General features: G+C 55.3%; 5 protein-coding genes across 11 annotated transcripts; 3 read left to right on the top strand and 2 right to left on the bottom strand.

The window, feature by feature from the left end:
* Nucleotides 1-7,768: 7,768 nt before the first annotated feature.
* ISG15 (ISG15 ubiquitin like modifier) lies at nt 7,769-10,542 on the top strand. Its single transcript, XM_030582704.1, has 2 exons — nt 7,769-7,883; nt 9,108-10,542. Exons 1-2 carry the CDS (start codon nt 7,881-7,883, stop codon nt 9,576-9,578), a joined length of 474 nt encoding a protein of 157 aa, XP_030438564.1. The 5' UTR covers nt 7,769-7,880; the 3' UTR covers nt 9,579-10,542.
* A 6,954-nt stretch (nt 10,543-17,496) lies between these two features.
* Nucleotides 17,497-31,118, top strand: P2RX2 (purinergic receptor P2X 2). Its single transcript, XM_030582978.1, has 12 exons — nt 17,497-17,555; nt 21,553-21,688; nt 23,428-23,499; nt 24,122-24,197; nt 24,341-24,437; nt 24,857-24,937; nt 27,434-27,572; nt 28,755-28,885; nt 29,417-29,507; nt 30,043-30,108; nt 30,186-30,263; nt 30,752-31,118. Exons 1-12 carry the CDS (start codon nt 17,512-17,514, stop codon nt 31,067-31,069), a joined length of 1,329 nt encoding a protein of 442 aa, XP_030438838.1. The 5' UTR covers nt 17,497-17,511; the 3' UTR covers nt 31,070-31,118.
* Nucleotides 31,119-41,729: 10,611 nt separating this feature from the next.
* POLE (DNA polymerase epsilon, catalytic subunit) lies at nt 41,730-79,718 on the bottom strand. The gene is made up of 49 exons (XM_030583112.1): nt 79,632-79,718; nt 79,379-79,514; nt 78,743-78,823; nt 77,443-77,487; nt 76,094-76,186; nt 75,544-75,698; nt 74,778-74,919; nt 74,316-74,396; nt 73,883-73,990; nt 73,284-73,394; nt 72,954-73,039; nt 72,112-72,231; nt 71,192-71,324; nt 70,434-70,547; nt 69,533-69,745; nt 68,197-68,304; nt 67,626-67,754; nt 67,187-67,289; nt 66,911-67,057; nt 65,905-66,050; nt 64,386-64,534; nt 63,849-63,941; nt 63,460-63,604; nt 62,262-62,419; nt 57,750-57,945; nt 56,374-56,588; nt 56,026-56,128; nt 55,756-55,836; nt 55,530-55,652; nt 55,181-55,399; nt 54,701-54,910; nt 53,640-53,783; nt 52,614-52,754; nt 52,006-52,159; nt 51,816-51,922; nt 51,423-51,599; nt 50,794-51,017; nt 50,415-50,635; nt 49,352-49,556; nt 48,796-48,969; nt 47,622-47,747; nt 46,664-46,784; nt 46,303-46,486; nt 45,724-45,855; nt 45,406-45,599; nt 44,834-45,034; nt 44,609-44,734; nt 43,124-43,213; nt 41,730-42,890 (listed from the first exon to the last, which is right to left on the bottom strand). Exons 1-49 carry the CDS (start codon nt 79,694-79,696, stop codon nt 42,780-42,782), a joined length of 6,840 nt encoding a protein of 2,279 aa, XP_030438972.1. The 5' UTR covers nt 79,697-79,718; the 3' UTR covers nt 41,730-42,779.
* A 281-nt stretch (nt 79,719-79,999) lies between these two features.
* On the top strand, nt 80,000-87,903 carry PXMP2 (peroxisomal membrane protein 2). Of its 2 annotated transcripts, none has more exons than XM_030583447.1 (5): nt 80,000-80,213; nt 85,578-85,694; nt 86,169-86,331; nt 86,886-87,005; nt 87,444-87,903. In XM_030583447.1, exons 1-5 carry the CDS (start codon nt 80,104-80,106, stop codon nt 87,513-87,515), a joined length of 582 nt encoding a protein of 193 aa, XP_030439307.1. In that variant the 5' UTR covers nt 80,000-80,103; the 3' UTR covers nt 87,516-87,903. The 2 variants fall into 2 exon arrangements, with proteins under 2 accessions (XP_030439307.1, XP_030439309.1); XM_030583449.1 differs by lacking the exon at nt 80,000-80,213 and adding an exon at nt 81,376-82,951.
* A 5,203-nt stretch (nt 87,904-93,106) lies between these two features.
* LOC115661007 (caspase recruitment domain-containing protein 8-like) lies at nt 93,107-115,838 on the bottom strand. 6 transcript variants are annotated; one of them, XR_004002996.1, is made up of 12 exons: nt 115,373-115,835; nt 111,440-111,475; nt 109,184-109,276; nt 107,945-108,021; nt 104,638-104,699; nt 104,335-104,555; nt 102,373-102,632; nt 101,514-101,639; nt 100,042-100,183; nt 97,379-97,420; nt 93,890-94,455; nt 93,107-93,197 (listed from the first exon to the last, which is right to left on the bottom strand). XR_004002996.1 is itself a non-coding variant. In XM_030583083.1 (11 exons), the coding sequence occupies exons 1-11, from the start codon at nt 115,641-115,643 to the stop codon at nt 94,193-94,195; spliced, it is 1,593 nt and encodes a 530-aa protein (XP_030438943.1). In that variant the 5' UTR covers nt 115,644-115,835; the 3' UTR covers nt 93,451-94,192. The 6 variants fall into 6 exon arrangements, 5 of the variants coding, with proteins under 5 accessions (XP_030438943.1, XP_030438948.1, XP_030438946.1 ...); XM_030583083.1 differs by lacking the exon at nt 93,107-93,197 and having other exon boundaries at nt 93,451-94,455; XM_030583088.1 differs by lacking the exon at nt 93,107-93,197 and having other exon boundaries at nt 93,451-94,455; nt 115,563-115,633.
* Between the last annotated feature and the right edge of the window lie 4,376 nt (nt 115,839-120,214).

Raw genomic sequence — 120,214 nt, 5'->3', positions numbered from 1 at the left:
TGCAGGGAGAGTTTATCCTGGAATGTCCCCTTGAATGCAGCTGGGATTTAGTGTCAAACACGTCATTTATTCCCATGAACGCAGTCAATTCCCCCCTGCAGGGATGGGGAGCTGGGGCCTATTGCAGCTTAGGTATCATCAACAGATTGCGAGCTATAGTCAGTCCTCATTAGCGTCACTTTATTAGTGGTGACATGGTGAATACAGCTGTGCAATAGTTACTCCTTTCTGTGCTTGCACCTTTAATCTCTCGGGACTGCACAGTCTCAGCCCGCCAGCTGTTCGGCCGAGTCAGGGGAGACGCACTCCATGCTCCCTCACGGAGACTTTACCGAGGTCCTTTCTTGTATTTTTATTGTTCTCTTAAGGAAATAAAGGTCACTTGATGAATGGTGGGAAAGCAGTGATGGTTTATGATCTGGCAAGAGCTCAGCTTGTCTTCCTGATACCAGGCACCTCTGGGAACTAAGCTGAGCATCTTTTTACCTGTAATTCAGCACATTTACCCAGAATCTCTGAGTACTGAACATGGGACGTCATAATGCCCTTCTTGCTGGTCACTTGCCCAGTGCTTAATTTTTGCCGGGGCTTGTCAGGGCTGACTCCTGGCATCTCCGGGCCTGGCAGTTCAGAGCCCCGGCATCTCCGGGCCTGGCAGTTCAGAGCCTCGGGCACCTCTGGGCCTGGAAGTTCAGAGTTCGGCACCTCTGGGCCTGGCAGTTCAGAGTCCGGCAGCTTCAGGCCTGGCAGTTCAGAGCCCCGGCACCTCCGGGCCTGGCAGTTCAGAGCCCCGGCACCTCCGGGCCTGGCAGTTCAGAGTTCGGCACCTCCGGGCCTGGCAGTTCAGAGCCCCGGCATCTCCGGGCCTGGCAGTTCAGAGTCCGGCACCTCTGGGCCTGGCAGTTCAGAACCTGGCACCTCCGGGCCTGGCAGTTCAGAGTCCGGCACTTCCGAGCCTGACAGTTTGTAGCTTGATCCCAGCACCTCTTTCCTTACAAATGAAGCACTGCACTGGCCAGAGCAGACCTGCCCTTCCAGGTCTGGGATTTCCTAGCTGTCTGTCTAAGGGTGCAGTTAACACTTCCTGTCCCTGCAATTTCATGCCTGCACAATCCCATGTGATACTGTCCTTTCCATTGATGTGATTAATTCCTTTATGACACCCAAACATACATTAGCTCTGTGTCCAATGAACCTGTCTGTGGGCCACCTTTGGGGAATTCTACGCTGTGATGGGACTGTCCACCACTGAGGGCAGTAGTGCCTAGTGGTCAGCTCACCCACCACCTGGCATGGCCCTTGAAGGGTTTGGAAGAGTCCTGTAGAGATACATATCAAGCCCTAAGGGTCCTGGGAATGAATGGTGCTTGGGGAAGGAACCTGGCAGAGAAGCTAGAGCAAAGCTCCCCTCCCACCCAACCAAGCGAGAAGGCGTTGGGAGCCGGGGAGCAGCATGAAGGCTGCCTCATCCCACCCTCACCGCAGGCGCTGGCAGGAGAAGGCTGCTCTGCGGAGCCCTACAGAGCGAGAGGCTACTTGGCAAGGGAGTTCAGCTGGAGGGAGCTGGCAAAGCCTTGCCGCCAACCTAAGTCATAATGGGAGCCACTGGGGAAAAGGCCAGGGAGTATGGTGACCAGACAGCAAGTGTGAAAAATCGGGACAGGGGGTGAGGAGTAATAGGTGCTGTCAAAGTTAGACTCAGGACTCACAGTTTGTCAGACCACTCTGTTTTATTAGCACAGCACTCTGCTAATAACACCCAGATAATGTGAGCCTCCATGCAAGACACAAACTATCTTATTTATACAGATAAAAGGGCGAGAACTTAACAAGATAACAAAGGAAGCAGAATCTGATAAGTTTACCTGGGCTAGGCATACATATCTTATTTCCTTACTAACTGTTACTGATCTTCTGTTAATGTTTCGCCATTAGCACCATAGTTTATGCCTAATGTTTCTTTTCCTGGCACCTGTATTTCAACATTTCTTATTTTTGCTTAAAGGTACATACAACATTTCTTTAATCCATTCTTATTTTTACAATATAATTCATTCTACTTTCACAATCCCTCCTTTTGGTCAAGCTTTCACCATGACCAACATTTTACTGGGTTCCACATTTTAATCGTTCTTTATCTCTTCGTTCATCAGTGATATTCAAGATCATCATATTAGCACTCTGTTCTGGGGCAGTCACCAGGGTGGCATGCCTTACACAATTTTGGATACAACAGGAGAGTGACTGAAAACATACAAAAATTATTAGGATTCCAAACAGGATAGTCAGGGCTCCCTGAAACCACCAGTTTCTTATGCCAGAGAAATTGAACAGGTTAGTTAGCCACTTCCATAAAGAACTCAGCTCTTTATGGGGAAGATATGCGATTTGTTCTAAGTGGCTAGCGCGATCTGTTACCTCATTGGTGTTGTTTTCCAATGAGAGCACAGTACCCTCCTTTAGCCGCCAGCATTATGTCCAACGCCTAATGGTTTTGGAGGGCCATCTGTCAGATTGCCCATGTTTCTTTGGCCAGGGCTTCTAAACTTTCCCCAATTTTATTTGCCATTATTCTAACTACTGCTTGTAACCTCAGGAGCCTTTTTGCCTGGTGTATTACTCCCCTAAGTGGGATAAAGGAACTGCCAATAGCCTCTTCCCAGGTGTCACTGCTGTTCCATATTGTGTTAAACGGACGAGGTCCTCCAGTGAGGTCTGAGGAATTGAGCGGGATAGCCAGGACAGGAACACCAGCTTGAGAATGGGCTGGGATGTGGCTGCAGACCCAGCATTTAGAAATATTAAGGGTCTGGGCTATCCACACTTGCTGCTGGATAAAAGAATTGTCATTGTGGACTCCTCAGACCTTAAGACACCAGCAGCTGAGGAACAGGCGTCACCAGAGGCGCATGTTGGAGGCAGGGCCCTTCTGGTTCTGACAACCTCAACTGAGGGAACCGCAGTCACGGTTTTATGTCCACCAGGCAGCAGGCACTAGGCTCGCTACTGCTTCTTCTTGGGCCTTGCTTTAGGTTGTCGTCTGCTTCTGGCAACCCTTAGGAGAACGTAGATTGTAAGGTATTGCAGGCTGTTCCTCTACATCTTCTTCCGGAGTCAAAATTGACTCTGCGTGGTCCTGAGGTGATGATTGATTCGTTGGGGGTGGTGCATTCTCACACTGCGAAGCATGTATCCACGCTGCGATGCTAGACAGTTTAACAGCCGTCTGGGTAGAAAGCAGTGCTTGATGATTCTTTGATGTTCTTTAAGTCTCTTTACTACTTCTTCCTTGACTCTGGCTATAACAATGGCCTTCCCATCTTATCTTTTCCTGATGCGTGCATTCCTCATTTGCGCAAACAGATTGAGAATACAAACAGCAGTATTTTATATTGAACAAAAAGGCATTGAAAATTAAACCTTGCTAAGTTTTACAATTAATAACCAAGACAATTTACATTGAGAACCAGCGCTGCAAGTGGTGTTAGATGTGGCCACACTGCAGCGCTGTTGGGCGGCTTCAAGGGGGGTTCGGGGAACGCGAGAGCAAACCGGGAAAGGAGACCAGCTTCGCCGCAGTTTGCTCTCGCGTTCCCCGAACCACCCTGCAAACCGCAGGGAAGGAGACCTGCTTGCTCGGGGTTCCGGGAACGCGAGAGCAAGCCGGGGAAGGAGACCAGCTTGATTACCAGAGGCTTCCTCCTTCCACGGAGGTCAAGAAAAGCGCTGGTAAGTGTCTACATTGGATTACCAGCGCTGGATCACCAGCGCTGGATCCTCTACACCCGAGACAAAACGGGAGTACGGCCAGCGCTGCAAACAGGGAGTTGCAGCGCTGGTGATGCCCTGCAGATGTGTACACCTTCAAAGTTGCAGCACTGTAACTCCCTCACCAGCGCTGCAACTTTCTGATGTAGACAAGCCCCAGTTTTGCAACTTTGAATTAAAGAGTCAAATGAATTTGTAGTGGCATTAAAAACAAAAATAAAACCAAATTATCTTACACCTACAAAACAGGAGTTTTACAAACCAGACGTGCTGCTTTAGATTCTTAGAACTTTACATATTTTCACAGACAAATAGATACATACACATTTTCTTTTCCTTAACATTACTTTACACTGCTTTGTTTTTACATAGCTGTATATATATTTGGATTATTGACAGGCATTCTTCTGGAAAAGGGCCCATTTTCCCTTCAGAATGGCTGCAAAGAAACCAAGAATTCTCTCTCTTTAACATGGTCCTTTTTTAACATTTTCACAAAGTTTAACTGCTTAATTCTCTCCAGTCTCTGTAGAGTTAACTTTTCACTCTGTTTCCTTAAATCACTTGCTTATCTCCCAAAATGACACCTTTATCACCTCAGATTTCACCATTTTAAGTATTGTTCCAGGGGTTCATGCCTGCACTTACTGCTTTTCTTACTCCTGACACGAGGCCCTTAGGGCTTCCAACCTGTTTTTCAGTTTCTTTATCTGTTGCTTGCCTGCTTTTCTGGGCCCGATCCTGCTTTTTTCCAATGAACCAATTGTGAGTGATATTGTGGTCACTTCACAATTTTGAAAGAAATGTTCAAGGAAAGGGACCAGAAAGGGTGGGGGCTAATTGAGGAGTCCCCCCCCTTGCTGAATTGGTAGTGGAACACTAAAGAATCAGTTTCTGAGGCAGACAACAAAGGGGAACAGAACAAGGGGATTTTTGTCCTTTTTTTACAATGAGATGGGAGTATGAAGGGAGTTGGATCGATCCGGGGTGGGTTTTTTTGAGAACTGGATATAGGGGAGCACTTCGGTCTGGTGGTGGGACAGGAGGCTTTTAATAAAGCTTTTAACTTATTATTTCAATATTTGAGAGAGGTGAGTTTTGATTTTGTCCACCTATGGTTTGCCTCTTCCCACCACTGCATGAAACAATTAACCTCTCCTTTAGCCAATTTAGTTTTAGGTTGGCCGAGTTTGTCCTTTAAGACGTCCACTCGGTCTTTGTTCCAAGATTTTAACAGTGGCCACTGAGTTTTGGGATCCCCCTGAGTTAGTCTAGACCATTTTTCCAGAAATTTACAGGAGTCCGGACCCTTCTTACAAGAGTCCGAACCCATCCTAAATACATAAAATGAGCCCTGTTCCTCCTGCCATCAAAGCAGAGTAATGGGGGGCAGAGACGTTCTCTCTGAGCAGCGGGCTGTGGGGGTGGCAAGGAGACAGCCAGACAAATGGGTGCTCCTCTGGGATGCCTCCCTGTGCCCTTCTCTCCCCATGGTGTCTGAGGGCTTTGGATTGTGGCAGCGAGCACCAGGGGTCCTGTAGGTGCCCAGGTTTCTCTGCTGGGTAACCTGCCCCGTTGTAATGAGGACCCCACAGTCTCTTTAACAGCCAGCCAGTTACTCTCTGCTCTCGCCCATTACTGACTGACACTAACCAACAGGGTGGCAGGGTGCCAGTCAGCTGAGGAGGCCAGTGCCCTCGCTCCTAGTTACTGACTAGGGGAGGGAAATGATACTGCAGTCGTCCTTAGGCCCACCTTGCAGAGATGCCCCCAGAGTGGCTGGGCTCCACCCTTTGGGCCAGAAGAAACAGTGAGGATGGGAGGAGGAAAGTCTCGGGGTGCAGATCTTCTGTCTAGCACCCCTTCCTGAGAGCTGCACCCCTCTGCTCCAACTGCCCATCCTCTGGGACCAGTGCTGACCCCCCTAGACTCCCTGGTAGCTTACGCACGCCCTCGCCCCAAACTCCAGCGGTGTGCACGCTCTGCTGAACTCTTCAGAGCACAGGATATTTATCACAGGATTCGGAACCACCACTGAGCTCATGAGAAACGTGCGCCTCTAATCAACAACACCACAGAATGAACCCTATGCACATTTCCCTGCCTCAGTTTCCTCACCACTCCGGAGCTTTCTCTGGGCTGGGGTCAGAGTCCTTCAGGACTGTCTGGTGTCTTTCTAGGGCACCACATGGTTCCAGGTCTGAATCTTGCAGCCTCCCTCCAGGCCACCTGGCTTTGGCCAGGATCGGTTCTGCAGCTAACCAGACCCTCCCTGCTAGACACTTCCTGCGCCCAGAGCGTCTTGGCACTCTCCATGCGCTTCCCCCCATGCGCCCCTTTTCAACCTGCTTGAGCATCTCTCCCTGTCGCTCCCAGCAGAGCCAGCCGGAGCCGCCCCAGAACCCCAGGAGCGCCCCTCGCCCCGCTGGGATGTGGTGTTTGTCAGTCTGTCTCTGGGGTGTAGCACTCCCCCCCACCGCCCCCGTCTAGTGTTACCCCTGCCCAGCGACTCAGCCTGTCCCCAGGAGCCCCATCAGTTCAGCCCATCCCCCCTCCACCCCAGGCACTTCTTATGTGAGAGTCCAGACCCCCCACCCACTGTCCCATACAGGCCACTGCTGCAGCGCCTCTCCCTGACCCACACTGCTTCCCACACCGCCCCAAGGCATGCACTGCTCCCTGACCCATCATGCTCCCCATACCGCCCCCTGGCACACACCCTCCCTGACCCACACCGCCCCATGGCATGTGCTGCTCCCTGACCCACCCTCCTCCCTACACCGCTCCATAGCACACACCCTCCCTGACCCACACTGCTCCCCACATCGCCCTTTGGCACACACCCTCCCTGACTCAGACTGCTCCCCACATCTCCCCATGGCATGCACCGCTCCCTGCCCCGCACTACTCCCCACACACCCCCATGGCACAAGCCCTCCTTGACCCACACTGCTTCCCACACTGCCCCATGGCACACGCCCTCCCTCAACCACCGTGCTCCCCACACTGCCCCATGGCACACGCCCTCCCTGACCCACACCACCCAATGGCACACACCCTTCCTGACCCACCCTGCTCCTCACACCGCTCCATGGCACATGCCCTCCCTGACCCACACTGTTCCCCACACCACCCCAAGGCACATGCCACTCACTGACCCACACTGCTCCCACACTGCCCCATGGCACACACCCTCCCTGACTCACACTGCTCCCCACATTGCTCCACGGCATGCACTGCTCCATGACCCACCCTGCTCCCCACACTGTCCCGTGGCACATGCCCTCCCTGACTCACTCTGCTCCCCACACTCCACACCACCCCATTGGCTCACGCTGCTTCCCGACCCACACTGCTCCCCACACTGGCCCCTGAAGCAGGAGGGATTATGTCCCTTATTAAACTGCCAGATGGTGTCCCATCTAATGGAACTGAGATGTTCTCATCATCCCTGGACTGACCAAGCCCCTCCTAAGCCTGGCTGTGCTGCCAGCTGTCTGCTGTCTTGTGGCAGGGAATTCCACGGGTTAACGGGGCCGTGTTAAAACAAAACACCCCCAGGGGTTTTCCCCTGTTAGTATTTGTAACATCGTTATGGCTGATTAAAGACAGAGCCAACTCCTCCCGCGGACACGGGGCGGGGTGCATGGGGGTCGGGGGGGGGGCACACTGGCACCCCGATTTATTTTCTTTTCTAAAGTAGCGATGCAGCCAGCTCCGAAATGTGGATCCGGGTCTGGATCACGCCCCAGAGGGCCAGTTTATGGCCCCGGCCCAAATGCGGGTGTGGGTCCCTGGCCCCCCCTGTGACAGCCTGGGGCTGGGTTCGCTTCCCCGGGGTGACGTGCGGGGCCGTGCAGCTCCGGGGCCGGGTCCCTTCCCCCATCGCTTCCCAGTTTCATTTCCCGGCGGCGGAGGAGCTGGGGGGGCGGAGAAGGAAACCGAAACTCAGCGGCCGAGGCTGGTTTTGATTCTCGGTGCGGGGCGGCCCCGGGTGACGCGGCGGCGGCGGCCGGGTTATAAATCAGGAGCCGGCGGCGGAGCCGGGCAGAGCAAGTCGGGCTCGAACTCGGGACGCTGCGGAGCCAGGGAGACCCCGGCAGGCTGCGGACATGGTGAGGCGCGTCCCGGGGGTCGCTCTGCACGTTCCTGGTCCGCGGGAGGGCAGCGGGCAGCTCGGGACCGGATCCCCCCCCGGGGGTCTCCTGTTCGCTGGGGCCCCATCCCTCCTGGGTTTGGGGGGGCCAGAGCGCGGGGCGGGGTACAGCCCCCCGCGCCCAGCCGGTAGCTGGGGAGGGACCGATCGGCACTTCCCGGGGTCCCTTGGCACAGGAAAGGCAGCTGCCGCCTGTATTTACCGCCCCCTCCCAGCCCCGGTCTCCTCTAAGCTGCCCCTTTCTTAGCGACCCGCCAGCCCTTGGGCAGCCCCCTGAGCGCGAGGGGGGGCGAGCAGCAGCAGCAGCCGGGGCGCCCCTCGTCCCGGGGCAGCCCCCTGAGCGCGAGGGGGGGCGCGCAGCAGCACCAGCGGGGGCGCCCCTCGCCCCGGGGCAGCCCCCTGAGCGCGAGGGGGGGCGAGCAGCAGCAGCCGCCTGGGCACCCCTCGCCCCGGGGCAGCCCCCTGAGCAAGAGGGGGGCGCGCAGCAGCACCAGCGGGGGCGCCCCTCGCTCCGGGGCAGCCCCCTGAGCAAGAGGGGGGGCGAGCAGCAGCAGCAGCCGGGGCGCCCCTCGCCCCGGGGCAGCCCCCTGAGCAAGAGGGGGGCGCGCAGCAGCACCAGCGGGGGCGCTCCTCGTCCCGGGGCAGTCCCCTGAGCGCGAGGGGGGGCGTGCAGCAGGCGCCTGGGCGCCTCTCGCCCTGGGGCAGCCCCCTGAGCGGGAGAGGGGGGGCACAGCAGCCTGGGCCCCCTCGCCCTGGGGCAGCCTCTGAGTGCCGGCTAGTGCACCCCAACCAAGACTGGGCTCCGAGGGGTCAGACCAGCCGGCCCAGTGAGCAGCCTCATCCCTTGACCGCCCTTCTGGGGGGGGCTGGGTTTGGGCCTCCTTTAGCCCCATGAAAAGGGATCTGGTGAGCGTTCACTGAGCCCTCATGCGCTGGCACGGATGCTGGTGCGGTGGGTGTGATCACAGCCGTGCTGACTGGGACACATTTCCCTGCATGTTGCACTGGGGTAATGTCTGCACCTGGTGCCAGGCGTTGGAGGGGTGTATAGGGGCATGACGGGATATGGGGACCGTAGCAAGCCCCAACCTGCTTCCCTCCCGGGGCTCTGAGTCCATGTGGGATGGGCGCCTGGGCTCCCACTGCCAGGGGGTCTGACCGCTCTGGGCCCTCTCCTCCCCAGGCCCTGTGGCTCAGCGTGAAACTGCTCACTGGCGAGATGCACAGCTTGGAGGTCACCAGCATGATGACCGTCTCGGCTTTCAAGGCCAAGATTGCCAAGCAGACAGGGGTGTCCCCATACCAGCAGAAGCTGGCCTGCCAGAATGGGGCCTACGTGGAGCTGCGCGATGACTCCCGGCTCTCCGACTACCAGCTCAAGACAGGAGACGTCGTCCTGCTGGTGGTAAAGAACGAGGAGCCCATCACCATCTTCGTGAAGAACGACAAAGGCAGGACCAGCACCTACACCGTCCTCCCCTCCGACGGGGTCACCCAGTTCAAGGGGCGGGTCCAGCAGCAGGAGAACATCCAGGCGGAGCAGTTCTGGCTCAACTTTGAGGGGAAACCGCTCGAGGACGGCCACAAGCTGGGAGACTACAACATCGCTCCCCACTGCACCATCTTCCTGCACCTGCGTCTGCGGGGGGGCTGAGCCCCGGGGCCTGGCCTTCCTGACTTTCCTGCTCCTTTCCTCTTTTCCTAGATAGACCTTAGTGTCCCAAACATCGTATGCCAGCTTTGGACTCTCGGATGTGAAGCTGTGACCAGCTCCAGCACTGGCTGGGATGGGGGGTGATGCAGAAAACTGGGAGAGGGTCTCAGGGAGAGTGAGCATCACCCTGACGCTGGGTTGCCCACAGCACTCGCACCCCATTGTGCACATGGTCACCAGCTTCTCATCCATCCGTGCATCCCATTCCAGTGCAGCATGGCCCCGCTGTGCCAGGCTGTGTGGCTGACCTGGGCTGTGCAGAGTGACTCTGTTCATTCAAGGGGGCACAGTGGGGCCGGGCTCCTTACAACATGGTGGAAATCTCTCCCGTAGGAGGCTTGCTCAGTTAGCTCCTCCATGTGAATGAGACCCCCTGCCCACCCATGCCATGTGTCTAGCGAGTTGTTTCCTTGCTATAGGGGTTTGCTGTGGTTCCCCGGCAGTGCTGGGGGTGAGGGTGTGCTTTCAGCAGGAGGTAACCCTAGCGGAATAGCACACTGGCCACTCCCTTTGTCACCGATTGAATTCAGGTGTGAAGCCTGGATGCCAACATCACAAGAAGATCCAGCACAACCCCCTGCTCCCGCTCTTCAGGGGCTGTGAAGCTGCTTCCTGTGATGTCACATTGGGGGTGGGGCTTGAGTTAGCCTGCCCCATAGCAAGTATTAAGGCTGTAATGACCACTGGGGGTAGTGGTCTGTGAAGAAACAAAGGAATGGGCCTGATTAGTCTCTGGCTTTGGCAGTAAGGATTTCGGTCTCTTTTGTGACATGACAGTATTTGCATTTTCCGAACGGTGATTGATGGATTCAGCCTGTGACTGTGTTGCACTCGACGGTACTTTGCTATGTAAATGCGGGAGAATGATGTAATAGGATCAATAAACAGGTTTCCTCAAATCCTGCCCTGCTCCTGAGTCCTGTCCTGTCCTGTCTCTGAAGACTCTGATCTATGCTGGTAAACCCTTCCAGGTGATCTGCCCCTGTGCACCGAGCCAAGCTCTTACCCCTATGCTCCCAGATACTGGCCTCACCCCCAAAGGGAAGGAGGAAACCCCCCAGCCCAGCCAGCTGTGCTGCCCTTGGATGAGAAAGAAAGGAATTGCAGCTGAGGTGTGTCATGGAGTCCCCGGGAGATGCTCTGGAACTGCTCCCCCACCAAAGCCAGTCAGGACTTTGGGGAGCCTCCTCTTCCTTGGAGCATTCAGCATATGCCCCTCTGTGCACTTCCCACAGCGAGTCCGCCCAGGCGGGGTCCTGGGGAAGCTGGAGGGTCCTGCCCCCTCCCCACTTCACACTCAGACATGACTCTCAGCCAGCCTGTAAAACCGGTTTATTTAGATGACAGGAACACAGTCCAAACCAGGTCTTGCCGGTACAGACAACAGGACCCCCCTTCGTTAGGTCCATCTGGGGTCCCAGGGAGGCCACCGTCCTGCTGGGAAGCCCAAGCCTGTCGGGGTGCCCGTCTCCATTTCCTAGCCAGCTTCAAAATGAAAACTCCCCTCAGCCTCTCATGCTCCTCCCCCAGCCTTTCTGTCCTTTGTCCAGTGTCCGGGGCAGAGGTATCACCTGGCTTCCAACTCCCCTCCTGGGGTCTCAGGTTACGTGCTCAGGTATCCTCCCTTCCCCAAGGCAGGCCGTCCCAACTCCCCTGCAACCTTCCCAGGTCAATACTCCCCAATCAGCATTCACATAACAGCAAGAACATTCCCACTTCGGCACAAGGTGTATATGAGGTTTCCAGCTCGGGTTGGATGTATTCCTGGAGGTTTCATCACATGACAGAATTTTAATTCCTGGGGACTCCAGGACAATCCTGGAGGGCTGGCAACACTACTGAAGTAGCTCTCACGGGAGCTGGCTCAGAGTTTGAACCCCAGCCCCACGCTCCTAAAGCAAGAGCTAGTGCTTAGGCCATTGGTGCCGAGCATGTAGCTTGGGGGCCCGGATCCACCCCTAGGCCTTCCCTCTGCCCCCATCAAAGCTGCTGGCCTGCGGCTAGTTCAAGTGAGCTGGCAGGAGCCACGGACGAGATAACCTATGTCACAAGCCACAGCCTCCCTCCTAGCCCCTATGCTGCCAAGACATGCCAGCCTGGGGTTGGGGGTTTAGCTGCTTTCCCCGACTGCCACTAAGCCCACTGCTCAAGGACATGGCTCCTATCCCCCACTGAGAACAGGAGCCAGAATCCCCATGGGGTGCTGTGACGTTGCACTCCGTATGTTTTATGAAAGTAAGTGTGACTATAATGTAACTGGAATATGCTTTAGGAAAAAGGTCTTTTTGTGACAGAGACCCCCTTGGGGCTGTCACCTGATGTGCTGAGTCCCTTTTCTCTGCCACTTTGGGCCTCCAGAACCCTGTCTTGTTGAGCCAGACCCAGGTCTGGTCCACACCCCCAAAACAGCAGACTTTAACCCAAAACAGCTCAGCAGGCTATGTTCTCCAACACCCAGCTCCCAGTGGGATCTAAACCCCAAATAAATCCGTTTTACTCTGTATGAAGCTTATACAAGGTAAACTCATAAATTGTCCGCCCTCTATAACACTGATAGAGAGAGATGCACAGCTGTTTGCTTCCCCAGGTATTAATCACTTCCTCTGGGTTAATTAATAAACAAAAGTGATTTTATTAAGTATAAAAGGTAGGATTCAAGTTGTTTTGAGTAATAACAGAACAAAGTAAGTTACTAAGCAAAATAAAACAAAACTTGCAAGTCTAAGCCTAATACATTACGAAACTGATTACAGATAAAATTTCACCCTCAGAGATGTTCCAATAAGCTTCATTCACAGACTGGACTCCTTCCAGTCTGGGCCCAATCCTTTCCCTGGTACAGCCCTTGTTAGTTCCAGCTCAGGTGGTAGCTAGGGGATTTCTCATGACTGGCAGCCACATTTGTTCTGTTCCACCCCCTTTTATAGCTTTGGCACAAGGCAGGAATCTTTTGTCTCTCTGGGTCCCCACCCCTCCTAAATGGAAAAGCACCAGGTTTAAGATGGATTCCAGTACCAAGTGACATGGTCACTTGTCCTGTAAGACCCCAGTCTCCATTCTTCCCCGCCTGACTCACAGGAAGGCCTGCAAGTAAACAGAGCCATTTACAACCAATCATCCTGGTCAATGGAGCCATCACGATTCCAAGCCGCCATTAATGGCTCACACTTTGCATAATGACAATAGGACTTCAGAGTTATACTTATTATTTCTAGTCACAGATCCAAGAATGATACATTCATACAAACAGGATGACCACACTCAGTAGATTATAAGCTTTGCAAGGATACCATACAAGAGACCTTTTGCATAAAGCATATTCCAGTTACATTATATTCACACTTATAAACACAGGGAGGGCAAGGTCCCAGGTGGGAAATCCCGAGGTGGGGAGAGTTAGCAAAGGGAGTGGGAAATCCCCAGGGGAGGCACTGAAGGGGGTTCCCATGGGAGAGGCTACAGGGGTGGAACTTCCCACGGGGGGAGAGACTGGGGGATCCTTGTGGGGCGGAGATGCAGGGGGAAGAATCCCAGGTGAGAGTGAGAGTGGTGGAAAGGGGGATTTTGCCCCAGCCAGAGAGTGACTGGACTGTCTGCTCGGTGTCTGGCGCTGTCTCTCCCCTGGGCAGGCAGGTGCATAGAGGCGTGAGCAATTCCCTGAGAAGTGGGAGTGTCAGGCCCTCTGTGAGCCCTGCCGGGGCTCTCTCTCCATCCTATGGCCAGCAGGGGGGCAGCTTATGTTTCCCCTTTAAAGGAGTTTGTCAATCGTGAATGAGGTGTTCCAGACAGAGCACCCCTGCTGTCACCACCTGCGCACAGCCACAGCCCCATTGAGCCCCATGCCGCCTGGCTTTACGAAAGTGCACCCTCTCCCTGCTCACTCTGGAATGCACCCTCAGAGTTCACCGCTTGGAGGCAGAGATCTGTGTCCTAAACCCTGGAAGTCAGAGGAGCTGGGCTCAATTCTTGTTTTTGTCCAAGACTTTCTGTGTATCCCCTTTGAAATAATGCCACCGCCATGCTCTTCTATAGCCCCTTTCAACACTGGAGCTCAAAACAGTCTACAAAGGGCGGTCAGTAGCATTACCTCCACTTTACAGATGGGGAAACTGAGGCACAGGGTGTGGCAGTGACTTGTCCAAGTTCATAAGCAAATCAGTGGCAGACCTGGGCAATAGAACTCACATCTCTTGTGTCTCAGCCCAGTACCTTACTCACTAGACAGCACTGTCTCCCTGAAAGGCACTTAAACTCCCCGTGGGTGTAGCTGTCAGATGGTGATGCTGCTGCTTTCCCCAGGGATGCATCTGTGTCGTGTTCCCCTCTGTGCCCAGAGCACAGGGGATGGGAGTCTGACACCAGAGCCTGGCTCTGAGACTTTCAGCTCACGGGGTCACTGGTTCAACCATGGCTGTTTGTCAAGGTAGCAGCCTTTACACTGCCCTGCCTCCCAGTGGGGTGGTGAAGATAAGAGGCTCAGTGACCATGGTGGTGATGCCCCCACTAGTAGATGAGGACGCCTTTTGCTACTGTCTCCCGTGACCTTCTCATAAGCAAAGTAGGGAACTAGAGCCTAGACGAACTGACTATAAGGTTGGTGCACAACTGGTTGGAAAACCGTACTCGGAGAACAGTTATCAATGGTTCACAATGCAGCTCGAAGGGCCTGAGTGGGATCCTACAGGGAGCTATCCTGAGCCCGGCTCTATTCAATAACTTCATCAGTGATTTGGACAATGGCATAGAGAAGTACACAGATGAAGTTTGAGGGGCTGCCAAGCTGGGATGGGTTGCAAGCTCTTTGGAGGACAGGATTAGAATGATCTGGACAAACCGGAGAAATGGTCTGAAATAAAGAGGATGAAATTCAATAGGGACAAATGCAAAGTACTTAGGAAGGCATAATCAAGCGTACAAATACAAGATGGGAACTGACTGCCTAGAAAGGAGTCCTGCAGAAAAGTATCTGGGGGTTAAAGTGGATCACAAGCTAAAGATGAGGCAACAATGTAATGCTGTTGCAAAACAAGTGAACATAATTCTGGAATATATTAGCGTCCAGGAGCGGTGTGGGGCTGGGGCAGACAGGGAGCCTGCCTTGGCCCCACTGTGCCGCCTGACTTTCAGCTGCCTAAAATCTCCCGGTTTGACTTCAGTAGCCTCTGGGAGATAGAGCCCGATTCTGGCAGACTGTCGGTGAAACGGGGAGGCTTGGCAGCCCTAAGTGCGGGGCCACAGAAGTTGCTGAGATGTGACGCTGTGCTTGGTGCCTACACAGAACCACAGACAGACGTGCAATATAAATACGGTGCGGGAGGAGCAGGTGTGAGCATGAGACCGAGAGTCAGGCCAAGGGCCCTGTAATCCTCTGGGCCAGAGGTCCCCAAACTGTGGGGTGCGCCCCCTAAGGGTGCACAGAGGAATATTCGGGGTGGGGGGCACAGCTGGGGCCCAGCCCAGGACCCATGGGGGCAGCAGAGCGAGCATCGCCCAGCTCTGCTCCTGGCCCTGGGCCCAGCTGCTGGCCCTGGTTGCCAGGACCGAGCCCAGGGCTCGGTTGCCAGCCCCACATCCTGGTCCTAGCTGCTGGCCCATGCTCGGAACCCCGACTGCTGGCCTTGGCCCCTGGCCTCCGCCCCCTCTCCCAGCTGTGGCCCCAGCCCTCTTACCTCTGTCTGTGTCCCCAGAGCTGCAGGGGAAGGGTGTGGACGGGACAATAGGGAGCATGAAGTAAAAAGTTTGGGGCCCACTGCTCTGGGCCATGAGCTGTTACCACTGGGGCCTGACCCTGGGACGATAACCCTTTACATGGCAGCCTCTGCATCGCATTAGCATCCCATTAGCCCACTTGGGAAGGTTTTGTGGGGCAGGTTGTATGAAAGACCCAACACGAACTAAAGCTTTGCAGAGACGCGTAACCCCCTCACCAGGCCTGTTACATCCCGGAGCCCTGACAACTCCGAGGGCGAATGCTACTCGCGGTGTCCCTAGAGCTCTGAAGGGGAAACACTCCTGACCTCAAGGGCCGGTTAGAGTCCAAGGCAGTAGCGACTGCTGTGACCATCTGGTCTGAGCAGCTGTATCTTGAGCTAGAGCAGATGTTTAAAAAAAAAATCTGACTTCATTTACAACTGGCCAGTGTTGGAGACTCCACCCTGATTTGGGTAAATTGTTCCACTGGTTAATTACCCTCCTGGCCCTTACAAAATGATACCTTGTTTCTAGCCTGAATTTCTCTAGCTGCAACTTCCAGCCATTGGAGCGTGTTCTGCCTTTGCCTGCAAGAGTGAAGGGCCCGCTGGTGTCGAATTCTGCCCTCCATGTAGGCACTGCTGCCTAGACAGTGATCAAATCACCCCTTAAACTTCTCTTGAGAAGCCAATAGGTTGAGCTCCTTGAGTCTGTCACTAGAAGGCAGGTTTTCCAAGCCCTTGAGCATTCTTCTGGCACTGCTCTGAACCCTCTCCACTCGATCATGAATGGTGGACTGGACTCCAGCACTGGACACAGGATTCCAGTTTGCACCAGTGTCAAATGCAGAGCTCACATAACCCTACGCGAGATTCCCGTTTATACATCCTAGGATCACATTGGCCCTTTTGCCCACGGGGAGCACTGTTCAGCTGATTATCCCCCACTGGAAGTATGCTCTGCTTTCCTAGTTTTTAGGAGTACGATGTTGCATTTGGCCGTATTAAAACAGATCTTGTTTGCTTCTGCCCAACATACCAAGCAATCCAGATTACTCATCATCAGTGACCTGTCCTCTTTGTTATTTACCACTCCGTTAGTCTGTCATCTGCAAACGTTCTCACTGATGACTTTATGCTTTCTTCCAGGCCATTGATAAAAATGTGAAATAGCGCAGGGCCAAGAGCCGATCCTGGTGGGACCCCACTAGAAACACCCCCACTCAGTGATGATTCCCTGGCTCAAATGACATTTTGAACCCTCTCATTCCGGCAGTGTTTCATCCACGTAACGTGTGGCATGCGGATTTTCTATTGTTCTAATTTCAGACTCAAAATATCTTGTGGTGCCGAATCAAATGCCTGACCGAAGTCAAAGTGTTTTACATCAGCCCTATTACCTTCACCAGCCAAACACGGATGTCATCAAAAAAGCGATCACATTAGTTTGACAGGCTCTATTTTCCATTAGCCTATGTTGAGTGCCATTAATTACCTCCCCCCTTTAATTCTTTATTAATCGAGTCCCATCACAGCTGCTCCATTATCCTTACCGGGATCAATGTCAGGCTGACAGGCCTAGACTTACCTGGGTCAGCACATGTACCCACAACACGAATTTCCTTCCCCTCCTTTTCTGGGATTGGGGATGATGGAGCAGCTTGTGTGTGTGGAGCAGGAATATCTACTCTGGCCACAAGGGGGCACCAGTGCTGCAGAGATAGGCAGCTGCGGGCACTCAGGGGCTGGATTCCTTTAGTCCAGCCCTGGTCTGGAGGGGAGGATGCCCAGCACATGCACTTCCCTCGTCAGAGAGTGGCAGGGGCTGGGTGGTGCCGCCCAGTGAGGTTCAGAGCATGAACCTGCAGACAGGGAGAGAAAGGAGATCCCAGTATAAACCAGTATAACGGCAGCTTCAGAGCGGGGAGGAGCAGTGGAGCTCCCAGTGTAAACCAGTACAGGGAGGCTGCTGCTGTAGGACTGGGACCCTCCCAGTTCTCCCAGTGTAAGGCGAGGGAGTGGAGATCCCAGTCTCAGCCCAGAGACTTCCCTAGATCCCCCCGCGGATGGAGGAGTCCCCGGCAAGGCGGCCCGGGGCCATGGGCTGCTGGCGACGCTTCTGGGAGTTCTGGAACTACGAGACCCCCAAAGTCATTGTGGTGAAGAACCGCAGCCTCGGCATCATGTACAGAGGGGTGCAGCTGCTGATCCTGCTCTACTTCATCTGGTAGGTCCCTGGCTGAGCCAGTGTGTGGGTCTGGGAGAGATGGGGTGGGGAGAGCTGAGGGGGCAGGCAGAGACACGCCAGCTTCAGCACCTGCACAGAGAGCTGAGTGGGGGGCTGGATCCTCGCTGCATTGAAGCCATTCGCTGCTTTACACCAGAGAAGGATCTGGCCCAAGGGTTGCAGTTCAACCCTTTCTTGTGCTGCTGAGTTTAGGAAGGGACGGAGTGGGGTTAGATGCAGGAGGGAGGGGACGCCAGGTTCTGTCCAGCCCCACTGCCATGAGGTCCTGCTGGCCCCACGATGGAACTGTGGGGGTCTGGGATTAGGGTGGGATTAGGACAGGGTCCTGCAGTAGTTACTTCGTTTGCTGGGTGAGCCACATAGCTGCAACCAGAGAAAAAGAGTTGGGGGTGGGGGACCAACAAGGAGTGTTTTATTCAACACAGAAGAGACAATGTAGGAGGGCAGCGTAGCTAGCCCGGCCTGGGCACATTGCTGGCCCCAGCCCTTTGCAATGTGGTTACATCTTGCATCACTTTGCACCTAACCTTTCCGACTCCGGAATACGAGAGCTGGTGAATAAAAGGCAATTATGGTTTGCAGGAGACTTGGGGGGGGGTGGGGTTAGTTTCCCTTTAGAATGTTTTGTTTTCTTCCTCTCAACGAGAATCCCAGCCTGAAACGTTTTCCATTGATCAAAACATTTCTGATAAAAATGTAGTTTTCAAAAATCATTTCTGGTAAAAAAGCAAAAACAAATTGGTTTGAGGTAAAACATGTTGCCTTTGGAAAATCAAAAACTGAGCATTGGTACCAAACAGGAAACTTTTTCCCCAAACAGTTTTTGGTTTTCATAATCCCCCACACGAAATTTCAACTCAAATAAGAACGTTCACAGGTCTCGGGTTTGGGGTTTTCTGCCAAAAAATATTGTCTGACTCTAGTAAAAATGTAGTAAAACGAATTGTTCTTTTTCCTTTTCCTTTGCTCTGCTCTGTCTGTCACACTCCAGTGCCCCCTCAATCACCTTTTTCTAGATTGTTTAATAGGCATTTTCTCCTATTTTCCTGTCTATGTTGTGGTCTCTTCCTCCCTCCTTTAACTTTCCACTCTCTTTTCATAGAATCCTAGAATCTCAGGGTTGGAAGGAACCTCAGGAGGTACCAACCCCCTGCTCTAAGCAGGACCAACCCCAACTAAATCATCCCAGCCAGGGCTTTGTCAAGCCTGACCTTAAAAACCTCTAAGGAAGGAGATTCCACCACCTCCCTAGGGAACCCATTCCAGTGCTTCACCACCCTCCTAGTGAAATAGTGTTTCCTAATATCCAACCTAGACCTCCCCCACTGCAACTTGAGACCATTACTCCTTGTTCTGTCATCTGCCACCACTGAGAACAGTCTAGATCCATCCTCTTTGGAACCCCCTTTCAGGTAGTTGAATCTCAGTTCCCTCAGCTTCTCCTCATAAGTCATGTGCCCAGCCCCCTAATAATTTTCATTGCCCTTTGCTGGACTCTCTCCAATTTGTCCACATCCCTTCTGTAATGGGGGGCCCAAAACTGGACACAGTTCTCCAGGTGTGGCCTCACCAGTACCGAATAGAGGGGAATGATCACACCCCTTGATATGCTGGCAATGCTCCTACTAATGCAGCCCAATATGCCATTGGCCTTCTTGGCAACAAGGGCACACTGCTGACTCATATCCAGCTTCTTGTCTTCTGTAATCCCAAGGTCCTTTTCTGCAGAATTGCCACTTAGCCAGTCGGTCCCCAGCCTGTAGCAGTGCATGGGAGTCTTCTGTCCTAAGTGCAGGACTCTGCCTTTGTCCTTGTTGAACCTCATCAGATTTCTTTTGGCCCAATCTTCCAATTTGTCTAGGTCACTCTGGACCCTATTCCTACCCTCAAGCGTATCTACCTCTCCCCCTAGTTTAGTGTCATCCATGAACTTGCTGAGGGTACAATTCATTCCGTCATCCAGATCATTGATAAAGATGTTGAACAAAACCAGGCCCAGGACTGACCCCTGGGGTTCTCCGCTTGATACCGCTTTCTTCTCCCCCTGTTTGTCCCGGACCCTTCCCCTCTCTCTCACCCCCCATTCCTACTCACTCTGTACTCTGCCCCCCCACTTCCCTTTTCCCCTAAAAGCTCCCCCATCCCATGTCCTCTCCTTCCCCACACCCACTCGCTCTCCTCTTTCTCACCCCCCATGTCACGCGCGCACATGCTGGAGAGTGAACTCTCCCAGCAGGGCAGTTGCACACACACTGCCCAGCTAATCCAGAAATGATTTCCTCATGGCATAATTCAGCCCATGGCCAATGCAGTTCTCGGCCTCGCTGCTGAGTCTGCTCACCAGCCCAAAGCATGGCGGGGGCGGGGAGTGTGTGACAGGGGAGCTGGAACATAGACTCCCCCACCGCCGCTCCAAGAGGGACCACCCAGCATCTGTTAGCTGGAAATAAGTCTGAATCCCGGCTGAGCGAGCCAGGATTCCTGGTGACCTGCAGGCGAAAGAGCCTTGAGACACCCCGGCCTCAAGATGCACTAACTATTACACTGCCTAGAATGACGCTTGCTGTCTAGCCAGCTAGTGAATGCAGCCAGTGGGCCAGGGCCTAAGAGAGACAAACGCACCTGCTGTTTGAGAGGTGGTAGGATCCTGTTCCTGGCTCTAGGATCAGCTTCATGCAGCGTTTCTCAGTCAGAGCCATGTGGTCCCATCTGGCCTGGGAATCTGTGAAAAGCTCCAGCCCCTGGGTCAGTCTTACCAAGCCAAACACCCTTCCTTTGTTTCCTAGTCTCTGGAAACCCAGCTGGAACCAGTATCTGCAAACCTCGCCGGGGTGGCGCCAGGCTGGAGGTGTTTAGTGTGAATCCCTGCCCTGGCCTAGTTCTTGGAGCTGTCCCTGGCCCCAAAGATCCTGCACTGGGTCTCTCTTTTCCATGCCAGGACCCCTCTGGGACCCTTTCCCAGCTAGGTGGGATCCAGCCAGCTCCCCCCGCCCCACACACACATTTAGCAATTTGGGTTGGGCAGGGTGGTTAGAAGGCTCTGATACGGGTTTGTAGTGCCCAGAGTAAGAATCCAAGGGCCAATGATTAAACACGGCCCAATCAAGCACATACGTTGTAAGGCAAAGGGGTGAGACTCGCCCGCGGCTTAGCAAGACCTGGGTTTTGTCCCTACCTGATGTGATGTTGCACTTTCACTCCCTGGGTGAGTGGCAAGGTCGGTGCAGGAGGGCTTGGTTAATAGCGAGGGTTAGGAAGGGCACAGAAGCACTACCGGCCACTAGTAAATAGCCGAGGCCAGAGCTGTGGTCTCCTGGCTTGCAGGCCGGCTCCTCGCCCAAGGCTAGCGGGTACCTCGTGAAGGGAGGGTCTCTCTGCAAAGACCAGGGATTTCACCTGCCCTGCAGCCTGCAGGCTGGGGAGACAGACCTGCCACATGCATGAGCATCACCCAGATGGATCAGCCCTGGTGGGGATGTGCGGGATCCCCCAACAGCGACAGACCTGCTCCCAGAGTCCCCAGCCACCCCGTCTCCTGGCTTCTCTCTGCCCCGTTCTCCCTCGCACGGCGTCGCTCACTTTCTAAGACCATCAGCGCGCCACACCCGTTCGTGCTCCCCAGGTCCTTTTGGCCCCCTCACTGGCTTCCACAGGCCTCCTGTCTCTGTCTGCTCCTTCCTGGTGCTCCCAGGCCCCTGAACCCGGTGGTGTGGGCTGGGATCTGTGATGGGATGGGGCTAGCTCCCAGGAGCTGCCCAGCAGGGATGCGGATAATGCAGCAGTGCAGGGAGGATGGGGGGGGTTGCAGGGGAGGGGGAGAAGCCCTTGCGTTTTGGATTTCCCAGCCATAGGGCAGGCAGAGGTGGGGGGATACGTCCCTCCCCCCACTCGCCACACCCCCGGCGGCTGAGACCCAGGTGAGAGCAGCGGGGGGGGGGAGGTGATGTATGCCCCTGATGGCTCCCCCCACCCCCAGGTACGTGTTCATCATCCAGAAGGGCTACCAGGAGAACGAGACGGGCCCCGAGAGCTCTGTGGTCACCAAGGTGAAGGGCATCAGCCGCTCGCACAGCAAGGTCTGGGATGTGGAGGAGTACGTCAAACCCGCCGAGGTGAGGCTGTGACGCTGCCCCCGTGCCCAGGCTGTGATCTGACCCCCTTCTGCGAGGCCCTGACATTCCCACCCACCCCCCGTAAGGCTGTGACACTGCCCCTCCTCCGTGCACCCTCACAAGGCTTTGGTGTGACCCCTCTCCCCTCTGGGAAGCCAAAGCACTGCCCCTCCCCCACTCCCTCCCCATGAATCCCTGACACTGCCCCTCCCCCCCCAGCCTCCGCTCCCCCCAACAGGCTGTAATAGCGCCTGTCCGATATCAGGTCCCCCTGGAAGCAACCAAACCCTGACAGCCCCCAGACAGGCAGGAGGGGGCTGCTCTGGGCACCTCGCTAACGCTGGCTGTGCCAGGGCTAATAACAGCGCGTCGCCCGCATGTGACCAGCACCCCCAGAGCCCCCACTGAGCACTGCACGAAGACAGAGCCCAGCACAGACCGTCCCTCCCTGCACCCCCCATTGCACCCCCAGAGCCCCCGCTGAGCTCTGCACGGAGCCAGAGCCCAGCACAGAGCGTCCCTCCCTGCACCCTCCATTGCACCCCCAGGGCGCCCGGTGAGCTCTGCACGGAGCCAGGGCCCAGCACAGAGTGTCCCTCCCTGCACCCCCCCCATTGCACCCCCAGAGTTCCTGCTGAGCACTGCATGGAGCCAGGGCCCAGCACAGAGTGTCCCTCCCTGCACCCCCCCATTGCACCCCCAGAGCCCCCGCTGAGCTCTGCACGGAGCCAGAGCCCAGCACAGAGTCCCTGTCCCTGCATTCCCCCCATTGCACCCCAAGGGCGCCCGCTGAGTGCTGCACGGAGCCAGGACCCAGCACAGAGCCCCTGTCCCTGCATTCCCCCCATTGCACCCCCAGAGCCCCCGCTGAGTTCTGCATGGAGCCAGAGCCCAGCACAGAGCGTCCCTCCCTGCACCCCCCCATTGCATCCCCAGAGCCCCTTCTGAGCTCTGCACAGAGACAGGACCCAGCACAGAGCGTCCCTCCCTGCACCCCCCCATTGCACTCCCAGAGCCCCCGCTGAGCTCTGCACGGAGCCAGAATCCAGCACAGAGCCCCTGTCCCTGCATTCCCCCCATTGCACCCCCAGAGCCCCCACTGAGCACTGCACGGAGCCAGAGCCCAGCACAGAGCCCCTGTCCCTGCATTCCCCCCATTGCACCCCCAGGGCACCTGCTGAGTGCTGCACGGAGCCAGGGCCCAGCACAGAGCGCCCATTCCTGCACCCCCCACTGCACCCCCAGGGCCCCTGCTCAGCGCTGCATGGAGCTGGGACCTGCACAGAGTGCCTGTCCCTGCATCCCTCCATTGCACCCCCAGGGCCCCGCTGAGCACTGCATGGAGCCAGGGCCCGGCACAGAGCCCCCCATTGCACCCTCAGGGCTCCCTGCGCTGAGCTGATCCCCGTGCGTGCGCTGACTTGCCTGCTTGCCATAGGGAGCCCAGCGAGACCCTGCGACCCCTAGAACAGTATGCCCTGGGGCCAGCCCGGTGGGGCTCCTGGACGGGAAATGGTGAAGGGACTGGCGCAGGCGGGGGGCAGGATTTACGGGCCCTCCCCTCTTGGGAATATGGAGAGGCAGCTGGCTGCTCTTTCGCTGGCTGAGGCCGGCCAGGCGGATGCACTCCAGTGATCTCACTCACTCCATCGCCAGCCGGGCACCCAGTGAGGGCTGGGGGGGAAACGGGGGTGGGGGGCTCCATGGGAAACGTCTCTCTCTCCCTGTCGGCTCTGCAGGGTGGCAGCGTGTTCAGCATCCTCACCCGGGTGGAAGTCACCCACTCCCAGACTCTGGAGAGCTGCCCCGAGGTGAGGGAGGCAGCAGGGGCTGGGTGGAGGGCAAGGCACAGCCCGGGGGTTGGGGATGGAGGCAGGGGGCCTGGCTGGCTGGGGGCATTGAAATGATGTGAGGAAGGAGGCTGGGGATGGAGGACTGGGCGTGTTTTGAGCTGGCCCGTGGCAGCCCCAGACCCACACTCCTGCCCAGCCCTGCCCAGCCAGCTGGCTGTGTGCGCCTGCAGCCTCCGGCCCGGGGTGATTGATAAGCAGGAGCACAGCGGCTGGTGGGTACCTAGGCAGCCCCATGCTGGGAGCGGGAGCAACGCCAGTTGCAGGGGATGGGAGCTGCAGTGTGTCCTGGACCCAGAACTTGGCCTCTCTGGCTCCCGGCGTCCTGCTCGGCTCTGCCCCATTTCCACACCTGGGTCTAGGCTGAGCTCACTCAGCTCCCGGCTGCTGAGTGCAGGGGGCAGAAGTCACTCAACAAGAGTGGCATTCCAGGATGCAGGGGGTGGCTGGGGGGGTGAGAGGGAGAGTGCTGGGTAGGGGGACTGGCTCGATCCCATCGCTCCCCTCCCCAGCTCTGCCCTCTTTGCAGGGTCCCAGGGGTCCCTCCCCTCTCCTGGTGACACCTTGGTTTCTGCCCCTGCAGAGCCTGGAGGTCCCGCACTCCGCCTGCAGCTCTGACAGCGACTGTGTGGCTGGGGAGATGGACATGCTGGGGAATGGTGAGTGAGCAGTGCCAGGATGGCAGCATGGGCACGGGCCAGCACCAGCCGGAAACTGGCATTCAGCTGCCCCAGGGCCGGGGGGGGGCGGGGCCTGCCACCCCCAGGGGATGCACTCTCAGGCCATCTGTCTGTCCCCACAGGAGAGAGGACGGGGCGCTGCGTTCCCTATTACAATGGGTCGGGGAAGACCTGTGAGGTCACCGCCTGGTGTCCAGTGGAAGACGGATGGACGGTCAGGTAGAGAGGGGCCGCTGGGAGTGCAGGGGGATGTTCATGGCCCCTGGGAAGGAGGCACAGCTGGGAGAGCCTCACCCTTCTGCCCTGGGATGCCACCCAGCCCTCACCCCAGCACCCAGCTCCAGTGGGACACCCCAGAGGGAGACGGAGCTGGGCAGGGAGGGGATGCTAGGTTGGGGGGAGGCAGGACCCCCCCTTCTCATCAGGGGTGGGTTAGCACCAGGAAAGGGAGGTGTCAGCAGTGGGGGAGACGCAGCACCCTCACGGTGGAGCAGGATCCCCACGTGCTTTGGGGCGATGCGGTTTTGGCTAGGGGTGGGGGGCCATCACTTGTGGGGGTGGGGAGGACGATGTCCTGGGCTCGGGGGAGGAGGAATTCCCTGCCCAGGGAAGGGCTGACATGTTTCTGCCCTCGCCAGCGAGTCCCTGGGGAAGATGGCCGCGCAGTTCACCATCCTGATCAAGAACAACATCCACTTCCCCCGCTTCGGATTCTCCAAGTATGGCTCAGCAAGTCTCACACCAGCCGCCCCGTCGGGGCCAGTCAGGAGCAGAGCCGGGGCGGGGAGGAGGGAGCGAGAGCACTGGCACATGGGCACCGGGGGGTGGGGGAAACACTGCCTGGGGGCTGTTCTGGGTGTGTGGTTTGTGTCAGCAGCTGGCTGAAGGATGCGTTTGGCCATTGCTGCCATTGTGGGTGGGCCGGGGCACCACAGACCAGCACACACTGGAGATGAGGCTGTAGACCAGGGGTGGGCCAAGGGCCACATCGGAGTGGGGAAATTGTATGCAGGGCCGGGGCAGGGGGTTGGGGTGCAGAGGGAGTGCGGGGTGTGGGAGGGGGTGCAATGTGCAGGAAGGGGCTCATGGCAAGGGCTTGGGACAGAGGAGGGATGAGGAGTGTATGAGGAGGCTCAGGGAAGGGGGTAGGGGTGCAGGAGGGGTGCAGGGTGTGGCAGGGGGCTCAGGGAAGGGGGTTGGAGTGCAGGGTGTGGCAGGAGGCTCAGGCCAGGGGGTTGAGATGCAGGAGGAGTGTGAGGTGCAGGCAGGGGGCTCAGGGCAAGGGGTTGGGGTGCAGGAGGGGTGTGGGGTGTACGAGGGAGTTCAGGGCAGGGAGTTGGGGTGCAGAGTGTATGAGGGGCTCAGGACAGGGAGTTGGGGTGCAGGAGGGGTGTGGGGTGCGGCAGGGGGCTCAGAACAGGGGGTTGAGATGCAGGAGGGGTACGGGGTGCAGCAGGGGGCTCAAGGCAGGGGGTTGGGGTGCAGGATGTGGGCTGTACGAGGGGGCTCAGGACAGGGAGTTGGGGTGCGAGTTGCAGGCAGGGGGCTTAGGGCAGGGAGTTAGGGGATGGGATGCAGGAGGGATTCGGGCTCCATGGTGGCAGCCGCACGCACCAGGGCCAGGGAAGGCTCCCCGCCTGCCTGCTCTGTCCCCGCCCCACGCTGTGCCGCTCCAGGAAGCGCTGCGGCCCCTGGGGGAGGACGGGGCACAGGCCTCCACGCGCTGTCCTTGCCGCACCTCCAGATACCTCCCCCGAAGTTCCCCATTCCCGGCCAATGGGAGCTGTGGGGGGCGATGGCTGGAGGCGAGGGCAACGCACACAGAGCCTTCCCCCTCCCCGGCCTGGGGGCCGCTTCTGAGAGCGGTGTGGGGCCTGCAGTGCCATGGGGGACAATCCTGCGGCCTGGATCCAAAGCCCTGAGGGGCCAGATCCGGCCCGTGGGCCGTAGTTTGCCCACCCCTGCTGCAGAGCATGGCTGTGGGTCTGTGCAGGGCTGGCTCCAGGCACCAGCGAAGGAAGCAGGTGCTTGGGGCGGCCAATACAAAGGGGTGCACTCTGGCCGCTATTGGGGCTACATGTCCAGGTCTTCGGCAGGAATTCGGCGGTGTGTCCCTCGGTCCCTCTCTGAGCTGCCACCAAAGAATGGAGCAGCGCAACCGATCAGCTTGGGGCCCTGGGTCGTGTGTGCATGGGGGGGGTGTGTGTGAGTGTGTGTGCACATGGCTCTGTGTCTGTCTGTTTGTGCACCTGCACGGGGGTGTATTTTAGGGTTGCCAGGAGGCCGGTTAGTGCCCGCAATGTCCAGTCGAAAAGGGAACCTGGCAGCGTCCGGTCAGCACAGCTGACTGGATGCTAAAAGTCCGGTTACCCGCAGCATGAGCAGCAGCTGAGGGTGGAGCCTGGAGGAGCCGCTCTCTGCTCAGCTGCTGAGTGAGAGAACCCGGCTCCAGCCTCTCCGGCAGGGAGGTAGCTGTGGGTGCTGGCGATGGGGGGTGGGGAACCCTGTTCACCCCCTGCCTCCCTATGCCACGTCAGCTCCTCCCAGCCTGGCTCTGCAGACAGCAGGTGAGTCCTGGGAGAGGGGGGAGTGAGCAAGGGAGGAAGGAGGGGGAGGAGTGAGTGGGGGTGGGGCCTCAGGGGTAGAGCTGGGGCAGGGGCGGGGCTTCAGGGGAAGAGGTGGGGCATGGGCGGGGCCTCAGGAGTAGAGGTGGGGCAGAGGCAGGGCCATGGGGGAAGAGGGGCGGGGCGGGGCCACAGGGGAAAAGGTGGAACAGGGGCAGGGCCACGGGGGAAGGGGCGGGGCCACGGGCAAGAGATGGGGCAGGGGCAGGGCCTCAAGGGAAGGGGCGGGGCCTCAGGGGAAGAGGTGGGGCAGGGGAAGGGCCTCGGAGGAAGAGGGGGCAGGGGCGAGGCCACGGGGGAAGAGGGCAGGGCTGGGCCATGGGGGGAGAGGTGGGGCAGGGGCAGGGGCCACGGGGAAGAGATGGGGCAGGGGCAGGGCCTCGGAGGAAGAGGGGGCAGGGGCGAGGCCACGGGGGAAGAGGTGGGGCAGGGGCAGGGCAAGGGTGTTTGGTTTTCAGCGATTAGAAAGTTGGCAACCCCAGTGTGTTTGGGCATGTGCACGGGGATTGGCAGCTGTGGGCCCCACGGGGTCTGGGTTTGTTCACGCACGTGGGGGTGAGGCACTCAGCAGCTCTCGGCATGTCTCCTCAGAGGGAACGTGAAGGGCGAGAAGAGCGGCTACCTCAAAGGCTGCACCTTCAACGAGACCACTGACCTGTACTGCCCCATCTTCCGCCTGGGCTCCATTGTGGAGCAGGCAGGAGAGAACTTCACCACGCTGGCCGAACGGGTAGGCTGTGCAGGGAGGGGAGACCCTCGCCTGGCGACAGGGGACGGGCTCTGGCTGGGAGTGCGGAGAGGGGGGGACCCTCGCCCGGTGACGGGGGATGGGCTCTGGCCGGGTGTGCGGAGAGGGGGGACCCTCGCCCGGCGACAGGGGATGGGCTCTGGCTGGGAGTGCGGAGAGGGGGGACCCTCGCCCGGCGATGGGGGACGGGCTCTGGCCGGGTGTGCGGGGAGGGGGTACCCTTGCCCGGTGATGGGGGATGGGCTCTGGCCCGGTGTGCGGGGAGGAGGGACCCTCGCCCGGCGATGGGGGACGGGCCCTGGCATGGTGTGCGGAGAGGGGGGACCCTCGCCCGGCGACAGGGGATGGGCTCTGGCTGGGAGTGCGGAGAAGGGGGACCCTTGCCCGGCGACGGGGGACGGGCTCTGGCCAGGTGTGGCTGCTGCTGGGTTCTCTCGGGCATGTGGAAGGCTCCGGTTCAGGCCCATCCTGCTGCCGATCTTGCCTCCTGCACGGGGGGCGTTGAGGGTCAAGGGCACTCGAGCCGGTGCCGTGACAGGGAGCTCCTGGCACGCCAGAGACCCCCCGTGCCGAGCTGCTGGGACTCCGTCAGACAGACAGCGCAGGCCTGTAGGCAGCTCCGTGCCGAGCCCAGCATGTCACTCAATCCAGCTGAACGCCCTGCGCCCAACACTGCCTGGGTGCCTGTGGGGAGCACCAGCTGCTGCAGGAGGGCCTGGCAAGTGAATGCCCTTTGGACCACTGGCCATTCTCTGCCACTCCCCAAAGCCTTGCACCATCCTGGCCTTTCTTCTCGGGTGTCCCCTACTGGGCAGAGGTCAGCTGCTGGGTCCCCTCTGATGCCAGAGCCACACGCCCCCCTGGGCCCAAATAGCCAGCTCCTTCACGCTTCCCTCGTGCCAGCACCAGTCTGCCGGACGCTGGGCTGAGCTAGGCTGGCAGGCAGCTCCCGGAGCCCGGGGGGCCCTGCACGGCGAGCAGGAGGGAAAGCGTCTGGCTGGATGGGCAGCAGGGCAATACGGGGAGCAGAGAGGGGAGCTCTGAGACGCAAGGCGGTCTGGTGGGGGGCAATGAGCTGGAAGTGAGGACCCCAGGTGCTGCCCAGGGCAGCTTGAGGTCCTGCTAAAGCTGTGTTGGTCCTGCCCTGCTCTCTGTCTGCTGCAGGGCGGTGTTATCGGGGTGATCATAAACTGGAACTGTAACCTGGACCTGCCCGACTCCGCGTGCAACCCCAGCTACTCCTTCCGCCGGCTGGATCCCAAGAGCATTCAGGTCTCTTCTGGCTACAACTACAGGTGACCTGTCCCCCCAATCCTCTGGGGCGGTGACCCCTAAGGCCCTGTGTCACGGAGTGTGGGGGAGTCAGGACCCTGCACCCCTCTTCCTGGGATTCACCGTAACTCTCAGCCAGCCAGTAAAACAGAAGGTTTATTGGACAGTAGCAACGCAGTCTAAAACAGAGCTTGTAGGTACAGCCAGAACCCCTCAGGCAAGTCCTTCTGGGGGGTTCAGGGAGCTTAGCTCCCAGCTTGGGGTTCCCTGCTTTGCACCACCCAGCCCCCAACTCCCGAAACCCAAACTCCTCCAGCCCCTCCTCTCCTCAGGTCAGTTTCCCGCGGGTGTCACTTCTCCCAGCCTCCTCCTGGCTCAGGTTACAGCTCAGCTGGCTTCCTTCAAGGCAAGTCCCCCAACCCCACTGTAACTCCCCTTCAACATTCCAGGTCATATGTGCCCCCCTCCCTGCTCCATCACACCCTGCAACCCCCCTGCTCTCGGGCCTGGCTGCTCCGCTCTGACTGCCCCTCATCCCACTCTCTCCTGCCCAGGTTCGCCAAATATTACAGCTGCAATGGGACGAACACGCGGAGCCTGATCAAGGCCTATGGGATCCGCATCGACGTTATTGTGCATGGCCAGGTGGGAAGAGGGGTGAGGCCTAGGGGAAGGGACACAGCAGGGGTGGGGTCTGGGGTAAGGAGTGGGGCAGGGGTGAGGCCTGGGGGAGGGGACACAGCAGGGGTGGGGTCTGGGGTAAAGAGTGAGGAAGGGGTGAGGCCTGGGGGAAAGGTCACAGCAGGGCTGGGGTCTGGGGTAAGGAGTGGGGCAGGGATGAGGCCTGGGGGAAGGGACACAGCTGGGTGGGGTCTGGGGTAAAGAGTGAGGAAGGGGTGAGGCCTGGGGGAAAGGTCACAGCAGGACTGGGTCTGGGGTAAGGAGTGGGGCAGGGATGAAGCCTGGGGGAAGGGACACAGCTGGGTGGGGTCTGGGGTAAGGAGTGGGGCAGGGGTGGAGTCTGGGGGGACAAGATGGGGCAGGGCCCGGGGGAAGGGACGGGGTAGGGGAGGTTCTGGGTTTTTATATTCTATATGACAAAGTTGGCAACCCTTAGCCCCGGGGAGCGGGTGGCAGGAGGTGAGGAGGGCGGTGCTGACCGCTCTGTTTTTCTGCCTAGGCAGGGAAGTTCAGCCTGATCCCCACCATCATTAACCTGGCCACGGCGCTGACCTCAGTGGGAGTGGTGAGTATGTGCTCGCTGTGCCCGGGATGCTTGGCACGGGCTCCCTCAGGCACTAATCCCGCTCTCCTGCTCCCCAGGGCTCCTTCCTCTGCGACTGGATCTTACTGACCTTCCTGAACAAGAACAATGCGTACAGCGCCCGGAAATTCGATCAGGTACCAGCCCAGCCCCGCACGATGACCCTGCCCTGCTCCTGCCAGGGTGCTCCCTCCCTCGGGCCGGGGGCTGCCCCCATCCACGGGCACAGGGGGAGAGGTTAAGCGACTCACCATGTCACACAGCAAGGCAGGGCAGAGCAGGGAATAGGACCCAGAAGTCCCAACACTCTGCTCTCACCACTAGACTCCACTGCCTGCGCTGTGACTGGGCATTTCCAGGCTTGAGAGCAGTGAGGGAGTGCCCCGGGGCACCTCTCCCCACTCCCGAATTAAAGCCCAGCAGAGATCCTTCCCGTGCAGCACGAGAGACCCCCCACGGGGACCCCCGCTACCAGGGGAGGCAGGAGTGAGAGTGTGGAACTAGCTCCGGAGATCCCGGAGATGGGGCCCATGAGCCCTGCCTGGCAGGGATGGCTGGTGCCCTGCCTGCCCCAGCCCCCTCATGCTGCAGCTGCTGTCACACATTGTGTTTCTGCCCATCACAGATGCAGCCACTTGGCACCTCAAGAGCCAGTGCCCAGAGACCAGGCCGGATAGGCTCTCCCTGCCCCTGCTGGCTCTGGGCATTCCTTGCGGGAGCCGGGCACTGCAGCCTGCCTGATGATCCACCTCACGGGCCTTCCCCTGGTCATTCTCCACGCCCTGGGCGCTGGGGTGGGGCCGTGGAGCGAGGCCCAGGCACTAACTGCCCCATCTCTCCTCTGTCTGGCCAGGACAGGACCCCGGCCCCAGGCTGCAGCGGTAACGCCTGCACCACCCAGGCCTCCTCGCCGGCCAGCCCCCAGGGCCTCGGCCAGCACTGAGCTGCCTCTGCCCCCTACCTGCTGCTGTGGCTGGACTGGAGAGTGGGGAGCCCCTGGTGGGGGCACACTGCCAGTGGGCAGGCTGAGTGCGGCTGCCCCAGTACTGACTGAAGGGGTGAGGACCAGGAGACCCCTGGCCCAGCAGAGTTCCCAGAGAGCCTCAGCTTCTTTGCGACTCTGCAGAGCTTGGGGCGAGTGAGCCCCGGCCCAGACAGGCCCCCAGCGCTAAGCTGAACAGCTGCACAGGCACCCTGGAACCTTGTACAGATCCCAGGGCAGGGCCAAATCCCCATGGGGGCAGCATGGGACAGGTACCTGCCCCGTTCTACACCCCCTGCTCTCCTGGCACCAGCCCCTCCTGCAATGAACGTGCCCAATGGGCTGTGATGTGGCGACAGGTTGGCCCCAGGAGCCCAGCCGCAGAAAGGCTGATCTGTGCAGGCCGCAGCTGCCTCCCGGGGCCCAGCCGGCTCGTTAACTCACACTGACCCGGGAGTCACTTGGGTCGCTGGGTGCCATGAGCTGAGGGAGCACATCGGTACTGGCCTCTCCCGGGGCATCATCTCTTCCCTGCTACTCTCCCCCTAAGGGAGCCCCCCTGCCCCGCCCCGCCCCAGGCTCCTCTTTCTCCACAGCTGCTCCCCGCATCTCCCCTGCTGTGCTGGAGCCTGCTCACTCCATGGAATTGAGGCTGTAAAACCTGCTAGCACTTTCCCATGAGCCACCCACAAACCCAGCCGTGCCCACTCACAGCCACTCATCCTTCTGGCTGGCTTTGAGCAGCAGCCGCTGAGTGAGCAGTACTGACATTTGAATCGTCGTCTTTAGGTTTCAGAGGTAACGCACCATTGAGATGACCTCTGAGAGCTGCTGTTTCAGGCTCCCTGCAGACTCCGGCAGAGCTCACAGCATCAGTGACACTTGGGTCATAGTCTGAAGGGTTTTGTTACAATAGTAAGGGCTAGAGATTTAATTTTAATGCTCAGGGATTGGGGGGAGGGAGTCAGGTTTTTGGGGCCCAGCTTGAGACCCCTCATTTTCCAGGAAGTGCAGAGCCCCTGTCCTGTGTAAAAGTGCTCAGGCTGAGCACCTGAAAATGGAGATGCCCCCAAATCCAAAGGTGAATTTACAGTAAAACATGGGGACCCCAGTGACAGGGGGCCCCAGGGGCGGGCAGCTGTGGGGGGCAGATGCTTGGTCCTGCTGGCTCCTGTGGCTCCTGCTGCAGGCTCCACACCCACCGGCAGCCAAGGTCCCCCATCCCACCGCCTCTTCTCCGCCTCCTTCCCTGAGCTCGCAGTGTGCTGACTCCTCCCCCCTCCCTCTGCCCCCCAGTGCTTCCCCTGCCATCAAACAGCTGTTTGCCAGTGCTCAGGTCACTCCGGGAGGGGGAGGAGCAGGGCTGCAGCGTGCTCAGGGGCAGGGCCTTGGGGAAGGGGAATCAGGCCAGGGCGGAGCAAAGGCGGGGCCCCCGCACTCCCTTACACATACCTCCCCAGCCCCCTGCCATGAGCTGCTTGGGGTAGGGGGCTGGGAGCACCCCCACGACCCCCATGCCCCGTGCCATAATGGGCAAGCATGTAGCTGCCAGAATCCTGAGCTCCTCCAGAGAGAGGTGCCAGGCAGGACGGCGCAGCCCCCATGTGGCCCGTATCCGGAGAGATGAGGGAGGGCAGAGCCCACATGACCGGACCCCAGGCAGCTGGGTGGGTTTCTAGCATGGTGATGCCTGGGCATGGGAGTCGGGGGCGCAGATCCTGGATCTCATTGCACTAGCTCCCCAGCTTCTTTCCAGGGGCTGGTGCCCAGCCCCACACCCTACACCAGTGGGGCCATACAGGATGATTCTGGGCATCCCCAGCGAGATCAGGGTCCCACTGGGCTAGATGCTGTAACCCTCCCCTCCCCCCCGTACTCCCACTGCATCTTTCATGGAGCTCTCAAAGCAGCCATGGGGCAGGCGAGCCGGGTGCCGGGAGCTCTCTGCTCAGTGTGGCTGCTACATGGGAGCTGTTTGTGGGCCTGTGATGGAGCAGGAAGCAGGGCGGATCTGACCTGGGAATGTTGCAGGGGAGTTACACTGGGGTTGGGGGAAGCCACCAGAGCTGTAACCTGAGCCAGGAGCGGGGGTGGGAGAAGTGACACCTTCTGCCCGGGAGACTGACCAAAGGAGAGGAGGAGCTGGGGGAGGGGGAAGAGAGCCGCTGGAGGAGGTTTTGTTTTCAGTCTTTGGCTGGGGGTGCAAGGCAGGGAATCCCAGGCTGGGGTTTAAGCTCCCTGAAGCCCCCAGAAGGACTTGATTGAGGGGTCCTGGTTGTACCTACAAGCTCTGCTTGGGACTGTGTTCCTGTCGTCTAATAAACCTTCTGTGTTACTGGCTGGCTGAGAGTCCTGGTGAATCGCAGGAAGAGGGGGGCAGGGCCCTGACTCTCCCACGCTGCGTGACAGGGCCCAGCTACGCTACCGCGCTGCGAAGTGTGGCTGCGGCGCGGCCCCGCTAGGCACTAAGCCAGTTTCCTTGGCCTTGCCCCCATTGTTCCCCCAGCTCAGCTCAGCTGCTGGGCGCTGGGGAGGGACCACAGGGGCACGACCAGCCTGGTGCACGGCCGTTGCTCTGAGCAGGGCTGGCCAACGTGTTGGGGACGGTAGCCACCTGCGACCCGAGGCCATGCTGTGATGCAGTGGGCTGCTCTCAGGTTCCTCCTCCTGCTGCACGGGGCCCAGCGGCACTTAGGACCCTGCCTGCCAGCCTGGGACAGGAGGTGCAGAAAGATGCTGCCCCCAGCTCGACAGTGCGGGGAAAGCCATCAGAGCGACTGCAGCTGCCCCAGCTAATGCCCGACTCACCAGACAGCCCTGAACCTGGGCCCCCTGGCACGTCTCCCCGTGTGATGGCATCACATGCTGGATACACCCCTGTGCCCTCCCCCGCCCACTGAGCATGGGCAGCTGGTGCCGCTAAGTGCCCGGGGAGTGCGCTAAAGCAATTAGAAAGAGGCTTGGCGGTAACTGAGTCAGAGCAAGCAGGGGGGGTTCTGAGCATAATCTCATTTTCTGGCTCTTCTGTTTCTGCGGCAAATCCCAGCGCAATAGCAGCTTCCTGCTGTGACCTCTAGGAGAACACATGGGCCAGGGCAGCTTGACTTCACTAGCAGGGCTGGTCCCCCCCAGTCCCCTGCAGGACTGGGCAAGGGTTAGGGGTCGGACCATTCCTGAGCCCCTGCCCACCCCAGGGCAACACTCAGGGCTGCCAAGCCCCATGGGCCATGGAGGAGCGTCCTGGGACCAGCTGGAGCTGGGGATGGAAAGTGGAGTGGAGGGGGAAGGGAGGGGAGAGGTCTTTCTGCTGTTAAGGGCATTCAGGGCCAGCTCACATGCCCCTGGGAAGAGGAGGGCAAGGAGACCAGGGCTTTGCTCCAAAGAGCACCCAGGGTCAGGTCAGAGACGCTGCACCAGGCCAGGGGCTAGGGGAGGGGGCCAGGAGCAGAAGCTGGGGGATCTATTCTGGGAGGTTTTATCACATGATGTAATGGCATTGATGCCTGACCTACTGTGCTCTGAACCTCACTCACTCCAGAGCCGTCACTGCCTTCGGTGGAAGCAAGCGTCGGATGAGTCACAATGTCACATTTTAAGCATATTGCATAAATAAACAATGCTGCAAAATCGCCAGTTGCAATGTGAATCTTATTTTTAAATAGCGAGATGGGGTTTAGGTTCCTTTGCTTGTTAATGCATGTTTAAACGTGTGCATGCGTGTGGGCCCGGGCGCTAGTTAATGCCATTGTTTGAAAATACAGAGAATAAAATAGCATCACCTTCGAAAATGAGAGACAGCAAAACCTCACTGATTAGCCTTAGGACCGGAAAATACTTAACAACACACAATGCATTTGGCTGTAAGTCCATCAACTTTGTAAAGCCAGATTTTATAGTCTGGATCTTTATTGTAACAGCACCAGGACTTTGTCTTTTCGATGGGCCTTTCAGAGCTGTTCTGTTCTGACGAGCCGTCACGAGCATCCACGGCTGGTCCCGATTCTTGAACGTGAGAGGCCATTGCAGGGTAACGCAGACACAAGCACCGTGACTGTGCCTGCGTGCATGCATGGCTGTTACGTGCAAAGACTTTATGGCAGGACAAAGCCGCAACCACACAAGGTGAAGAAATGCATGCACGGTGCAACTGCTGGGCAGGCAAATGCACTTCCCCCCTGGCATTTTACACCCCGGCTGGCCTACTGTATAAATGGAAGGAGTTCGGTGGCACCTTAAAGACTCACACATTAGGGCATAAGTTTTTGTGGGTAAAAAACCCACTTCTTCAGCTGCATGAAGTGAAAGTTACAGCTGCAGGCATGAATATACTGACACATGGAGAGAAGGGAGTTACCTTGCAAGTGGAGAACCAGTGTTGACAGGGCCAGTTCAGTCAAGGTTGATGTGATCCACTCCCAATAATGGATGAGGAGGTGTCAATACCAAGAGAGGGAAAGTTGCTTTTGTAATGAGCCAGCCACTTCCAGTCCCTATTCAAGCCCAAATTAATGGTGTTAAATTTGCAAATGAATTTTAGTTCTGCTGTTTCTCTTTGAAGTCTGTTTTTTTTAAGTTTTTTTGTTGAAGGATGGCTACTTTTAAATCTGCTATTGTATGTTAGGGGGCTTATTCCTTTACCCTCTCACTTCCCTGGTCCTTCTCGCATGAACAGAGCAGCAATACCCGAAGTCCGAAGTTGCAGACAATTCTATGTTTATTGGGGTGAACTTCCAGCAAGCATGATTCCAGTTTCCTTTCTCAGTGTCCCCCTTCCCAGCTCTGACACCACAGAGCCTTGCCTGTGTCTGTTTCTGTTCCCATTTCCCCCTTTAGCAAAACATGATCCCAATTCCCCCATCCCCAGTCCCTGCTCCCATTCCCTCCCCCCACTTACTTCCTGATTGACTGCAGACTATGTAATAAAACTTGAATTCTGCTTAGCTATACCCTAACCAACCAATCCTAACAGACTGTAAGATGGTTATTTAACCAATTATATCCCACCACCTTAATTGGTTTACACCCAACAAAATTAATTATACAGCAGACAGAAACAATCACAGAACCAGACACCATGCAAATAAACATACAAAACAATACAGAAGTGAGGATTTCACAACTACATCTACACAGACATAAGGGTTTTCCAGCTGTGTCTATTGATAAGTGAGTTTTTACCAGACAGAAAACTATCAAACTAAATTTCCTTTTACATGTTCTAGGCTCTTCCCTTTCTCTAGAGATGATAGATCGGATCACCTTCCGAACAGCCCCCGATTGCCTTATTTCAGTGTGACTAAACAGGGCCTCAGACTGTCACAGTAAGAGAAGGCCCTTACACAGACAGTGATTTTTGATTCTTTCTTTTATACCTCTATAACTAGCTAAGTGATAAGAATACACCTAAATTCTTAAAGTATAGGTCTTTGCAGACAGGCCTCAATATCTATATCCTAAAATTGAATGTTCAGGGAGATTGAAGTGTTCTACTGGGTTGTGTATGTTACCATTCCTGATGTCCGATTTGTGTCCATTTATTCTTTTACTTATGGACTGTCCAGTTTGGCCAATGCACATGTACATTAGTAGATGTGCAGGTGAATGAGTCCCTTTTGGCGTGGCTGGGTCCTCTGATGGTATCGCTAGAGTAGATATGGGGACAGAGAAGGCAATGGGGTTTGTTACAGGGATTGGGTTTCCTGGATTAGGGTTTCTGTGGTGTGGTGTGTAGTTGCTGGTATTTGCTTCAGGTTTGGGGGCTGTCTGTAAGCGAGAACTGGCCTGCCTCCCAAGGCCTGTGAGAGCGGAGGATCGTTTTCCAGGAGAGGTTGTAGATCACTGATAATGCGCTGAGCGGGCTGTATGTGATGGCCAGTGGTGGTGTTATTTTCCTTGCTGGGCCTGTCCTGTAGTAGGTGATTTCTGGGTACCCATCTCACTCTGTCAGTCTGTTTCCTCACTTCGCCAGGTGGGTATTTAAGAACACTTGATAGAGATCCTCTAGGTGTTCGTCTGAGGGATCGCAGCAAATGCGGTTGTATCTTAGGGTTTGGCTGTAGACCATGGATCGTGTGATGTGGTCTGGATGAAGCTGGAGGCATGCAGGTAAGTATAGTGGTCAGTAGGTTTCTGGTATAGGAGTATGTTTATGTGACCATTGCTTATTAGTACTGGTTTCCAGGAAGTGGATCTCTTGTGTGGACTGGTCCAGGCTGAGGCTGATGGTGGGATGGAAATGGTTGAAATCCAGGTGGAATTCCTCAAGGGCCTCCTTTCCGTGGGTCCAGATGATGAAGATGTCATCAGTGTGGCACAAGTAGAGGAGGGGCATTAGGGGACGAGAGCTGAGGAAGCGTTGTTCTAAGTCAGCCATAAAAATGTTGGCATACTATGGGGCCATGTATAAACGGGATTCCCCGTTCTCAGCCTGCCCTAGGATTTATCTCCCAGGGGGCTCTCTGCAGCCTCCTGGAGATTTGTATTTAATTCCTGGAGACTCAAGGGCTGTCCTGGGGGTTGGCAATCGGGTTAGGATCCCAACATGGAGCTGACACCCCTGGCTGCAGCCCTGCAGGAATCTCTACAGCTCCCACAGGCCTGGCGCCCGCAGCATGGGTCCCACTAATCTCAGGCTGGGGGCTGCGCCTCTCCTTCCTGCAGCTGGTGTCTGGCCACCCCTGGGAGCAGAAGGCCGGTGCTGCAGTAACACATGGCCTGTGCCCAGGAGCTGCTAGCATCACTGCCTGCTCTCCCTGCGCTTACCGTCAGCTGGGCCCAGCAGCTCCCAACTAGGCCTCAGGTTGCACTAGACACAGCGCTAGGGTGAGTCTCTCCAAGGCCCTGATCCCACTCGGAGCACTAGCTGGAGGCAGCATCACCCACACTGTCTCCCTAGCACCCCTGCTGCCCCAGAACCGCCCGGGGCTGGTGAGCAAGCAGCCCCGCACTGACCTCTGGCTCCCCTCAGAGCAAGGGGCAATCTTCCTGCACCAGGAGGCCACGGGCGTGGAACCTCCCTCAACACAGCAGGGGATCCCTGAGACCCTTCAGCGCTGGCCAGAGGGAAGTGACCAGGCCCCAAGCTGGGGGTCAGTAACAGGGCAACATCAACCAGGCTCTTTCCATCCCTGTCCCTGCTGATTGCACTGGTCTCCTCTGACGGCACGTGGGAGCTGCCCAGAGCACCCCCCCCCCCAGTATCTCAGCCCTCGGGGGGCAGCGCAGAGCCAAGCCCAGCTGGCAGGGTGGGTTTTGCCCAAGAGGAGGAGCTGGGAGCGTGAACTCGCTAACCCCAGCCCCAGGGGGCATGCACCTGCCGGAATCTCTGCTTCCCAGAAAGGGGGGGGGGCGCAGCGCCTCCTGCTAACTCGATTCCATGGTGCAGCCGGCCCATTAGGGTCGGGTTTCCCTGCACTGTCCAGCCAGCTCCAGTTCCCTGATTCCTGGCAAGGGAGGCAAGGAGTGGCAACCACACTGGTTAATGGGCATCTGGTCCTTGCAAGAGGTGCTCCCTGCCTCTCCCTTCTGGTCACAGCCCCATCCCACAGATGCTGGCAGTGGTGGGATCACACGTGGGTTTGCAGCAACAGGCCCATCATTAGGACGGTCTGGGATCTGCTCAGAGCCCCCTGGCTGCCCTCTGCTCCTGCACTCAGCGCAGATTGGGGAGATGGGGTGCAGAGCCTGGGGACAGGAGGGGGCAGCGCCAGCTGGGATGAAACTGACTTGGCAAAGGTTTAACTCAAAGCAGCTTCCTGCCCCAAATGAGCAATGGGCGGGGGCAGCAGTTCTGAGTCTTTATTTTCTTTAATGAAAAAAACAGCAAGGCTCAGTTTTCAGGCCACACTTTTGGCTTTTGACAAAAAGCCCATTTGAACCCTGGCCAGTTAAAATATCAGAGACGCTGGGGGACTTTGTCTGAGACTCCAGAATTGCTTCCAAATTTCCCACAAACAATAGGTAATTGTTGAGCAGCTCTAGCAATGGCAGCTCCCACCTGCCCCATCCCATCCCCTGGGCGTGGGTTTGCTTAGCAGGACGGGGGCTTGGCTTTCCCGACCCAGCACGGAAGTGAGCAGGGTAAAGAATTAGGGAGCAGGAATGGGAGGGTCCCTGCAGGCTGTTTTCATAACACAAAGTGGGGCTGGGTGGGGTGAGACTGGCCCAAGCAAGCTAAAGTGGGTCCCAAAGGGGGCAGGGGTGGCATACAGTCCAGTGGCTAAAAGGGAGAGGAACACAGATGTTAGTCACATGCATGGATGGGAGGTGCCCAGAGACCCCATTGCTAGAGCTTACAGACCAGACCATTCCCAGCCTAGACTCCTGCACCAAAGGAGGCTGCAAAGCAGGTCAGCAGCTCCTCCTGCTGGCTGCCATCTGGAAATGCAGGGCAGTCCCCCCAGCTGCCCAGCACCCCTGGCTGGCTCTGCTCCCTCAAAGGATTCTGCATGCAGCTGCAGAGGGGGAGCAGGACATGGGCTAGGGGAGCCAGTCTCCACTTCAAGGAGTGTTTTTAACATCTAACCTCCCCTACCCCTCTGCCCTGAGTCAACAGCCCCACTCCAGCCAGCCGGATGGCCCCATGCCTGGCACTGCCCAGCACCTACCCCTCCAGGAGCCAAGTGGCTTCTCAGACCAGGTTCCAGTGAGACAGGACACCCCATCAGCCCCCCACATGCTAATACTGGGCAGTAATCAGCCCTGGCAGTGCCAGGCTCAGCGAAGGCCGAAGATGGAGCAGGCTAGAGCCAAGCACCCTTCCTGCCTAGGCAGAGCCCCCCCCCCCCCATGCATGTGGGGTTAATGGCTGATGCTTACGCTGTGAACCCAGCACCTTCACTGCCCCCCTCCCCCTCACACACCCAAGCTCAGACCCAGAGCTTTTCAGCAGCAGAGCTTGGAGCACTTCACCAAGGTCAGCAGCATTAGCCTCACTTTATAGATGGGGAAACGGAGGCAGGGCCCTGTCCCTTGAGCACAGGCTGGGGCACCCATGAAGATGGGCAGAGGCTGCCACATGAGCACAAGCCTCGGGCCCGGGCAGGGGGCAGCCTGTGTGAAGAACAGAACGGCCCAGACGTGCAGTCAGTGCCATGCGCTGCAGCTTCCACTAGGGGAACTTTGCCAGGGGGCACTCGGGCTGGAGCAAAGACAGCGAATCCTCCAACAGCCCAGGCTGGACAAAATGATGTGCCTGAGCCCCCGGCCACAGGGGACAGGATCCAGGAGGCAGGAACTGACCTCCCATGGCCAGTGTCCCCTCTCTTTTCCCACACATGTGCAGAATGAATTTTGTTATGTGCACCAGTACCGAGGTGTTGTGTGACACATCACCTGTATATTGGTGTACAACACAAAATTCATGTGGCAGGGGTGGGGCCGAGTTTGGAGTGTGGGAGGGGGCACACTGGGGCAGAAGGTTAGGGTGCAGGCTGTGGGGTGAGGCAGAGATGAGGGGTTTAGGGTGCAGGCTGCCCCAAGGCTACGACAGGGAGAGAGGACTCCCCCCAGTTCTCTTCCAGCAGCAGCACCTGGGCTTGGGGGGAAGAGGCGCCTCTCCCCTCGGGGGCAGTGCCGAGGCTGGGGCTGCTGGATAGGTGCCCCCCTCCCCCAGCCACGGCAAGTCCCAGGCTGAGTTGAGGACAGGGGAGGGGCGCCCCTCCCCAAGCTATGGCAGGTCCTGGTGGGGCAGGTTCCCTGAGCTGCTGTGCAGCTGCAGTTTACAGCGAAATGAGCCCATGGCTCCCTGGCCCAGGGACTCTGCTGGGAGCAGCGTATTTTATGGGCCACCATCAGGCACCCTGGCATGCAGGGCCCCAGCCTGCCAGGAGAGCAAAGCGGTGCCACCCTGCCCAGGGAAAGCGAGGGAGCTGTAGGCCAGGTGAGGCTGTGGAAGGAGCTAGTGCCCTGGGGAGGGTGGCCTGCTGGCATGGGAATGGGCACAGCTGGGATAGCAGGTGCCCTGGCAGGGCAGGAAGACGTGAATCACTCATACTCATAGACTTTAAGGTCAGAAGGGACCATTATGATCATCTAGTCTGACCTCCTGCACAATGCAGGCCACAGGATCTCACCCACCCACTCCTGTAACAAACCTCTAACCTATGTCTGAGTTATTGAAGTCCTCAAATTGTGGTTTGAAGATCTCAAGCTGCAGAGAATCCTCCAGCAAGTGACCCGTGCCCCACGCTGCAGAGGAAGGCGAAACACCTCCAGGGCCTCTGCCAGTCTGCCCAGGAGGAAAATTCCTTCCCGACCCCAAATATGGTGATCAGCTAAACCCTGAGCATGTGGGCAAGACTCACCAACCAGCACCCAGGAAAGAATTCTCTAGAAACTCAGATCCCACCTCATCTAACATCCCATCACAGACAACTGGGCTTACTTACCTGCTGATAATCAAAGATCAATTGCCAAATTAATTGCCAAAATTAGGCTATCCCATCATATCATCCCTTCCATAAACTTACCAAGCTTAGTCTTGAAGCCAGATATGTCTTTTGCCTCCACTTCTCCCCTTGGAAGGCTGTTCCAGAACTTCACTCCTCTGATGGTTAGAAACCTTCGTCTAATTTCAAGTCTAAACTTCCTAGTGTCCAGTTTATATCCATTTGTTCTTGTGTCCACCTTGGTAGTAAGCTTAAATAATTCCTCTCCCTCCCTAATATTAATCCCTCTGATTAAGTCACAACCGTACACCTTGGTACCCGAGATGGGACCGGGGGAATCAGCCTTTGGGTGTGAACAATGCCCTGCCCCCAACCCCCTTGGTCAATCAGAGCACAGAGACCTGCTCACATGCCCCCCCCTGCACTCAACACCCTGCTCATCCTGCAGGGGTGGGGCAGACTAGTCACTCAGCCCCTCACCCCCATGGGGGGGCCAGGGTCTGGCACCCAAGAGGACACCCGAAGGCCCAGTAAGTGCCGAGTAGCAGAGCTGGGCTCTCCTGTGACACCACTGGCCATGTGTGAAATCAAGGCCAGTGGCCCCAGTGCCCCATGCGGCAGCTGCCTCTCCTCGGTCCGTGCCAGGGCAGCAGCCTAGTCCAGTCCATGGGGAGCCCTCTTCCCCCACTGCTGGCCCCTATTCCTCACTGCACCACCAGGCTGAGTGGGGGGGGAGCCCTGGGCTGTGGGAGGGGAGGGCACTCATTTCCCAGGTGCTCCCTCCCTCCCGCTGAGGTACGTGCACATGCTGCCCCCCACTCGTCCTCAACAGCTTGGCACTCCTCAGAGCAACCCTTTATTCACAAACGTATCAAAAATCCTCATAAAACCACCAGGGCCACCCACCTGCACCCAGGACTGCAGGTGCAGAAAGGAGCCCCGCTGAGAGGCAGGGCTGCCCCTGGCTTCACTCCCGCTGCTCCTTACAAGGGCAGCCAGCGAGAGCTTTCAGTCAGTCAGTGCCAGGGCAGCATGGCGCTGCCCAGCCCTCAGGCTGCCCTGCACCATGGAGAGCTTCAGTCCCTCCAAAGCCTCCAGCGCTGGGCACAGCTAAGCTGGCACCTTGACCTCAGTCACACTACAGGCCTCGGAGCTGGCTGCAGGAAAGCCAAGGGGCAGGCCGGGGGTGCCAACAGCCAGTGGTAAAAGCTGCTGCAGCGCAGGGCTCAGAGACCCCCCTGCTCCTGGAGCCCATGGCAGCGGGGAAGGGGGTTGGTCTGTCATCACCGGAGCTGCGGGTTCAGCTGCAGCAGCCACTCGATGGTCTCGAGCAGGTGGGCCATGCTGTAGTGCCGGGCAATGCTGCGGAAGACGTTGATCTGCTCCACGAAGGCCTGCGGGAACAAAGGGAGCAGTTGGGAGAGGTGGCCGGGCTGCAGCCCACAGGGGGAGGTATGGCACTGCAGTGTGGGTGGAGAGTGCATGTGCCAGCACCAGGCACAGGGCAGGATGTGAGGAGCTAGCGGGCACAGGGAGGAGAGGCTGGGCCAGGAGGGGGCTGCGTTTGCTCGACTCCTGGCCACCATTTCCCATGGAGCACAGTGGGTCTGACGGGGGCAGCACGTACCTTGGTCTGGATCAGCAGGGTGAAGTCTCCAGCACAGGTGCAGTAGATGGGCATGTGTGTCTCCTTCACGCCTTTGCACTTCATACACACCTGGGAGCAGAGGAGCTTTGCTGAGGTGAGGGCTAGCCCTGGGATTGGGCCCCAGCCCACAGTGCCAGGCCGAGGGGACAGCCTCGCTTTGCCTGGCCCCAGTCGCCAGCAGGGCCCTGCAAAGGGGGGCTGTGTGTCCCTGAGGCTGAAGCCAGCCCCTACCCCCAACAGTGGCTGCTAAGCACACTGCAATCATGCCCAGCCAGAGGGCACTGGGCTCAGTCTCATAAGAGAGCTGGCTAGATCGTCAGGCTCAACAGGTAGTGACCAATGGCTCCATGTCTAATTGGCAGCCAGTTTCTAGTGGAGTGCCCCAGAGGTCGGTCCTGGGGCTGGTTTTGTTCAATAACTTCACTAACAATCTGGAGAACGGCATGGACTGCATCCTCAGCAAGTTTGCAGATGACACGAAACTTGGAGGAGTGGTAGACACGCTGGAGGGTAGGGATAGGATACAGAGGGACCCAGACAAATTAGAGGGTTGGGCCAAAAGAAACCTGATGAGGTTCAACAAGGACAGGTGCAGAGTCCTTCACTTAGGACGGAAGAATCCCATTCACTGCTACAGACTAGGGACCAAGTGGCTAGGCAGCAGTTCTGCAGAAAAGGGCCTAGGGGTTACAGTGGACGAGAAGCTGGATATGAGTCAACAGTGTGCCTTTGTTGCCAAGAAGGCTAACAGCATTTTGGGCTGTATAAGTAGGGGCATTGCCAGCAGATTGAGGGACGTGATCATTCCCCTCTATCTGACATTGGTGAGGCCTCATCTGGAATGCTGTGGCCCGTTTTGGGCCCCACACTACAAGAAGGATGTGGAGAAATTGGAAAGAGTCCAGCACAGGGTAACAAAAATGATTAGGGGGCTGGAGCACGTGACTTATGAGAGGCTGAGGGAACTGGGATTGTTTAGTCTGCAGAAAAGAAGAATGAGGGGGGATTTGATAGCTGCTTTCAACTACCTGAAAGGGGGTTCCAAAGAGGATAGAACTAGACTGTTCTCAGTGGTGGCAGATGACAGAACAAGGAGTAATGGTCTCAAGTTGCAGTGGGAGAGGTCTAGGTAGGATATCAGGAAACACTATTTCACTAGGAGGGTGGTGAAGCACTGGAATGGGATACCTAGAGGTGGTGGAATCTCCTTCCTTCGAGTTTTTTGAGGCCCGGCTTGACAAAGCCCTGGCTGGGATGATTTAGTTGGGGTTGGTCCTGCTTTGAGCAGGGGGTTGGACTAGATACCTCCTGAGGTCCCTTCCAACCCTGAGATTCTATGATTCATGTGTCTCAAGTGGAAGCCCCATTCCCCTGCCGCTGTGCGGAGAGCAGCCCCGTGCCCAGCAGCTGGACATTAGCAGCAGCAAGGGCCCCACTGAGACAGTCCCTCCCTCCGCCTCTCACCAGGTCCTGCAGCATGAAGGCCATCAGCTTCTTCTGCAGGGCTTCCACCAGGGCCGCTTCGATGGAGCCGCGCTCATACTCTGCCTGGCAGTTGGAACACACCCAGCTTGGGGGCACAGCAGCATCCTAAGGGCAGAGACAGGGTGAGCTGAAGGGTGAGCTGAAGCGGGGCACTTGCTAGAGTTCAGTGTGGGAGCCCAGCAAGCTTCCGTGGCAGCCTGGTACCTGGCAGGGGCTTGGGTCTTTGCAGAGGTCCAGGTCCCTGCAGAAGTTGCAGTTGCGGCAGATCACCTCGGAGAGCACGTAGGAACGGCAGGGGTCCCGGAACTGGGCCTCCTCCGAGAACTCACCCACGTCCACCAGGCGCAGCAGGTCCCGCTTCAGCTTATTCACCTGATTGGTTATGTTGGCATCCAGAGACAGCACCTGCCGGAGGGGAGAGCCGCATGGGCCACTGGCTGCAAGGTGGGGGTCTGTGCCCCTCTCACGTGGCCTGCAGAGTCCCTGGGGCAGCGATGGCAGCTGACTGGGGCAGCAGGGGAGGGGTAAATCATTCCTGGGGAAACTAGTGGGCTGGAGCCCTGTGCCAGGGCCTCCCGCTCTCTGCAGGAGGTGAGTGGCATGGGCAGACTGCAGATTAGAGGAAGACCGCCCGGGGATTCCCCAGCCTGGCTGGATCCCAGGAGGGCAGCTGTGCCTCCTCTGGCTGGGGCAGAGTCCTGGGCACAGGGGGAAGGAGAGAGCCCTGCTGACTCAGCAGGCCCAGGGCTCTGCCGTGCAGCAGGCGCACCACTAACCTTGCAGACATATTTAATGAACTCCAGTGCCGGGTTGTTGAGCGGCAGGTAGGAGCCGGGCAGCGCTGGGAACATGTCCGAGGGCAGAGTGGCATGGCGGGAGCCAGTCACCTTCTTCTGGATCTTCTGGGTGATGGTGAAGAAGCTCTGGGTGAGCTCATTGGAGACGTAGTCCTGCGAGAAGGTGATCACGCCTGGAGGGAGAGGAGAAAGGGTGCCCTGAGCCAGACTGCAGCGTGACGGGGCCAGCTCGCCTCATCCAGACACCAGCGTCCGGCAGGCCGCAGCCCCCAGGGCAAAGGGAAGAATTTAACTCACCAGGCATGGTGCCCACCTCACCCACAGCCTCTTGGGAGGCCTGGCTGCTGGGCCTCCTCCTGACAGGCGTGCTCCCGGGGGCGCTGCGCCGCATCTCCTCCTTCATGCTGTGGTACACGGCGACAATGTAGGCTGGGAAGAGGGGGCAGAGGCAAATCTCCAACCATGATCTCAGCATGGCACCCCATGTTACCTCGGATTGGCCCCCGGCACAGAGCCACCTGATGGGCGGACAGTAGGGGACGCCCTGGAGGTGTGCACAACCCCCATCCTGGGGAGCCCCCTCAGCTGGAATGCCCACCTGCGGGTGCCTTCCAGGGCCTGTGTCTGCAGCGCACAGCGCAGTGGTGTCTGGTCGGGGGCTCCCAGCTGTTATCACAACACAGTCACCCTAATGGACAGCATCCATAACAGAATGGGCAGAGATGGGAGCCCTCACTGAGCACCAGGGGGCAGCACCGAGTGTCTCAGGGGGCAGCAGGGAAGAGCCTGGATCTGGCTCCTGTGGGGGGCAGTAGTAAGGGCTGTGGGGGGGCGGAGGAGAGGGCCTCCCATGAGCCCTGCAGGGGGTGCACTTACCCGACACGATCATGAGGAAGTAGTTCTGGCAGGAGGCTGCCTGGGGCAGGTACTGCACAATGTTCCAGTTGTTCTCCAGCAAATCCTCCACACTGGCCTCCCCCGGCTCTTCCTCCTCCTCAGCCTCCTCCTCTTCATCCTCACTGCCCTCCTCAGCACCCGCTTGCCTTTTGCTGGTGCCCGTCTAAACCAAAGGGCCAAGTGCTGGACAGTTACACGCCTGATTCCTAGCCCCATTTCACCTCCCTCGGGGGCTAACAGTGCCTGATGCCCAGCAGAGACAACCCAACCCCCTGCCCCCACACCTGGCACAGCCCGCTCCCCTCTCCACAGTGTGCCTCAGCCTGCCCTGGGTGCTTACCTCCCCAGAGGGCACTCTCCCCTTGATGCCCCCGTAGTTAGCTGGGTCCATCCAGAGCAGAAACTCCCAGCAGCGGGAGAAGGAGATGGTCAGGGAGTGGAAGATCTCCTTCGAGTGGATGCTGGAAGGGAAAAGATGATGATGACCCAGAGACACATGGAGACTGCAGCCCGCCCAGGATCTGCCTTCTACTCCGCACCTCGGAGGAAAGTCCCCTTGGGGCCCGAGAAAGGAGGGCAGTGTGGGATGTGTGCCCCACGTGGGGGTGCCACTCCCTTGCCCAGCCAGCCAGTAGAGCCCCCTCAGATCAGACTCTCTTCAGGGAGTGGGCCTGGCATAAGACGACTGGAGCATGGCTCTGCTCTGACCAGGGGCATCATGAGTGCTGGGCCTGCCCCAAAGAGGCTCCAGGGCTGGGGACAAAGGGGCATGTTTGATCCAGGGGCTCTGGGATGACAACACACTGTGCTCATCAGGCTGCCCCCTACCCCGAGCACCCCCCAGACCCAAAGGCCAGTGGGGAGCCCCTGCACTCTAATGGCTCAGACACAGCCAGCTCCGGCATGCTGAGAGTCAGCCGGGCCAGGGTGCGTAGCTGGCACTAGGGGAAATTCACTGGCCTGGGGTATGCAGGAGTCAGACTGGCAGATGCAGTGGGCAAGGGAACATCTTCGATTGGCCCAACTTCTGCTGGGGAGAGAGACATTGCTACCTCCCCCAGCTGGTCTGCCCGGCGTCCGGGGCCCAACACGGCTACACCACCAGTGCACAGAGGATCTAGGGGGTGTGCCTGGGTTTAAACTCCATGAACCATGGACTCCTGCTGTGAGCCACAGAGGCACAGCCCTGCCCACGTCCGGGTTAGAGCCGTCAGCTGCAGCCTCTCCACATGCCCCGGCTGTGGGGCTCAGCCCTGCACTGCAGGGCCAGGGGAACTCGGCCGGCTGCCCAGACACACCTGTTTGTGATGTACTCCACATAGGCAATGGCGTCCTCGATGCGCCGTTTCTTGGTGCATAGGATGATGCGGTTGAAGTTGGCATAAACCACGGAAGAGCCGAGTCGCTTGAACTCGGCCACCAACCTGGGGAAAGGTGCGAAGGGGAGAGGAGCACGTGAGGCTGGTGCTGCCCCCCAGAGAGCTCTGGCCCATACGCTGCCGCCCCAGCCCCCTCCACAGGTACAGCCTCAGGAGCAGACCCCGCCAGGCATCGCGTCTCTGAAGGGAGCTCCCGTTGGCAGGGTGCTGGGCACAGGAGGCCTGGCTGGCTGGGCTGCATGCACTACCCTTTGGCAAGCATGGCAGTGCCCTGCCAGCCACGTAAAGGCGCTGCCATGACTCCTCCTGTGTTTAATGGAAGCAGGCCCTGAACCTCTCAGCCTGGATCACCTGTTCTGGGCGCAGGCGAGTGCAGGGTTCCCAGATCTTCCAGCCCTTCACCTCACAGCCGTTGTTCAAGGTGCTACATGAACCAGTGATGTTTGGGAGCCGCTGGGACCAAGCACGGCTCCCCCTACCTGCAGATCTCACCATGCCCCACCCCCCTGGCTCCGGTGTGGCTCCCACACCCACAGATCTCGGCACGTCTCATCCCCTGGCTCTAGCGCCCACCCCCCCCCGCCCGCCCCCAGGTCTCAGCACGCCTCATCCCCCCAACTCTGGCACGGCCCCCTGCCCCCAGGTCTCAGCATGCCTCATCTCCTTGGCTCCCCCTCCTGCAGGTCTCAGCACGTCTCATCCCTCCCAGCTTTGATGCCCCCCGCCCGCAGGTCTCAGCACACCTCATCTCCCCGGCTCTGGCGTGGCACCCCCGCCCGCAGGTCCCAGCACGCCTCATCCCCCCGGCTGCACTATGGCCCCCTACCAGGCCCCACTTGTTGAGCACATTAATGGTGCCACCTAGCGGTGCTCAACCTGCGATGCAGTCCCACAGCACAGCAGAGGCTGGCTGTGCTTCCAGCCCTCTCTCTAGAGCCAGAGGAGTACAGCAGCGAATGGGGTGACCAGCTCCACTTTGGGGCCTGCCCTACCCACCTGCAGCTAGCTCCTCAGGGGACCTGGCTGCAGCTGGCACCGTGACCTACAGTGCCCCCCCCTGGCCCTGCCAGCCGCCCCCCCCCCCCCCACTCACTGCAGGAAGAGCTTTTTCATCATGTTGTGCAGGGTGCGGTGCAGCGCCGGGTCATGCAGCAGCGAGGCTGGCGAGCGGAGCCAGCGGTAGAAGTGGATCACCTGGTTGTCGGCATAGACATTGTGGTACTGCGTGATCTCCTTCACCCAGCCTACCACCATACTCTTCAGGATCCTGCCAGGAGAGCAGAGATCAGGCCCTGCCCAACTCTGGGCCAAGTCCACAGGCCTCAGCTGGAGCCTGACCCCTCCAAATGCTCCTGGAGGAACCCAGCAGTGCCCACCCCCCACTCACAGCTACAAAGGCAGCACTCTGGTGTCCCTGTGTAGGCCAAACCTCCAGGTCCCCTCCTGCCAACACCTACAGGCCCAGGGAACGGGGGAAGGTACAGGTCCCCGGAGCCCAGAGTCATGCTCCTGGCTACGCACAGCCATGCCCTTCGAACAGCTGCTCCAAGACACCTGCTGGGCAGGCAAACACCCCCCAGCCCGTGCCAGGTGTCTTCTTGCAGAGCACCTGGCAGAGCCTGGCCCGTACGCTGGCCGCGTGGCCACACCTGAACGTGTTGGAGCAGAGGGCGGTCTCGTCGTAGCTGGCTGGGATGCTGGCGGCCTGGTTCCCTGTCACCATGTCCTCGAGAGACGCCTGCTGGATCACGTCGAAGCTGATGCTCATGCTGGAGGCTCCCTCCATGTCGTTGATGTGATGGGACTGCAGGATGGTGTTCACAGCCAGGCTCTGGATGTCCAGCTCCAGGCACACTGTATACAAGCAGCCTGTCAGCAGGAGGGAAGTTCCCTGGCCCCAGCACAGCAAACTCCTGGCCCCACTGAAGTCAGTGGTTCAACACAAGTGAACCCCTCGTGGAGCTATTTATAGCGCAACCGCTGCAGAGTGCAGGTACCCTGTGGCTCTGTACAGAACGATGCTTGGGGTGGGTGGTAGGGACTGGCTATCTGGAGCAGCGGCTGCTGTGGAGATGGAGGGCTCTGAACCGTTTCAGATGAAGCAGGACAGCCGCCTGGGTCTGCACAACCACTAGCTGGCCGATCAGTCGCTAGCCGCAGCCAGGATTTCGCGTTTGCTGGCGTTTAAAGAGGCTCAGCGTCTCAGTCGCAGGGACACTGGCCCGGGCAGCCTGTTCAGTGTTATTCAGCCTCGGGCTCGTTTTGCCTGGTTCTGAAGGTTTCACGATAATGGGCTGACTTTCTGAGGACAACTGGGGTGACCATGGGGGTGCCTGGAGCCCCCGGCATTCCCTGGGGGTTTCTGGTCTCCAGAGACCAGCACAGCTCATAGTACAGATGCAGCCTACACTTCTAGGTGGGGTTTCTCAGTTATCCTGTGTCTACACCGTGGGCTCTGTCAGCATGGCTGCATCAGGTGGAGGGGGTGGATTCACAAGGTAGCTATGCCCATGTCACTTTTCACCATAAACCAGCCTCAGTATCAACCACCTTGACACTGGCTTAGCAAAGAGCATGGCAGCCCAAGGTGGGCCGGTGGCAGGGTGCTGAGCAGTCCCCCAAACACCCTACCCCTGGGGGCAGCAGGCTGGCTCCCCAACCCGCTTCTCACTCCCCAAGCAACAGTCCAGCACCCTGCAGCCTCCTCCTCACCGGTGGAATAGCAGCCTGGGTTGTTGATCTCCACCGAGGCTCTGTCGTCGAACTCCATGACCAGCCGGTTGTCGTCCGCCTCCTTGCCCCCGAGGTCCGGGCGGGCCGTGGGCGAGAGCCACAGCAGATGGTTGTGGCGACGCAGGTGGCGCGAGAAGAAGAGGTCGGAGCCGAAGGTGGAGATGTCGTCGGGGAGGTTCCCGATGGGGATATGATAGTACCTGGGGCGGGGAAGGCGAGGGGCAGGGCTCAGCCCAGGTACAGAGAAAGCGATTGACACTGGTCTGCCCCATCTAGGGGGCACAGGACAGAGCCAACCACAGGCCTCCCACTGTGCCAGGCACCTGTCCCCAGACAGGGGGCAGCAGCAGCGGCTCACCTGCTCATCTCGAAGGCCTGTGACAGGCAGGTGTCCAGGTTGAGGTAGTGGCGGATCATGCGACGGGCAGCATGGCGCTGCCAGTCCAGGACGGCATAGCTGATGTCATCTGTCACCCGCATGGGAACCAAGGGGAACTCTTCGAAGACAGGAATCCCGCTCACCAGCCGCTTCACGTCCCAGTTGGATTGCACAGCGATCAGCGTAGGGCCCCTGCGCTCGTCCTGCATGGAGCGGGAGGGGAGTTGGGGCTGGCTGGGGCGGGGAGTGCGGAGGCCTCTGCCTAGGTAGAGAAACTGCAGCCTGGCCAGCGACTGCCCATGGCTGATCACACCTGCCCCTGCAGCGGGTCAGAGCCCCCTGCAGAGCTGGCGGGTCCCCCTCTGCCACCTCTCCACCATGTTGGTCACCACGGTTGGAAGCAGAGGCTGTGGGGACGTGGCCCCAAGGAACGAGTTGGGAGGCCTAGCTGCAAGGCTTGTCCTGCACTGGGAGAGACTGCACCAGCCTAGGGTGATGGCTGGCCAACCAGGGCCTGGTGGTGGGTATAAAGTGCTGGGCCGCCCGCCAATGGTCTGCTGCCGCGTCTGCATGTCTAGCCGAGCCCCGGTGCCTGCGGTGGCTCCTACCTTGTAGCCCAGCAGCAGGCGCTGGATGGCTCTGGAAACTGTCTTGAGGTCGGTCTCGGCTCGCACTTCGAAGGTGTGCTTGTCCGGAGGGAGCAGCTCTTCGCCCACCTTCTCCAGCATGGCGCTGCGCTCTGATGAGTACAGGTTGGTGAGGTTTGGCATCTGGTTACTGCGCACCTGTGCCAAAAAGAGAGAGTGGGTCGGGGGGGGAGAGCAAGGCCCCCAGTCCTCACATCCAGGGGCCAGCAGCTCCAGACGCTGCATTGCTCTGTGCTGAGAGGGGTTTGGAGAACAATGCTGCCGCGCTCCTGCTGGAGCCCACTGGGAAACCACAATCCAAAGCAGCATAGACCATTCCAACCCCTCTAAAGACACCCTGCAGCCCCCCCTTACCGTGTCCAGCACGAAGACAGAGGCCTTGCGCTGCGATGGGACGAAGAGGCCAAAGAGCGCCTTGCTGCCCTGGGAGTTGTGATAGAGATAGATGTGCCGGATGCTCCCTAGGAATGCAGAGCAGACAGGTAAGAGCTGTGGGGCTGGGCCCCGCAGCCCTCCTGCCAACACACCCAGCCTCGGGCCTTACCTGGCTCTAGGTAGCTGAACTGGGCCAGCGAGCGCATCTCCAGGTGCTCCAGGGCAAAGGTTTCAGCCTCGCGGCCAGTGAGGTGCCTGACCAGCTGCCTGCTGACCATGCACACGCAGCCCAGGTGGATCAAAGCGCGCAGCAGTAATGGCACCTGGGGAGGGACAGAGCTCGTCAGCCTCCCTAGGAAGCCTCCATCACAGGCACTGACACTGGGCCAGCAGCTATTCACGTGAGTGGGGGCGGGCCAGAGGGTAGTCGCCAGTGGAGGGACCATGGCTCGCTCAGGCAGTTCTGTTGCCCTGCCCCATTTCCCTGTGTGATCTCACTTGGTGACCTCCTTCCCCTACCCTCACCTCACAGCTCCCAGGGAAGAGGGGTGGCACATGCTGCTGCATTTCCCTGGAGGGACAGCCCTGTTGAGCTGGCGACAGGACACCTGATGCTGCAGGCAGGGGGATCCCAGGCCTCAGGCAGGCTGGGGTAACACCCGAGTGGGCCACGGCAGCCTGTGTTCCCATCCCCAAGCTGTGGCCAGGTTTGGCCAGCAGTTTAGGAGCCAGGTCTGCCTCTGGGGCAGAACCCCGGTGGGTACCAGGCACAGTCACCTGAGTCTCGTACACTCCCTCTATGTCCGGGGCAGACAGGCCGGCGTTGATCTCGTTGATGTGCTCTTGATACATGTCCTCGGGGACGGAATACTCGTACAGGTTGTAGAGGAGATTCGAGCGGGGCAGGACTCTGTTCACCTGCCAGGAAGATGCACACACAACCGTCCGCCAGTCTGCACTCCTCCCATGGGTTGGGGGAGCCCCAAACGCCCCCAGGAGAGCTACAGAACTACTGCTACTCCCAGAACTGGCTCAGGCCCTAGCTGAATAGGCCACCCACCTCCCAGCGCTAGCCCATTCCCATGTGGAAAGGAGTCCAGTGTATTTATCCACTGTGCACATCTCAAAATCACCATAACTGCCTGCCTCTGCCCAGTAGGCCAGTGCTGGGATAGCAGGGGACTGTGGATCTGGACTGAGGGGTGCTGACAGTAGGAGGTGGGACAAGACTGGCAGAGCAGGGGGCTGCGGGTTGGGATTGATGAGCACGGGCAGGGCTGGGATAGCAGGGGCTGTGGATCAGGACTGAGGGGTGCTGGCAGAGCTGGGGGGCAGGGCTGGAATGGCAGGGGATGTGGGCAGGGACTGAGGGGTGCTCGCTGAGTAGTAGGGAGGGACATGGGCAGGGCTGGGACAGCAGGGGCTGTGGGTCAGGACTGAGAGGCGCTGGCCGAGCAGTGGCGGGGGCAGGGCTGGGACAGCAGGGGCCACGGAGCAGGACTGAGGGGCAGGGCTGGGACAGCAGGGGCTGTGGGTCAGGACTGAGGGGGGCTGGCAGAGCTGGGGGGTGGGGCTGGGACAGCAGGGGCTGTGGGTCAGGACTGAGGGGGGCTGGCCGAGCTGGGAGACAGGGATGGGACAGCACGGGCTGTGGGTCAGGACTGATGGGCGCTGGCCGAGCTGGGTAGAGGGCCCCGCACAGCACACTGTCTGAACTTGGCCTCTAGCTGATAGGATTTCCCTCCCCGGGCAGTTGACTCGTTGCCCGTGTGCAGCCAGCGGAGCTGAGATCGCTCCCCTCACCTTCCGGTAGGTGGCTCCCTCCTCTGGCTTGGCCACCCGCTGGTTGACATAGAAGACACGTGGGACGCTCAGCTTCATGCAGTGCAGGTCGCTCCCGATGACAGCCCACAGCCTGAACAGGCCTGGCTGGCTGGTCTCAGCAACCTGCAGGCGGGAAGGCGGCTCAGAGGCCCGGTGGGAGGCAGCGCGCAGTGTTACTCACTCTTCCCCCAGGGGCTTGTAGGGCCCCCTGCTCAGGATACCCGACCCCAACCCCGGGCACCTGCCTCGAGAGAACGCCGCTCCCTCTGGGGCCGCCAGCCACACTGGATGTTTTCTCAACCTTGGGACTTAAGAGGCAGGGGTGTTCTGGCCATACCATGCCTTCACCCCCCTGATCCCCTGCATGTGCTCAGTTACTGCCCCCCAGGGGTGCTCTCTTCCTGGGCCTGGAGGCCAAACCCTCCTAGCTCAAATCCAGGCCCTGAGCCAGGGGAGATCCCCACTGAACTCTGCTCCCAGGGAGCCTCCAGTCCATGACACTGCTTCTGAAAGGAGCTGTGCACATGCCACCAGGGCCGTCTGCTCGGAGCCTGTGACGAGGGCCAGCAGATCCTTGCCAGTGCCGGCCCCTGGCTAGGCATTCTGTGCTAGGGCAAGGTGCGGATCACTGTCACACACTCAGGCTGCAGTTCCAGGCCAGCCAGGGGCTTTCAAAGGCCACGACGGGCACTGCAGCAGCAAGAGGCTGGGTGCCCAAACGCAAGGAGCAGCTCACAGTCCAGGCCAAGGTCCAGACACCTTTTTCCTCCCCGCCCCAGTCAGCTGGGCTCAATGGCAGCACCACAGGGGATGAGCCGGGTTGTCCCACCCAGAAATCCTGGCCAAGGACAATGGGTAGAGCCCCCTGTCTGCCAGGGGAGCTAGTGTCCATAAAGAGCCACCTGGCCCTTGGGCTGGGAGGTCCCGCCTGGTCCACCTGGGATTCACCAGCTTGGGAGTCTGCAGGAGGGATTTCCAAGCAGAGGCTGAGCACCCGTGACGGACTCAGCAGAAACAGCCCACCTCCTGCTGCCTGGTACCTGCACGATCTGCCAGGGCAGGTCCAAGATGCTGCGCGCTGTCCTGCGCAGGTAGCTGCTGAGCCCCTTGGAGGACCCATCCCGGATCACGCCCCCACCCAGCACCACCTCACCATCCTCCAGCCGCCGCTTCTTCCGGCGGGCCTGGCGCTGCCGTGCCTGCAGCTCCCACTTCTTCTTGTGGTACCGGAGCCAGGCCAGGCGCTCCTCCTGGGGGGAGAGTAAAGGGGGGTGACTGGGGTGAGGATCATGGAGGTATTAGCTGCAAAGACACCCAGCACGGTCAGGGCAATCCCCTGAGATATGGATATGTGCTACCACCCAGCCCCTCCAACTCCCCAGCCAGGACAGGCTCTGGGGCGTGGCTATGGAGCTGGGCTAAGCCTGCCCTTCCCCGTCCCCTCAACGCTGACCCCTCTGCTCCCCAGACAAGTGAGCATCTCACAGGTATTGCCCTGCCTCCCACCGGAGCATCTTTACCTTGGTGGTGCCAGTGGGCGGGGGCGGGCCCAGGATCTCCCGCCAGGACTGGGTCAGCTCCAGGTTCTGAGACATCTCCTGGCTCTCCCCTGTCACCAGGACCCGCTTGCGCTTACTGGCGATAGGAACCGACGGCTGCACAGGCTTGGAAGCCCCAAAATCCTCCATGTCGGCAACCTGTGTGCAGGGGGCGCCCTCCTGAGGCTGGTTGGCAGTGACCTGGGGTGGGAACAAGGGCAGGGGGGCTCAGCCGTGGTGGCCAGGGTGTGGGAACAGACAGGGCCCCACGTGGCCTAGGCAAACAGCATTGGCCAGTCCCTCTGCTGTGTCTCAGCCCTACCCCCATTACCTGTCTCTTGCCTTCACTAGTAAACAGCTCGTTGATTTTCTTCTGCTTGTACACGTCGTTCTTCTCCAGGAGCTTCTTGTGCAGCCAGTCTGGGTGTCGGACGCGGGGCACAGGGTTCTTCACCTGCAAGGACATGGCCTGTCACGCCAGCCACATTGGGAGAGGGCAGGGACCCGGCCCTTCCAGGCTCAGGGCCCAGCCGCTCCAGGCCCAGCTGCTCTCTCACCTGCTGCAGTGCCGCAGGGATGGTGATGATCTTCTGGATGGTGCTGCCTAGTCTCTCGATGTAGTAGTCCCAGTCCAGGATCTGGGTGCAGGGACAGGGTGACAGTTAGCACTGGGGAAGGCAGAGCAGCAGGCTCCCTAGCTATGCCTTGCTGAGGCACAGCTGCAGGGAGTTTGGGTTCGCACAGCCCCTCTGTGCCCGTGTACTAGCCACACCCCTTGTCGGGTGCCAGTGATGGGCAGTCGGTACCGGTGTCTCTGGATCACTTACCGTCCGGATGTTGAAGTCCTGCAGGGATGGGCTCTTCAGCCATTTCCGGAGGTAGTGCTTCCGCACGGTGAGTTCGGCTTGGAAGATGGCCAGCGGGATGGCCCTGGAACACATGAGAGCACTCATCACCCACTGGACGCTGGCAGCACAAAACTCCCTCCCCGAGCACGCAGGGAGGCCATCATGGCTCGTTCCCCTCCCCAGAGCATCCCATTAGGGCTCATTGCAGCAGGCAGATACAGGCTCCATCTTACCCCCATGCCTTCATTATGGTCTGCCCCCGCCGGCAGAGACTTCTCACCACAGGCCCTCTGTGGTGAGCCCCAGTGCCTCTCAAAGTAGATTTACCTCTCGGTAACAGGGGACCCTTCCGGTTTCTTGGAGATGATGAATCGACAGCTCAACCCAGCATCCTTCACCATCTGATCCCCCAGGAACTCGGCCAGGCGCTTGGCCGTGCTGATGGAGGTGGATTTCTGCTCCCCATAATCCTCCAGCTTGCGGGACATGGAGCGGTTCTCGGAAATCAACTCAAATAACTCAGAGTCTGGCATGTTGGCAGCCTGGGGAGAGAAAGTGTCTGTGGGATCCCTATTGCTATTAGCTAGTGCTGCAGGAACATACGGTCCTCCATAGGGGGCGCTATACGAGCCATGCTCTGCCACAGAGCTTACAATCTAAGGCATACTGAGAACACACTGACTACAGCTTGGCTCGCTGGTGGGTTTGTGTCTGGGGACGGCCCTGTTTTACACTGTCATGTTATGGCAATTCAGGGGTGTTTATCATCCTGATCAGGCACAAGAGTGGCCACTGGAAGCTCCCAAGTGTCCCTTGGGGACCCTGTGTCCCCTTTGTTTCTTAGGGTTATCCACTCTGCCCAATTTCTTGGCTTTGTCCATGTCAGCGCTCTCCGATTCTGACCCAGGGAAGGTGGCCAGACTCCACAGAGCCCCACTGGCCACATCCTACCCTGCAAGGACCCCACAAAATGAACCCAGTGAGAGCTGAGCAGCACTGCCTTGCCAGGAGAACTCACAGAAGAATCAGAGCTGCTGCAAAGAGACGTTTACTTAACCTTCTGATTCCATCCTTCGGAAACGTCTCTTATGGGGTTGGCCAAGGCTAAGTGTGTTCGACCAGGTCTTCCTCCTCCTCCACAGGCAGAGATCAGGACACCCAGTCTGACACCACCACTTCCCTGACAACAGCCTGATGTCAAACATAGGGCTCTGACCTCCCTACAGGATGGGGAGAGGGGAAACCAGGCTCCTGGCTCTGCCTTGCTACGTGTCTTTGAGACGGTCACTCCCTAGCTATCAAAGAGGAGTGGATGGGAATGACCTAGTGACCCAGCTCTGGGGAGGGGGCTATACTCATCCCGGGATGGGAGCTGCTGGAGAAGAAGGGCAAATATTAGCCCAACACGGACAACAGCAGCCAAGAGAGTGCCGCAAACACAGGCCGCCGACAGCTCCTGTTCTCCTCCCAAGTCAGGGGCAGCAGAGAGAACCAAAGCCATAGAGCTGGGAAGGCCCTTGGGGAAACAAGGGGACAAGCGGGTCGCTGGAGAGAACATCCGTCCTCCCCTTGCTGCTCTCCCTTAGCTCCTGACGGCAGGGCATTCACCAGTGCATACCTTGTCCTCCCATCCAGGGGGTTGCACCCATCTCCACTCCTGGGCCCACACTGCAGCACAGAGAAGCAAGAGGCTGGGCACTCACCTTGCTGTAAAGCACATCCAGCCAGTAGTCGGCCACCTTGGCCACGGAGGCGTAGACCTCCTCCAGCGTGGTGCCCTTCAGGAAGGACTCGAACACTGACGACTGGAAGATCTTAACTAGCTGCAGCTCCCCACGCCGCTTCACTTCAAATCCCTTCAGCTCAGCCAGGGACCCGTCCTCATTGAACACCGCGTACCTGGGAGACAGCGCTCGTGAGAAACCGCCCAGCACTCCATGGCATGTCCTTTCCCTGCCAGTGGAGATGGGCCTCGCTGTGCTCCTAGACACCCCCAGCCGCATTGCCAGGCTAGCCAAGGACTAGGGTGCTTGAAAATAAACCCAGATTCACGCAGCTCAAAGTCAAGGTGCTGAGCGGTAACAGAGCCCTGCTCCACAGAGCTGCTAGCCAGGAGCGTTTCTCACCAGAACGCTGCAAGTAAGGAAGGGCTGTCAGGAGTTGTGTGGGACAGAACAGGCAGGGGGTGGATACTGAACGGGACACTGCTCCATGCCTAGGGAGCAGGGAGAAGTCGACGGTGCAGGATGGGGGTGAGAAACGCAGGGCAGAGCCCTGGAGAGTTTCCCAGGGGAGGATGAGGAAGCTGCCTGCTTGTGAAGGGGCAGAAGAAGCTGATGGCGTAATCAGAGAGGAGAGATGCTGTAGCATCACTAGTTAAAAGGACACATCCCTCCAACGGTCAGCCCTGGCTCTCTCTGCAGTTTGCATCCCTTGCCCCAGCCAATCACCAGTGCACATGAGTGCACACAAACCAGCTTGAAACCTCCCAGGGCCATGCTCTCCAAGCAAGCTGGGCACATGGAGCAGAGGTCATGAGTATCCACATCACTCTGAAGATGCCAAAGGAGGGTCAGTCCCACACCGGAGCATGCAGGGGAGTGTGAATGCAGAGAATTATGGAAGGCCCTCCACCATCCATGTGACTATGAAACATGTTGGTAGGGCTTCTGGGCAGCAGTTGGTTCAATGTGTGATAGGCCAAAGTGCCCACCCAGATCAGCAACTGCACCTGCCCCTATCCTGCAGCTATTTGGTCTCAAGGAGCCCAGGGTGCTCGACATCACACAGGTTTCCATGGTGATGGACTGTACTGGAGCAGGACGGAGCAGGAAAAGGCTGCAAGTTACTTGTGAACAGGAACTGAGCAGGGTTGAGCAAGGAGATGGCCCTTCAGTTTAACAGGCATTCGCAGGCCCGACTGGATTCCCTGAATAGGAAAATGAGATGGGAAGGCAGAGGTGAATTTTATCGTGATGTAAATGCAACACCCACAGCAGGAAAAGAAGATGGCGGGCATGAGCATGAAGTTGCATTGCTGCTAAAGCTGAAGGCAAGCCAGGTTCTTACAGCAACTTGCTATCTCCTTGTACATCAAAGACGAGAGTCAGAATCAAATCGGAGCAGTTACAACAGTACAAATATATCCACCAACCTCAGCGGTGCCAAGGAAGAAATTGACAAACTTTATAAAGATCTACAGAAAACTATACAAGGAGTTTCAAGAGATTTTAAAGCAAAAGTAGGATCGGACTGGAATTCCTGGGCTGGAGCAATAGACAGAGGTAGATGAAGAAAACAGAAGAGGAGAAAGGCAGAAATTTAGTAGCCTAAGTAACAGCCTGGTGATAACGAACACACTATTTCAACAAAGAAGGTGGCAGGGGAAGTGGACATGGATATCACCTGAGGGGCAAATGAAGAACATGACAGACTTTGTACTTGTGAACTGCAGATATAAATCAAGTGTGGAGATCATCTGAGGCTGTTATCAGATCAGATCATAAATTAGTCCTGGCATCAATGAGGTTGAGGCTGAGAGAAATCTAAAAAGTGCCAAAATCCAAGATTCATGATGCAGACAAATTGAGAGAGCTGGACATCAGGAAAGACTAAAAAGACATCATGTGGAAAAACATCATGTCCCTGCTAAAAGAAGAAATGAATGTTGAAGAGACATGGGAACCGCGTACAAAATGGGATTATGAGAGTGGGTGAATAAGCGTTGGGTGCAAGGCCAAAGGCGGATAGCAGATTAAATGCTTCAGTACAGTGACAAGTGTAGGAAGCTAACGGAGAATGAAAAGGATGATGTAAGTTTAAAAGCAGAGTACAATTGGCTGACCAGAGACACAAAACAGGAAGCAAAGAGACAAAAGAAACTGGAGAAGAGAACAATGTAAGGAAACAGAAGAATCCACAAAGAGAAATGTGACACAACTGTTATATTTCAATACAAGAGAAATTAGTAATATAGGGGGACAGATGAGATGAGGATGTCAGCAGTGAAAGATAAGTGTGGAATGGTAACTGGGGGTGAATAAGCAAAGAGTAAACAATGGAAAGACCACTTTGAAGAGCTGTACCACATGCAGAACACGTGGGGGAAACCTCCTGGAGAAGCTCCTCAGCACAAACCAGGGAGAACAGATGCTGGAATTCTTAGAAGTAGCGAAAGATCTTGATAGGCAGTTTGAAAAGGAAAAAGGTGCCGACGTATGCTCAGAGCTGCTGCAAGCAGGCAAGGAACACACGGTGAAGGTGATGCACAAGCCAGGCATGGGTCTACACGCAGCAAGAGCCAAGCAAACGGGGAGAAGCGATAATAGGACTGATATGAAGAATCAGCTCATTGAGTGTGCCAGGAAAGCATTCCCCAATGCACTGCAGACAAGAACGAAGTCGTCTATGGAAGCAGCGCTTGCAGAGAAATGGGCTGGATTTCGACCAGGATGAATGAAGCACAATAGATCAGTTATTTGTGATGAGCCAGATATCAGACAAGTACCTAGAACAAAGCCAAATCTGCCACAACAGACTTCAGAGTCTTGATCGCATTTGGCAGAGGGTTATGGCAAGCTATGAGAACGTGTGGCATCCATGAAGAATGGAGCAAACATCCACAGCAAGTTTTTGCGTGTGGTGAGAGCAGAAAAGAAGCAGATGGAATGGTGCAGGGAATCTGTAGAAGTGAGACAAGGATGGACGCTCTCATCAGATCTTGGTACTGGATGCAGTCACAGTTGTAGCACTGATAGATGAAATGGGAGGAGACATGTTACATGGTAGGACAGTGCGTGGCCTTCAATTCGTGGAGGATACTGACTCACAGCATTGACCTAGGATGATTTATAGAGAATAAGTGATGAGGTCAACTGGGACAGCAGAACATTTGGCTTGAAGATCAGCATAGAGAAGACTGGAAGACAAGAGAAAGAGGTAAAGATCAAACTCGGAGGAGAAAGAACTAGAACAAACAGTGTACCTTGGAGGACTAGTATTGAAGAATGAGATTTGGGAAGATAATAAAAAGACGACTCTGTCTAGCTGTTACCATATTGGGATAACTCTATATCTTGCAGAAGGGTAAAGACATTTTGATAAAAGCAGAAGTCAACGTATCTGAGGCTCCCTCATGCCAATACTGCTGGAGTATGAGAAAAGCTGATGAACAAAAGATCTTGCCTGCAGAAATGAACTGGCTGAGGGGAAAATGGAAAACTGCAGAAAACAAACAAAGAGAAGAAAATGGTTAGGGCAAGAAATAACACTGTTACAGAAGATTCAAGAAAGACAATGACGGTTTGGACACTTCAGGAAGGATACCATACATGGGGATACGTACCAGAGTGCAAGGAACTAGAAACAGAGGAAGACCAAGGATGCATTGGATAGACACGGTGAAGAATGACACGGAACAGAGAGGATTAAAGATCACCAAAACCATGAAGCCGGTACAAGACAAAGTGGTGGAAAGACATCATTTGGGCCTTGTTGTTGCTGCTGAGATGACAGATGGGAAATCCAGGAGAAGAACGGCCACAGCACATCCCTGGGGCCAGGTTAGTGGGATTCAAACAAGGATCAGATATTTGTGTGGCTCAGGAGAACAGCAGAGTTACAGGGAATTGGAAGGGATCTAAGCCAAAGGCTCTGAGCCATGCTCTCCTCACTAGGAAGGTGTATTTTGTAACTGCACGTTGTGAGTTTCCTTGCTCTGTCCTCTGAAGGACACTAGACCAGATGGGTCACTGGTCTAAGCCCATCTGGCCATTCCTACACTCCTAGGTTTCAGAGGGATTGCCTGGGCTGCAAGTCAAGGGAGAATAGGGTCCAACATAACTCAGAAGATTCCGTGGCTGTAACATGGAGGCTGCCCAGTTAAAATCTCTGCCAGCAAACCTATGAGCTAAGACTGCCTCCCAGCAATGCTAGGCACTCTTCTGGCCTACTGGCACGTTTGACAACTGTGGTTCACCCCCAGGAATGTAACAGTAGAAGATGCTCCCTAGGCCAGGCTCACGCCCCTGTACTGCTGGTGAAGTCAGTTCAGTCTCATTCACATTGCAGCTGGAATCTGGACTGTTGCATTTCCTGAGTTCTGTGCAGCGCTGAGCAGGTAAGGAAGCAGGGACTGGCTTGCTTCACACCCCATTAGACTAGGAGAGCACAAACAGCCAACCTGCTCACCTCCTTCTGAGTAAAGTGACACTCACCGTTTCTTCAGTTTCTTGCCCTCCTCCTTGGAGGCTGGGAGGATCATGGCCAGGTACGGCCCGTCCACTTCAAAGAAGATGCTGTTCTCTGAGCGGGTAACGTAGGTGAGCGAAGCCGGGTCCACAAGCTCCTGGTACTGATCATTCGTGAAGCCTTCCTGTAAACACAGCGCCATGGGACCACTTCACTGCACTGCTGGCTTGACAATCCGTGGGGCGAAAGGGGGACATTCCCCCAACATGCCCATCAGGAGTGACCCCCAAGTACCCGCTGCTCCCACAAATGAGCAGGGAAGGACAGCAAACACTCTCTGCTCCCTCACCAGTGTAATGGGCAACAGCCTGGCACCCCACAGACAAGCCACACTCCCCATGGCCCTAGGGTGGAGCATCGACCTGTGAGCCAGCTGAGATGCCTGACTGAGCCTTCCCTCCTGATCTGTACTTCAGCAGGACACAAAATAAAAACTTTACAAAACACCTCACTCTGGTTCCAGCCAGCAGGGGGCTGGCATGGGGCGGGCTGGACAGACAGCAGCAGGGTGCACTGGGTTTGGACCAGAGGAGGAGAGGATGGCAGAGAGCTTGTTAAAGTGGCTGTCCTGACAGAGGCATTAGCGAGGCAGTAATGGGGTATAGGCAGCCATCAGCGCCCCGCTGTGTTAGAGCGAGGAGCAGAGGTGGGCATGCTGCACTCCAGTCGCTGAAGCCAGGCTCTACGCAGGCAAACGGCAGACAGGCGAAGAGTATTGCACGGGTCCCTGGGGTCATGACGCCATTCAGCCAGCGTGCACAGATTGAAGGGAGCGTGTGCACACACATGCATTCACTAATCCTGGGCTCCTCCTCTCTATGAGCTGTCATCTGCACCATGCAGTGGGGTTCTGGGACTCTCTTCCCCACCCGCAAGGTACCAGGCTTGTGCTAACAACTCCCCAGGCTGGCACTGGGAAAGCAGCAAGTGAGGCTCCAAGGGCCTGTTCATTCGCGGTAAGACAGTACTGGAACAGAAGCTGCCGTCTGGGTGGCCCCAGTACCTGTAATTCCCAACGAAGGCAGAGCAGCCTTCACTGGCTCCATGCATGGGTGAAGGCCAAGATCACTCTCCCCTTTGGGAGAGCACGTCCGCTGGAGTCTCCTCTCCCGTCCTTCCCTCTCCACCCCCATCCCAGCTGGTCTACGCTGGGGCTGGATTTACCTTCACCAGGATGTTCAGCATGGCACCAGGATAGGAGATTGTCACCTTGGGCTTCTTTGCATTGGTCGATTTGATGACAAAGTTTTCTGGGAAGCTGTTGGGAAGGACGCACCAGATTCCGTCTGTGTCCAGCTCCAGCGGCCTCCTAGGAAGGGAGAGCACAGCTTGGCAGAGAGAAGGGCAGGGCCTTTCTGCAGAGCCCGCCCAGTTAACACAAGCAGCTGGATGGAAGAACCTACAGATGGCAGTGGCTTTGTATCCCGCATCTTGGCCATGATTCACAAGCCTTCATACAACATGTCTCACCGGGGCGGTCCTGCAGCCAAGGGCTCTCCCCTAGTCCCCCCACAGGCCCATGCCCTGGGTCGTTTACCCCCTCCGGCACTTACCCAATCTGCTCGATCAGCTCCCTGGCTTGGGTGATGATGTTTGCTCCAGTGAAGCAGACAATCCCGGCCATCTCCATAGAGTACCAGCGGGCCCTGGCGAAGGAAGGGGCCAAGTATGAACAGGAGCTGGCAGCGAGCTCATGCCAACCTTTGGGAAAAGGGTATGGCAAGGAGCCCCAGAATGGAAGATCCAAGAGCAAGAGAGTGACGCCCAGTGATGGGTTGTATCCCCTTCCCCTCTCGTGTCTTGTCTGGTCAGGCTGGAAGCTCTTCCAGGCAGGGACTGTCTATTGCTGGTTGTTCAGGGTCCAGCACAAGGGGTCTTGCTCTGGGTTGGCCTCTGCGGGCTGCCATAAGAACAGCAGTAAGGGGAGTGGTACAGGGATCACCCACAGGCTTGGAAACCAGCGAGGAGCTGGGGAAGCAGGGGCAGAATCACAGGAGTGACCCTCCCTCCTGCATCCTCTCCCAGCAGGGGTCTGGCAGGGAGGAGTGTGTGTCTAGCTCCCATCGGAGAAGGCTGCAGGCAGCACCCACCCTTTGCGCATCACGTAGCCGTAGAAGGAGTTGAGGATACACTTATGTGCCAGCTGCAAGGAGTCGTACAGGATCTCCATGTTCTTGCAGCGTTTCACTTCGGTGGCGTCTCCCATCTCTGTGGCAGCAGACAGCTTCTTCTTCCACACCTGAGAGAGACAGACAGACAGCCGCAGACGGGTCAGAAAGCTACTGCCCAGGCACTACAGACATTAGCAGCGTCCAGTTATTCCCCAAGATAACAGCCCCCAGTATGGCAAGGGTGCTTCGGGATCAATTGGGCAGACTCTACATTCCTTTCACTTGGACCTAGGGAACAAGATCTCATGCTAGATGGAGAGGAGCTTTCCTGCTTCACACTCGGCTCTGAAGGACGTGCTCCTCACAGACGTCACACAGCAGCCAAGCTGCCTCCGATCAGCTCTGCCCACATCTCACTGCACAGATGGCAGCAAGCTGTGCAGCGAGAGGAGACAGGATAAAATCCAACAGCAGAGTCACGTGGGTTGGCAGGGCCTTCTAGCCCAGCCCCATGCCTGGGGGCAGGACTGAGGCAATTACTAAAGATAAGCTGCAAAGCAAAAGATGGTTTGGGTCTTTGCAGAACCATTCTGGAGACAGACTCAAGGGTCTTTTGTTTTTTCCTACATGCATTAGGGACACCAGGTCCCAACCGCCCCCAGCTGGGGGCCCGACTGGCGTTGGGATGGACGGTGACACACAAGAGGCTGACAGCTGAGCTGCAACTCTCTGGGCCTGAAGCAAGGGGCTGCAGCGTCTTAGGCAGCGCATGGCTCAGCAAAGGGAATAAAACCAATCGATGGGCTTTGATTCCCAGCCCCCATCTCTGGGCCATTCCCTTCGAAGAGCACCCACAGCCCAGCCCCCATATCCCGTAGCTGGGACTCCAAGGCCAGCTCATCCCAGGGCCTACAGGAAAACTCCTCTTGCTGTTTTGCTCTGCTGCAGCATTTCCCTGCCTCCAGGGAGGAGGGGAGCCAATCCCGGTCCCCTTTAGAGCAGTTTGTACGTTTAGGGTCCCCCTCTCCCTCAGCCAGCTCTCAGCCTTCCCCTCCCAGCCCGGCCCTAGTCTGCAGTCCTCTCACCTCATAGCTGTCTCGGTTTAAATGTGCTGCCCCAAATTCAACCCAGGGCAAGGAAACAGGATGCCTGGGCGCAGGGTTGGCTAAATCCCAGATGAACTAAACATGCAGCCACTCAGCTCACTGGTGTAGCAACTGATTGGGTCTTGGAGCTGTTCATGCCTCACCACTGCTGCTTACCGAGTAAGATGGATCAGTGGGGAGAGCCAGGTGAGTCCCCTCGGCCCTCCCAGAACTGCCACATGGAGGGACCCGTCTCTGTTCTGAGCTTGGGTCTGATTCAGCAAGCTGGCCTCAGAGCTCCTGAGCACAGCTGCTCATGCTCAGCTTCTGGAAGCAGAGATCAGCTGTTCCAGGAAAAGGGCATTCGTGGCTCCCCCAGTGACACCCAGAGCAGAGAGATCCGACCGCCACACCTTGTGCAAGCCCTTGAACTCGTAGCGACGGTCTCTGAAGGCTCGCACGGTGTCCACGTAGAATGAGTTCTCCCGCTGGCAGATGGTGGTGATGCGCTCCTCCACCTTGGTGACGTGCAGCTTCTTATAGGCCTTGCGGCAGTAATCTGTGCCGGAGAGAGCAGAAGCAGCTTAGCCAGAGACCAGCATGCCCACACGGACGCTCACCCCAACTGGTGGGCACAGGAGGATGGCGGTAGCAGCTAAGTTTTGCATGGGGCAGGCCATAACAGCAGGGAGAAACAGCACCTCCCAACACAGGGGTCAGGATGGGGGGCATACAAGAAGAACGATGGTGCTCTCATGCTCCACCCTCAAACCCAGGCTCCACCTACAGCCCCAGAACAGGGTGATGGGTTTGCTAAACAGTGCCTCCCAAGCAGTAAAAACGCTCACGGTGCTGACACTGCTATTCATCATTAGGTTTCAGAGTTAAAACTCATCTGAGATGAAAGGGGCTGTTCATGCCTCAGACAGAATCCAGAGCGCTCTCCACAGACTACAGCAGGGAGCCTTGGAAGGTTTTCTTCACAACCCAAAGGGTTAGAAACTCACTGCCCAGCCCCACTGGGGACCTCAGAAGAGAGCTGGCATACAGCCTGCTGAGAGCAGACGTGATCTGCCCTGGCACACAACGTAACTCCAACTTCAGTGGCTAGGAAGAAGCAGCTCGTTACAAGACCACTCAGGACATGGGCAGAGGAGGGTGTAATGTAGGGTGTATGATGACAGGTGGAAGGGCGAAAGCCAGTTGTGTCTGCGTAGCCAGTGTCTACATTACAAGCTGGCCGTGTGTTATCCCTTAGAGCCCGCAGATTGTACCAGCATGGACTAGGCAAACAGGGGGAGTTAATCTGGAGAAATATCTCCAGGGGAAGTGACCCTTCAGCACCCCGATGGAGCAAACTGAACCACAAGGTACCACGCTCTCAGAGTTCAGAAAATATCATTTTAAGCTCGTTCTCACCCGCCAGTCGCTTCTTCTCAAACTTGGCCTGTTCCTCACGGGACAGCTCGTGAAAAGCACGAGGCGGGCCGTCCGGGTAGAGCGGGGGCAGCTTCTCTGACTCCAGCTGCTGCTGGATGCGGTGGTACTCGCTGCGGCTCGCGGGCACTGCAAGGGAAGGACAGCCATGAGCACGTCTGAGCAGGAGTCGGGGGAGGACTGTTCCTAGGCCAGGCTCCAGGGTCTCCCTGCAGCGTAGCACAGCAAAGGGACCTCTGCAAGCAGAGTAACACTCACTGAATTCCCCTCTCCACTGCCAGGTCATCCGGCGCTGGCAATTGGCACCTGGCTTGTTAAAGTCACAGGCAGCGCATGTGGCCTCATCCACCATTGCCGAGGGCTGGAGAGAGAGAGAGAGAGAGAGAGAGAGAGAGAGAGAGGGAGAGAGCGCGCGCGAGATCAGAGAACCTGGTTTTACTCCCAGCTTGGCCTACAGCCCAGGCCTCTAATAACTGGGTTCAGAGCTCTGCCTCCTCAGAGGCTTCTCTCCTCTGACCCGCTGGCAGCTGTAGGTATAGCAGGCCCTTCCAAATGCCCGACTGGGCGTCAGTACCCAGCCATGCTTACGCACTTCCTCCTGAGCAGGGAGTTTGCTCTCGCTGGCTGGGAAGGAGGCAGTGTCTTTGAGCCCGTCCCATTGGGATGCGAAGCCAGGAGGAGGCAGCCTGCTACCCACCTGCAGCCTGTTTGTAAGGATGATGTTGGGGTACATGGCCCCCACATCTAGATGGTAGATGAGAGGACACTCGATCCGGTTAGGAATGTCCTTCAGGGAGTTCAGCTTGACTTTGATTTCATCACACACCTGCGGTGAGGGGAAGAGGCAGAAACCAGACAGGAATGAATCAGCAATTGAGCCGAGCATGCAGCATGGCCTCCCCTCCACAGGGACAGGTACTCAACCTTCCCATGACCACAGAGCGCATGAGGACCCGGAGTAAGAGCCAATGGAGCACGAAGCTTAGAAGGAGCTGCATTTTGATCTTCACCAGCACTGATTCCCCTTAGCCTCGGTCACAGGAGACTGTTTCTGATGTCAACTATTTCAAACAAGGGAATGGGGCCAGGCACAGGTGGGGGAGGAGGGAAGGTGGTGAACTCAGGGCTGAAAAGAACAATAGCTAAAGGGGAGCGGTTATATGATGCTAACACACACAAACAGGAGATGGGCTTGTCGAGAGAAATTCCACGTACTGCCCCCTACAGGCCCCAAGCCGTGCCACACCCCAGGCCTTGGTCCAAGCTACCTCCTGGAAGTTGGTGACTTGATCCAGTGGCAAACCTTCCTCCTCCTCGATGGCATGCCGGAGAGTCTTCTCCACGCGCTGCAGCAGAAAGTCGAAGGCAACAGGGTTCTGAGGGGACATGGGAATGACAGTAACTATGAGGATGTCTCCAGCTCCTCTCACCCGACTTCCCTTGCTGGCCAGGGGGAAGAAAGCAACTACGAACTCCTCCCAAGCTGTCCGTTTCTGTGCCTGCCTTAGATGGGCCTAGGACAATGGAAGGCATCCATGACAAGCCACTCTACCCACTAACCTACAGCTTAGTCTAGGGTGTGTTTCCCTCCCCTTGGTAAGGGCCACACATTTGCCTGTCTGTGATGGGGAGACAAAATCCATCCCAGGGTCTTACTGCACTGAACGAGATGGGGGCACAAGCAGGTTGTGAGCAGTGTAGGTCACCAGCAGACCCTTGGAAGGCACTGTGCATCCTAGACACAGATGCAGCCAGAGCCTCCAGGCAGATCCGGCATTTCCCTACAGGGCTCTAAAACTGCCATACGGTCTGGGCAGCACAAGGCTGGCATGAAACAGGAGGCGCCCCACAGCTGGAAAGCCACACTCCAAGGATTACGAGCACACCCACACACCAGCGTTTCACTTGGGACAAAGCTGACCTAGCCGCCAGCTCCTAGTACACCCTCGCTGTCCCAAGCACCCAAGGCTCAGCTCCAGCACTCAAGGGTCACCTCTTATATTCAGCCTGTGCCGCCCTATCTCTGCGGCAGGAACGACTGTTCTTGGGCTGGCCTATTCCACAACACTGGATGCATACACAGCATGTTACACCAAGCCCCGTCCCCAAGGAACTTACCCTCTAAAAGCCCAGTGAACACACAGTGAGCGGTGTGCACTTAGGACTGCAGGGAGGGGCTGAAGGTGGAAAGGGCGGGTGGGCACAGGGAGTGCTGCGGAAAGCAGCACCCATTTGGGAATGGGTGAGAGACAAAGCAAGGAGAGGCATAGCTGAAGCAGGAGAGAAGGCAGGAGGCTGTGTGTGACCTTGACAGAGAGGAAGGCAGGGCCTTCCCTACCAGGGCGGCTGAGTCCAGGGAACTCTCCGACGCCGAAGTCTCAGATCCTGGCATTTCTTTTGGCTTGGCTGGTTGTTATTTCCAGCTGGGGAAAGGTTTTTGCCCGTTCGAGCTATGTCTGGATTCAGGAGCCCAGAGCCAGAGGATCCCAGCACAACAGAAAACACAGGGGAAAGTAACTACTATTGCGGGGGGATGAGATGGGCTCTCCACAGCCCTCCCCACCCCACAGATGTGGGGAGGGGAGATCAGACCTAGGCTCGCACCATTTTAAAGCGGCAGGGGATGTCGCTGCGGAAGACCCCTGACTCTAGCGCCTCCACATGGCCCCCGACATAGGTCTCCGAGTCTAGCACATGCCCATCCTCTGTGAGCTTGTTGAACTCCTGCTCCTGCTTATTGGGGAAGATGATGTTGGCGTGATAGGCCTGGACCATGAGCAGCGCCTCGCACAGCGTCCCTGAGCCTTTCCGTAGCACCTGCAGGGAGAGATGTGGGGGGAATTGGTGTCAGGACACACGGCGGAGACTGAGTCATGCAGGAACTCGGGGGAGCCAGCCCTGTCACAGCACCATGTCAGCGAGACAAGGTGCTTGGCTTGGCAACACCCAACTTGTGATAACAGTGGGGAGCAAAGAACACCCTGCCCTTAGGAGAGCCTCGCATACTGCACCTATACTAGTGACGGGGAGGGAGCTGTGGCTGTTGCATTAGCACTGACACTGCTGCCCTGCAGGCCTACGTGATGTGAACTTGTCCATGCCGCATCTCCCAGCGCTCCCATCGTCACCAGTATTAGTGCAACAAGGGGAGACTTCCTCAAAATTGCTAGCACAGACAGCTCCCCCACAGCTCCCTGAGTGAATCTAGCCCAGGAGAGTGCCCTCTACTGGGTAAATGCCCAGAGCCCTGGGTAACACCGGTGGGAGCCTGATCTGCAGACGTCCTGAGCGCACAGAACTCCAGCTGAAGTCACTGGGAGCTGCCAGTGTCAGCACGTCTGAGCCCTGCAAGAGCCACAGCCCCTACTGACAGACATGCCCCTTCCCCACCAAGTCTACTCTCATGCCTCAGCCCCTTGGCAAGGGGGACCCTCTGCCAGCACGGCCACATTCCACTGACACAGAGCACTCAGCCCAGCCCGGGCTCTGGCTCCTGAGCACTCACCTCGTCGGGCTCCATGGGGATGATGGTGCACAGGGCGAAGATGAACGGGTGCACGTACTTCATGTACATGTAGTAGGTAGCAACAGCGTCAGACACTGAGTAAGTGGCCAGCGTCTGATGGGAAACAGCAAAGAGCTGGATTAGTTGAAGTGGAGCTCAGCACAGGAGTCTAGCAGAGCGATGCCTGCCCCATGCCTGTTCCCCGCTGCACGCACCACAGCCCAGGGGGGACGTGGGCAACAGGCAGTCACAGACAGTAAAGGCTGTCTACGAGCTGTATGCTCAGAGGGGACGGGGGAAAAGGCCACTTGCCACGTAACTGCCCATACGCCCAATAGTGCTGGGAGTGGAGAGCTGCTTCCTGTCCACGCGAATGCCCCATTGCTGATGCCCCACCCTGTCCATGTGTACACGGAGCCTCCCCCAGCTGTAGTGGGAGTGAAGCATTGCACAGCACTTCTACAGCACAAGTGCTTCACTCGCTGTAGACGAGTGAGAGGTCCTCTGTTAGTGAAATCAACATGACAGCACCAGGAAGGATCCCTCATCCCGCCTCGGGCAGGCTCTGCTGATTACATGGGAACCCCATCCAAGGCTGCCAGAAACAGAGGAGGCCAAAGTGACACTCCAGCATCCTTCCATGCCCACTGCATTAGCCGAAGGAATTTATCCCCACCCAGAACTAGCCTAAACGATCAGTGGCTTCCTGGAGCCTGTCTCCTGACCACTGGGTCCAGAGGCTGCAGAGCAGAGAGTACCTGAGGCTCTTCTGTAGCCATCCGGCACATCTCTTCGGGGTCCAGCTCCACTGGGTCGTAACCCAGCTTTGCTTTGGCTGCTGCTTTCAGGTTGTGGCTTCCCACGGGGAGGTAACTGTCTCTCTTCACCCACCTGGGGAAAGGAACCAGAGCACCAGCCTGTGAACAGAAGCCATGAGCCACCCTGCCCCAGGAAACCCTGAACCACACGGGCAGCACCTTGATTACTCAGAAAGTGGGGAGAGGGGGCATAGCCTTCGTTCAAGGTACCAGGAGCCAGCCCTAGTACCTTGCTGGGCTGGGTATCTCTGCCAGTGCCCTCAATCCTGCTCATCTGCATCCTCTGTGACTCTTAACCCACCCCCCAGTCCCAGCATACCTCAGCCCTCCTACTTTAAATCCCTGAGTGAAGGGGACGGGACCCTGGGACTGCCAGCAGGAGGAGAGTGGTTATCCAAACTGTGGATCCGTCCCATAGAACTGGACCGACTAAAACACTCGCTCCCGTTCCAGCTCTCTGTGGAGGATTTGCCTCGCTGCACAAATGCCCCTCCTCCGCCTCTCCTGGGTGCTGGAGCTCAGACTACAGGCTGAAATGTCATCACCTGCCTGCTAGGCAATGGGCTTAGACCAACCCCTCTGGGACTCATCAGCCAAGCTAGAGCGCTAGCAGAGAACTCCTGAGTTGCCAGGTCCAGGCCTTAGCTTGCTGCACTACCCAGGCCCTAGCATACCCAGCACTGGACATGGAACAGCCAAATAACAGACTGACCCACCAACGGCACGAGGCACCATGCATGAAGCCAGCGAGCAACGTCTGCCAAGGGGCAGCTCACTGGCCAGTGCCCACGCTCCTCCAGGAACAGGCACTTTACAAACCCAGAGCCACAGGTGCATAGAAGGGAGGCAGCGTCTGGTACCTTAGACAGTCCATGTGGATGCACTGGGAGGCTTTGTACTCCCCTTGGCTGTCCTTCTGGAATCCGATCTCTTGGTACATATTCATTCCATGCACTGCTGCTCTGGCTTCCACAAAGGGCCTGGGGAGAAGGCGGAGCATAGTACAGAGGGGACACAAACACAGGCACTTTCACCCCTCCTCCCCAAACCTGGCTTCCTTTACAGACCATGTAAGCCAGAGCTCCTCTCTGCCCCCTTCCCATCCCGGCTACCATTCTGAGTATGGACCCAAAGAGTCCCCTCGGCACAGCGTTCCGCAGAGGATGGGCACAGCTACTCAGTGACGTTCTGGATCTGAATGTAGGACTCAATGATCCTAGAGCCGCCCACTGCTCTTCTCCCCCAGGTCACTCTGCAGTTTTCGTCATCTCCTCTCTGTTCACTGCCCCACCAGTTTGGGGAGCAGCAGCACATAAACACGATGGTATTTACACCAGAGACAAGATGCAGCTGTGCAGATGGCAGAGCAGGGCTTGGAAAGCCAGAAGTAACTAGATTGGAATGTCCAAGGTCACTGCTTCAAAGGCAGGAGCCTGAGAGAGGCAGCTCTGCACCCCACCTCCCCCACATCGCAGGGCTCTGCAGTCTGGGACCCACTGGCTTTGATCTGTCCCCCAGCATGGAGAAAGAGCTCATCAGAGAGGGTGTTCCAGACACAGAGTGGCTGAATACTCAACATGGATCAGAACAGCCTTGCACAGTCACCTTGTGACTCCTTGGAAATGAAGGAGGGACACATGGTCTAGTGCCTGCTCCTGCCCCCAGCTGACTTTTGCCCTATGGTTTCCACTTCCATCCTTACCAGTCAAAGAAGTCCCCATTGTAAGTGACCATGATGGTGGGTTTGGTCTCCTGGACATGTTCAAACCACCTCTGGATTAAATGGGCCTGGATTTAAGAGAAAGGTGAGATGTGGATATAACGTAACCAACCCTCTGCTCTCCTTCTCGCAGAACCTGATCTGCTCTAGTGTGACTAAACACAGGAAACAAAACCTGTTCATGTGTTGTGACCGACACTATTATCACATTGTAATCCCCAAAGGAAGCAGCAAACTCTCTCTGGCCTGCCTAGACCTGGGTGGATGACGGGTAGCAATTTGAATCTCATCTTCCAAACCGAATCTACTCACCTCATCCGGCTCGTTGAAGATGCAAAAGGGACCCTCGTACTCCGGCTTCGGAGTAAACTCAAAATCTTCAATATCCTCAGAGACGATCTCCCTGTTTGTGATCAGGTAGCCCTAGGAGGAAGCAAAGGAGAAGGGTTAGTGAACGCGTGCACCACAGGTGCAAGGTACTTGGGGAGCGCTCCACAGAGCCAGCTTGGCCAGTCCTTGGGGCTGAAGACGCTAGTGGTGCATCACTGATTGTTTTGGACGACAAGGACCTGTGTCTGTCATCAGGCTTGAGGGACTGGGAGGAGACAATGGTGGAGAGCCCTGGATTTCCTCACATTCTCCCACGTATTGCTGCTTATCCAAAGAGGGGGGCCCCCTAGCCCCAGATGGGAGGAGTGCAAGGCTTTGTAAGAGAAGACTGAAAGGAAAGCCCTTAGGAACCCTGCAGTCTCTGGCGTAGATATTAGTTTCACTCCCTGAGCCATTCCATAGACACTAAGCAACACGCAATGAGACAAAAAGGAGGTAAGTTGGCTGAAGTCACGGGTGGGCTTGGAGCCTGGCTCTGCTGCTGGAGTGTGTGGAGGCAGCAGCCCTGGCTGGACAGTTACCTGGCCATCAATCATGTAGGAGATCATCATGATCTGGTCTGTCTCTGCATCAGGGAACTTCAGGGGAAGCTTGGTGGTTTCAATGTCAAAGGCCAGTACAACAGGATCCTGAAAGAGACCCAACACCTCAAGGTCAGCATGGGAGCCTGGATCCAGACAACATGATTCCAGGTTAGTGCAGGCAGAGATAATGTGCCAACCAAGTGAAGTGAGGCAGAAACACTGCTTGATCACATCACCTCCTAATCAACCCAAGCCACTACCTTGAACCCATCCTGTAACGTTGCACCATGATCCCTCTGCAGCCTGTGGTACAAGACCAGCCACATTTGGGAAAACCTCACCATTTCACTGGTGGAAGCCAACTTCAAGCAGAGAATAACCAGCCACGCAGGAGAGGCACAGACCGCCCCACCCTAATTGGAGCACTCACCGGTCGCTCCACCAGGTCGTCTCGGCGAGTGATTTCCGGAGGGTAGATGCTGCCCCGATAACGGACATTGTACCAATGAGCCTGTCACAGAAGGAGAGAATCAGAGGAGCTGCGTTAACACAGCATCTCCCAATACCATGTGCTGGGTGTTGAACTGACACCTAATACAGGCCATCTGAAAGAAGGGCAGCATGGGCTAAGCAGCTAGAGCAGGGGGCTGGGTGTTAAGGATCCCAGTTCTGTCACTGGATCAAGTTGTGGCCTTGGACAGGCCACTTAACTGCTGTGCCTCAGTTTCCACAGCTGAGAAACAGGACTAACAGTAATCGCCTACATCACAGAGACTGACTCATCGCCATGGAGACTCTTGATGAATGAGACACAAAATTTCCATCACCTCTGCCCCTCAAGGGCACAGCGCTAGAACAAACGTGCTACCCCCCTCCTGGCTTCTTCACTCACCACATGAATCTTCAGGTCGATGGACAGGCGAATGTGGTACGGCACATCGTACTCCCGCATGTCCACTATGTTGTCCATCTGGTTGACAGTCTTCTTCGAGGGCCCCTCATCATCCATGGTCAGGCTGCCACCGATCAGAGCACTGCAAGGCGCAGGGGAGAGGGATGGTTTAAATGCACAGGTCTCAGACTCAGGGGGAATGAAGATAAGAAACAACACTGCAGCAGCAGCTCTAGTCAGTGTGACCGGAACAGGATAGCAGGAGGTTTAGCTCCAGCAGATGCTAGGGCAGTCACCAGAAGGAACTCTTCCCTATTAATCCAGCAGCCAGCTTCAGAAAAGGAAAAGAACAGCTATTTACCCTACCTAGGGTTATGGTGGTTCTTTGTGGTATTCTGTCTGTATGGATCCTGCTCAAGGTGCACATGTGCCTCACGTGCGAGAGATTTGCATGTATGAGGCTCATGCTCACCTCGAGTGGGAGCCACGGACAAAGGAGAACTGGGACATTTGCAGTTGTCACCAGGGCGAGCGTCAGCTTAGGGAGTTCCCTCCCTATCCAGAGGAGATGACGTCAGGACCTGGGAACTTAACACGGAGCAAAGGAAACAGCTAAAGTTAAACTCTTTCAGTGCTGGTTAGAGAATAGGTAGGTCTGGGTCACATGGGAAACACCTCACTAAGCACAGTACAAGAACATAAGGGAATCCTGCTGGGCCCTGGGACCAGCTCCTCCAGGTGCATTGCCAAAGAGGAGAAAACCTACCTGGACAGCATGGATGTGTAAGTGTCGCTCGCCTGGTCCCGCTCCCTGTTCTTCTTCACAGCAGGAGAGATTTCCCGCCGCACCTTCACCAGGTCATCCACAGTGTTGAATGATAGCTTGACGTAGTTCCGCTTCAGGCCCACCAGGTGATTTGGCTACAAAGGGACGGACCGGCCAATGAGGAAACGACAGCAAGAATGGGGGGAAGAGAGACTGTACAAGTGAGATGCGGTTGACAAAGGAGATGGACCAAGAAAGACAGCAGGAGTTGGGGAGATGAGGGTGAGAAGAGACCACAGAACAAGGGACTGAGGGCTGGGGTGTGTGGAGGGGGAGAAAGGTAGGGAAGAGAAAGTGCCTGTCAAGAGTCAACATTATTTCCCCTGATCAATGTCCAGGCCCTGCGCCTGGTATGAGCCATATACCGAACTAGAAGGACAGAGCCATACAGACCGGGCTGCATCCCACTCTCCTCCGACTTGTATGCCCTTCCCCCATTAGAGCTGTACAAACCGCCAGCAACTGGGCAGGGGGCAGAGTAGCTACTCACCAAGTCCAGATCCTCTTTGGGAACTGTTTCCAGCTTGGCAATTTTCCCCTGGTACCTCTTGGAGAGAAAGGAGGACACTTCCCGCTCGCAGCCCTGCACAGAGACTAGAGCTTCAAGAGGGCAGCCTAGAGTGACCAGATGTCCTGATTTTACAGGGACAGCCCTGATATTTGGAACTTTTTCTTACACAGGTGCCTATTACCTCCCACGCCTGTCCCGATTTCTCAAACTTACTATCTGGTCACCTTAGGGCAGCCAAAACCCTGCCCATCGAAGCAGAGCAGATTTACAGACACTGTCTCACTTGGGGCTGTGTCCTGCACCTCTACATGTACAGGGGCTTTAATAGCAGCCTGACTGGAAACCAATCTCTTCCACCCTGGAGAGGAGTTTTGTTTTGTTTGTTTTTTAAACAAGGCTCCTAAATGTAAAATCCCAGAACTCTCAGCCAGGCCCTCAATTTTGAGCTAATCAGGTGAGTTCTCCACGGGGCAGAGTGACAGGACAGTAAACCCTCAGCTATTTACTGGGCTGTGAACAGGAATGAAAGGTGCATTTAGTCACAGGATAGTGTGCAGAAGCCAAACAGGGCTGTTGATTAGGAGCTGAAGGGCTCACTGAGCAAGACCACCAGGTGGCTGGTACTTCGAAGTGCAGCTCATTCAGAAACGCAAGCAAATCTCCTCCAAAAAACACATCAGAAAGATTATGTACATTTGGTATAGCTGCTTCCCATCTCCTTTCAGGTCGACAGCTGACAGACAGCCCTAGTGAGGAGTCAGACATCAGCACTGCAACTTGCACTGAATTCGATATTTTATCATTTGGATGGATAATACTACTATTCATTTTTAAACACTTTTTCAATTTGTTCCTATTTATATTTTCACAGTTGCAGGAAAGTAGGCAAAGGTGACCAGCCAATTATCTCATAACAGGAGACGCTGAAATTCGAGAAGTTCAAGCTTTATAATCATTAAAAGAGAAATTGTCAACATCCCATGTCAAAATATACAAAGTAAACATCCTTAAACCAAACTCTAATGATTTTTCAAGCACCAGTTTTCTTATTTGGTCTATCTGTAAATTTCGATTGTTAGCCATGGAAACATGTTTTCGTTGGTTTGTGGGTGTTCAGCAAAAGTCAGCATTTACCAAGAAAGATCTGATCCTTCCAAACCCAGCTATAATCCTGGATTTCTGTCTCACTGGCCAGGACCCCTGCCAAGCCCTCTCAGGCTGTTATCATGCTGCTGCCTCAGCCCCACACCTGCCTAACTCACATCCCTGCTTCATGCCTCTACACTCTACCTCAAGCCCTATTTGCCAGCCACAGAGTCCATACCCACCTTCCGGGTTGCAATGTAGAAGTAGGGTTTATAGGGCAAGGCCACCTGGAAAAAAGCAGAGAGAGTCAGCATGGCACATGCCTGGGTACGAGGGGAGAGGCATGTAGTCCAGCACATTCCCCTGCTATGGGTCAGTGTGTGAGACACACACAGACCTGCCTAAACCCACCCTGGTCTCTCTCTCTCTCTCACACAGACAATAATCTAACACACCCCTCCCCATGTACCCTTCAGCTTGGTCCTGACACAGAAACCCGCCCTCCTCTGGTTCTCAAGCAGAGCCCAGCAGAGGCCCTTCCCACCCCAGTCTGTGCAGACAGATTTCCATGGTGGAGTAAACTGCCCCACTTAAAATCCAATCAAGAAGGAATTAAAACATCTGGATGCCTAGGAAAAACAGGCTATTTTTGGGGCAAGAACAGAGAAAACATTATATTAACACCCACCTATGCAGCAGGGAGGTACCACAAGATGAGGCCAGCACTGACCTGTTACCATGGAGATCACTGGCCATTGTGAGCAAATCTCTGCAGGTATCCTCACCTGCCTCTGACTGAGGCAGATACATAACAATGCAGGCAAATGTTATGCATGGGGCCCAATCCCACCTCCACCTAACCACCCCTACCTACACCTGGCAGCACAGACATGAGGCTGGAATGGTGATCAGACTGTTTCCTTAGTTGTATGCGATGTTGGCCCCAGGATGTTACAAAGACAAGGGGGAGGTAATCTCTTTGGACAGTTGGTCCAGTAACAGACATCACCTTGCCCAGTCTGTCCTTCTATCCTTAGCATTCCTCACAGTGCCCTTTTAGGGATTAAAGGAGATCCAGGAAAGAGTCAACTGAACTGCAAGGCAATCTGCAGGGTCTGTACCCCTTAATGCGGTCACCCAACTCTCTTAATAAAAATAAACAAAATATATGGAGATATACCTCTCTCATAGAGCTGGAAGGGGAGGTCATTGAGTCCAGCCCCCTGCCTTCACTAGCAGGACTAAGTATTGGTTTTGCTCTAGATCCCTAAGTGGCCCCTCAGGGATTGAACTCACAACCCTGGGGTTTAGCAGGCCAATGCTCAAACCCCTGAGCTATCCCTCTCCCACTCCCCTTTGTCAATGGGAGTTGTGCCCAAAGGAGGAGTAGCCCTTTGGTGTCAGTCGGGAAGCAGTTTCCAGTGTACAGCTCTGCAAAGTCTTCCCCCAAACCAGCCAGCCAGACAGGCAGGCTCCTCTGTGCCTCCAAGGGCAGCTGCTCCCGCTCCTCCATCCTCTGCACCTACAGTGAAAGGGACTCACCTTAAACCTGCTCCCATCCTCCTGGATGAAGTAATAATCCACGCTGCTGACCAAGCGCTTGTCATCGTCCAAAATCTCTGTCTGCGAGAGGGGGAGGCAGCACATCACAGCCCCTCCCTAGGGCACAGAGCCCGAGAACCCCGCCTGCCCCCCTCCCCGCTCAGCTTCCCGCCCCCCCCGAGCATCACAGGCTGACCCGGCTCAGCCCCCAGCCCGGCAACCGGACCCCAACGCGCCGCTCCGCCCAGCCTCCCGCCCCCCCCCCGAGCATCACAGGCTGAAACGGCTCAGCCCCCAGCCCGGCAACCGGCCCTCAACGCGCCGCCCCGCCCAGCCTCCCGCCCCCCCCGAGCATCACAGGCTGAAACGGCTCAGCGCCCAGCCCGGCAACCGGACCCCAACGCGCCGCCCCGCCCAGCCTCCCGCCCCAGACCCCGCCCTCCCCGAGCATCACAGGCTGATCCGGCTCAGTCCCCCCGCCGGGCAACCGGACCCCAACACGCCTGCCCCCCTCCCCGCTCAGCCTCCCGCCCCAGACCCCCCCCAAAATCACAGGCTGACCCGGCTCAGCCCCCAGCCCGGCAACCGGCCCCCAAGGCGCCGCCCCCACACCCGGCCCGGCCCGGCGCCGCCCACCGGGTGCATGTTGATCAGCCAGCCCGTCTTCTCCCCCGGCTCCTTGGGCCGCTCGAACCCGAACTGCGCGTCCAGCCGGTCGGTCCGCTGGCTGCGCTCCAGGCGCTTGAGGGCGGAGAGCCCGGAGCCATCGTCCCTGCGGAGAGCAGCGCGTCAGGCCGGGCGGGGCCGCCCGCGGAGCGGGGCCGGGACCGCCTCACGCCCGCAGGGAGCCCCCGCCCCGCAGCCCCGCCCCGCCCCGCGCGCCCCTCACCGGGGGGTGTCGGGGTCCCCGCCCGCGGCCTCCGCGCGGCGCCGCCCGCTGTTCCTCAGCACCATCCCGGCCCCAGCCGGCAGCGAAATTTCCCGCGCTGCACCCAGCTCCCGCGAGATCTGCCTGACTCCGCCCCCTCCGCGAGCGCCGGGCCCATTCTCCGCCTCCGGACGCTATGCCAGTCACAGGGCGCTCCTGGCGCACGCCCCTCTGTTAGCCAATGGGAGAGAGATCACCTCTCCATCGGCCCGCCCCGCCACGGCAGGCCACGCCCTTTAGCCTCACTCTACCGCCAAGCGATACTGGCCCCGCCCTACCAAGGATAACCCCGCCCCCCGCGGGTCTGGTCCCGCCCCCGAGCTACCTGCCCGGACTCTCTCGCTCAGAGCCCCACTACTCGGCTCCTGGGGCCGCTCGGAGGCGCTGGGCGCACGCGCAGTAGCCAGCCCGAGGTAGCTGGGGCCACAGCGGGATGTGCCCGGCGCTCTCCAAGCCGCGGCCGGGGCCGCTGCCCCGCAGGCTGCTCGCCCGGTACCTGCTGCTGCTGCGGCTCCACCCGCTGCTCACCAAGGCGGCGTCCAGGTGAGCGCCGGGCAAAGAGACCGGGACTGACACCCCCAGACCCACCCCCCCGGGAGAGACGGGGACCGCCCCCACCCCCAAACCAGGGAACTGCTCCACCTCCCCGTGGGCGAGACCGGGACCGACCCCCCCCCAGGAGAGACCGGACCGACCATTTCCCCAAACCAGGAACCTACTGCACCAGCCCGCGGGAGAGACCAGGACCGACCCCCCCCCCGGGCGAGACCGGGACGGACCCCCCCTAGCTGGGGAACCAGACCCCCCCAAGAGAGACCGGGACGGACCCCCCCCCAGCTGGGGAACCAGACCCCCCCGGGAGAGACCGGACCGACCCTGCCCCCAAACCAGGAACCTACTGCACCAGCCCGCGGGAGAGACCAGGACCGACCCCCCGAAGCCGGGAAACCAGCCCCCCCCGGGCGAGACCGGGACCGCCCCCCCCCAGCTGGGGAACCAGACCCCCCTGGGAGAGACCGGACCGACCCTGCCCCCAAACCAGGAACCTACTGCACCAGCCCGCGGGAGAGACCAGGACCGACCCCCCTCCCCAGCTGGGGAACCAGACCCCCCCGGGAGAGACCGGACCGACTCTGCCCCCAAACCAGGAACCTACTGCACTAGCCCGCGGGAGAGACGGGGACCGACCCCCCCAAGCCGGGAGACCAGCCCCGACCGGGAGAGATGGGGACCGCCCCCACCCCCAAACCAGGGAACTACTCCACCACCCTGTGGGAGAGACCGGGACCGAGACTCCCCCCGGGAGAGACCAGGACCGACCCCGACCCCAAACCAGGGAACTACAGCACCACCCCATGGGAGAGACCGGGACCGACCCCCCCCCCCAGCCGGAGAACCAGCCCTAGCGCCCCCCCCCCCGGGAGAGAACGGACCGACCCTGCCCCCAAACCAGGAACCTACTGCACCATGCTGTGAGAGAGACTGGGACTGACACCAGCCCTCCCCCCCGGGAGAGACCAGGACCTACCCCCCAGCTGGGAAACCAGCCCCCCAGGGAAAGACCAGGACTGACCCCCCCCCGGGAGAGATGGGGACTGCCCCCACCCCCAAACCAGGGAACTACTACACCACCCCATGGGAGAGACTGGGACCGACCCTCCCCCCAGCTGAGGAACCAGACCCCCCCCCCCCCGGGAGAGACCGGGACCGGCCCTGCCCCCAAACCAGGGAACTAGTCCACCACCCTGTGAGAGAGACCGGGACTGACGGACCCCGCCCCCCCCAGCTGGGGAACCTGCCTTCCCCGCCTCCTGCGAGAGACTAGGACTGACACCCCAGCCCACCCCGGCGCTGTGTTGTGACTTGCGCAGTTGCCCTGTTCCAAGCCCTTAGCCAGGCGCAGCTTGCACCTCCCTGGCCTGGCGTACCCAAGGGCAGAGTCCTGGTTAACACAGTGCCAGCTAACACCGTGCTCCCCTCGTGCAGACAGAGCGCCAGCTGTCTGATAGGGCTGTCCGAGGGCAGAGGCCCAGCTGCAGTGGGATTGCAGGATACTTGGCCCTCGCCCCCTTGCTCTTCAGAGCTGGGTGCACTCTGTGGGGCTGGCACACCCCCTGTCAGCCAGTTCTTGCACCTGCTAGCGAGGTGCAGCAGGAGCCTTGGACAGACGCTCCCAGTCCTCTCACCCGTGGGCAGTGAGGGGAAAGCGGGACTGTATGTGTGCATGGGCTGCGGGGTATGTTACCTCTGGGCCGCTTTCTGAGCCAGCTGCTGTCAGGAGTCCCACAAGATGCCACAGTGGGCAGAGTTCAGCAGTGATTTGGGGGGCGGGGCTCGCTCCTGCTCACTCACTGAAGACATCGGCACAGCCTGCACTGGTTGCTCTTCTCAGCAGAGGCACCACGGACTCTCAGGGTCACAGACACGAGCTCCGCTCTAAACCAGACGGGTCCCTGCAGGGCAGGGACGAGGCATGTTGCTGGAGCAGGAGACGCTTGCCCTGCAGCTGCCCAGACTGTACCTGCTCTGTCAATAATGGTGGGCAGAGGACTGTTTGTACAGCACCTAGCGCAGTGGGGCCCTGCTCCTATGATTGGGGTCCCTAGGTGCTACCACAGTCCAGATAATAACACCAGTCTCCAGAACCATCAGGTTGGCACCTCTTGCCAGCACTCCATACACCAACTTAACCCTTCAGCTCCCTCCAGAACAAGAGGAAGCTGATTGTCGGGCCAAATTTCAGACTAGATCCAACATAATGCCCTGGTCAGAGATCTTAAGGCATTTTCTCTGCTATTGATTTAATCAGCTGGTGATCTCAGCCTTCGGGAGCTTGTCAGCAGGGCCATTGCTGGGAGGCCTGGAGCACATGCTGAAAGGGGAATTGAGATGAAGGGGTCTTGCTCCCATGCAGTACAAAGAGGGGGATGCACTCTGAAGCTGTGCTACAGACATATCTGGCTTTGAGTGCTGGAGGTGGGGTAACACCCTGGCCAGGTTTCTGAGCTGGAAACAGACGTTGCACACTGCGTGAGGGAGAGTGCTGGCCAGAAGCAGATCTGTGCTGAGCAAGTGATAGCACAGGGCTAGGTGGGGCTGGCAAACCAAGCACCCACACGTTTAGGTGGGGACATGCCCCAGCTTGTGATTTGCAGCTGATTGGTGCTGAGGAAGTGAGAGTCAGGACTCCTGGGTTCCATCGCCGACTCTTGTGACAAGTTGCTTCAGCTCTGTTCCCCCAGCTCTAACATGGGAACACTGTGGCCTTGCCTCACAGGAAGGTAGGGCAGCTCTGCATTACTGCTTAAGTTGCTGTAACTTACATCGCTGAGGGGTGTGAAAACCCCCCGCCCCGAGCGACACAAGTTTTGCTCTGTCCACACGGTGAGAGCCGCTCTCCCATTGACATAGCCGCGCCTCTCGCCGAGGTGGAGTAGTGCTGACGGGAGAGCGCTCCCAGAACATGTCTTCAGCGGATGCTCTGCAGCGGCGCCGGCGTAGCTCTGTAATGTAGACATGCCCTCAGTGTTTGGAAAGCACTTGGAGACTCCTGGCTAAAGGTGTGGTGAAGAGTGAAGCTCTCACTGTTTGCCCCGTGGCCACGTGATACGCTGAAGAGTAAATGGAACCAGCCCAGCGTGAATAACCTCAGAGCACTTTCTTGCTTTTTCTTCTTTCGCTGTTCCACTCTTTAAACCCTCCCCTCCTGTTTTTCTCATCCCCTTCTCCCCTTGGCCTCTGACTGGGTGGGCCAAAGGAGAAGTGTGGCCTAGTGGTTAGGGTGCTAGCCTAGAATTTGGGGGACCTTGGTTCAAGTCCATGCTCAGCCACAGACTGCCCTCTGTAACTTTGGGTAAGTCACTTTAGTCTCTGCCTCAGTTCTCACTTGTACAATGGGGATAAATGGCACCTCACCTCACTGGGGCTTGTGAGGGTAAACACACTGAAGACTGTGAGGTGCTCAGATGCTACAGTGATGTGTGCCATGGGCATACCATGGAGAGACAGACAAGCTGCTCCCTCTCACCAGCTACTGCCTATTCTTCCCATAGGCCTTGACCTTCATTCCCCTCCCTGAGGCACTGGACCAGCCAGAGGGAGGGGAAGTTAGGGCTATGCATTTGGGAGCAGGGAAAAGAATTTCTGTGTCCATTTCTGCTCTGGCAAATGAGACCGAAACACTACCCACAGGCAGAGTATAATCGGTGTCTCAGAAACGGTCGGTCACCTGGGGCCATCGATAGGCAGACGTGTTGTGTTGCTCTCCGCTGGCCCAGCACGCCCCCCATGGCTGAGAGAGCCGGGCTCTTTCCTTCCCACGCACCCTCCCCTGTAATAAAGGGCTGGGGCTTGTGATTCCACTGCCCCGGTGAGGGGGCGTAGGTGTACGCGAATGGAATTTAGGGCTGATCAAATGCTCATTGCAATCAATGCAGAAGGCTGCTGCAGGTATCAGTCGAAGTGGGATTTGGCCCAAGCAAACGATTCTCTTGCCCGTGCACCAGCAGGAGCCTTTATCTCTCTCTCTCTCTCTCTCTCTCTGCCAGGGGTTCTTAGACTTTTGTACTGGTTACCCCTTTCCCACAGCAAGCCTCTGAGTGTGGCCCCCCTTAGCCATTAAAAACACGTTTTTATATATTTAACACCATTATAAATGCTGGCGGCAAAGCAGGGTTTGGGGTGGAGGCTGACAGCTCGTAACCCCCCATGTAATAACCTTACGATCCCCTGAGGGGTCCTGAACCCCAGTTTGAGAACCCCTGCTCTTAGCTGTGTTGGCTTTTCAGGGCAGCGCCAACTTCCTGCCCCCTCACCCCCCAGCCTGCAGCTCTGACTGGCACACAGCGGGAGCAAATCTGGGGCTATTTTCAAAGCAGAGCTACAATCTAAAGGACACTTTCAAGTGAACGGATTCCGCAGACAGCATGGCTGTCAGCTCGGCAGCTGGCAGAAAAGTGACCAGTTTACAGGGGGGTTTAAGACCCTGCTGAGTGGATGGGGTTGCAGTCCACAGAAGCAGGGCTCAAAGGACCTGGGTGAGATGGTAGAACTCTGCTGGTACCTCATTCGCCACCTCCTTCCTCCTATAACCCTTCTCCTTTGCGGGGTGGTTGCTGCCCTGCTCTTCTCTTCGAGTGCCGAGACACCCCTAGGAGTGAGAGGATGAAACTGAGAAGGAAAACATGGCTTAAAGATCAGGCAGAGCAGAGCTGTATCTGGCCATGGGATTTTCTCTCCAAGGTAGGGGGTGAAGGGCCCATTAAATGAGGCTGGCTGAAGCAGAGGAGAGCTGTAGGGAACAGGGGACCTGACCCAATCTCTGCTTTCCATGGCACTGCATATGTGAACTAGCCAGATACTGTTGCTATTGGTCAGTAGTACAATAGTTACTGACAATGCCTTTTGTTTTTATCAGTAGTCTTCAGAGTCAACACATCACTGAGATAAATAGGAGCAGGTCGCACAGGTTCCTCTCTGAGTCTGGAAGGCCGCATCATGTGGGGGAGGGGGTTACATCTGGGCATGTTTGCCCCACAGCCATAAGGGTCAGAAGCTTTAATTTAAAAAACAACAACAAGAAAAACCATTCTCTTCCGTTGAAAGTGGTGGGCCCCAGAGTGGGCTACTGGGAGCATTTCCCTGGTCACGGGCTGTGAGCCAGTGCTGTTAAATCTAGATGAGGGATGCAGAATTCCCCCCGCCCACGTTGGCTTGGTTTCGTTGTGAGCATGCAGGAAGTATGATGCCTCAGAGCTTGCTGCACTTATCAGTGAGTGCTCCCACTCCGATCTGACGGGTCCTGGAGCTACTGCACTCTTCTCCAGTGGCTATGCTCAGAGCTCAGGTTCCCTCGGACTCTGGGTTATTGGCTGGCTTCTGATCTCATCCCCTTCCTTCTGCCTGCAGTGCTGTTTTGTCAGCGCTTGGGAGCCTCCTGTCCCAGGTCATTGAGAGGAGCCGGAAGAAGCCAGGGTCATCCAAAAGCCTGGACCTGAGTGAGCCCTTGAGATTCGCCATCTATGGGTAAGTCACTGGTGCTAGTTACATCACTTAGTGCACTTCTGAAAGGTGCTCAGGTACCATGGTGATGGGCGTGAACTTGACCAGAGAGGATGTTGAGTTGGTGGTGCTCTCCTCCTGGAGGTGTGTGAGAAGCAGGAGTGCTTCCCCCCCTCACTATTATGGCACCACTGGCATCTCTCTGGATCAAGAGAATGGATGGCCTGGTTAGAGCAGTAGCACAGCACAGTACTCTCCGCCACAGACTTCTTTTGTGACCTTGGGCAAGTCACTTGTCTCTTGGGACCTCAGTTCCCATCTGTACAATGGGGATAAGAGCCCTGCCCCTGCGCACAGGAGTGTTGTGAGGATAAACGCATTCAGGATCATGAGGTGCTCAGATACTGTGGTAATGGGGCCAGCTAAGAACCTAAGCTGGGGCTGGATGGAAGGCTGGAGGACAGCGATGAAGCACAGTCATGCCCTCTGGTTTGTCAGGTTCCTGTTCACAGGGCCACTCAGTCACTATTTCTACCTGTACCTGGAGCAGCTGATCCCATCAAATGTCCCCTTTGCCATGGTCAAGAGGCTTCTGCTGGACCGTCTGGTTGTTGCTCCACCCTTCCTGCTGCTCTTCTTCTTCGTCATGAACCTGCTGGAGGTAGGTGCCTATTTCCAGAGTGTGCCGAAGTCAGGCTGTAGGGTTTGGTGTGTGGTTCTGGATACTGCAACAGGTAGCGAAGATAGATGTATCTGTGTGCTTATGTGCCTGGACGGAATCTAGCTCCCGGTCACCGATGATCTAGGACAGGCCCTGTCGGTCAGAGCAGGGGACCTTCTTGCTCTGTTGCTGTCTTCTTGTGAGCTCTGAAGTAGCTCCCTCAGCTGCTTTGGGCCTTGGCTTGCCCTGCTATACAAGGGGATGCTCGTGTTTAAAATCAGCTGGAGGTTTGTGATCTCCTGAGCGTGCTGCATGGCCAGTCGCTCTGGTCCCCTCTGCTGGAATGGCCCGCTTTGGCTAGTGTGATGCGCCTCTGGGCACATCGTGTGCACCTGGGTCTTACAGGTGGTGAGTGTTTCTCTCTGGCTGTGCTCTCTGTTAGGATTTGTCTTTGTAACCCCTCTGCCTACATGGCTTAGGGCTCTGTAAGGGAGAGAGTCGGGGCCTCTTCTGGAGTTTAGGCCTGGCCCTCACCAATGTCCCTTGTGTTCCAGGGGAAGGATCTGTCTGCGTTTGCTGAGAAGATAAAGAGTGGTTACTGGGTAGCACTCAAAATGAACTGGAAAGTGTGGACCCCAGTCCAGTTCATTAATGTCAATTATGTCCCTATGCAGGTAAGTCTCTGCCTGCTCACGTACTGTCCTTGCCTGGGAATTCTGACCACTTTTGCAGCCCTACATCCAGGTTTATAGCATGGGCTTTTTCCCCACTAGTGTATGTCCAGGGTCCCCTTATCAATCACCCTAGGATCCCCTTCCTTTAATACTTCTGTCCTCCATGCTAGCACCCCCCTCCATTGCTCGTGTGCTTGAGATTTTGGCCTGTATCTTTTACCGCTCCTCAGCAAGCTGCAGAGCTGAGGTCCCCGTTGCCCACAATCAGTTGTTCTCATGTGAAGGACTGCACAAATCCAGACAGCCCCTGACATGTTTGTCAGTAAGACATGGGCACTCGCACCTGTATCCGAAGTAGTTGTCGTGGCCCAGTGCAGTAAGTGACCTAGGAGACTGTCAGCCCCAGGCCGGTCTGTATCTTGACGCTTCTTTCCACAGTTTCGGGTGTTGTTTGGAAACCTCGTTGCACTCTTCTGGTTTGCCTACCTGGCCTCCATCAAGAAGCGATAGCATCACAGCTGTAATTTTGGGCTGGTCTGCATCGCCTGTTGAGGCAATTGTGCTCTGAGAGCTTGCAGCCCCCACTTCAATCTGGGAGCATCTGCAGGAACTGACACCACTGCAAATCCTCTGTGATTCAACACCGCGCATGCTGCCCTAGTGTCGACGGTGCATAGGACAATGAGTCGGGCGCCTGTCCCTGCCTAGGAGCCCTGGACCCTCTCCTAATACAAATAATACTTTGATTCTTTTCTGACTAAGACCGTGAATAACTGCTTTCTAATGGTGCTTAACAATAACCACAAAATCAACTGATAGGGTGAGAAACCAGCACAAAGTGTTCTGGGTCTTTTACTCTTCATTTTTAAGTATAATAAAATTGCTGTTTCACCCCTTTCTTGTGAAGTTTTATTTTTCCTCTGGTGATTTGCTGCTTCTGTTTGAGATTGGTTACAAATCCAGGGAGAAGTGGACAGTCTCTTCTTAGTTGCAGGAAGGAATAAGATAAATCTCATATGCGAGAGAGAGAAGATGGAAAGCGAAGGCCCCCTACTTAGTGGGAAGGAGAGCTAACAGCTGACAACATCAGCCCCATTCCTCCCAGGGAACCCCTGCTGATATCCCAGACTGAGATCTGCCGGGAAATACAGACCCACGTGTTGTTCAGAGGAGCTTCTGGGGAGCCTCTGGCCAGTACCTTTCTGGAGACACCCCGAACAGTCTGTGTGTGGGAGTGGAGACCAGCCCAGGCTCTTGCAGGGCAGGGAGATTGCTAACCCCTGGAACTGTTTTCAGAGCAAGCTGAGCTCAGCGTTGCTCCCCAGCTCAAGGCAGAAGAGGCCAGGCCGTAGTCATGGCGGGATGCCTGTGTAGGTGTGCAGCCCTCTCCTCAGGGCAGGGAAGCCAGCAGTCTGGAGCAGAGCTGGAGGACCAACAGGAAAATCTGCATATTAAAACCAACCAAAGGCAGAGTATGGAGCGCTGTGAAATGATGTTAGGAGCTTTGCCGCTGTCCTGGGCAAGGAGAGTGCGTATTCCTCCTCAGGTACCCTGGGAATATGTAACGGACAGGGAAAAGCTGGAAAGTAGCTGGCTGTTGTCCCCAGCTGCTGCTGCGGGTCACCCTGCCCTGAAGTCCCTCCAGGCATTGTTCCCAGCTTCTCCTGCAGGTTGCCACAGCTCCCATCCCCTGCCCCAGCAAAGGGCTGTGAAGCGACATGGGAGAGCAGCCCAGTTGTTGAAGAACAAGCTGGCAGGAAGGGGCCTATTTCTTCCCTCCTAGTCCTTTGGCCTCCGTTTTACTAGGCCAGAAAGGTTTCAGTGTGCACCCTTCCTAGTTCAGCAGGCCCTTCACAGGCAACTGGGTCCAGACAAACGCCTCAGCCCCCTTCTTTGGGTGTGAAAACTCCAGGTGGGGTCAGGCCAACAAGTAGGAACTGTCAGCTGGCACTAGCTGGTAACGGGTGGGCAGTACTGTGGGTGTGGTCCCTCCACCTGGCCAGCTCTCAGCCTCAGGGCTTCTCTCTGAAAAACCCAGTGGGATACAAAGCTATTTCACGCAGGTCCATGGGGCTTTGCTCCTCAAGATCAGACACTCGGGGACATCCGTTCCCAGCACTCTTAATGGTATTGCAGGAGCCTGTCTGGAAAGCTGAGGCTACCCAGAGTCATTGGGAAAGGCAGCGTACACACCTGGCTCCTGCTAGACGCTATAGAAAGGAATACAGCTGAAGCAAGCCATGTAGTATGAGAGGAGAGTACACCACTCCACAAGCAGTTGCTGGACCAAATACAGGGTGCTGAGGCTGGGTCAGGGGCTGCCCTCTGTTGTCTCAGTGCTATCTTCAGGACTCCCAGCCAATTGGTGCTAGGCCAGGAGCAAATGGCTACCTATAGCCGTGATCCAAGTGGTCACCGGCCATTGTCCAGAGGGGTATTCCACAGAGCTGTGCATGAATCATGGGAACAGCTTTCCCCCAGATGGAGTTTCAGCAACGCTTGGAAATGGCAGGACATGAACGAAGTCACCTGTTCTCCACTTTAAATCAGAATGATACAACCCACTTCCCATCTTACGTTTAACCTCAGAACTGGGAACACACACAGCAGGGCTCCGTCTGAAACATCTAAATAAGGTCCTAAAAGCAGCTTGTCTTCAAAGCATTTTACCATCTGGGACGGAGGGGCTCTACTGACCTCAGGATGGTGCCTTCTCCTGGCTGCTCTGGGAATTAGCTAATTAGCTCTGCCAGGCCAATGGCCCTTCCTGTGACACGCTGTCACTCGGTGTCTTTCTCTGTAGCCCCCTCTAGTTCCAGGAGCTGCAGCTTCCTCTTGGTGACTCAGCCCTCCAGCCAAGTCACTAGTTACCTTTTCCCCTTCTGGGGTGTTTTCAGAGTCTCTTTCTACCCGTGGCATCAGGCACTACCCACTGTCCTGACTCAGCCACTCCAGCAGTGACACAGGCAGTCTTCCAGCCCACTGCCCCACCAGTGCCACTTCCCTAGTGGGGGGTAGGGGAACCTGGGCCCACCCCCTACTCTGGGTTCCAGCCCAGAGACCACACACACCGCCAAGGTCTGTTCAGTCCTTGCTGCTCACTCTCTAGGCTGCTTCCTACCTCATGTCCCATGGGCTATGTTTTCCACCCTGCTCTCTTCAAGGTCCACCCTTCCTGCCAGGCCAGGCCCTCAGGGTCCTACTCTTTCCCCGGGTTCCCTCCTTTCCTCTCTAATACACAGAGCGGGACCACAAACTTCCTCCCAGCCTGCTTTGCTGCTGCCAACTTCCAGGACATATAGTAGCCCAACCCACCTCTACTCAGGCGAGCTTCCCTCTAGTCAGAGCTCCCCACTCAGCCTATTACCCTTTGCTACTTAATTGGCTGATTGGGCCCACCTGGCCTACCTCAGCCCTCAGAGCCAGTGTATGGAGTACACCCCATTGCACCATCCCACAGACTAGTCCTCCATTTTGCATGTGGATGGTGTGGAGAACTGGCACTCTTCCAATGTATTCATATGGATAACATCTGTCACTCAGTTTCCTCTCTCCCTTGTATTGTGACCCACTGTCTGTAAAGGATTAATTTCTTTTTGGAAACAAAACAAGCAATGTCATTCTTTGTTCACAGATGTATACGTTTATATTTAGCCATATTCAAATGTATATTGTTTGCTTGCACCCAACTTCCCAAGCAATCCAGATTGCTCTGAATCGGTGACCTGTCCTCTTCATTATTTACCACTCCCACAATTTGTGTGTGATCTGCAAACTTCATCAGTGATGATTTTATGGGTTTTTTTCCAAGTCATTAATAAAAATGTTAAACAGCACAGGGCCAAGAACCAGTTCCTGCAGTCCCACGCTAGAAACACACCCATTTGATGATGATGATTCCCCCTTTACAACTGTATTTTGAGACCTATCAGTTAGCCAGTTTTTAATCCATCTAATGTGTGCCATGTACATTAAATAGCTTTCTAAATTTTTAATCAAAATGTCAAGTAGTACCAATTCAAATGTCTGACAGAAGTCCAAGTATATTGCATCAAACCACTATGACCTTTATCAAACAAACTCATAATCTCATCAAAAAAAGATATCAAGATAGTTTGACAGGATCTATTTCCCATAAACCCATGTTTATTGGCATTAATTATACAACCCTCCTTTAATTCTTTATCAAGTTCTGTCTCAGCTGCTCCATTTTCTTGCCTGGGATCAATGTCAGACTGACAGGCCTATAATTATTTTGGGTGTCCCGTTTACCCTTTTAAAATATTGGCACAATATGAGCTTTCTTCCAGTCTTCTGGAATCTTCCCAGTGCACCAAAACTTGTTGAAAAATCAACATTAACAGTCCAGTGAGCTCCTCGGACAGCCCTTTAAAAAAACAGTTGGATGCAAGTTATCTAGACCTGCTGATTTAAAAATATCTAACTTTAGTAGCTGCTGTCTAATATCCTCCCAAGATCCTAGGGAATAGAAAGCGTTATCATATGATATGACTATGTCCTCTGTTTTTTCCCCTTAAATACAGAACAGGAGTATTTATTGAACACTTCTGGCTTTTCTGCATTATTATTGCTAATTAATTCTACTATTTCCTTTTAGTAACAGACCAGAAAAGAATGTAAGGATTCCTTTTGTTCCTGATATACTTAAAAATCTCCTTACTGTCCTTGTCTCTGCTGGCCACACATTTCCCCTTGTGTCACTTTGCTTCCTGTATCAGTTTTAGCTTCTGATTTATATTCATTACTATCAACTTCCTCTTTCTTTCACTTGTTATATTTTATATTATATTATAGCTGCCTTCACTTCGCCGCTCAAAGAGGTTTTTTTAACCAATACACCCTTCCTCAATTGTGGCTTTTTGGGCATTTAGTATGAAGTGTCTGTGGTCAGCTGTTCGGCTGCATGCGTGTGTTCTTTGTGTGCTGTCCCAGCCCTGCACAGATAGGTGGCACAGCAGACCTCAGTCGAACTACTCAATGATCACAAGACTTGGTTTAGTAGCGAAGGCGCCCGGCCAGGTTCAGTGTTGACGAAGCACGGTAATAGCACCTGGCAGATTCTATGAGGATACTAAAACGTGTCTGCCCATGACAATGGACGCAGCTCAGTCAGTGGTGGGTATAGACCGAGACAAACAATCTGGGATAAACAGCTTATCTCCCTACGCGTTTCACGGTGTGTTTTGTTACCTCCCCTACTTTCCTCCTGATGTTCCAGACAAAACATTCCTGTTCACCACCTGGCTTTGTACTTTCACTCCTGATGTTTCAGACAAAATATCACCATTGTCAAACCATTTTATTGTGTGCTAGGTTGGGGTGTTCTTGTGCTGGCCTGTGTTTGCATATTCTGTGTGTTTTAGCAGTACTGGCATCGAGTTTGTGTCCCAGACAGGGCTTTGACAGGGCCTGACTGTTGCTCATAGCATAACTTCTGCTGACTTTGGTTCAGGCCTCAGGCCTTGCACCAGGCCCTTGCTTCAGGCTCTTTCTTTCTACTACAGTGTCCTTAAACAATTCCCAATTGTCATTCACATTTTCTGAATGATTTTTTGTCTCCCAGCTGATTTGGCTCATAATTGTTTACAGCTTTGTGAAACTGGCCCTTGTGAAGCGCCATCATTGGTGCGGACTTTATTCTGTTTGCACATTGTAAGTGTGATCAAGTCATGATCACTTGTATGTAAGTTACTATTAATTTTTAGTTCTGTGATCAGTCCCTCTTTATCTGTCCAGATGAGGTCTAATATAGAATTCCCCTGTGCTGGATACAAGGGTTAGAGTTCAGCGAGGCCCCTAAAGACCAGTTTGGGGTGGGAGATCAGCGAAGGAGGTACTTCCTGTGTTAAGGCATTGCGCTGCTGGGAGCCAGCTGAAGAGTTCTTACAGGTGTCAGTGCCTTTGTTAGGGAGGACGCATGATGTCAAGGCTGATTCCCCACTCTGGCACTGTGAGTGCAGAAGGTGGGGGTCTGCAAGGATTCTAAAAATTAATACTGGCCACTCCAGGCTGGTATTAAACTCCCAAGGTTACAGCTTCTCTCTGATCTGGGATGGGTAGATGCTGCCACCACCCAAGTGCAAAAACCCCTTTGAGAATCCAGGAAGGTGCACTTGGGAATTCCTCCCTGTGGGGAACCCTTAAGCCCTTTCACTCCCCTCCGGAGAAGAGCTGAGAAAGAAAACAAAGGAAATCAGCTGTTGCCACTGGCTAATTAAACAACATGCGCACAAACCTCTTAGGACACAAAATCTAGTCCTGTCCTTAAACAAGATATTTTTTGTTTTTAATAAAATGTCAGAAAATACATTTGAAAATGCAGGGTAGTGCGAGATTTTAAAAGCCCACTTACAAGAATTAAGCATCAAGAATAAACTTCTCGAGGTCCAGTTTAAAGGTTACAAGCAAAACAAAAGCATTTGGGGTTAGCACAGAGGAGTCCACAAGGCATAAAGAAATAAACAAAGATAAACTTAATCACGTCTTCCTAGACATTCCTGATCTATTTACATATCTGGGATTTCACATGAGTAGTTTTTAGGTGACTCAGATGATTTTCAAACCTGGCCCCAAGCTTCTTACAGATCTTTCCAGCCCACTCTCTGCTTCTCTGGGAGAACAACAGACAGACAGACATAGGGAAGTTTTTCCCCATTTTAAAAAGCTCTAGTCTTCCCATTGGCTCTTTTAGTCAGGTGCTCACTCCCTCCCCTTTGCCTGTGCAAGGAGACTTTTTAACCCTTTACAGGTAAAGCAAATAGAGAACAAGCACTAAGAGGGATTTTAGAGCTAACTGGCTGGCTGGGTGTCCATAAAAGGGAGCTACCCCCCCCCGCCCCTTTCATTTATCACAGATGATTTACTGGTGAAAGCTCTGGACTAGGAGTCAGGGCTGCTCTCGATTGGGCCTGGGTGCAGAGGGCCCCTGGGGCTGCTGTGAGTGACGTCAGAGAGTCAGCTGTGCAGGGGAATCTCCATCTGGAATGGTCAGCCAGCTTTCCAGCTCCTTTACGCTGCCAGTGTGGCACACAGTGGTGAGACACAAGCCCAGTGGCTGTGTCAGAAGGCTTGAAAAGCTCCTCACGTGACGTAAATCATATTGCTCCATGGTCCCTGGCGATGGCACAGCCAGGAGCACAGGTGGCAGGTAGCAGGATCTCCAGGCCCTAGCTGGATTGCTCCAAGTCCTGTACAAGGTAAGGGTCCATCTCTCTGAGAGTCTGGTAGAGTTCTTCTTGGGCCTGAGCTCCCTTCCGCTCAACCAGCTGCAGTAAGGCGTCATTCCTCATTCGACTTGTCCGTTCACTTCTCACCTCTTCCTCTTCTTCACTGCTAAGGAGCTGGGCCTCCCGTAAGCGCACCAGCACAGGCTGGATCTGTCCCATTCGAGCACGGAGCTGCCTCCGGTGCTTCACCACGAAGGCTGCACCTAATGGAGACACCAGCGCTGCATTACTCTGCTGTTCATGGGAGATACAACCCTGCATTAGTCTTCCTTCCCTGTGCCATTCTGGGTTGCAGGGACTTGCTCCCACCCCTGTACATGAGACTCTTCTAGCTCAAAGCTCACAGCCTGCATATGGTAGGTAAGGACTCCTCCATTTTGACTTCAGACACCAGCAAAGGGCTGCTGAGCAACCATGAGGTTCTGGTGCAACAGCCAACACTGCTACACAGTCCAGGCCCTCCCAGCAGCCTCTCCCATGGTGTGGTACAGCTTGGGATGTGATCCTTAATGAGCCGCGCAAGGTTTAGGATGTATACTGTGAAACCAGTTCTTAGCAGGGGCACTGTTAGACTGCAGAGTAGTCTCCCTAGTGGAGGAAGGATTGTCCAGTGGTTCACAGAATAGCCTGAGACCTGTGTTCAAGTCCTTGCTCTGCCACAGACTCCTGGCGTGGCCCTGGGCAAGTCACTCAGCCTCTCTGCGCCTCCGTGCCCATCTGTACAACAGTGATCCTAGCTCTGCCCTGCCGCACAGGGGTGTGGGAGGATAAATACAGTAGCGATTGTGAGGGGCTCCAGTTCTAGGGTCATATGAGTAATGAACCTGCTATCTAGGGGAGTGGTGACATGTCATAGCACTGCAGAATGGTAAATGCAAGAAGCAAACCAAAAAATGTCAGAGTTTGAAAATAAACCCAAGGCCAGAGAGTTCCAGAGTGTCTGTAAAGCCAGTTCCAGTTTGCTAACAGGCCAGTGTCTGTTCTCCCATTCACCGCTGTAAGCCCAGGGTCACCTCACTGAGGAGAACTGAGTTACTCCAGATTCATGCCAGTGGGACTGATAACCTAATGTGACAGAAATCAGGGGAAGTCTTACCATTGGTTTTCATGGGATTTGGACTGGGCCCTGTGTGACAATGCACTCCACATGCTTTATGGAAATATGCTTATGAATATGACATAACTAGAATATGCTTTATGCTAAATACCCCTTGTATGATGTCATTAGAAAGCTTGTAATCTACTGTGTGTTCATCCTATTTGTTTGCATGTATTATTTCTATGTCTGGAGTTAGGAGAATAAGATGTAGACTTGTATCAATGATGTAAATATATTAAGTGAAGGCCTTTAAGGGTGCTCCAGAAACGATCGGTTGTAAATGGCCTTAGTTACTTGAAAGCCTTCCTGTGTATGTGTGGGCCAGCTCATGGGGAACGGAGACTAGGGGTCTTACAGTGACATGTGACCATGTCACCTGATAATGAAATCCATCTTAAATCTGGTACTTTTCCATTTAGAAGGAGGGGTGGGGACCCAGGGAGACAAAAGATTCACGCCTTGTGCCAAAGATATAAAAGGGGGTGGAGCAGAACAAAGGCTGCCAGCCATGAGAAAGTCCCTGCTTACCACCTGAGATATCTGATGGATCTAACAGACTGTACCAGGTGAAAGGATTTGGCCCACACTAGGAAGGAGTCTAGTCTGTGAAAGAAGCTTAACATCTCTCAGGGTGAGATATTACCTGTAATCAGTTCCTTAATGTTTTAGGCTTAGACTTATGTGTTTTTGCTTAATTTTGCTTGGTGACTGACTTTGTTCTGTCTGTGATTACTTGAAACCACTTAAATCCTATTTTTTATACTTATTGATAAACAAAAGTGATTTTATTAAACACAGAGTAAGTGATCAATATCTTGGGGAGCAAACAGCTGTGCATATTTCTCTGTCAGTGTTACAGAGGGCGGACAATTTATGAGTTTACCCTGTATAAGCTTTATACAGAGTAAAATGGATTTATTTGGGGTTTGGATTCCATTGGGAGCTCGTTGTCTGGGTGCTGGAGACAGGTGCTGAGCTCTTTTTAGTTAAAGTCTGTCGCTTCAGGGGCATGGACCAGACCCTTGGTCTGTGTTGCAGTAGGCTAGTGTGCCTGGCTCAACAAAGCAGGGTTCTGGAGTCCCAAGCTGGGAGGGAAAACAGGCTCAGACGTAATCTCAGCACGTCAAGTGACAGTCCCAAGGGGGTCTCCGTGACCGAACCCATCACAAAGTACTGTAGTGCAATCTCTTTGATGGGGTGGGGATTCGGGGGAAGGGGTGGAGGGGGTGGAGCAGGGGTAAGAAGAGGTGGGGCAGGGGGTTGGAGAAAGGGGTGGAGTGGGAGCAGGGTGGGGGGTGGAGCAGGAAGAGATGGGGTGGCCTGGGACTGGGTCGCTCACTGCTGCTGGCGCCAGGTCCCCTGCTAATCCCCCAGGTGCCCTGGACCCTGTGTCCCCCTGAAGCGCAGGGCCTAGGGTGGTTGCCCTGGTCCATCCTATGGCTCTGAAAATATAAATCCAAACATTGGTGGAGCCAGGCCCATGTTCCTGAATATTGGTGGAGCACAGGGACCACGGGCCCATATAACTTGCCGCCTATGAACAGGCTTGTCACAACCAGCACCTGTTAGGTGAGCAGGGGCGGAAAGGTTGTTTTAATTGCAGAAACCAATTTCTAAGTCACGTATTTTCTAGCTCTCCTGATGGATACAACAAAAGCAATTCAACAGGTCAGAATAAAGGGTATGGTGGCACACATGGCAGAGTTAAGGTTAAGATTGGGGAATTATCAAGATCCTTGAACACTTTGTTTTTTTAATAATCTTAAAACTTTAACTTGGAATTTTTTGGCTTTCAAGTTTTTTTGTTTTTTTTATAGCTCTCGACATTCTGATAAGTTTTCAGCAGAGCATTGGGAACTGATACATCCTTGCAACCTTAATTCTAGCTTACAGGGATTTTGGCCAGAGAGTGGTCACAGGGATGGAGCAGGTGACCTAGTGTATGTGCGTCAAGCAGGGGGACTGGACATGCCAACAGAATGAATTCAGACTATGGAAACTCAAAGCTCTGTAAAAATCAGACTGACCTGTGAGCGTTTGGGAGGACAAAGCAGAAAGACTAACGTCCCCTAGAAGAGAAAAGAAAGGAATCAGTCAAGTAGCCACTCGATTCTGTCATTTGTGGGAGGCCTGGATAACACTGGAGACTATGAGAGGCTCTGGGCAATCTCAGAGGCTCTGCATTCCAAGAGCCCTTGGCTAGCCAGGGGTCTGACCGGTCACTAAAGCTGTACAGTACTGGATAGCTCCCTTCCCACACAGAACCTTCAAAGAGTTGGTTAGTTTCCCAAAGATAATTTCTAGAAGGAGGAAAAAGCATCAAAATATTTTGGGGGTGTTGCAGACCATGCCTCTGGAGCAGTGGTTCTCAACCAGGGGTTCATGTACTTCTGGGGGTATTCAGATGTCTTCCAGGGGTACGTCAACTCAGCTAGATATTATCCTAGATTTACAACAGGCTACATGGAAAGCACCAGTGAAGTGAGTACAAACAAAAATTTCAGACAGACAATGATTTGTTCATACTGCTCTGCATGCTATACACTGAAATGTAAATACAATATTTTTATTCCAATTGATTTATTTTATCATTTTATGGTAAAATGAGAAAGTTAGCAATTTTTCAGTAATAGTGTGCTGGGATACTTTCGTATTTGTATGTCTGATTTTATAAGCAAGGAGTTTTTAAGGGAGGTGAAACTTGGGGGTACGCGAGACAAATGTGAAAGGGGTACAGTAGTCTGAAAGGGTTGAGAGCCACTTTTCCAGAGCACCCCGTGGGGTGGGGACATGCAGCTCCTCTGTCCCAAACACCCTTCTCTGGCTGCAAGTGTTACTGTAATGCTGGTCTGCCACAGGAGAGTGGGTGGGGAATGTCCCTCTGGCTAGGAGTCTCAGGGGTAGTTCCCCTGTTTCTGGGGCTTATCAGTAGTCTAAATGGAAAAAGAGAACAATATAACCATCCCGTTGTCTCCCAGTCAGCCTAAGTTCACCCGCTGTCCTTGTAAGGTGAATGGAGTAACAGTCTCCGAGCAAGAGCTGAGTCTGTAACGCCTTGTCAGTCTGAGAGGTCCAGGCGCAAAGAGAAAAACAAAAAAACCCAAGGAAAAAGGTCCCTCTACTTGTCTAGAGAGTCCAGGCAGCTGTGCCTTTAGTGGGCAGTCCCTGCTGGGGGAGTTTGGGAGCTCTGCTATGGAGCTCTGAGTGCCACCTCCCACTGCCCAAGGAGCCAGCCTTCCCCAGGCTGCAGAGGCCTCACAGGTGTATTGGGTTTGAGCTGAGTGTGCACGGAGGAACTCATTAATCCTTTCCTGGGTGGGATGGGAACTTGTCCCATCACAGGGGCTTAGGATTTAAGCATTATTCTGGGGGACACTAGAGCATCCTCTGAAATAAGTTACCCTCTCTCTGGGGTGCAAGGTGGTGCTGTTTAGAGCTCGTTGGACTAACTTCCTTAGGGAGGATGCAAAGTGCGTGAGTCTCTTCACACTGACTATGATATCGAGAGGGTCAGCAGCTCTTGGCAGAGACACAGAGAGATTAGGAACACAAAATCCTGTCTCTCATTCTCAGCTGAATTTAACTGGAAGCCCTAATGAGTGGAGTCTCTCCAGATGTTTGAGCAGAGAATTCGTCCCCTCTTAACGTCGTTCACCACACATCAGCCACAAACACAGGTTTGTTCTTCCTCTCTTTGCCCTTTTCAGTGACACTTTCCATTCCTAACAGTGTGTTTTCTACAAAGGGCGAGGAGTACTTGTGGCACCTTAGAGACTAGCTTTTTGCTGATACAGACTCACACGGCTACTACTCTGGAGTGTGTTTTCTCTCTTTTTTCCCGTCCTGTCCTGTCCGTTGTGTGCTTGTTCAGTGCGTGATACAAGTTAGCAAGTCTCTGTATTCCCTGCCTGGGATCACTTGCTAGCTGATGCTTTCTCTCCAGCAAGTAAAAAGTGATGGAGAGTAGAATGGATGATTTCGGATTTTTTTAAGATGGGCCATGTACCGTAAAAGGTGGATATTCCTCTTGTTTCTGCCTGTAGTGTGGAGCTTCACTTTCCCTCTTGTGCTGTGCTGTGTATCCTGGTTATTTTATATTAATTGGAAATTGAATTTAAAAAGTCAGATGCATTGCTATGTATGCACTGGGAACCTAGGAGACCAGCCGTGCATACCCTCCCGCCACAGTTGGTTCCTCTCTCCCTTCGGGGTCTTCAGGGATGGGACCTGACAAAATTAGGATTCACTTTTGGGCTCCTTTTCCTTAGTGGCAGACTGCTGCCCATGTCACATCTGCCCTCCCTGCAGGGACCCCAGATGAGCCCCACCACGGAGCAAGCCTGGCACCCCTCAATGGGTGCAGATCTCGCTGCTGGAGAACAAACTGCCCTGGTTAAGGGGAAGGAGATTTAGTGGTGTTTGATCCACAGAACTCAGTTCAGTTGAATAAGATTATTTGCCTCAGTGATGGAGATGGCAAATCTCTGACAGCTGATTTAGGGCCCCAGCCAAAATGCAATGAGGTCAATAGAAAGTCTCCTACAGATGTTCATGGGCTTTGGGTTGGGGCCTCTGTACCTCTCCCAGATCACTGCTCCCAGCATGAGCATGACTCACAATAACCACTCCATCTCCCCTGAAGTTCTGCTCAAAATGTCATCCACATGGAACTACAATCTGCTGATCCTACCTGGCCTCACCAAGGCCTCCCAGACCAAGCTGCCATCATCTTGACCATTCACATGGAGCCTGATTTCCTTCTCCAGCTCCTTGGTGTAGATCTCAATATACGACTGCTGCTCACCTGGACTCTGATAGCAGAAGTGCAGTTGCTGAAGCAAAGAGAGAAGGGGCTGGGAGAATCTCCCTCTTCAGCCAAGCGCAGGAATGAACAATCACATGCACCAGGCCACATCTCCTCCCAGAACAGCAAGAGAATTACCAGGGGAACATACAGCTGCCAGGGCTCGTAAGGGTCTGTCCGAGCCGAAGTACAGCCGTAGCAAGGCACATGCTTACAATGTGATTGTTCTAGAAACTGTTAAAGCCGGGTTCCAATTTGTACGGTAGGTGGGATTCAGCAGTGTCCCTGAGCTGTGCCAAACCCGCGGACAATTTAGGGCTGCTGGACAGTTCAGGAATATGGTTAAGATCATGTCTATGCTGCAAAATAGAACCGTGTCAGGAAGAAACTTTTGTAACCAGTTCATGATATGGTAGCACTTGTAGAGGAGGAGGGCCCTGAGTGAATACCTTCAGGAAATCACAAATCTCAGGATCCCAGGAGTGACATGTGCCAAAGCCTCTGAAAGGCCGGCTGCTGCAGTTAGTCTGGGACTGAATGTAGAGGTCTGCACAAAACCCAGCAGAGAAACACAGAAGATCTCCCAGAGCTGATAGTGGGACACCCGGAAGGGCTGATCTCTGCCCAGTGCTCCAGATAAAAGTGAACCCCCACCTCCTATGTCCCTGCCAATAGAGCTTTGGGACAAATTCCTTCTTGATCCCTGTGTAGGTATACAAACCCCACTGGGAAGGAAGGGGTTGAAGGACAATACTGGGCCCAGCTAGCCCCACCCCTCCAGCCCTGCAGAGCAGGCTCCAGCTGGAGACGGAATTGAAAAGGGAGCAGCCCAGGTCGGACGGGGAGGAGGCTTATGCAAAGGAATCAGAGACACCTCCCTGACACCTCCAGGACCGTGTGCTGAGCCTGGTTGGGGCTCACAGTTTGGTTTCCCTTCTATATTTTCTTTCTCCTTATCTGGGAGCAGAGGTGGCAAGAGCAGTGGTAGGAAGCGACCCAGGGAGGGTAACACAGAGGGTCCACAACCCTCCGTGCTGCTGAGCCTCCTGGGTCAGAGCCCGGTGGAGTGGTTGGGCCCGGGCTCCCCCACCTCTGCCCCACCCCCAGCTGAGTGGACACTAAGCACTAGGCCACCCAACCCACTGAAGACCCTACTACAATCCCAAATCTAATCAGTTTAACTCTGTTCATGGGGACAAGAATCACCAGTTAAGTATCTGCTCCCATTAATACCTTACAATACCAATGACTGTCCCTGTTTACTCTGAATACTAGTCAGGTGGATTCTGACAGCCAGTCTGGGGCAGAGAATCCCAGTGTTTCCTGCCTTAGTGCTAGCATGGGACAGTCCCACTTACCATCGGGGTTATCTCAAGATCTGATGGACCGGACACCTGGTACCGAGACCCAAAGTACAGAGGGTCAGTCTGAGGAGGCTTAGGTACATGCTTTGACTTCCACTTCATTTCTTCTTCTTCAATGGCCTGTAAATTTAAAGCATTGTCATTTCTGAGCAGAACGAACAGGGATCATTGGGCTGCAGCCAGCTCTCCGTTCATGCAGGGCATCAGAAAGGGAAAAGTCTACAGTCCACATAGCCCTCTGGTGAGTCTGTGTTACAAGTCTCTCACCAGTGGGTATTACACACTCACTGGTGGTCTGTAGCCATATCTCTTAACCCTCATACCTTCCAGTGTGTGACACAAGCAATTCAAATGGGTGGAACGTGACCGCAGTGCGGAAAAGCTAGGATTTGTTCTGTCAAGTCATAATTGACCACACGTTTTTAAACTATGAAACCTGTTTTTAAGAGTGTTCTTACTCTGTGAATTAAACAATCCAGTTAAAAAAAATAGAAAAAGTCTCATCAGGTGCAGCCGTAAGGATCCCCACTGAGTCATCAGCAGGATTTGACCCTCTAGATCTTACGCTCAAATATGACAGCGCTGGGTGGCAGTATTAAACCCTCAGTGAGAGAGATTCAGACCCCCTGCACAGACCTCTACCACTGTTTGAGATGTTTTCTGGTTTCCTTAGTGGCAGTAGCTGGCAAGTAGGCCTCTCCCTTTCCCTCTCCGAACAGTGCATGGTGCTTGGCCTTTCAGGACTTTGCTTAACTGTTTCTGTGTATTTATGTGGCTCATTTTCACTCTAACAGCTGTGCAGAGCCGGCCATCTTGGCAGTAGGAATGCTGTATAAATGGGATTGTGTTTTACCTTCCTCAGTGAGTGGTCATTGGGTATCAGGTAGAGGTGGAGAGTGACATCAGCGGCACTGAGCATCCGGAATATCAGCACAAGGGAATGGATGGGAATAAATTTTATGGTTGAACGTATCTTTCTCCAAAGCACGCCGAGCTGGGAGAAGCTGGGATTCTCCAGGACAGCAAAGAAGTTATTAATTCTAGTTGGACTCTCCAGGGTCATCCTGCCAGCTTCAAAATGGGCAATGTGGCACAAGCTTTCATCTGTTCCATCTGCAAAAGGATCAGTAAAGACAACGAGGTTCCATTGTACCTTCCTGTCTCTCCCTCATTTAATTCTGCTCAGCCTTGGGGAGTTTGTCCAATACGGTCAAAATACACCCCAGCGTAGAAGGCCCAAATGACACAATACACTGTTGTGTTAGTAACAAAGCGGGCCCTAAGTGGTGTCCAGGGCCCTGTATGGACCCTCTGCACTGGAGGGAATTTCCAGGATGTCAGAATTGTAGGACAGCCTCGCTTTCTGGTTCAACTGAAAATTTGTGACAGGAATTTAGAAAATAGGAATGGCCAGACTGGATCAGACCTGAGGCCCAGCTAGTCATGTGTCCTGTCTCTGACAGTGGCCAGTGCCAGCTGTTACAGAGGAAGGTACCAGCTGTTACAGAGGAAGGTACCAGCTGTTACAGAGGAAGGTACAAGACCCTGTACTCTGGGCCAGGTCTGCGGCAGCAATCCGGTGGCGGGTCCTTCAGTCCCTCTCGTCCTTTTTGGTGGCACTTCACTGGCAGCTCAATCGGGCTTTTCTTTTTTCTCTTTTTTCCCTCGCTGCTTGGGGTGGCAAAAAAGCTGGAGCTGGCCCTGTCTGCACTAAGCAGAAAATGGGTAATGTGCCTCCCCCCCACTTAGTCTCATCCTGATTTGTAATAACTAGAGGTTGCGTTCCAGGAGTGGCCAGCCTGGGGCTCTGGAGCCATGTGGGGCTCTTCAGAAGTCTGTATGTATCCTGACCTTTTAACCAATAGGCTCTTTTCTTTTTTAATACGTTTTAGTTTTGTTAATAAGAATGGGCTGTGTATTTGGGTAAGATCTGGAATATTCATTAACGGGGAGGTAATGTGTCCGATCCTTTGTGATTGGTAGAACTTCCTTATCAGATGAATAAGATTTTCATTAATGCTCGTCATATTTGACTTGGGTGTCTGGCTGAAAGCCCTGCAGCAAGACAGCAGATGTGCCCATTGCCTCGGGCTGAGTACAACTTCCATGGGCATGAAAGGCTGAGAAGCTCTACAGAAGCAAGTGCCAGGTCCTGGGAGGTGGGAACACACAGAAAGGTCCTGTAGACCTCTCGCAGGGACACAGTGGCCTGAATCTCCTCTGGGCCTTCTCCCCAGCTCAGCCTGACTGCTGAGTGTGCACCGGGCCTGATACCCTCCTGCTGTCTTACCCTAGCCTGCTCACCCACAGAGCCCTAGGGTCTGCCCCAGAGTCCCCGCCCCTCCCCGCCTCCTGCCCCAAGCGCTTCTTGCACTCCCGTGTGACGGGCACCGGTCTCTCAGGCATTGGAGGATCTACCCACCATCCCCCACAGGGGGATCCACACTCCTGTCAGTGTGGGGGATCTACACCTGAACTGAGCTGGACTGTGCCCGGCCCTGCACAGCGAGGAGGAGGAGGGAGAGGCAGCCAGGAGCCTTCCTCTCAGCTGCCTGCTCCCCGGAGCAGGGCCAGGCACAGTCTCCCTTATGCTTCTGCTGCTCACAGACCAAGGCGACAAGCCCTGGCAGCACTGATGGACCTCCCCCCAGGGGACCACTGGAGGATGTGCCCCAGAGCCCACACGCACCAGTGGAGCCGAACTCCCGCAGTGCTCCAGGACCCCCCAGCCCCACTGGCTGCAGACTGTGGCTCAAAGCCACCATCAGCCCCTGACTCCAGCAGCTAGCCCATTGACTCCCCGTTTCTGCCCTACCTGCAAGGCACACGAAGTGGGGGAGGTGCACGGCTCGCACCGTGTCAGGCTCGGCCCTGATGTGGAACAGGGGGCCGGCGACCATCCACTCCTGCCTGGCAGATGGGCTCAGACTCTCTGCCCAGGAGCCGTATTCGTACTCAATGGTCACTGCTGCGCTCACCTCAAAGCCAAGCCCCGTTTCGGAGCAGTGGAAGGAGCCAGCGCTGGGGATGCGAGCTCTGGGGGGCACAATGAAAACTCAGAGGTCAGGCTTGGACAGGGCTTCTAGGGCCACATCCTGTGGCACCCTGGAGCTCCTACCTGTAGACAGTCCCGTTCTCCTCTGTGCCTGCAACAGTCTCCGGCGTTACCTCTGGAAGGATCTGAAAGACAGCGAGTTCCAGTAACTAGGGGCTTCTAATGGTTACTGCTCATGACCCGTGGACTCTGCCAGTTACGGTAATGCACCAAGTTCCCTGTCCCATCACTGCACAGCCTGGCAACGTGTTAACCAGCTGGATTCTGCTTGTCCCAGAAGCCCCATGTGCCATTTCTCTGCTGCTAGATGCTCCCAGCTGGCAGCTGGCTCAGCAAGGGGGATGGGCTCACAGCCCAGGCTGAAGTCCCAGCCCAAACATCTGCACTGTTATTGTTAGCTCCACAGCCTGAGCCCCTGTCCAAGCCTGAGTCAGCTGACCTTGCTCTGAGAGTTGGTGCCGTGGGTTTTTGATCACTGTGTAGATGTATCCTTAGGATGTAACAGTTCATGATACTGGCAGAACAAAGCTCAGACTGAAAATGGAATAGAAGTGCTAGGTAGAAGAGGTGTCCAGCAGTCCAGCCTGAGTGAGGCCTGAGCGTCACCTAGGGAAGGTAAATATTAGATGGACACTGGAAGGGCTGAGGGGGAACTGGAGAAGAATTACCAAAGACAACAACCAACAAGAAATCCTTGAAGATGCTCCAAAGCAGGAAGCCTGTGACAGTCCAGTGAGTCACCAAAGTGTCAGGAAGTTGGAGCAATGCTGGACACTGGAACAGAAAGAGAAGCGGTGGAGAAATTGAATGAATTCCTTGCATCTCCCTTCTCCAGAAGGTTTTGTCTGAGAGTACTGAAGGAATAGAAGAAAAAATTGGCGAAGCTGCTAACAAAAATTTTATTGATACACAGGAAATTTGATTGTGAAACAAAGAAACAGCTCTACAACCTCAAAAAAGGAGGCCGAGCGTATAATTTCCTTGCTGTGGTTGGTTTATGTCAGGTGTGTTATAGTCGTAGCAGACTTAAAAGCTTCACAATCAAGATTTTTATGTATTAATTTCCTAGGTTGTTGCGGTATTTGAACAGGGATAAGGGGGAGACTTCTGGAGATGGTTTCAACCAATGGATGGATGGATGCATAGATGGATGCCAGAGCTGTGCCACAGAAGTTCAGCAAGTGCTGCTGAATAGCTGCTCATTGAGTGGGTGCCATGTTTCTGTGCACTGAATAAGGCAGAGGATCGGTGGAGAGACGAGTACGTGATCGTGGAATTGGAGACTGAATCATAATGGATGTGCACCAGGGAGTGAATTAAGTTTGCACAGACGATCTTACTTCTGGCATTTCCTAAGTAGCTCCAAAGGCTGAGATGCTAGAGCCGTTCAAAGAAAAGGTCACCAGAATTTTTTAACATTGGCAAAACAATGTGTATTCCCCTAGCCCTGTTCTTGGATATGGTTGAACCGTTAAAAGAAGAGAATTCAGCCTGAGGCAAACACAGAGGATGGAAAATTTCAGGGCAAATGGCTGAAATTTGGCACATTTCTACGCTGTAATGGGGTGTTGCAATGGGAAGTTTTAGGCAACTTTAATACTGGATTGAGTTATCAGCCCTGCCTATTACACGGATTGCTATAGAGAAGCTAGATCAGGGATTTCTGTTCTCCCTGCCTCCTAACACAAGAAGAAGGGACATTCAGTGAAGTTAAAATGTAGCAAATTCAAAGCTGATAAAAGAAAAGACTTTCACACAATGGATAGTTAGCTTGTGAAACTCTCTGCAACAGAAAGTCACTGAGAACAAGAACTTAACGGGATTCAAATATGGAGTGAACATTTATATGGCGATCAAGAATATCCAGAGTTGTCAGTCCCAGGATATTAGAGAGAGAAGGTGGGGGAGGTAATATCTTTTATTGGACCAAGTTCTGTTGGTGAGAAAGGGCTTGTCTATACTGGCAATTTACAGCGCTGCAACTTTCTCGCTCAGAGGGGTGAAAAAACACCCCTCTGAGTGTTGCAAGTTTCAGCACTGCAAGGCGCCCGTGTAGACAGTGCCCCCGTGCTGGTAGCTACGCCCCTCATGGAGGTGGGTTTTTAGAGCGCTGGAGAGCTCCCAGCGCTCTGCCACGACTACACAAGCCATGTTAAAGCACTGCTGTGGCTGCTGTCAAATCCCCCATCGCTCTTCTCTTCTGCAGACAAAATAATCCCAGTTCCCTCAGCCTCTCCTTGTAAGTCATGTGCCCAGCCCCCTAATCATTTTCCTTGCCCTCTGCTGGACTCTCTCCAATTTGTCCACATCCTTTCTGTAGTAGTGGATGCAATACTCCAAATGTGGCCTCACCAGTGCTGAATAGAGGGGAATAATCACTTCCCTTGATCTGCTGGCAATGCTCCTACTAATACAGCCCAATATGCTGTTGGCCTTCTTGGCAACAAGGGGCACTTGTCTGACTCATATCCAGTTTCTCGTCCACTGTAACTCCTAGATCCTTTTCTGCAGAACTACTGCTTAGCCAGTCCTCAAAGGAAACCTAAACAAGACTTTCAAAAGACGAGCCTGGGAGCTTAAATTCATAACTCTGCTGGACACTAAAAATCATGGACCGAACAAAGACACTGGATTTATGACTCATTACACCAATCTGTAACCCACTAACACCCCCACTTTTATCCTATGACTGCGGAGGTGTTAATGGGCCACTCCACCTTGAACGATCCCTTACAATATTTGCTAACTGCTTATGGCTAAACAATCTGTTCCACCTTCTTTTTAACTGTTACTCTGCTCTGAGTTTTTTGCCCAGTACTGCCCAGAGGATTCAGGGGGGCTGACATAAGCAATTTCGGGAGCCCCTTCCATAAAGAAAAGTTGCAATACTATAAGATACTATATTCTCGTGGGGGCTCCTGTGGGGCCCTGGGCAAATTGCCCCACTTGCCTCCCCCCTGTCTTTGCCCAGACCTGAAGAAGAGCTCTGTGTGTAGCGTGATAGCTTGTCTCTCTCACCAGCAGAAGTTGGTCCAATAAAAGATATTACCTCCCCCACCTTGTCTTTCTCACAAAAATATTGGCAGGGATATTAAACCTTGTGCTTCAGGGCTCAGACCAATCTCTCACTATTAGGGACCAGGATGAGTCCTAATGTGGGGGCAGATTGCCCCACAACTGCCTCCTGTGGGGTTCTTCCTCCGGAGCACCTGGCAGTGGCCATGCTCAGAGACAGGATCACTCAGGTCTGATCCAGGTTGGCAATTCCTGTTCTCCTGACCTCCATAATTGTCACATTTCCTTTGTGTCCCCCAATGGGAACTGTTAAACTAACTGACATGTCTCTGACTGTGAGAAAACAGCCCCTTACCTCTCCGACACACCTCTTGCATTTTCCCTTTAACATGGCAGAGTGTCTAAATGCAGCCACTACTTTTCTTGCTTCTCCTGGAGAGGGAACACAGATAACATCACATATTAAAACCTGTGTCTGTCAGGTGATATTTGTGTTTCTAGAGCCGTGGCATCCACACGCTGGCTGCTGAAACTTAGCACAGCACAGGGCTCCCCAACCTGAGCTAGGAGGAATCCCCTAGAACAAGTTTTACATGCAGAGTGGGGTGTCTGTTAGGACAGTATGGGGTTGCAGCTACTCAGAGCTCCCTGCCAGCCAGTGCTCCTACCCCACTTCCCATGAGCTCGTCCTGCTAGGAGAGGCTGGAGGCGGATTTGGGTTGATGCCCCGGTCCTTCCCTTGTGGTGGAATCTTGTGTTTCAAAATCAAACTTTTCATTTAAAATAGAAAATCAAGCCTGTAGCCCCCGTGGTTACAAAACATGGCCCAGGTGAACGTGATGCCATGATTTCTGCCTCAGTCTGCCAACAGCCGGGAACAACAGCTCTGAGAGAGGTGGGGATTCCATGTTCACATTTACAGGAAGGGGGGCAAACGCTGGCTCTCTGAAGATGACAATTTAAAGGGCCGACGCCGATAACCATTTCACAGCTCAGGTGAGGAGAGGGACAAGCATACAAGGAAGACCTGCACAATCTATGCATGTGGAAGCCCATTTTAGTCTCAGAGCTGGGTGGGTTTCGGTTGTAGGAAGCCGCGCTGCAAAAGTGAGAGGGCCATGCCACCCTTTTTAACATGGGCTTGCAGTTTGGAGGGGCAATGCTGCCCACTTCCCCCAAAGTACACCGTATTAATAAGTGGGGGGGGGACATGGCCCCCTGAAACCCCCCTAGTTCCAGCATCTGCTGCCCCCCCCCACACACTTCTACAAAGATTCTGGTCCCTTGGTTGTGGGAGGAGGATGGTAGAATATCACAGACTACCCTCACCTCGCAATGAACCCTGGAGGTATCAGCGGGCTCCCCACAGCCAGTGTTTCTACCACCCTTCTGCCTGGGAGAGGCTGGGACGCGAGTACCTGGGAGTCCCTCACAACCAATGCTTCTGCATCACCACCTATTGCCACAAGCTGGTCCTGCGCTTAGCAGGAGGCTGCTCCAGAGCTCCTGTCATATTCTCTCGCTAGCATTTCATTGTTTTCTCTGGAGGTTTTATTCCTGCATGGCCCAATTATAATTTCTTGAGGCCCCTTACGTGTTTGTTCCTCAGGTTCTGCTTTGTCTGGAGATGATGAATGTGGCTGGGCTTTCTCTCTGCCTTGTGCAGTTACAGCAGGAAAGTGAAAGACTGGAATAGCAGAGAAACCACTGTCACTTTACATCATATTCTGGGAAATAAGCCGACACAGACTGGACATCCAGAAAGCAGTTTGCACCCTATCCCCAGGGCTGGTGCACGGATATTTTGCACCCTAGGTGAAACTTCCACCCTCGCCCCCCCCCCCCCGCCTGGAGGTGTTAGGCCACAGCTTGTCCAGGAGGGGCGGGGGGGAGCAGCTGCTCCCCGCTAGCAGTGCTGCCGCCTTTGTGGGGCTCGTGCCCCCCTGCACCGTGCCGGCTCCTCCATGGCTGGGGCTCGGTGCCGCTGCAAGCAGGGCACTCTGGCTCTCCGGTGCCTCCAGAAGGCCGCTCCTCCCTGCCAAGCCAGGGCACTGCTTTTTGGTGCCCCCAGGGTCGTCCTTAGGATTTTCAGGGCCCTATGCAGTAATATTAAACTGGTGCCCCTATGCCCCACGGCAGCCTGAGCTTGCAGCCTGGCAGGGGTGGAGGGACAAGGCAGAAAGAATAACAAGACATCCGGCCCACTTCACAGTGGCGGAGAGTCACAGTTCCCCACAGAGACCCCTGTACCCTCTCCCTCACGCAGAATGGACATGCAGAAGGTACCTAATTAAAAGCACTAAACTTGGGAATAAAAAATGTCAGTCACAGGTTTTTTGATATGCCCTGAAGTTTGTCAGACATTTGTTTGCAAAAACTTTGTAGTAAGGGTGAGTCAGCTGTCTTGCTGAATACAACATTCAATATTGTGGAATACATGATGCAGCTCTTCTCTGTTTTACATTTTCTTAAATCAGTATTTCTAAGCTGATTTTATATTTTAAATATACTCTTAAATGTACTCTTTCCAGATTACTACATATTTAACTCCCTGAAACAAACATCATTTTAAATTAATCAGTCGCAGAGGTTTAGTGTGTTCATAACAATGTTCATTGCTTTTAGAAAAAGAGAACACTAATTTACTGTGTGTGATCTCCATAACAATACACATGTTTATGAAATTTCACCAACTTTAAAAAATCTGTTTCCAAAGATTTTAAGCATAACAAAGGATTTTGTATCTTACTAAGGTACTGATTTTGCTTAAAACTAGTTCATCAAATAGTCAGAAGTAAAGAAAGGGAAACTCTTTGTCCAGCTATCTGGAAGCAAAGGGCTGTTGCTTTCTTGGGGAGAGAGGGGATAAAGGGAGAAATGGATAGACGGAAAGGACAGGAAGACTTTGGAAGTAAGTTTTACTATAGTAATTACAATTTGTATTTTAGATAAGGGGAGTCTTTTGAAGAATTTATTTAAAAAAAGTATGTCTGAAGATCCAAGCATTTAAGGCTAAAGATGATTGTGATCTAAAAATCTATACAAGGATTTTTTAGAGATGTGATTTTATAATCTTCACCAACTCACTAATGAAATATTTTTAAAGCAAATTTTAAAGTAAGGTCCTGTAGACTGACATGTCCTGAATAAATATTACAGTCATGCATGACTGTTTTTGTCAGTACATTCAGACACTGACAGTAGATACCTGGGGGTTGACAAATGCCTCTTAAATGTCTTCATTACCCCTTGACTGGCTCTTTAACAGTTTCAGTGTTGTAACAGGTCTGGCAGCCTGATGACTTTTTCTCTTTTAACTACTAGATCCCCTTCGCAGGAAGGGTCAGAACAGGGATAGGAAAACCAGTAGGGTGGACACTAAGACCCAGTGGTACCCCAAATTTTCAGGTGCCCTATGCAGCTGCCTATGCCTAAGGAGGCCCTGGGCACCCCCAGCCACAACCACAGCCCTAGGCCACTGCATAGTTCGCCTAGTGGTTGCACCGGCCCTGCCTATCCCCCATTGTTTCTGTTGGTAACACCAACACCATCCCTGATCCCACCCCATAGCTCCTCTGATCTCCCACAGCCTAACATTGTATTGCCTTTCTGCTGCACTAACGCCACTGTCAGGGCTTGATCTAGGATGCTGTCTCCATTTGATAGATGGGGAAGCGAGTAGAGGTAGGAGGCAGTGACATACCAAGGCCACACTGCAAATCCTCTAGAGCACGGCCAGCCTTCCTCACTCTGTCCCTCCAGACCCAGGATCCAGCCTGTTGCTCTCTCCCTGAGCAGCACTTTTAAAGGGAAAACATTCAAAGTGGAAAAAAACAGCGTCTCTCCTTACCTTGAGGAAGGAAGCTTGGATCACCACCACCGCGCACTGCAAAACAAACATCAGAGAGGAAGATCAGGACCCTCAGCCCCCTGAGGAGAAGTATCCCTCTCTCACCTTTTCCCCACTGTCCCAGTCCTGCTCTCAGCCCCTTTAGAAAGAAGCCTTTTGCTGCCATATTATGTCCCAGATAGCTGTGTAGAGGGACACACTGAATGGTGCTGGGGCTCTGCTATTTCTAGCCTGCTGGGGCAGCAGGGTGACACCCGTAAAATTATTACCCTGCAGATTTGCTGCTCTCTGACTGGATAGAGAGACTATGGGGTGGGCTGCTGCCTGTTAGATGTGGAAACAGTATCTAAGCTCTTTCCGCTAGTGAACAAACCCTGCCCCTCCTAGGTGGAACTTGAGTGTATAGTCAATCCCATCGTCTCTTTATACAAGTGATCACGATCTGATCACGTTTATAATGTGAAAGCAAAGTCCAGACTGGTAATATATATTCTTGCTGCTTTAATAGGGTCAATTTCACACAGCCAAAAACAATTATGAGACAAATCAGCTGAGAGGAAGAATTTAATCAGAAAATTATGAATGATAATTGAGAATCATTTAAGAGCACCTTACTAGATGCCCCAAAAGCCACAGTCTAGGAAGGCCTTACTGGTTTAAAAAAACAACCTCGTTTAGAGGGATGTGAAGGCAGCTATACGAAATAAAAATAAAAAAATATAAACAACAAACGGAAGAAAGGGGAAGCTGATAATAATGAATATAAATCAGAAGTTAGGAATTGTAGAAAATTGATAAGGGAAGAAAAAGGACACAGAGTCATTTATGGCAGAGATAAGAACAATAAAAAGGAGGTTTTTAAATACATTAAGAACAGAAAGAATCCTGACAATGGTATTGGTCCATTACAAAATGTAAATGGTAGAATTATCAATAATAATGGAGAAAAGGCAGAAGTGTTCAATCAATATTTCTGTTCTATATTTGGGGAATAAACAGATAATATAGTCTCATCATATACCTCTAGGATCTCAGGAAGATCTTAAACAGAAACTACCAAAATTAGATATTTTTAACTTAGCAGGTCCAGATAACTTGCATCCATGAGTTTTAAAAGAGCTGGCTAAGGAGCTTGCTGGCCCATTAATGCTGATTTTCAAAACGTCTTGAAGTGCCAGGGATGTTCCACAAGATTGGAAGACCACTAATGTTGTGCCAATTTTTAAAAAGGGCAAATGGAGTTACCTTGGTAACTATAGGCCTGTCAGCCTGACATTGATCCTGGCCAAGATAATGGAGCAGCTGATACGGGACTTGATTGATAAATAATTAAAGGAGTGAATCATAGAATATCGGGTTTGGAAGGGACCTCAGGAGGTCATCTAGTCCCACTCCCTGCTCAAAGCAGGACCAATCCCCAACTAAATCATCCCAGCCAGGGCTTTGTCAAGCCTGACCTTAAAAACCCCTAAGGAAGGAGATTCCACCACCTCCCTAGGTAACCCATTCCAGTGCTTCACCACCCTCCTAGTGAAAAAGTTTTTCCTAATATCCAACCTAAACCTCCCCCACTGCAACTTGAGACCATTGCTCCTTGTTCTGTCATCTGCTACCACTGAGAACAGTCTAGATCCATCCTCTTTGGAACCCCCTTTCAGGTAGTTGAAAGCAGCTATCAAATCCCCCTTCATTCTTCTCTTCTGCAGACTAAACAATCCTAGTTCCCTCAGCCTCTCTTCATAAGTGACGTGCTCCAGCCCCCTAATCTTTTTTGTTGCCCTCCGCTGGACTATTTCCAATTTTTCCACATCCTTCTTGTAGTGTGGGGCCCAAAACTGGACACACAGTACTCCAGATGAGGCCTCACCAATGTCGAATAGAGGGGAACGATCACGTTCCTTGATCTGCTGGCAAAATGAAATGAAGTTAACGCAAATCAAGGTTTGTTTATGGAAAATAGATCCTGTCGAACTAACTTGATATATTTTTTGGATGAGATTACAAATTAGGTTGAAAAAGGTAATAGTGCTGACGTAACGTACTGCGACATCTGTAAGGTATTTAACTTGGTACCGCATGATATTTTGATTACAAATCTAGAATGATAAAATATTAACAACAAACAAATTCAATTGATTAAAAACTGGATAAATCATCAAGCAGGTTTGTTTCCTGAGAGGGATTGGTTCTTGGCTCTACTCTATTTCTCATTTTGATCATTGACCTGGAAGACAACATAAAATCATCGCTGATAAAGTTTGCTGATGATACAAAAATTGGAGGTGTGGATAGATCACTGATACAGAGCCATCTAGATCACCTGGTAAGGTGGGTGCAAACATACAATATTGATTCTAATACAGCGAAATGTAAATGTAAATACCTAGGACCAAAGAACGTAGGTCTTGCTTACAGGATGGAGAACTCTATCCTGGGAAATAACGACTCTGAAAAAGATTTGGGGCTCATGGTGGACAATCAGCTGAATGAGCTCCCAATCTGTGACCAAAAGGGCCAATGCGATCCTGGGATGCCTAAACAGGAATCCCAGGTAGGAGCAGAGAGGTTATTTTACTCTGTGTTAGTCACCTGTGTGACCACTGCTGGAATCCTGTGTCCAGTTCTGGTGCCCACAATTCGAGAAAGAGGTTGATAAATGGGAGAATGTTGAGAGAAGAGCCACGAGAATGGTTAAAGGATTGGAAAACCTGCCGGGGCAAGGAGCTCACTCTAGGTAGTTTAACAAACAGAAGGTCAAAGGGAGATCTGATCACAATCTATAAGCACCTATATGGAGAATAAATGTGGGGCTCTTCACTCTCGCAGAGGAAGATCCAACACAACCCAATGGCTGGAAATTGAAGCTAGACAAATGCAGACTGGAAATAAGGCACAAATTTACAACGCTGAGAGTAATTAACCATCAAAACAATTTCCCAAGGGTCGCGGTGGATTCTCCATCACTGGCCATTTCAAACCCAAGAGTGGCTGTTGGCTGTTTCTAAAAAGCTCTGTCCAAGGCATTATTGTGGAGCAGTTCGACAGCCTGTGTGCTACTGGAGGTCTGACACTAGACAATCACAATGGTCCCTTCGGACCTTGGAATCTATCCCTGGGAACCCACTCCTGGCCTGCGGGAGGAGGGGTTTTCCTTCTTCTTCCTCTCCTGGCTTCTGGGAATCGAGCTCTGCCTCACCGCTGCACCTTCCTGCCTGCTGCTAAGAGGGGGCTCCCCCACCTTCTCATCCTCACCCCTGGCCAGGATGCGGCACCCTGCATTCCTGCCCCCTCCCCGACTGCTGGGGTGGGGCTTTCCTTTCTCTCCCTTCCCTCCATGCCGATGAGGCAAGGCCCAGGTTCCTCTCCTTTCCTCCTGCTCCACGTTCGCATGCTCTGGCAGCTCTTTTATACATGTGTGGGCTGTCCAGACATGGCCTCTCCCCCACCTTTAGGAGCAGGGTGCCTAGTGACCCTTCTCCTTTCCTGCAGCCCCTCCCCCCCCATTCCATTCCCTTCCACCCACACCCACACACAGGAGCTACAGCCTGTCAGCCTGGGTGGCTTTTATTTGGCAAAACAACAAATCTAAGTAAGAACGAACAAAGTCTCCTGGGTAAGCAATTGCCAGTAGGACCACCCCAGCCCTGCCTGGCCCCCTGAGTTGCTCCCTGTGGGAATTATCCGGATGCTGTTAAAGCTCAGACGCTCCCTGCAGATGTGCCCTGGGCAGTAAAATCCATTGGCTCTTCATTCAGCAATCCTGCTTGTGCTTTCTTTCAGTTCCGCCGATCCGTCCCCTTGGTAAAGGCCGTCACCAGCCCCTCGTAAGGACATCACCCAGCTCCCCCCTCCTCCCCCTGATCACCCACTCTCCTGGCCACCCCATCCAGCCCCTTCTCCTGCACTCCCCTCCCATCATCGCCCAGAACTTACATCGCTTAACCAAATGGACAGTGCAGTGATTGGTCAGCCCTTGGTGCCGCAGACTCCTGGCATCTTCCAGCTGTTTGCCTGCGAATACCAGTCTAAGCCCGTCAACATCACTGTCGCGACCAATTTTTTGTATCACCCTCCTCTTCAGATCCACCCCAGTGTCCTCCCAACACACGTCCAGGACACTCACTCTGCCAGTCAACTCTCTAATAAAGATTGTGCCCTGGGCCCCGCCAGTGGCTGCAGAGCTCCCAGTGGGTCCGTGCTCCATAATGTCTGAGCCCCACGGGGCTGTCTGTGCAGATTGTGCTCTGAGACCCGGGCCATGGATTCCTCAGAGCCCCCCACCGGCCTCCTTCCTCCGGATTTAGGGATCTTCTCTGCCCCCAGCAGAGCCCCAGCTCCCAGGCCCTAGGCCGGCCTGCCTTTCCTCCACCCCGCTCAGAGCTCTCAGCCACTTCCTGAGAAACTGAAACTGCAGTTGGCCAGGAGCCCAGGACTCGGAGCCCGGCTGGGTGTTTCTGAGGCCGCGCTGCACAGGCTCATTTCAGTCACTTTTTTCCCAACAAAACATGGCTTTTTTTTGGAAACACATTCCTCCTCCCCGCAATGAACCCTGCAGGTAGCAGGGGGCTCCCCAGAGCCAGCGTTACTACCACCCTTCTGCCTGGGAGAGGTGAGACCCAAGTACCTGGGGGCTCCCTCAGTCAGTGCTCCCGCAGCACCACCTACTGGGTGAGCCTGGTGCTGCCCTGGCAGGAGGCTGCTCCAGAGCTCCTGTCATACTCTCTCGCTAGCGTTTCATTGTTTTCTCTGGAGGGTTTTATTCCTGCATCTCTTGATTTGTAATTTTCTCGCAGCCCCTTATGTGTTTGTTCCTCAGGTTCTGCTTTGTCTGGAGATGACGAATGTGGCTGGGCTTCTGCTCTGCCTCGTGCAGTTACAACGGGAAAGTCACCGACTGGAATGACAGGGAAACCACTATTATCTGAGATCATGTTCTGGGAAATAACCCGACACAGACTGGACCTCCAGAGAGCAGTTTGCACCCTAGCACTCAGTGTTTGTGTTAGTAACACCAGCGCCATCCCTGATCCCACCCCATAACTCCTCTGCCCTCCCACAGCCTAACACTGTATTGCCTTTCTGCTGTACTAACACCACTGCCACTGTCCAGGGCTTGGCATGGCCAGCCTTCCTCCATCAATCCCTCCAGACCCAAGGTGCAGCCTGCCACGCTCAGCCCTGAGCAGCTTTGGAGGAAAAACATTCCAAGTGGAAAACCTAGCGGGTCTCCTCGCCTTGTGATGGGAGGAGGTCTGCACTAGCAGCACACACTGCAGAACATGTGGCAGAGGGGGAGATGAGGACCCAGAGCCCCCTGAGGAGAAGTAACCCCATAGCAGGCGTCACTTGAAGGCCAACAGGCCTAATGGGCAGGCCGTGGCTCAGCTGTCGGCAAAGTCCTGGGCTGGCCTTGCTGGGTGTTCCATGGGCCTGGCAGCTGAGTTATGCTCCATCATTCCCCAGTGCTCCCCGGATTCTCCTGGCTGGATGGGGTGGGGGGACCCAGGCCCTCCCTCCCTCTCACTGAGTCCCAGCCCAGGGGGGATGGGGTGAGGAGAGGAGAGTCTGAGTCTCCTCTTGCTGATACACCAGAGCAGCCTCCCCTGGGCCCCTTCCTACCTACCCTGCTCTCTCTTCAGCTGGGGCATGGTCCCAGCCCCCTGCCCTCGTGGGGCATTCCTGGTGCCTCCCAACAGCTCAGAGAGTCAGTGGTGCTCACCAGCTCCCTTCTCAGGGCCCTGCTAGTCTCCCTCGTCCAGGAGCAGGGGTGGGAAAAGGGTCAGGCCCCTGTTTGGCTGGGTCTGACCCACAGTCCAGACCCTTCTCCTGGGGATCGCTGTCCCAGGACTGCCTCCCTGCAGCCAGCCTCTCCTCTCCCTCTCCGCACTGACTTTCAGGCCCCTTTGGAGCAGGTCCCTCATGTGGAGTATGCTCTGCAGCTGCAGGGGAGGCCAGGCATTCTTTGCGGCCCAGTCCTCCATCACTCCTTTAGCCTTTGAGTGGGGCCTATAATCCCATCACAACCCCCCTCCCACCCGTTCCCCCAGCTCTGCTCCTGCCCTCACCCCTTTTGCTGCCATGAGATATCCCCAGATGACTGTGTCCCTCTGCCCCATTGCACGGTGCTGGGGCTCAGGCTTCTCTAGACCATCACCAGCCCCTCGAAAGCCATCAGCCACTTTTCCCCCACCACCCACTCTTCTGGCTTCCCCACCCCGTCCTGGCTCTGGCACTCCTCTCCCTGCTCCCCCTCCCATCCTCACCCTGCAAAGCCCGGCACTTACTGTGCCGAAGCAGACGAGCTGTGTCATGCACACCTTGTGCAGGGCTGCTCCTAGCAGGTCGGGTCTCTGTACAGAGCTGCCTTCCTAGAGACACCCCACCCCACGCATGTTCACCATAAGACCCTGGAATGCCCTGCCAGGCATGGCTGAGGTTGGCTTCAATAAGGCATAAATCAGATGGCAAGACAGTGGACGTGTTAAATCGTGCTGCTATGTCATTCCTGGGAATGCTGATTAGTAAGAAAAGACTCGGGTGGCTTGGCCATGGCCAATGAATGCAGGATCCTGAGGAGTGTGCTGAAGGCTGAAGCTCGTGCAGGGCCTAGCAAGAGAGGCAAACCGCTGCGCAGATTTCGGGATGCTTGCAGCTGTAGGCAGGGTCTGAATGAGCTCTTCCCTGGCATCTCGCTGTGGAAGAGAACTTCAGGAGCTGACCTTGTTTGCAGGGGCACACCCACCCTGCCTCGGGGCTCAGCACAATGGGCCTGCTTTGCCCGAATGATCACTTGTGGCTGGTGTTAGGACACTAGTGTTATTGAGGAGGGGTAATAAGGGCAGGGGCGGCTCTAGGTATTTTGCCGCCCCAAGCCCGGCAGGCAAGCTACCTTCAACGGGAGATCCCCGGTCCCGCGGATTTGCTGGGTCCCCTGCGGGAGGCCCACCAAAGCCGTGGGACCAGTGGACCCTTTGCAGGCATGCCACTGAAGGCAACCTGCCTGCCGTCCTCGCAGCGACCGGCAGAGTGCCCCCCCGTGTCTTGCCACCCCAGGCACGCGCTTGGCGTGCTGGTGCCTGGAGCCGCCCCTGGATAAGGGTTGTTATCCTTGTTGGGTGACTCAAGGGCAGCAGAACTGTGCTTGTCATGCACTGATTGAGGGACTCCCTCTCAACCAAACTGCACTCGGGAGGCCAGAGGTGGGCAAACTATGGCCCGTGGGCTGCATTCTGCTCACAGGACCATCCTGCCTGGCCCTTGATCTCCCAGGCGGGGAGGCTCATCCCCTGCTGTTCCTCCTCCCCTGCAGCCACGCCACTGCGCAGGCAGCACTCTGGCCCACCACTCCTGCCAGGAAGCACGGCTTGCGCCTGCTCGCCTCCTAGACTTTCCAATAAGACTGTTCTGCTGTTCTGAGTGGCATGGTAAGGGGGCGGGGAGCGGGGGGGGGGATTGGATAAAGAGGCAGGAGGTCCTGGGGGCAGTCAGGAGACAGGGAGCAGTTGGATGGGGCACAGGTTCTGGGGTCGGGGGGGGGGCAGTCAGGAGACAGGGAGGATTGGATAGGGCATGGAGGGTCCCGAGAGGCGGTGGTCAGGGGACAAGGAGCAGAGGGGGTTGGGTAGGGAGTGGGGTCCTCGGATGGCATGGTGTCCCGGGAGGGGGCAGTCAGGGGAGAAAGAGTGGGGGGGTTGGATGGGTTAGATATTCTGAGGGGGGCGGGAAGCGGGAGGGGGCAGATAGGGGGCGGGGGCATAGCCTTGGGGGGGCACAGCCTTCCCTACCCGGCCTTCCATACCGTTTCGCAACCCCAATGTGGCCCTTGGGCCAAAACGTTTGCCAACCCCTGCGCTAGGCAGAGGGCATGGATGCCAAGGCCCAATGGACTGAGAGAGGGTGGTGGATAGGTATTCGGATCCGGTTGTGTGGGCCCTTGTAAGGGTCCTAGACAGTATTTGACCCTGTTCCTTCTGTGTAATAAAATTGCTGATTAAGGGTCAATTGAGAGTCTTTTACATACTACAGAGCTGAAATTGCTGACAATGAGATCTAAGCATTAGACCTACTTTGGGACAGTGTCCGATGCCATAGACTGCCCAGTGTGCACCAGCAGTGAGGCTCTCCCACTAAGAGCTGAAATCACTGAGAGGTGTTAAGTGGTGGAACTTGAAGGCAAGTTCCTGGCAGAGAGAAGCAACTGGTGGGGGGCCGATAGGGAGGAGAGCGGCTGGCAGAGAGGAGCAGCGAGAGGGTGGCTGGCAGAGAGGAGTGGCGGGGGAGCGCCTGGATGGCAGAATGAGCAAGGTGCCTCCTTGCCCCTCCTCACCCTCCTGTAGCCTCACCTCTAGGGTAAGAGGTGAACTCTGCAGATGCACCTCTGAACTCTGGGTCTGCACTGACCAAGGACGACAGTGAGTGGGGTGCAGAGAAGGGACAGGTACGTTAAAGGAACTTTTGGTTGTTGGACTTAAGAACCTGAAGCAAAAGGACACTGCCCAATGTACTCCGGGTGGGGCTTTTGCTCATGATTTTATGTTTATGAATCCTGCTTGTGGCGTTTTCCCAAATTAATGCTGGTGACTTCCCTCCTTTTGTTAAAAGTTTCTTTTCTGCACTCAGACTCTGTGCTTGCGAGAGGGGAAGTATGGCCTCTCAGAGGTGCCCAGGGGTGGGGTGTAATTGTCCCAGGTTCCTGGGTGGGGGCTGAAGCTGGTTTTGTGTTGTATTATGGTTGACAAGGAACCCCTAGATATTGAACCCGGCTTTGTTGCTCCC

Source organism: Gopherus evgoodei, chromosome 13 (assembly GCF_007399415.2).
Source record: "Gopherus evgoodei ecotype Sinaloan lineage chromosome 13, rGopEvg1_v1.p, whole genome shotgun sequence".
NCBI lineage: Eukaryota > Metazoa > Chordata > Testudines > Testudinidae > Gopherus > Gopherus evgoodei.
Note: the sequence above shows the minus strand (reverse complement) of the source record. Positions and strands in the feature narration are given on the sequence as shown.

Bases quoted from the DNA above. Each gene is read 5' to 3' on its own strand.
- POLE (XM_030583112.1), bottom strand. From the start codon at position 79,696: ATGGTGCTGAGGAACAGCGGGCGGCGCCGCGCGGAGGCCGCGGGCGGG. The intron at 66,051-66,910 runs GTGAGAACGAGC...TCTCCGGCACAG, and splicing joins TGAGAAGAAGCGACTGGCGG to ATTACTGCCGCAAGGCCTAT. The intron at 63,942-64,385 runs GTGGGTGCTGCC...TTCCTTCGCCAG, and splicing joins GGCTACGTGATGCGCAAAGG to GGCCCGCTGGTACTCTATGG.
- P2RX2 (XM_030582978.1), top strand. From the start codon at position 17,512: ATGTACAGAGGGGTGCAGCTGCTGATCCTGCTCTACTTCATCTG. The intron at 23,500-24,121 runs GTGAGGGAGGCA...CTGCCCCTGCAG, and splicing joins CTCTGGAGAGCTGCCCCGAG to AGCCTGGAGGTCCCGCACTC. The intron at 24,198-24,340 runs GTGAGTGAGCAG...CTGTCCCCACAG, and splicing joins GATGGACATGCTGGGGAATG to GAGAGAGGACGGGGCGCTGC.
- LOC115661007 (XM_030583083.1), bottom strand. From the start codon at position 115,643: ATGGAGCACGGACCCACTGGGAGCTCTGCAGCCACTGGCGGGGCCCAG. The intron at 104,556-104,637 runs GTAGGAGCTCCA...TGTGCCCCCCAG, and splicing joins GAGAACGGGACTGTCTACAG to AGCTCGCATCCCCAGCGCTG. The intron at 100,184-101,513 runs GTAAGTGGGACT...TCTTTGCTTCAG, and splicing joins ATCTTGAGATAACCCCGATG to CAACTGCACTTCTGCTATCA.
- PXMP2 (XM_030583447.1), top strand. From the start codon at position 80,104: ATGTGCCCGGCGCTCTCCAAGCCGCGGCCGGGGCCGCTGCCCCGCAGG. The intron at 85,695-86,168 runs GTAAGTCACTGG...CTGGTTTGTCAG, and splicing joins TTGAGATTCGCCATCTATGG to GTTCCTGTTCACAGGGCCAC. The intron at 87,006-87,443 runs GTAAGTCTCTGC...TTCTTTCCACAG, and splicing joins TCAATTATGTCCCTATGCAG to TTTCGGGTGTTGTTTGGAAA.